This window comes from Sinohyriopsis cumingii, chromosome 5, assembly GCF_028554795.1.
Source record: "Sinohyriopsis cumingii isolate HCF-2022 chromosome 5, ASM2855479v2, whole genome shotgun sequence".
Lineage (NCBI taxonomy): Eukaryota > Metazoa > Mollusca > Bivalvia > Unionida > Unionidae > Sinohyriopsis > Sinohyriopsis cumingii.
This window is the reverse complement of record NC_142965.1, coordinates 106,612,182-106,756,360: the sequence shown is the minus strand read 5'-3', so window position 1 is coordinate 106,756,360 and position 144,179 is coordinate 106,612,182. Positions and strand designations below refer to the sequence as shown.

At 38.4% G+C, this 144,179-nt stretch overlaps 2 protein-coding genes across 11 annotated transcripts; both read right to left on the bottom strand.

The window, feature by feature from the left end:
- Positions 1-3,050: 3,050 nt before the first annotated feature.
- LOC149799941 (monocarboxylate transporter 12-like) lies at positions 3,051-42,593 on the bottom strand. 2 transcript variants are annotated; one of them, XM_089957148.1, is made up of 6 exons: positions 42,538-42,593; positions 22,249-22,434; positions 21,412-21,555; positions 12,024-12,170; positions 9,110-10,348; positions 3,051-4,150 (listed from the first exon to the last, which is right to left on the bottom strand). In XM_089957148.1, the coding sequence occupies exons 2-6, from the start codon at positions 22,412-22,414 to the stop codon at positions 3,978-3,980; spliced, it is 1,869 nt and encodes a 622-aa protein (XP_089813274.1). In that variant the 5' UTR covers positions 22,415-22,434; positions 42,538-42,593; the 3' UTR covers positions 3,051-3,977. The 2 variants fall into 2 exon arrangements, with proteins under 2 accessions (XP_089813274.1, XP_089813275.1); XM_089957149.1 differs by lacking the exon at positions 42,538-42,593 and adding an exon at positions 33,343-33,440.
- A 19,957-nt stretch (positions 42,594-62,550) lies between these two features.
- On the bottom strand, positions 62,551-122,929 carry LOC149799940 (monocarboxylate transporter 12-like). 9 transcript variants are annotated; one of them, XM_089959407.1, is made up of 7 exons: positions 122,707-122,929; positions 97,088-97,139; positions 91,002-91,175; positions 89,303-89,446; positions 88,011-88,157; positions 64,969-66,249; positions 62,551-64,113 (listed from the first exon to the last, which is right to left on the bottom strand). In XM_089959407.1, exons 3-7 carry the CDS (start codon positions 91,159-91,161, stop codon positions 63,947-63,949), a joined length of 1,899 nt encoding a protein of 632 aa, XP_089815533.1. In that variant the 5' UTR covers positions 91,162-91,175; positions 97,088-97,139; positions 122,707-122,929; the 3' UTR covers positions 62,551-63,946. The 9 variants fall into 9 exon arrangements, with proteins under 9 accessions (XP_089815533.1, XP_089815531.1, XP_089815532.1 ...); XM_089959405.1 differs by having other exon boundaries at positions 122,751-122,929; XM_089959406.1 differs by lacking the exon at positions 122,707-122,929 and adding an exon at positions 100,528-100,602.
- Between the last annotated feature and the right edge of the window lie 21,250 nt (positions 122,930-144,179).

Genomic DNA, 144,179 nt, shown 5'->3' with positions numbered 1-144,179 from the left:
TTAAAAATGTGAGAGTATGTGTTTGTGTGTTTGTGTTTGTAAGTGCTTAAGTAAGTTGGTATGGATAGTAGATTAAAATGATGTCTTTTTTTTTGGTGTTTGAGGTGTAAATTTGGGGTTAGATTGGATTGCTTTGAGTATGTGGATAGTCTATTGAAGTGATTTATAAAAAAATTTAAAATAGTGATGAGTAGCATAAAAAAGTGAGTGTTTCTTTTAGGTCCGCGCGTTGTTGTTTTTTGGTTATGATCTAGGTAAGATCAATTTTATGTTTTTAGGGGGATGTTTTCCATCACGTCCGCGCTTTCACTATAAATTGAAACTCGCTGGGCAGTCTAGCTACCCTTGTTGATTGTTCAACACAAGAATGAATAGCAGAATAAGCAAACTTCTTGAACTCCAGATACATCTGGAATATGTCAGGCGCCTGTTAAATGAACTGGCCGCGGAGGCTATAGTAGAAGAGGAAAGAATGAAGAACGAAGAGGAGGAGAGAAGACAGAGGGAAGAGGAGGAAAAGAAACTAGAAGAGAGGATGTCGTACAATATTCCCGAGACAGAGGATTGGGGTGTTGAACCGAATCATCCTCCCTCTGCGCTCCCCAGAAGAAAGGTGAAAGGAGACTGGGGAAGAAGATGCGTGTGTGGCGCCAGGCCAGGAAGGTGCAACCATTAGATAGGTGCATCTGGAGTTCAAAAAAACAGCCCTTTTAAGGGCTACCCAATACTCTAGAAAAGAAATAACTATCGATTTGCCAATGTGTGTGTGTGTGTAGGTAGAGTAGTGTGATTATAAACACTAACTCTTTTTTCATAGTGCGAGGGTATGTATGTGTGTGTTTGTGTTTGTAACTGCTCACGTACGATTGTGTGGATAGTAGATTATGGATTTTGTTTATTGTTTCTTAGCGTATGTGGAGAGTATAGTTTGGGTTTTGTAACCGCTCACGTACGATTGTGTGGATAGTAGATTATGGATTTTGTTTATTGTTTCTTAGCGTATGTGGAGAGTATAGTTTGGGTTTTGTAACCGCTCACGTAAGATTGTGTGGATAGTAGATTATGGATTTTGTTTATTGTTTCTTAGCGTATGTGGAGAGTATAGTTTGGGTTTTGTAACCGCTCACGTACGATTGTGTGGATAGTAGATTATGGATTTTGTTTATTGTTTCTTAGCGTATGTGCAGAGTATAGTTTGGGTTTTATTATATGAAATGAGAAAAGTAGGGGGATGTTTTCCTTCACGTCCGCGCTTTCACTATAAGAACCCACAGTATTCGTCGTTCAAACCATTCTACAAAGAAGATGGCTTCTAACCAAATGGACAAAATACAAACATTGTAAGACGTTTTAGACAACTTAGGAATGATGGAACAGATGTTAATAAGACTCGTTGAAGACCATTATTCCTATAGTCCCCATCGTGTAAAGATGGAAATTAATAACTTAAAAAAGGTAAAGGACAAGATTAGTGGTGTCATGAAAGAGATAAAGGAGGAGAAGGAGGATGAAGAGGAAAGAATAAGAATAAGCAAATGGAACGAAAAAATTGAAAAAGAAGAAGAAAATGAGAAGAGGAAGAAAGAAGAGGAGGAAGAGAAGAAGAAAGAAGAGCAGGAGAAAAAAAAGAAAGAGAAGAAGAGAAAGAGTGTAGGAGATAAAATAAGAACTTGGTGGAGAAAAAGAAGAAATTAGAAGCAGAAGAAGAAGAAGAAGAAGAAAACCCAAAGGCCCTTTTCAGGGCCAGCCATATTTCTCGAAAAGAGATAGCCTTTCCATTGCCTACCCTTATTTAAATTTAAATTTAAATTTAAATTTAAAAAACTTTTTAAAAAAAAAAAAATCCCAAAAGCCCAAACTCTATTCCCCATGTTAATTTCCCCTTGTCGCTAGACAGACCCACACTATAGTTCCATGTTAAATTCCCCTTGTCGCTAGAGTGACCCACGATTTATTCCCATGTTAATTTCCCTTGTCGCTAATCTGACCCACGATTTTTCGCCATGTTAAATTTCCATTGTCGCTAATCTGACCCAGGGGTCTCTGTAATGCTAATTCCCATTGTCGCTAATCTATCCCCATTTACTACTTTTATGGCATTGATAGGTGGATCAACAAAACATGAGGGCACCTACCCTTCCAGCCCCAAAAATGTGTGCCGATTATCAGAGCTGTCTTCAAACTGCACAACAAAATGACCATTCATGGAAAGTTTCCTATAAACTATGATAGTGATGACAATGAAGAGAATGATAACAAAGCGATATTTGATGATATTGTCAGTGATAGGGGAAACAATTGTCAGAAGCTACTTGGACAAATCTGAAACATTTTTTTTTTATGAACTACTTGCCAGGCAATATTTAGTATAATAATGATAAATTTTTCATAATATTTCAGTGGTTGTGTTTTGAGAAATTCAAAAATGTGCCTATTACTAGGTTAATAAGGACCAATAGAAAATAAAATTTATAAATTCTACACACAATTACACTTTATAATACACCACAGTTGTAGAAAGAAAGCACTGGATTCCTGTGGTCTAATTATATCTTACACAAAATACTTTTTTGGGGGGAATGGGACACAGAAATATAATGTTGTGTCATCATGCTTTTGTTTTTCAGTTAGCACATTTTTTCAAGAATTTCTAATTTTTCTCTTTGTAAGGGCAATTTCACCTCTTCAGTCTCCATTAATATGCTATGGTATGTACATTTGTTGTGTGGGTATCTGCACATGGAGCTAAATAATTTGATTGGAACAGTAATTATTGATGAGAAATAATTTGATATTGATTGGAAAAGCAATTATTGATGAGAAATAATTTGTTATTGATTGGAACAGTAATTATTGAGTAAAAATATTTTGATATTGATTGGAAAAGTAATTATTGAGGAGAAATAATTTCAGAAGAAAACTAATAGGCCTAAAAAGATATTAATTCAAAATTATATTAACTGAAAAATCAGTCAAAGCACAAACATTATGTATATAATTTACACTAGCATAAATTATCTTAGTTACAATGCTTTTAAAAACTGAAAAAGTTATTGTTCTAGCTGTATATAGAATAAACTTTTATTTTGCTGTTATCAATATATTGCTTACTGCATTCACTTTTCCGCTGTTCTAACTAAGATATTACATTTATATATTCATTGTTGTTATAAACATCTTTCTACTCGTATTCTTTTGTCCGCAGTTTTCTCTGTACTTGATGTGGTCTGGTAACCAAAAGGCTTTTAATAGTTTGTCGTAATTTCTTCTATTAGGCATTGAATTTCCACATCAGACCATTTTTTTAGACCACGAATCTAACTGAGCACTAGTGTTGTCTGTGCACATGTATGCGTCGTCTGTAAAGCCGTCAGTCGTTCCGGATGCTCATATCAATAAGGACACCTTTATTGTCTTCTGTTGCTGAAAAGTCAAATAAATAGACCTACGGCAGGTGCGCAAGTTGCAAAAATGTATGTATCCGATTTATGTATACGTTCGAGAAAAAATCACTTACGTGCGTAACTTTTTGCTTCGTGCGTAAGTTACGTCAGTGTTACTGAAACAATCCCCTAGGATCCTTAATATCCTCTGCTCAAGACACGCCACTGGACACGTGTGATGTAGCCATGTGATATTGCTAAGTTGCTGTGTAGAATTTAAATTGGCATGGTATGCTTGCACATTATCTCAAGAGTACTTGATGGCAGTGTAACGACAGTTTAAACATTTGATTTAAAACAACAAAGCAATTAAACACAAGAATAAAAGCAATAAAACTAATACCTAAACGCACACGCACGCTCAGAAACCCGTATGCAAATGTTGATCTAAGCGTTGCATTGTTTTCTATTGTTTTTTCTTCTTTCTGATTGTCATTTTTGTTTTTAAGTGAAGTGTTGATAAATGCGACCTTAACACCATAAATCTACATGTGCATGGCAATATACTGATTTTGGCAACATCCACGAAACAAACTATGTCAAAGACGTTGCTTCCTCGAGGTTTTCTTTTTTCGGAGTTTTCTTTCTGGCTTTTCGTCTATTATCCACAACCGGTAACATAATTCCAACACAAGCACCAGTCAGAAGAAGAGCCGACACAAGATGAAACGTCGAAACATATGAACCAGTAGCATCTCGTAGGGTTCCTGAAATATAACATGATGAATTAAGGTACATAGAAACGTGTGCCTATCTAGTCTCAATGGGTGGAAGAAATATCGGATATGTGGATGAATGGAAGGATGGATGAATGGATAGATTTAAACCAAAATAATAAGAAGCAGACAGAATGGTAGAACACCTTCATCTCAACACCGGGTAAAACAACTGTCTAGCCCAAGCTGACATGAGAGGTTTGATATTATTTAATCGGTTAACACTACTTCTGAAGTGCTATAACGTACAGTGCTTTGATATTTATGTCTAGTCTCTCTGTGTAAGGATATATGACCCAGAGTATGTATATACGCACTATTGATTTAGTTGGCATTACATGCTAAGGGAGGCAACTCGTGAAATCCAAAAAGAAGTCGCTAGGACAAAGCACTAAAACATCTGTTCGATCTGCCAAAGTGTAGATAGGGTTATCATATCGGAACCATCGCTAGGGAAGATGTAGACTATAACGCTTCGGCAGGTCTAAGACTACGGTGTTTGCATTAAATAAAACAAATAGTGTATATTATACTTCTCCGTGATTACTTTGGAGTACGCATTTCACATGATATCCCAGTTAAAGCGATTCGCGTAAAAATCACTGTTCAGAGACATTTGGGACTATGGCATTTACTAAAATATATTTTATTTGCTAAATTATGCAATAAAGGTCGGGCTACAAGTTTTGCAAAGTATATAAGCCCTTCCTCGAACAAATATAGTTGTACAAATTAATAAAACTAGACAAGCTGCAGAAAGAAAGATGTGACGATAATTAAAGGAGAAAGATTCGAAAAAAGGAAAACTAAAGATATTCAGGACATGTTAGTAATGTTGTTATTAAGCTTTGGAAATAATAGAATTTAGTATATAATGCATCTACGTCAACTATCAATTGATCACTATACAGTCTGAGAAAAGAATATCACATTACATTTATAATCTATGAATGAAATATTAGTTTCAAAGCCTCGTATCCATACTGTAATTTCGCGAAAAAAAAGTTTTAAAATATTACAATTTTGGTTTAAGTGAAGCAAATAATAGAATGTCTGTGGAGATAAGAACGAAATGTCGTTAAGACTAAGTAATATATCTGGTTTTGAACTCTGTACTGAATACAAATCCAAATCTAATAATTTGAACCTTCTGCTTCTACCCCACAGTTGCATGAATGATTATCTATCAGTTGATTGTAATAATGATCGTTTTTCAGGTCGCTACCTCGATTTCTGATCCTAGAATGAATAACAGAGTATTTGTGATCAGCAGATCAAAGGAACGCCATTGTTTTGCTGGGAAATATTTATTTTAAACCTGAAAAATAGCTTTCCGTTTTGACATTTTCATGTAGAGTGTTCCATGTGAGAATACAAGAGTTCGGGAAAGATTTTCTTCGGGCTCCAAGGCTGACATTTATCTCGAAAGTTTTGTCAATTATCTAAATTATACCGTGACGTTCTTCCTACCAAAGGTAGAAGCAGTTAATCTAAAACATTCCATGAAAGTACTGAGTTTGTGAGAGTTTATTCTTTCTGTGTGTGTGTGGGGGGGGGGGACAGCTGCATTCCTTATAAATCTTGCAAATAGGGACACTTCTGGTTAGACAGGTAACTATAATAACAGCCATTAATTGGCCTCTTAATCAGAGTCTGATATTAAATATCCACCTCAACGGGGTTCGAACCCGCGACCTCCAGCATCCGAAGCGGACGCTCTAATCACTTGGTCACCGGAGCGGTCTAAGGAATTTGTATCTAAGGATTTCCTCCTCAGCTTGTATTTGAATAATCTAAATATTTAGCAAGTTAGAGTATATATTCTATATGTAGACTCTGAGTGCATGTATTACAGGGTGTAAAGCCCAGCTATTTATGATTTTCAACAAAAGTAAGTGGTTCGTTTTGAAACTTCAATTTAGGAAAGAATAGGTAATAATTTTTGCTAAAACACACAACTGGCACTGAGTATATCGGGGACATGTTTCATGCATCTTGAAGCGTAAGATAGAACTGTGGCAGGTAGAAAGTCACGTGATAATACGTAGGTCATCAGCAATATCATTGGTATATGTAAGAAACAATGACGGTCCTGGAACTGAACCTTGCAGCATGCCTGCTGAAAACAGAATGAGTTATAGATTCTGTGGTTTGACAACGATAGTTTGTGTTCTATCTGCAAGATAATTGGTGAAGCAATCTATCAGATTTGATAACTGTTTCCTAGCATTTAAAGTTATGGATAAGATCTTTATGCCAGACGCAGTTGAATGCAGTCGACACGTATCCAAATATTACACACCTGGTCTCCATTATCAAGTGCTTCACAAATGCTATGATACATATCTATCATTTGGTACACTGCTTAGTGATTTCGAAGAAAGCCCGATTGATATTTGTAAATAAAATCATTTTCATGCAAGCAATTGCATTCGCGTTTGAAAATGACCCTTTCCATGATTTTGTCTGCAGAGTTATGCAATGAAAAGAGTATGTAATTGGTGGGATTACATTTTTTTACTATGTTTCTTGTCTATTGGTAATACTACCGCTTTTTGTTCAAGGAACGAGGAACATTTCCTCATTAAGAGATCTGTTTAGTAAAATTCAAATGGTCTTATAATTGCTGGTGCTGTACCCTCAAGAAGATTGTGGCTTATCTCATCAGAACCACATGCTTTATTTAGAGGAATTACACTAATAACGACCAGAATATCCTGTCGACTTGTTACAATGCTTGTCAGTTTGTTAATTTTGTACGAAGTGAAGTTTCGGAAGAGCTACGATGGTATCATTAAATTTTTAAACGGATGTTAAAAAGAATTTAAGCACACCGTCTTCTCTAAATCGAAAATTCAATGTTTATAGTGCCGTCATATTGCGTATTAGTATCGTGTCGTCTTGTACGTATTAGTATCGTGCTGTCGTATTGCTTAAGGTATCGTGCCTTCGTATTGCCTATTAGTATCGTGCCGTCATATTGCATATTAGTCCTAGAATATTATAAGGTAATACTTGAATTGGCTTTGAAGGTGTCCAAACTTGTGTAACCTTAAAAAATTCCTTTGCAAATTTGCTTTGACCCTTTACTTTATTTCTAATTTTCTTTTAATCTTTAGCCCAGTCTCCTGATTTATTTGTTCTAATTGCTTTCTTTCTTAACCGATTTATGTTTCTAGTTTTCTCCATAGGACGCTATCATACGAATCTTAATGAGAAGGCCGAAAAGTTGCAAGCCTTGTAGAAATGCATCTGTCCGCAATATTACTATAATTTTGTATCCAATCAATTTTTTTAATTAAAGTGTTAAGCTTTTGAACCTATTTAGAAAGACCCACCTTCCGTTTAAAATAAGAATTACATTTTTTTTATCGTAGTCTGGTTATTAAATAAATTGCCCAATACTCGCGTACTGACACATTAGTATAAATAATTCTCGAATTTTAATTTCCATATTAGATGATACAAAAGCAGGGTAGAGAAGGGATGGTGAGTGGATGACTGCTTTGGTAGGTTCTTTTATCAAGCTTTTAAACTTGTTTAGTACAGTAATATCCCTACGTGTTTTCAACTGGAATTAGGCATGTCATCATTAAGGTCACATAACACGATTCAGTTTCAGAAGTACTGAGGGCTCATTCTATGCAAATATTGAAGAAAAAGAAGGAAAAAAACACGTTCCGCTGGAGATCGATACACCTACTAGTAAATAGGATCTATTCTTTACATACATTTGAATAAAAAATATTTCATTTATTTGTACCGATATCTCTGTTACTACGCTGTTCGCATAAAAGTAAAGTAAAACGAATAGCGCACACATTAGAGTAAGTAATAATGCTCTGGGAGATCTCAGACAATGCATTTGACGAGAAATCCTCAGTAAAAAATAATAGCGTTGTCTGTAGTGCTCTGGGAGATCTGGGACTGCGATATTTGCAGTTTGGTGCGCTTTATATACAGATAAATTATTTCGTTTTCGCCAAATGATAGTTGAACACAACATCTACATCTGATTTCTTACGATCTGACATAAGGTCACATAAGTAAAGGAACAAATAAATCAATGTTCATGTCCACACTTTGGTTATTAAATCATGTACGTTGGGAAAATGATTTTAAATAAGGTCAGCAAAAGCTGCACATTGTATTTATTTCTGAGTACATATAATATCTGTTACCCAATGAAAATTGCAAATAGGTGAAAGTAGTTAATAAACTGCCACTTTAATAAACGTTGTCAGTTATATAAAAAAATTGCAAAGAATTTACAAAGTCCAAAACACTGTCACATTCATGTATTAATTACAGAGGTAAATTTGAGGTTATTCACCAGTAACGCTAGTAACAACAATGATTTGAATACATGATCAGTATGGTGTGATAACACGTGTACCTGTGCAAAAACTAACCTTGTTTTGGGACTTCTTAGTTCTACGGGCAGTTTATTAATAGTTTTACTTTTTAGAATCTATAATAATTTAATTTGGAAACTACTATCAGGTAGAATTAATAATTGCAATGTATAGTGCATGTTGTGGTCATTGGAAGTTATGTTATCTATATACACGATATAATTACCAAAATGATAGACTTAATTAAACAAAATTATTGAAAACAGTAATTAAATATTTCGCACTTATATTTTTAAAAAACGATATTTAATTATTGTTTTCAATCATTTAATTTAATTAAGTCTATCATTTTGGTAATTATATCTTGTAGCTAGGCCACATAACTTCCAATGATCACAGCACACACTATACATTGTAATTAAATCTACCTGATGGTAGCATATGCGTGTGTGTGTATTATTACTATTTTACCTTCATTATGTAAATAAAACGAATACATGAAAATTAATTTCTGAAAGTACACATTTCAAATTCTCGTGAAATTGGTTTATCGTAGATTCAAGTACAGGGCTAAATATAAAGATAGCATACTCACCGGATATAGTCATGAACAAAGCCATCGATGCTCCGTGACACAGGATGGTGAATCCCAGACCGCTGCTGTGTTTGTCATTACCTAGATAATCCACAATATTGACCGAGAATAGGGAAACGTATGTTCCACTTATAACTCCGGCGGCACAGCTTATCACAATGAAAGCCTCAAAGGATTTTACAAAGTACATAAAACTGAAGGTAATTCCCAGCAAAACAGCTGCTATGCTTATGATAGTCGAACGCCTTAAGAACTTTTTATCGGATAGAAATCCTATTACAGTCCTGAAGACTAGATCCAGAAAGCTGTAAATCATCATCAGAATTGCGATCTCTTGTTCACTTATGCCACTTTCTCTCGCTGTCGGTGGCAACAATATTTGTATTAGTCCAAAACCACTGGAAACGATGAAGGAGAAGCTGAAAAGAATAATTGCTACAGGGTTTTTCAACATTTCGAAGTCAAATATATCGGAAATGATACCACATACGAAATGACGCAATGAATGTTTGGATTGCATTTTTTCACTCTTGCACAAAGAATCATTAGACGGTGTTGATTTCGCAAAAACGGCTGAACCTGGAAGAAATTCTACACTCGGAAATACTGCCACATCTAATTTCGACATAGACTCTGCCAGTATATCCAGCACACTACCGACTTTTTCTGTTTCGGATAAAGTTCGTTTACATCTACCTTGATGCCGATGATTATAGCCCGGAATGCAGGTGTCGCTAGTATTGGATCGATCCCTTCTCATGGTTTCTATGAAATTTCCAGAGGGCTCAGGTTGCGATAGAGAACGACTGAAATGTCTATATTTCAATACGTCTATAAATTGTGACGTTTGTTTCATATTCAGCTTTTCATCTTTCTCATTGTTCGCCTCTGATAATGTTCGCATAATAATTAATCTTTCACCTTCCATTTTCGAGACACTGTTTTTGTCACCAGAAGCTTTCTGTGATATTTTGCCTCCCTTCGGTCTGATTCGTGTGTAGAACTCGGGTGGTCGAAACAGAGCAGCCGCGATAAAGCCATGGAGTATGTTTGCTGCCACTAGCAGATGAGTGCCCATGTAGCCGTAATACTCAAAAGACATTGTAATAAGGGGCGCGAAAATTAGTCCCCCAAGACTCGCACCGCTTAACGCAACGCTGTTTGCAAGTCCTCTTCTCTTCTCAAAATACTGATTGATGATCACAAGGATTGGCGGTGTCAAGCATGCGAATCCAAACCCTACATATATATATATATATATATATATATATATATATATATATATATATATATATATATATATACAGAAAGAGAGAGTGAGAGGGAGATCATATTTCTGCATGAACAATATGAATTGTTCGATACTGGTCTTTTACACTTAGATTAAAAATAAAAACATTGCAACATTGGCGTTTACTGAACTTACAATTGCGGAAAGAGAAAAACAAATAATATGAAAACTTAATTGATAATTTTTGCTGATTAATAAATAATTCTTTAATGATAGGTTTATTTATTTGCCTATCCACCTTTTACAGTAAGTAGATAATTATCCTTCGTACTTTACGTAACTTCCCATAATCTATAATCAATATCCTGCAATTTATGAGTCTTATGTTACGTGTTTAGGATCGAATAAACAGTAACAAAGGAAAGAGTGAAAACAATTAGCTTTTTGAAAAAATTTAATAATTTATTTCCCTGGAGAAGAAGAAAAACAACACTTTATAAAAATGGAGAAAAAGGAACTTACGGTTTTAAGAATCAAATCCAAAAATAATCCAAGAATAATTCATGAATTAAATTTTAGAAGTCCTAATAATGAAATGTTCCAATTAATTCAAGTTGGAGTCCCGACAAAGAATGCAAAATGGAAGGCGATGACGTGTACTGTAATCAGTATAGAGCTGTGTCGTCTACAGTTCTTTTATTTATTATTAAACATTCAAAAATATTCCGGTGTTTGAATTTCAAAATAAAATTTAAATAAATGTCTTTGTCCAAGAATTCTGTCTGAGCACTCAAATATTTACAGGAAATAGAATTATCTTTTAGAATCCAAATAATTTGAAGACAAAAATTAAATTATTACTCCAAACTAGTCACAAACAAACACGTTTCAGTGTAAAAGTCCAACTAATTAATTTCTCTGTAGACATCGGTATAAAACCTGAATACTGCGCAATTTCGAAAAACCCAGAACTGAGACACTGAGGATGTTTACATATAAAATCAGGTACTCCTAGTACGACCTTCATAAAAACCAATCATTTTACTCAGGAACAAAATAAAAATAAAAAGTAGTTTACTCGACCCTCAATCAAGGCCAGAAACTAGGTCAGAAATAGAAACAGTGTTTCTATTATTAGGTATTTATAAAAAGATTCAGGTCAAAATTCCTAGTAAACAAAATTACACTACATTGACATGTAATGAAATTAAAACTAAAAATAAAATAAAATTGACAAACAGACAATTAAATTAAAATATAAATTAAATCAAATATACATAAGTTGTCCTTAATTTTTTTTCCTGATATTTTTCTCCATCAGGCGTACCTAAGGTCAGATAGATTTTAAATAGGCGTTACACAAATTATAATTCATCCCACACTAAATACCAAGTTGTACAAGATGCATATGTTTGCTAAAAGAGTAGATGTGAAAATCTGCATTTTCAAAAATTGATTGGCGAAATCTATATATGTACAAAATTGAATGTTTAGAGCCTGGAAGTAAGGGTGTTGCCGAGTTATTAGATGATGTGTGATGGAAATATGGATCGATATGTAAAGTACAAGATATTTACAAAACAAAGATGTGACATCTTGTTGCTTAATAACGATTGTCAAAACTGAGTCAATAACATAAGTTTGAAGCGAAAAGGCAGGCAAACATTATAGAATCAAACTTACCCGTAAGAGTTCCCTGTGCTACGATAACGGTAACAATATTAGTTGCCAGGGCCATGATGACGTACGATGTAGAACACAAAACGGTGCCAATAACAATCAAGACACGGCAGCTGACAAGCTTTAGTCCAATCCTTGTCACTAGCAAAGCTGGAAAAGAAGATAAAAAAGTAAGCTTTTATACTGAGAACATAAATACCTATAAAATGTAAACACTCTGTTTAGCATGCGCTTCTACGTTGAATTGACCAATGTAGTTTGTTTGAAGTCTGAAAATTTTTGAGGGAATAAACTAGTTTTGGCTAGAAAATTGATAAGCGGGCTCTGATAAAGCAGATGAAATAAAAAGGAATCATCCAGGAATTGTAAAAAAAAATTGTGCGCCCTGCTAAACGTTCCGTACATTATATGCAGAACACAATAACAGAGTTGGCTTTTGAATGAGGTTATCTGTACATTTATTGAAGTAATTTTAACACAGACACACACACGCACGCACGCACGCACACGCACACACACACACACACACATACATATATATATATATATATATATATATATATATATATATATATATATATATATATATATATATATATATATATATATATATATATATATATATGTATGTATATCACCTTATATTGTAATAAACCCTTTTAAAATACAGATTTAATAAATAGGACATACTGTCCATGTCCTGGTTGTATGTTTGAAAGCAGTATTGTACAGTTATAAATCTTCCATAACTACTATAAGGATAACAAACAGTTTTAGTAGAGTAATCACTGACACAGTTCCTTTCAGTAATATCTTAATTCAAAGAGAGTTACATTCTGCTTGACAAAAATAATGTTTTGAAAATCATTAAGTGATATAGTTGGATATTTGCAATGTGCATGGATAAAAAAAATCATTTTTGAATACAAAATCAAAAGTTGCAAAATTTGCACGAATGAAATAATTGCAGTTTATTTTCACCTTTCTGTGTTCGGGGTGTAGTACATGCTCAACACCAGTGTGTGTTAAAATGTTTTAACTTACTATACACCAGTCAATGTCACAATGCTTTAACTTACTATACACCAGTCTTTGTCACAATGATTTAACTTACTATACACCAGTCTTTGTCACAATGATTTAACTTACTATACACCAGTCTTTGTCACAATGCTTTAACTTACTATACACCAGTCTTTGTCACAATGATTTAACTTACTATACACCAGTCTTTGTCACAATGCTTTAACTTACTATACACCAGTCTTTGTCACAATGATTTAACTTACTATACACCAGTCTTTGTCACAATGCTTTAACTTACTATACACCCGTCTTTGTCACAATGCTTTAACTTACTATACACCAGTCAATGTCACAATGATTTAACTTACTATACAACAGTCAATGTCACAATGATTTAACTTACTGTACAGCAGTCTTTGTTTCAATGTTTTAACTTACCGCGTTCACCAGTTTGTATTACAATGTTGGAACACACTGTAGTTACAGGTCGTAATGTCCAGATCTTATTCATAGATTTAACCCTGGCAGTGCTAATCAAATGTACTTGGCGTATATATATATATATATATATATATATATATATATATATATATATATATATATATATATATATATATATATATATATATATATATATATATATATCTTTTCTCATCATGATAATATATTTTCCCCCAATAATAGCAGAGTTTTGTCTATACCAGTGCGGAATTCACGAAATGAAAACAATGTACAAATTGACACAATTGTTATCAAACATTGGGAGTGGGGGGAGTGTTACACTGTTCTCCAATTAACTAACATGATTAATCATAATTGAAATAGGAGGCACAGTTTGCATCTTTCATGTATTTAAAACCATAACACCTCCATGCTTACCCAAGAAATAAATTTTTTAAAATTATTATTTCATTATAACTTCAAACATAAAGGCAGCAACTGATAACAACGGTCTTAAAACTAAAGCGTTTTTATGACTGATGCAATATCATTTTGGGTACTTAAATATGGACTTTGAAAACAAATATATTGATTCAAATAAATAAATAAATAAATAAATAAAATAATAAAAAAATGAATGAATGAATGAATAAATGAATGAGTGAGTGAGTGAGTGAGTGAATGAATGAATGAATGAATAACAAAACCACAAGTAATAAGTCAGGTATTCAGCAATCATTTTAAATAGTGTTTAAGATAATATCTGGAACAAATTATATATATAAACTAGAACATTGATTATATCTATACTACTACTACTACTAATACTACTACTACTGCTACTACTACTACTACTACTAATGATAATAATAATAATAATAATAATAATAATAATAATAATAATTATTATTATTATTATTATTATTATTATTATTATTATTATTATTATTATCAAGAACTTCTTACTGTGCATTTCTTTATATTCAAATGCTGATTACGTTCACTTATAGGCGAATATTTCTTGAGATGGTTTTTGTTGTTGTTGACAGAGACATGTTAAGCAAGATAAGAATGCTAATTCAAGATGCAGATGACATTTGTTTACCTGTTGCACGCGACGGTTACCATGAAACTAAGTGTTGTATCAAATATGGACATGTATAGAACTCAGGACAAACATGGCGGTTTACTCGTACACAGATCACTCTTTTTCAGCATGTATGGTATGAATGGAGTATCGCTGTATGTCAATACGAATTATATTTAAGTCATTTTCACACAAACGAATTCGGTAAGTTTTGCTACATTATGAGACCCTGATGTGAAAGTTCGTTGTGGAAACACACCCTGAAATAATTCACGATGTTGTGCAGAATGAAATATGGTATGATCAGATTATATATTTCCATCGTTGTGTGTCCTAATTACTCCTCCCAGACGAAAATAGGTCTTTTAAAAACTTTTGAATGTTTACTGGACTGTCATATATGTTCTTGTTATTCCTTGCATTTATTTAAATGTAAACTCTGAGATTTGTTATGTCAGCTTCTGTACTTTCACTTTATATCGCACCTCTCCGGTGGCCAAGTAGTTATAGCGTCCACCTCGGATGCGGGAGGTCGCAGGTTCCAACCTCGGCCGAGTCATACCAAAGACTTGTAAAACTGGTACTAGACAAAGAAAATGAAATACATCGGCTGGAAATAAAATCAACCACCCACACCCGGAATTAAATGGCATGTACCTTATAGCTAATGAATGTGATGTGAGCAATTTAATTGTTATTTAAGTAGTTGCCTAAACACTAACTTAAATGGGGTGATTGTACTTAAACTATAGCCGACACGCTGTAAATGACATTGTACATTTTGATAAAAATAGGAAGTGTTGACAATGAATCACACAAGTTAGTAATGATTCGAATATATATATATATATATATATATATATATATATATATATATATATATATATATATATATATATATATATATATATATATATAATATTTTGTTTTATAATATAAGTAATTTGGGTTAATGACATATTTTTTAATTTTTTAATTCAGTGGCTTGCCTGTGCTATTATGTCTACTTGATTTAATTATATCTGATTTAATATATATTTATTTTTATTTCAGTGTTTGTTTGCCATTTTTATTTTTATTCCATGCTATTGTAATTAAAATTTATTCACTATAGATGATACCTTTTTCAGAAAATAGTTTGACCTTGACTGTTCTTTTTGTAAATACCAGGTGTTGATTTAGATCCTGACCTTGATTCAAAATTAGTAGCAACCACGTAAATAAGTTCTAATTTTATTTTAAAATGATTAGTTGTTGTCGAGGTCATTATGGGACTTCGTGTTTAAGATGTAAAAAAATTGTTTTATATATTTTATTTCTTATAGTAAAATGATTGTTTTTGTCATTGACACACTGGATGTACGTGATCTTTAACAAGTACATAATTTCGACTAGGTTCTGAAATATGATCACGTGACTACCTTTTTGCATTTTAGAATACGATACAACCTTTGTTTTGGGGAGATATTCTCAGTAGTAGCTGGGCTTTTTCTTTACAATGGAATGTTTGTGTTGTGCTGTTTGGAGTTATTTCAAATTACTTCGATTCAAAAGGGTTATTTCTTTTTTCCTGGAAAATGCGTGTGCTCATGTGAGATTCTTAATCAAAGAGAGTTCTTATTTAAAAAAATTGTATTCAGATTTCCAAAACCGGAGTGATAATTCTTGTTTCTACAATGAAATGTATACTTCAGCACTATAGGTTACATCATACGTCATCGTCTTCCATCTTGGATTATTCGTCGGGACTCGAAATTGAAATCCTTAGAGCATTTTGTTATCAGGACTTCAACATTTTGATTCGCTGATTATCCTTGGATTATTTTTGGGATTTGATTCTTGAAACCGTAAGTTCATATTTGTCATTTTTTCCAGTAAAATAAATTATTCTATTTTGTCGAAGCTTGTTGTTTTCACTCTTTCTTGTGTTACTCTTTTTTTTTTATATAGCCACAACACGTGACAAATAATAATAATAATAATAATAATAATAATAATAATAATAATAATAATAATGAGGACTTTGTATAGCGCCTAATCTTTAGAAGCTCTAAGCCCTTTACAACGTTAGACAACACCTATAAGATTAAAAAACCATAATGATATGATTTCAAAAACAAACACCATGAAATTAGAAAACATTAAAAAAGAACATGCTGAGAATATTTAAGGTAGGAAACATTATTAGGTCTTTAAGTTTGTTCTTGCAGTCGAAATAAGTGAGTTTTGAGAGCCCACTTGAATGCGATCACATTGTCTTTGTGTCTAAGTTCAGTGGGCAATTCATTCTCCGTTGCTGGGCCATGGTATGCAAAAGAACGATGTCCATATGACTTTGTTTTCATAGTGGGAATAATGAGTATACGATTGTCAGAAGAGGAGCGTAAGTATCTTGCTGGTGTGTACAAATGGGTGAGGTCAGATAGGTATGTTGGACTAGAGTCCGACAGTGAAACGTAGCACAGAGAATACATTTTGTGCTTGATTCTGGATCGAATGGATAGCCAGTGTAGGGTACAGAGCAGCGGGAAGGTGTGCTCTGATCGTGGTACTCTAAGTATGATCCGAGCAGCTGTGTTTTGAACTTTTTGAAGTTTCTGGAGCAGATATTGAGATGAACCAGACAGAATTGAATTACAATAGTCCAGTCTTGAAAGTACTAATGAACACACCAGTGGCATCAACTGAAAGAGAATTGCGAATTGAGCTGATGCCTTGCATATGTTCATAACATGTTGGTGCAATGTGAGAGTACTGTCCAGAGTAACATCTAGGTTTCGTACTGATTGTGTGAATTTAATGTTGGTGTTGCTGATATTTATTGTTTGAGGTAAAGGATGTGAATGAGAAAGTCTTTGTGTTGTGATCAGAATGTCCTCAGTTTTATCATCATTCATCTGCAGCTTGTTACATGTCATTCATGATATCACATCAGAAATGCACCTCTCTACACCTTGGATGGTAGCATCAACTTCAGTTGGGTGGCTAGATTTGTATATTTGGGTGTCATCAGCGTACAATTGGCGAGACACTGGATGATGATCTATGACACTTGAGAGCGACTGAGTGTACATAATGAAGAGAACAGGACCAAGAACAGACCCCTGTGGAACACCACAACATAGATCAACTGGGCTGGAGTGTATTCCCTTTGCAGATACAATTTGTGTCCTGTTGACCAAGTAGGACTTGAACCACAGTAAGGCTGTATCATGAATAGCAAATACATGCTGGAGACGGTGAAGAAATATATTGTGGTCTATTGTGTCAAATGCTGCGGACAAATCAAGGAGGGTAAGGACTGTAATCTTTCCGCTATCCAACGTAGAGAGAATGTCATTAACTACTTTTAGAAGAGTAGTTTCAGTACTGTGGCAAGGACGATATGCATATTGTACATTGCTAAAACGACTGTTTGAATTTAGATGAGATACAAGCTGGGATAGAACAACCTTTTCTAAGATTTTTGTTATGAATGGAATATTAGAAGCTGTGCGGTATTTTTTTAAATCGTTATGGTCTAGTGCTGGTTTTTTCAGCAAAGGCTTTACAATTGCAGTTTTGAAAAATGATGAGAATTCCCCGGATGAGAGAGACGTATTAATAACATCAGTTAGTGAAGGCAATACTGGATCTAAGCACTCAAGCAGAATTGATGTTGGAATTGGATGAAGTTCACATGAACTCTTCATCAGGAGTGTACGTACGAAACCCAAAGAGACAGGTTCAAATGTTGCTAATGGTTGCCACTCTAATTCTGTATCCCAACTGTATGATGACGACGAGTCAATTGAAATTGTGGTTTCAAGCTTATCTCTAATGGTTTGTACTTTGTCACGGAAGAAATTTGCAAAGGTCATTGCTAAGTTCATGTAAACAATTAATTCGATCGAAGTACATCACACAGTAGCTTAATGGCGGTCATTCATTATCCGTTGATCAGAGGAAAACTACTCTAGAGATTCTCTAGTTGATGTGTATGTATGTGTGATTTTGATTTTTAACGTAGATTTTGAATTGTCATATCGCTACAATGTCCCACCCATGCACATTATCCTGACACCAGTCCGACCAGTCCTAACACTAACCATCTACTGCTGAGCGCCAAGCGAGGAAACTGTTATTACCATTTTTGTAAGTCTTTGGTATGACATGGCCGGGATTGGAACCCACGAATCTCTCATAACATCCCATTATTCAGCTATATTGGCATGCGTGGCACATGCCAAACATGTGAATAACTGTTCATAAATATATTTATATTTTTATTATTTAAACATAATTTGTGAAAAATACAACTATTTTGTGTGGAAAGAAATAGTTTTGGAGCAAGTTTATCATAACAAAATTAAAGAAGATAATACCATTTAATTAGAAAGAAAATACTCGCGAATTTCATTCAGTACATTCCTTGCTGATGGACTACCGAAACAAAATACCGCGATAAAACCGGTAATACCGCGCACTTTTAGCCTCTGTTGTTAATGTATTGTGTGACCAATAGCTTGTCGGTGTTAAACGGCGGTTAGCAAAACGGTCAGAGATGTGTCTCTTATACGCGTGTTTATTTGGTCAAGCGCATTAGCGTGAGCAGAAGTTTGCGACTGGTCAGTTTTCTTTATGCCCGCACGATGCCATCATCTTATCTATCTACGGTCGTTACACTTCGTTTCACGTCGTTCCTTTGAATATGTAGCTAACGAAAGAATCTGAGCCATCTAGATTGCTTGTTAAATTGTGCATATGGCGTTAGTTGGGAATGATCATTGCTGCATCCGTGGACATCGCCATAAATCACATGTAAATTGACCAATTTAGACTTTTCATACAGCATATAAATTTCGAGTCAGGGCACGTGGGCGTCATGGAAGTTACCATTATGAAAATCGAACAGGATAAATAAATGACTGGTCAATTTAATTAGCTTTTTATGGACAACTGAAACTTCATCCACCATAAAGCACTTGTTCAAGACGATGTTTTGTTTACCTCCATGTGCCCAGATTCGCTGTAAAACAATGTGGATAGACGTTGGTTGGTTGTTGTGGGGTTTAACGCCATTTTTCAGCACACGATAGGCCATATATGGCGGCCAGTATTAATGGTGGAGGAAGAACCCGGGAAAACCCCGGAAAGAACCACCGACCCACGAGAAGCTACTGGCATGCTTTCTCACATATCTACATTGGCTGAATCTGAGACTCGAACCGGCGCAGACAGAGGTGAGATGGCAGTGATCCGTAACGGCGAACGCTTTAGACCACTCGGCCACTCGGGGCCCCTATGTGGATAGACGATCTGCAACTATCGAAGGCAAAATGTCTTGTCATGTCAAATATTAGTTGCGTGTCTTTTTCATGTGTTTAATAACTGGAAATATTATCTAGTTTTCTCAGTCGTTTTACACGTAACTGAATTTCATTTCTAAATAATAAAATGTGCACTATTGTTCATGATTTAAAATTTAGTTATATTTTCTTTTAAATGACAGATTACATAACTTGCGTCGGTTGTTTCCGTCAGTAAGGAATGTACGGAGGTTTCCGAGTAATCTGGTGACGAACCTCGTGATATTAGCTGCATGTTTTCATTTTTCATGGCATTTTATAAAACAGTTATGCTTATAAGTAGTGAATTTGAAATTATATTTATTATCCTTCATCAGAAGTTTGACACATGTCACATGTGGCAACGTAGTGGCTAAATAGGATGTTGTGAAAGATATTCGGGTCAATTGCAACGTTTTGAAAACATTTTGGATTTAGAAGAAAAAAAAGTGATTTTATTTATGTACGAGCGTATTTCAATGTGTTAAGTACACATACTCCTTTGTGAAACAGCGAATCATAAGGATTTTGAGGAAAGCATCTGTTTCCGTTTAATCAATTGTCTGGCAAATTCTAAAGTACACTAAATATTGTCTCATTTGCTGAGTCAGTGTGTCTTATGTTTAGTAGATGTTTACTGGCTCTCAGTAATAAATACCTTGCCCGGGTGTTGACATACCACTCAAGGTTTCCCAGTTCATTTTATGAACATTGTAACTAGTAAGCTGTATACTTTCTTGTCAACACTTCCTATTATCAGCACAATGCCTTCGCAGGCCTTCAAATACAGCGTAAGATTAATAATCCCATTTTAGTTACATCTTTTAGATTACAACTTATAAGGCTATTAACATAAGGATAGTAAAAGCATCCAATATTAGGTAATTTCGACAGATGCTGTGATTTTCTTTCGTGCTGAGATATTGTAATTACTTTTATTTCAAGATAATCATTTCTGAAATAATGTAATGGGTATGAACGTTTTTTGTTGTTGTCATTAATCGGCGCAAGATATTTTTGCATAGCTATTGACAGACAGATTCTTTTTATTAACATGTAGTGACACACCCCTGGCCCAGAATATTAAATGGTTTGTTTGCAATATAATTGCGGTATACCGTGGTAAGTATATCGGTTTGTGATGAAATGCTGCGGTATTGCGTGGAATAACATTTTTATGGTACCCAGTTCTACTAGCTACCTACTAATATATACCGATCTTATGGTCTTCATAGCATTTCTACTTAACACATTCATGTCATCCTCTGACAGACTTGCGCATTCTACATTATCTAGTGACAATTTTAGTTTCGTTTTTTTTAACGCTGTGAAAGTTAAGTGAGTTTTTTTTGTTCATATATTTAAGGTAACTGTCCAAAGCTACCTTCTATTCTTAATGTATTGGTGCTCTACATGCTCGTTATATATGGCTGTTAGTTAATACAACAAACAAAAAAAAAAAAAGAAGAGAAAAATAAAAAGAAGAAAGATAAGGAACTGTAATACTTACATGAGACACTATACACTCCACTTTGTACGCTAATGATCAGTGATGTCATTGATGACGTGGCATTGAATCGCTCCTGCCACTGGATAAAATAGATTCCGGAGTTTTTCAACGCTCCAATAACAATTGTAAGATAAACTAAAGCTCCTAAAAACAAGGAAAAAGAAAAGAAAAAACACCTTAGTCAATGACTTTCCTGATCATAGTTAGCAAGGAGCTATAGTTTAGCTATATGCAGAGCCATTCGTCGTAAGTTTCACTTTTGTTTCAAATAAAAAAGTTCTCAGAAAACAACAACAACATGTAAATGGGATACAAAGTTTCATGTATGAACGAAACTGATCTAAAATTAGTTCATCGTCCAAATGTGAACATACTTTATCTTCACGTAGTGAGTTGGATTTTGATTGTAATATTTATTTATATTGTACGTATTTATATGTAACATTTCATGTAGTTATGTAAGTTTTTATTTGTATAATGTTTATTGCTTCATGAAATATGTGTTATTTAAGACAGACATGAATGGTTTCTAGTTTTAATGCAAAGCAATACAAACAAGTTCTTTAGTGCCGAGTCCACATTAATAAAGTTACTTGCAATGGAAATACCAAGGTAACCGACCTATGCTGATTCGATGGTAGAATTTTAACTTGCATCCTTTCAGCTGCTTGTCCGGCACGCTAACCAGTGATTCGTCGTGACTCTAGTAAATGATTTATTACTTCCGAAAACCCCCAACAAAAAGACATAAATATGTCTCCTACTTTATTGACACAAAAACTGTGTATTAACAATCTTGCAAGACTACTGAAATGTTTTAGTGAAAACAATGGGTACCTAAGAGTATCATCCATGCCCATCCTCTATCGACTGGAACTTTGTTTTTCACGGACATGTCATCAGTTTGATTTGACGGATCCTCAGTGAAAGCTGCGCCACCTTCAGAAGACGAGTTTCCGTTTTTAAGCATCTTAGCTTGTGAATCGTCCTGATCTTTCTCCATTTTCCTCTGGTACGGCCGTGCTGGTGAACGAAATTAAATAAAATGACAGTAACAACGTGTTGTTGAATATGTCGTCCTTCTTGTCCAATAAAAGAAATGAAAAGGAAGAAAAACGCAAAGTCACACATACCTTACCGTCAGGAGGTAGGACAAAGACCGACGATATGCCGATCTGTCAAATTGCGGGAATTAAGAATGTCAGTATGAGGTATTCCAAAAATGATAAACTAGCTATCAACAACAACGATGAAATAATGTGAATCAACACGTATTTGCTTCTTAGTAGCTATGGAGTTCAAAGACATTACTGCGTAATAGTTGTTGGCTATATAAAAGTCTTCATTCGGTCCCAGTAATTTACTTGATGTGGCCGCCAGTTCAAAGGGTTTGATCGGCAAATGCACAGGATATCCGAACATCGGTCATAGGATATCCCAAATATCATTATGTCAAAACTGATTTTGATTTCTATATATTAAACTGTAAAATAAACAAAGCCGAAACAAAACAAGCCAACAAATCCCGAACGAAGTAAACTTCAGAAGCTACTATGGTTATCTTACAGATGGTTTTCTTGTCTGACAGTCTATAAAGGTGTCAATGACCAAGGAAAAGCTTTGTAAAGCTCAGCTGCCCGAAGGCTATATTACTCATAGCTGGTCAAATGTACAGAGAAAGGCAACTTAATTCTTAGTGAACAATAACGCTGTAAAATTTACAGATCTGCTTCGTAGTAAATATGCGTGTTTGTTGTTCTAAAGGTTTTTTATGCATATGAGAGACAGTAATAAGTGCGATTTTTACTATCTGAGAGAGTACTATTCACCTTCTAAAAATCTAAGCATATTAAGGATGAAAACAGTGACCCATAACCGGTGTTTATAGACAATAGTTATACCGTACATTATATTAAATCATTTTGATGGATTTTTGGCATTACTGGAAGCTATGTTCGTCAAAGATATACCCCATTTGAGGTCCCTTGCAATTAATTTGTTACAGCAATGAGAGAGAGGTCACTCCAAAGGGATATAACTGAAGTAGTCATCACGTGACAATATCTTTCCACCCAAAGCAGTATACGGATTATTCATGCAAAAGTACATGATATATTTCCGGGCCATGCGATTTTGAACGCATTTGCCTAGCGCTTTTCATGCAAATGTTAGTACCATTTTACAGCGTGGTTATGAACCCTAGGAGACATTGGTTACTCTTTAAGCAGCAGGGAAGTTGAACAGACCAGTGCGTCCAGCCAAAATAAACCTTCCTACGCGAACTTTCTCCGTAGAAGCCTCAGATTTAAAAAATAACGCCTTCTACGAGAGCTAATTTTCATGCATTTCAGACTGAGTGCATCGGGTGGTCGCGCCGTGTGTGTTAGTAAATATAGCGTTCGAGACAGGAAAAATAAATGTCAGGGAATTAATTTTTTGCAACGTGGGGCTGCTTTGGCCAATTTTACGTCGCATTAAAATAATATACTTGAAAATAATATGAGTTCGAAAACTAGCACAGTTGGAGAGCCTCATTCTGCTAGATTAGCGCGAGAACAATTAGAGGCGGTAAAGAAACTTATCCCGGCAAAAGAATTATATAAGAAAAAGGTCCGAGCACACGAAGACACAGAATTTGGAATTACCGAGATATCGTCAAAATGGTTAAAGCCAGTTACCGAAACAACCGAGCGAGTCATATTTGGTGATGTGAAAGATCCAGATATCAAGAAACGCGGAATTCTTCCCATGTTGAAAGGTATCGAGGAACAATCACGAGTATTACCGGAACGATTAGCAATACTAGCACAACAACGCGGGCAACAACCAGGAGGAGGAAAACCTGCAATTGGTTTTAAAATAAGTAAAGGAAAACCTGGAGAAGGAAAACCTGGAGTAAGAAAACCTGGAGTAGGAAAAAAAGCGTTCCATCTCGAGGATTTAAGAGGAAATTTCGCCGAGGCGGGATGGGAAATAATATCACAGCCGCTCTCGACGTTGTATAGTAATATAGATCAATTTGGTCAATTTGCGGAAGATTATTTTGATGGTCGAAGAGAATATCTGACTGATGAAGGGAAAAAAAGATACGCAAACCGTAAAAATTGGTATAATATGTTATATAAAGTTTACACGGGAAAATCACAGGCGAGAGAAACGGATCCATATTACAGAAGATTTTTAACAGCCGCAAAGGAAACGCATGATTATAATGTGCAACAAGCGAAAGAAGAAAAGCAACAAACGAAAGAAGAAAAGCAACAAGCGAAAGAAAAAAGACGACAGGAGAAAGAAGAAAAGGCTAAATCTTCACGGAAAAGAAAAGCAAAATTAAAAGAAGATATTCAACCACAGGAGGAAGATATTCGACCACAAGAAGAAGATATTCAACCACAGGAATTGGAAGAAGAATTAACTGAGGAAGAAATTGCATCTCGTTTAAGAGGAAAAGTTGATTATACTAAACCCGCTAATATTTATTTGAGAGAAGACAATATCGATAAGCTCAAAGATGATGGCGAAAGATTAGATACCGCTGCGAATTATACTCCAGCGAATAAAAGATACTACTTGAAAAAAGAGTACATTGATTCGTTTGGACCAGGAACATGGCCGCAGTTAATTTATTTTGGTAGTTTGGGAAAACCGATGGATTTATTCGATATCGGATATTTAAATTTTAAAAAGGAGCTCGATGAATATCAAGAAACACTTGGAAGAAGAAGATCGTTTCCACAACATCCTAGCGGGGTACCAGGGGATCCTTATCCTAGACCAGGTACCCCACCACCACAAAATTCTAAAATAGGAAGCGGATATACCGTTTGTCCTGACAGCGTCGTCAACGACGTATCTCGCCTCGAAATATTAATAGGAGGAAAGCGAGCCGGAAACAATTCTTCTGAAATAATCAACGAGGCCTCAGATATTTGCCAGCGATTATTTCGCGGTGGCGTCATTGATTCTCACATTTACAAAGAGCTTGTTGACGAACTCATCGATTAAAACAACGCAATTGAAATAACATGATTGTTCACAAACATCAACGCAGACCTAGACAGGTCCGCATAGTTAACTCTCGATTGCCCGTATATAAATATATTCACGGTAACGGATTAGGCGACATCGTTGGAAGCCTCGTTACGCGAGTAGTCCCTAAAATCGGACCCGCAGCTAAGCAAATTGCATCAAAAGCAATAGGAAAAATTGGCGAGACTGTCATCTCTGGTATTGGTAATTTGGCCAGTAAAGGCTTCGATTTTGTCAAAGGTAAAATATCAAATTTGGTGCGTAAAAAAAAGCAGCCCGTCAAATTACCTAGCACCAGCGAAATGCCCCCCGAGGTCAGTAAAGCTATAAACGACGCAGCAAATAAAAAAATAAATGACCTAGCACAGGAAGTTGCTAACACAAATCTAGCAAAGAAAGTAGCAAACACAAGCTTCATATCGGGCAGCGGTCTTCGTTTTAGATGAATTTCTTAATAATAAATGTTCGCACAAGTGTCAAACGAAGTGTTCGACATGGACGAGCCTGTAGGTAGAGACACATCCGTGCGTGATTTCCAGTATTTCTCGTACGACACAGTGACACCAAATGCACCCAATCGCGTTGAAATTCAAGTTCACGATACAACAAGATATTTTCTCCCATCTGAGGCGTATATCGAATTTGTTGGTACACTTACAAGAGATACTAATGTCGACTACGGAGCAGATTTTAAAATTGGATTTGTCAACAATGGCATCATGGCATTATTCAAGAGCGCCACTTATATGATTGATGGAAGAGAAATCGAATCAATCACGGGCAACGCTGATGTTGCAACGACGATAATAGGTCTGGCCAGATACTCGGATGATTTTATCAGGTCAGCAGGTCCTAGTATGATGTTCGCCAAGGATAATTCTGATAACGCTGATCATGTCCAGTATATCATCAGACAACCGGTTGATCGTGCTAATCCCGCTGCTCCTGTTGCCATCGAAAATATGATAATTGACACCAATGACAATTACAACCTTGGATTTGAAACACGGAGAAAAATGTTAATTGGCGGTGCGCGAAATTTCTCCTGTGCAATTCCGTTATCTCACATTTTTGGATTTTGCAGACACTTCAGGAAAGTTATTTACGGAGCAAAACACACGATTTCTTTTGTTCGAGACGACATAGGCAATAACAGAGCCATCTGGCGAGAAGCAGGTGTGGGCGCAGGTGATCAAGGTAAGGTGGTCCTATCTAAATTTACATTGTGGATGCCAGCGATAGTTCCATCGATAATTGCGGAAGAAAAATTATTGTCATTCATGAATCAAGGTGGTAAGTCTGTTATGTCCTGGCTAACAACTACGACTGACTCTATCGACGTTAATATTAACGGAATGTTTACTTGGCGAATTGCGTCACAACAAGGTGTCTCGGCACCTAGACACATCTTTGTTGCTCTTCAAGCTGCAGATAGATATGATCAAGAACACAGTCACATGATATTCGATAATTTCGAGGCAACAAACGTGTCGTTGAGGATAAACGGGCAACAAGAACCATCCGAGGATATATCAATTAATTTTGCCAATTATTCGACGGCCCGCGCATATCATCGCTTGCTAAGTTTCATGGGTCGTGATCAAAATATCGACACCGGATTGCAAATATCACAGCTAGATTTTAATACTCGCTATCCTATCTATTATTTTTCCCTGGAACATCTCGATTTGGTAAAACAATCTGTCGTTGATATTCATTTCAAGGCCACAATTAACACAGGCGGAGCAGTAGCAAGAGCGATCGCGGTTATTCTCAGCGACAGAACAATGATCTTGGAAGGCATCAGCGGCAGAATGAGAATCATCGACGCTCCTGTCGAGAAAATGTAACTTTAAAATCGAAGATTTTTAAGATTTTCTAAATTTAGATTAAGCGATTATTAATATGCCATACGAACACGTCAGCGTAACTCTGACCCCGGGTCAGATGAAAAAACTCCAAACAGCAACAGCAAAGCGATGCGGTGTGAAATTAACCCTGAAAAATGATAAAATTCAGGGCGGTCCTAACAAACTGTCGCTAACTAGGGGTCAACGTGAACGTTTCACCAAAGCCAAATCAGCGAATTCCGGCGTTCATGTGAATCTTAGTATAGGTGCCATCAGAGACATGGTCAAAACGGGCGGAATTTTCCCTTTCCTAGCCGCTATTCCTGGATTATTATCCGGGGCTCTTCCGGCAATTGCAAAAGCGATAGGATTAGGTGCGGCCGGAGCTGTAGGCGACAAACTAGTACACAAAGTAATGGGAGGGCGATACGGTAAAAAAAATGGAAGCGGCCTTTATCTAAGACGCCCCCCATACGGATCCGGCCTAAGATTAGCACGGCCTATTCAAATTTAGATTTATTCAACGAAGCAAAGAAAAAAAAAAAAATTTTTCAGAGGCGTATTTATGCGGGATCAACTACCAGAAAAACCAAATTCCACCGAGACAGGAATAATAAATCTCGATTCAAATACTGGCCCTGGCACACATTGGGTCGCCTACGCGATTAATCCTCGCGAAGTTGTTTATTTTGACTCGTACGGACTAGCGCCACCAAAAGAATTTATCAATTACGTATCAAAGTTAAATATTCCGATTTGGTATTCGACACTTCCAACGCAGACGTTAATGGATCCACCGATATGCGGCCCAGAATCAATTGATGTCCTCGACGCAATTTTGAAAATCATCCGGTCCGTATCATAGAATCGTATTTGAATATGCCATAGATAAATATCATGGTTGATATTTACGGTAGATTTATCTACAGGAAGAAGGAAGCAGAAGTGACTGACGTCGATCTATCAAAATTCGCAACCAGGGATGATATTAATAATCTTCTATCGCTGTCAGAAGTAGATCCTGGCGAAGTTGCTATTTTTCAGAGCCGTGAAGGGAGATTACAAACAAGCAACGTCAAAATAACTGATATAATCAAGCGAGACGAATATAACGATCGTATCAATCAATTTACTAGCCTGTCAGATTCGGTATCAAAATCCATCGCTGATATCGCCGATATTATAGCGAAGTTACCCTCGAAGGCTAATATCGCGGATGTGGAAAAAAAGGACAACGAGCTATCAGCAACGTTGCTTCTAAAGGCCGATAAAACATTATACGACGATCTTCAGGACAGAGTGACAAAAAGACTTAACAGGCTAAATAACGATCTTAAAAAACTTGACGATGCCTTAGCTAAATTTAGCAAAAAATTTGAGGAAGATATAAAAACATCCAGCGATACTTCCTCCGCCGCAAACGAACTAGCAAAGAAAAAAGCCGATCAAGCATCGCATGACGATCTTAGCGATAAAGTAAGAAAAATCAACGAGGATATTACTAATATTCTCGCCGATATTACCGAAATAAATACCGTAATGAGTCAGAAAAGCGATAAAACATCGCACGACGATATCAGCGAGAAAACGAAAAAAAATCAACGAGGATATTACTAAAATCAACGAGGAAATTAACGTGATACGTGAATTGGCACGTCAAAAAGTCGATATATCGTTGTACGACGGAGAAATTCGAGATTTTAACACGAAAATTCTTGACGCAACTACAAAAATTAGCGATATTAACACAAAAATATCGTCAATGAATCTTGGAATATTGGCGCGTATTTCGATACCAGCGGAAGTAGAAACAGAAAATCTTCCCTGCCATGTACCATTTGTGGTAAAAATACAAGATGTTGAGTGGACACCTGAGAATAACACATTTAGCTTTACCTCGCCAATTACTGGCGTATATCGAGTATATATTATCTCCTTTATGACAAAATTCAATGTGGTGATAGACGATGGTTCTGATTTTCGTGAATATGATCCTGGGATTTTTATTACGACTATGTTTAAAAATAAAACGAAAACTTTTAGGCTAGAACCACTAGTTAGAACCATGATGATGGCCGATTGTCATGTAATTTTCGAATATTTATCCGGAATATATCCAATTGGTTAGATAAACTAACTAATAAATGACCGCATCGGACTACCGTTACAATCAGGCGCGTTCGTGGCAAGAATCGCTAAAAAAGCTCCTCGACGAGTATCAGGTAAAAATAAAGAAATACCAGCGCAGATTAATTGCCATCGATGTTGCTGTGTACGCGGTAAGTGCAGTAATCGCCGGTGCAGGTATAATCTTATCCGCGGTAACAACAATCGCGCCGATCATAGCAACGATAATAATCTCGTCGACAACGACAATCGCCGGTGTTCTCAATATCATCGCAAAAAAAATATCCTCATGCACAAATGAAAAATTGTCCCTGTACACGAGTAAACTATCCCAGGTCAACGAAGCGTATTCGAAATTATCATCGCTGCTTTCTGAGAGTCTCAACGACGGCGTTATATCCGATCTCGAATTTTCCGTGATGGTAAATATCTACTCTGAGATTGAACAAATGAATATCAATAATGTCGGAACTAACTCAAATCGTGACAAACACGACACCGCCGATAACAACGCTGATATCGGCAAGCTCAACCAGGCCAGAATTTAGTATCGATTTTCCAATACCAATTAGCGTCAAGGAAATTGCGCTGTCACAGTTACGCGTCTATAACAGCTGGCCCAATGTTAGATCGAAATCATTCGGTAGATTATCATCGAATAATTCGCTTGTTTTTGCCAATAAAAACCGTCCCGATGGAACTCCTGATTGGATCGTCGTTGGCATACCAACAGGCAGTTACGAAATTGAGCAAATCGACAAGGAAATAACCTATAGGATATCAAATATAACCGGCGATGCTACTCCAGGAATAAAAATATTAGCACACGAACCAACGTTGTCATCGATCATCGAAGTAAAATCGCCATATGTCGTCGATATTTACCAATCATCGATTAGGACAGTTCTAGGTTGGCCCGAAATCGCACCTCTGGCAAAACCAGAAAAATCTGATTTTATTATTCCAGGTTGGCACGAAGAAGCTCCTCCAGAGCTACCGGAGCCAAAAAAATCAGATTTTACCACCGACGAAGGATGGTACGGAGATGTTGGACACAGGATCACGATCCACAATGCCATTAATCTCATGAATAACCACAAATTTAACCTGGTGATGTTCGCTTTTACTTTTAGGGACGAAAGAATTCTCTCGTGGTTGCCTCTTCCCAAAATTCCCCCCGGTGTGAAAATCTTCGACGCTACCAATATTAACAGGATAATAGCCCCCATAGACGGTATCTTGATAAGAAGAACCATCGACGATTTTAATCAAGAACATAAAATACATTTAAATTTATTGCGGAGATTCTTTCATGAATGTATCTTAAATAAATCAGGCTCATGTAGCGAAATTATCGGACGCGTGAAGTTTTTAAATCAACTCGCGAATGATGTTGAATATTATCACGGTATGTTCATTCGGGCGATAATCGACGATATATCAATTGCCGATTATGTTCTTCCTATTAGCAAATTCGAGTTGATCAGAAATTCAGGAGAAAAACAAAAATTCATGAGAGTATTTGGATTAACCGAGGAAACGCTACCAAATTTCAAATTTCCCGATTATGATGTTGATAAAATGAGAAAATCCGTCACTGACACCATCGATGATTTATTTCCGAAATTACATGCCGCGTGGACTAAAAAAATACAATCAGAATCGATTCTCAAACACAATAATGATCCAACCGGGCAGGGACGATATATCTCGCCAGGTATCGTTAACATAACGGAAGTTATCGCGATTTATCTTCACGCGGACGTCGTTGAAGGTAGCTACAACGTGGATTCGTCTGTGTCAGAGCAGGCACAGCAGGGATTTATCTTATATTCGTTTTCACCTAGCGCCTCTCCGGGTTTTTTGATAATAAAAGAGCCAGTAAATCCGTTTTATCTGCGATGTCACAATCGATTATTATCGAAGATAAATTTCAAACTGACGGACCAGAATGGAAATTTGCTTGATATACGCGGGGAAACACTAAGTATCAACTTGCTGGTGAGATCGTAATCTTTCCGCCAAAGAAAAATGGCCAAAAAAATAAATAAAAACCAGGAAATTTTTCAAAATTAGTAAATTTCTTAAGTTTGATGGGGTAAATACCCGTCAAATTGAGTAATTTATATAATTTCGTAAATCTGTTGGGGTAAATACCCGTCAAATTGAGTAATTTGTGTAATTTTATGTTTTTGATGGGGTAAATACCCGTCAAAATTAAGAAAATTGCACAATTTCAGTAAATAAATTAATTTAGTAAATAATAAAACAAAATAATAAAAATCAGGGAAATTAAGAAATTTGTGTAATTTTATGTTTTTGATGGGGTAAATACCCGTCAAATTGAGCAATTTACATAATTTCGTGAATCTGCTGAGGTAAATACCCGTCAAATTGTGCAATTTATATAATTTCGTAAATTTGATGGGGTAAATGGTAGTCAGAAACAAGAAAATTGCACAATTTCAGTAAAATAAATTAAAAAAAATAATAAAAATTAGAATCAGAATCGAAGATTCTTAAGATTCTTAAAATTTTGTTTTTTTGTGGCAAGAATGAAAATCAAAGATTTTTAAGATTTTTCGATTTTAATTTTACTCTCATCGACCAGCTTTTTTAGCTGCCTGACACGCGAGCTGGTAATTTTTCTTGACTCGTATTCATCAGATAAACTCGATCTCACTTTTTCTACCAGCGTCGATAATTTAACGAAATCCTCGATTTGATCATCGCTGACAGTCGCAAGAGATTGGTACATCGCAATCTGGATTTTCTTTATAAATTTGTATTCTGACGGTAGCGTGTACCTGTATTCGAGTTTTCCTTGGACGATTGTCTCAAATTCGGACCGGATTTTACCTGTGTCCAAATCTGAGGATAAATTTACATTTTTATTTTTTAAATCCTCGATGGCCTCGATGATGTTATTTATATTCTCCTCGTTCATTTATATTTATATTTGCAATCTTCAATTTAATTTTAGAAAATCCTGAGATTTTTAATCGGATATTATCGGGATATAGTAAAATTCGAACCATTCGCCGAATTTGTAGGAAAACGTCGCGTTGATTATTTTTTCTGTCGCACGTTGCACCGGTGCTGGATTAATACTAAAATATCTTGCAGCGGCACTCATCGACGTGAATACAATTTCCTCGTTTGTTTCTCGATTTACTGATTTAACTGCCTTAGATGGTCGCCATACGCCACCGGTATTACCAAATTTGGAATTTTCACTCGGAGTTACCGCGCGAAGATTGAATATCTTGTTGTTAAGCTTACCTCCGTCGATGTGGTCGATAACAAGACCGACTTTTATTGGTCCGTTGAAACATTCGAATACAAACTTATGACAAAAATAACTTGCGCATCTTCGTTTTTTGTTTTTGTTGATGGTAAAAACAAGATAACCTGAATTACAAACCCTACCGATCCGATTCTTTGTTCTAATATTTCTAACGATACCATCGGACGACGCCTCGTATCCAGTGATCGTTGGATGAGACTTAAACTCGCATGTCATTGTTGTTTCTGGAATCACTGATTTCAAGTTCATTATATAATAATTATATGTCTAAATCGTTATTTGCCTTGAATCGATTAATATAATCTTCTTCACATGTTATCACCGACGAGGATCTTTTTTCATAATATCGCCGCAATTCTCGATAATTCTTTCCTCCGCAGGCCAAACACAACCGAGTTTTTCCTCGCGTGCCAACTTGACAAACTAAACATCGCTGTGGTCCTTTACTGCCACGTCGAATCGCATATATATGAGCGCCGCAATAATCGCCTCTGCAGGATTTGTAACAGAATTTTGTTGAGCCGATTAATATCCATTTGCAATGCATTATAATTTAAACATATGTCTAAAATATAATCATGGATATATTTGATCTTGATGAGGCAGAATATATTATACCTGAGGCTGATCTGGCAAAGAAAGAATTTTTCGATGACGGAGCCGTTCACACTTGGTCGACATGGAAAACAAATTCCATCGATGCCACGATGAACCTGGAACGAGCCAAGAAAATAATCGAGTACATAAAAACCGAACACAAAGAAGAGCGATTTATCTTTGGAATAAAATTTATCGCACAAATGCCCGACGATACTTGGATTATTCGAGATAAACGAGATCCAGTGCGTGGCGGTAAGAAAAACGTTATTCTCGATAAAAACTCTAAGCATGGATTGTTACTGGGAATCGATGGCCCTTATTATGCTAGGGCATATCCATCTAGTGCAGTTGTTTATGGAATTTATCGGCTAAATAACAACCCGGACGTAAAAAACCTACCTGCGATGAAAGAATCGCCAATGATAAATTACGTGGCCGAGCGTGTTATCGAGCACATGAAAAACGCCCGACGTGGATCTGGTTTAACACAATTAAGGCTAGATAAAATTAATGCGTGGGCGAAGACTGTCGCTAATGGTGCATCGGTGGACGATGTAGCTGTGTTGAGTAAAAATCTTAAATTTCCAATTACGGTGAAAACGTTATCGGGAGAAATATTATACTCGTCACCGTATAGATCCCGAGGAGCACCAATCGAGATTGTCGATCACAATTCACATGCGTGGTCGCAATCGGTAATGATATTTCCACGAGATCGTATTGTCAAATTTTATCCCGTGGAAATTCTACGGAATTTTCTGCGGAGAATAATAATTCCGATGCCATGTTTAGATTTATCAAAAAATTAAGCGCATCTGATCCAATATCGATATGGTTATTCTCGAGCGAGGAAAGATACGATCAGTTTATCCTGCCATGCGGTGATATTTACAGGGATGAAATATTACACGAGTCGATGAAAAATCTCGCGGTGAAATATTCGTCGAATCCCGATCAGTTACTGACAAATTGCTTTACAGTTCCGTCTGTGGCCGCTCATGCCGCCAGAGAGAAAAACTCGTGGAAGCCTACAAGGAACGAATTTCTCGCTGATATTCAACTTAGTTGTATCGAATACGGCCATGGCGGATTATGGAATACCAAGTACGATTTCGAAGATATGATCTCCGTTGACATGAGCGCGTGTTATCCTGGAAGTTTCCTTGGATATGGCGATTGTGCAGATTATTTTGCTAAATTCGGTCATCCTACCAGCGAGATGACAAGAGTAGCAATTAACGGACCGTTGCCTGATTTTGTCATGACCGGATTCGCTTGCGTCACGCCGTTTGAGTTTGCTGAAAATTTACATAAAATTTGTTATATTTGGTTCGGTAGGCATTTCTCCCAGCGTCGTTGGGTTCCTACGGTGTTATTGAGATATATGCTAGATTCATCGATGTTAGTGTCGTTGACAGTGAGTGAGGCGATTATATCTTACAGAAAACAGATCGAGGTGTGGCTACCGACGGATTGTGACAACGCGAAAGATATAGGAAGAAAGATAATTGGTAAATTTACTCAAGGTGGATCTGTTGATCATAAACATCGACACGCTAGATTATTTATCAACGACGCCGAGATGGATTTTATAATCGCCGATACGGTATCGCGAGGAATATTTTGTAATAGGGAGAATATTATTATTGATGGAGCAAAGTTAGGTACCGTGATTAGTTACCTTGATGGAGAATCAGCGCAATATACACATCTGCGATCGTCGATGCTCGCCTATGTAAGTATAAATTTGCTCTCGATGATAAACAAAATTTCTGATATCGCAGTAAGAGTTGCAACGGATTCATTTTATATCGATAAAAAATACCAAGATAAGCTGGAAAATTTAATCACCGATGGTAGTTCATGGGGAACGTGGAGGATAAAAAACGAGGATATCCTAGATTATTGTGAAGACGCCGATGTCGAAGATTGCAATGAATTTCATCGAGATAAATTTGAAGATTTTTCCAAAGCAGCATCTGCGTTTGACCCAATTTCACGCAGCAAATTCGTTTACCTAAATGGGCCTGGCGGTAGCGGTAAAACAACGCGAGTAATAAATTTATTTGCAAACTCCGATATGATCGTGTTGACTCCGACACATAGATTAGCGCGAGAAATAAAGCAGCGTGGCGTTAATTCGTGCACGTATCACAGTTATTTCAAATACAGCGGTGGATCATGGGACTCGGTTCGTATGGGAGACAAATATGTCAACAAGATCATAATATTTGATGAGATTTGCACAGTGAATTTAGATATTTTAAGATCGATATTAGCTTGGCTGGAAGGGAAAAATACCGCTGTGATAATGTGCGGGGATCACGGCCAACCTAATCCTATTGATGGCGAATCGCCTCACGAATGGCTCAGAAACTTCGTTGATTATTACGAGGAAATCGACGCTGATTATAGATCGACTGATATTTTGTTGACCGAGTTTAAAAAATTAATTCGATTACAACCAAACAAGATTCAATGTGACGTCATGAGGAAAATAATCGACGAAACTCCGATGAGTAATTTTCTAAATTTGTGGCGTCCTGATCATCTGATCGTTGCTAGTAGAAAAATTGTTCGTGATATTATTCAGGAAATGTTATTCAAGCTGCATTGTGAGAAATTTCCAACGCTGCAGGTACCGTTATGCTACAGGCCCACTGATACTCGACGACAAAATATTAATATTATTTTGCCATGTGGGAAGGAAAAGATTTTGGTCTTGAATGATATTATCTTTGTTGATATTAATCTCGTTAATGACGCGATAAATGCAGAAAAATCACCGTGGAAATTAGGCTACGCAACAACGATACACTCATCGCAGGGATTGACCGTAGATGGACAAGTTTGGATCATCGATGATAGAATTTCTTGGTCAAATTTGGTATATTTGGCCGTGTCGAGAGTAAGAAAATTATCTCAACTAGGACGAATTCGAGTAAATTACCTCAATGACGCTGGCGGTAATTGAGTATCTTCGGGGACTACTTGTAATTCTTCCTTGGTAAATCCGCGTTGTGGCGCTAACGAATCTAGGATATAAATCGCTGGTCTTCCTGATGATCTTGTTACGGCTGATATTTTGTGAGTTGTAACGCTCCAGGTTGGATCGGTTGCTCTTTTTCTTCCTCCTTCAGCCTCGCCTTCTTTATACAAATATCTGACTGTGACGCTACCTAGTACAGGCTGAATTGTGGAATCTCGCTTTAGGGGTATATTCGATTTTGTAATTGCAATTGCGGGTTTCATTGCTATTGTTCGAGTCGTCTCATTATTCAGCGCGTTGATTACATGAGGCAATCTTGATACCCAATCGTGAGATCGATTATTCTGAATAAATTCACGCGCGTATTGGTATCCGAATAATCGTTCTGCAAGCGTTTTATTGAATCTTTCGACGATAGCTTGATTGTGATGAACACCTACAATACCGCGTCGGATTTTAACATTATTCTTCTTCATCAATGAAGTAACCGCGCCAAGAAATTCTCGACCTGGATCAACCTGGAGAAGATTTGGCCATGTTAATGGGGATCGGGAATAAATTTCGCTAAACGCCTTAGCAATCTCCGTTGCTGTTTTATTCGATAATTGTTCTGCTTCCTTATACCTGCTGGCGATATCGACGATGGTCAGGACGTATTTATATGTGACTCCGTCGACGGTATCGTGAGGAAGAAACATCAGATCCGCTTGATGGACCTCATTAGGAACACTGACAGTGAAACTTGCGTATGGTATTTTCTTAGGCGGAGGAAGATATATTTGCCAAATTGCCTGTTTCGATAGCCACGATTCAGCGACGGATTGTTTTACTTTAGCGGCCTTGGCAAGTTTGGCAATCGCTGATTTTCCTCGCCAAAATCCTCGCGGAGAATAATATATTTGCTCCATATTATTTACCAGCACCGAATACTAATTTGCCTTTCATTGCGCCTTTTATCAACCAGGATGCCAATTTCTCTTTGAAACTTTTGTCAGGAATTGTGTTTAGTGCGTGAATTAACTTGATATCAGCGAGATGCCTTTGTTGCAAATCTCCGCTGCGATATGCGAGATCGTGATCATAACAAGCGTTATCGATAGCGTTTACTGGATCTTCATTTTGTTTTGGTTGGTTATTATCGTCGAGTCTGATATCGAGCCTCGTTCCGGGTCCACAATAATTGTATCCTGGCAGATGCTTTTCTCCGGGATATTTTGCCCAGGGAGTTCCGGGTAGATTTGACAAGGAGGCTGCGATGTCTCCTCCGGTTCTAGTTTTTTTTTACAAATCTGAACTTGCGTGTCTTGCAAACTTCGCATTCTCCTGCAATTGCGTTCCTGTTGTTGCGTGTAACGATTTCGGTTGGATTTATCGTAGCTGTGTGAGTGCGACACTTAACACAATATAGATCCATGTATTCTAGTAACATGAATGTAATTGATTTTTCAGCCACGAAGCGACGCGAGCAAATAAAACATCACGCGGTATTACCGAATTCGATTAGAATGATAATCATTGGTCCATCTGGATCTGGAAAGACGCAATTGTTATTGAATTTGATCATGCGATGGCTAAAATGGGACAAATTGTATTTGGTTGCACCATCCGTTGACGATCAACGTTGTTATCAGGTGTTAAAAGAATTTAGCGACAATACCGACGAAGGCACAATCGAATTCATCACAGACATCAATGAAGCTCCATCCGTGGAAAATTTGGACGGTGATGTTAATAATCTTATTGTATTCGACGATGTTATGCTGGACAAACAGACCAACCCGGCTAGGATATTCTCGCGTGGCAGACACAAGAACACCGATGTTATTTACGTAACAAAGAGATATACGCAGATTCCAAAGGTGATTAGGGACAATTGCAATATTTTATCGGTGTTCAATGGCGTAGACACGCACACGTTGAGAAATATCCATCAGACCTGGTGCAACGGCGACATGGATATAAATAAGTTTAAAAATTTCTTCAGCCGCGCTCAGGCAACACCGCATGGTTTCATCACGATAAATCTTCACGATCCACGCAGTCGGTATCGAATTGGTCTCGATCAAATTTATTCATGAAAAAAGCAGCCCCGCGTTGCAACAAAAAATTAACACAAAAATCTTATCCTAGAGAATTCTCCGTAATTTATTTTTCCTGTCCTTAACGCTATATTTACTAACACACACGGCGCGACCACCCGATGCACTCAGTCTGAAATGCATGAAAATTAGCTCTCGTAGTAGGCGTTATTTTTTAAATCTGAGGCTTCTACGGAGAAAGTTCGCGTAGGAAGGTTTATTTTGGCTGGACGCACTGGTCTGTTCAACTTCCCTGCTGCTCTCTTTAGGATCAAGTGACGCAGTTATAATGGCCGACGTTTGGTAAAACAATTGAAGAGGACTGTCAACAGTTGAATTACTGCCAAAACTAGTTTCAATGAAAGGGCAACACCCGAATGTGCTTTGTTTGAAAGAAAAGTACTTGCAGTGTCAGCACTGTTTTTCCCACCCAAATTTGTCACAACAAAGCTGAGGTGCAGGCAGACTGCTGACAATTTTGACAAACTTATGAGGATACATCTTGTAGTTTGTGATATAAAACACTTTGACCCGATGCCGGAGGTCACGATGTGGAAATGAAATAGAAACAGATATCTATATGAACAAAACAAAAGAGATTTTTTTCGCCAAACGACGAATTTAGGCGTGAATAGATTTACTATAGTGCAACTGTGGCAAAAAATGATCAGTGAAGGAATACTGTGAAAATACGATTTTCCTATACAGAAATTGCGTGGATATCCGTATCAAATCAAAGGGATAAACTTATGGTGTGCTGTTACCACCCGATTATGCCTATTGAGGGATTCATTTTATTTTATGAAATCCGACAAAATATAGACCGAAAACTAGCCTTCCAGATAATGCTCTCCTAATACATGTTCCTGATATAACAACACCCCATTTAAGGAATGTATGACAGTCTGCGAGGAAAAATGGGATGGTCCAACTGATCCATCCCCTCCTACGTACTATCTAGTGAAGCTTTTGAACAAATTTGTGTTAAACCAACAATACTTCATTCAATTAATGTAACAGCAAAGGACACGAAAATGGCACTTTCATATGCCATTAATTTTATAGGAAGACTCGGGGGAAAACTCCTGAGTCAGGTGCTCGAAAAACCTCTGAGCTGGGGCAGATTCATTGACGAAATAGAATGAGAATAGATCCAAACAGGTGAAAAGTTCATATACTTTTTTAATTCTCCAATAACTTTCAACTTACAAGAAAAGTTTCACCTGAATCACGAAAGAAGGTCCAAAATTGTCTTGAATACATATTGTACCCTAAAAAAGGGGAACATAGAAACTAACCTGTATTGTAAACCAACGGACTCTTGTCGGTCTGTACTCCCTACCAGTTTCCACTCTAAAGTACGTAATAGAAGAAACAAAGCTTCATTATGGTCTGTGCATTCGGACCAAACGCATATTCTCTAATCCGGCATCCTCTGAAAAGAGGCACGGGAAGCTGGGGGGGGGGGGGGGGGCTCCTTAGAAGGAGAGGAAACTGAAGGATATACACTAATGATGCTATTAACAAAACTTAACTTCTCCATAGACAAGTCCCCATGACAAATAACACCAAGTAAACGCAACAAGCGCGTCACCTAGTGGCTGCATTCCGCTCCAATGCCCCAAACTTACAGTAGATCATTCGGAAGAATTAGCACCATATCGAATCTTCCAAACGTTCGTAGGGAATATTTCAATAAAATCCAATGGTTACGTACGGTAGATCTAAAAATGTCAAGGACCATCGGTTAAGTGCCAAGGTAGAATCAGAAAAGACCACAGATTCAGGCACATAATGTTGCAAAGACAATCGGTGGATAATTCGCTAGCGTATGCGTGAGACAAAATTGTTCAAAAGTTCTCCCACAGGGGTTGGCTTTACTATCAATCAGAAGTAAGACATGGAACCAAAATGTAATCTGTCACTGAAATGCAAGATCTGTGCCACTCAAAATGCTGGCAAAACCGCTGATTTCAGAAAATGAATGAAAGAAGCATTTATCCACATTCGGAACAAAATTAACGTGAAACTAGCCAACTTGAATGGGCATTCAGTCGAGTCCAACTTGCAGAGACCGAGACAGAACGCACACAAAATGAACTATACTATGCACTGTAACTGAAAACTCAAAGGCAATTTGGCTAAATAAAATAATCTAATCTTCCCAATGTTTTATTATTATTCCTGTCAGGCAACACTACATAATTGTTGCACTAATTGACCCAAGTAAATATGCCGCACCTCTTGACATCAATTATTATTATTATTATTATTATTATTATTATTATTTAACATACCAGCTATATAGATGCGATTATTCCATCTTTAATAATTTTCTTGGAGAGTTATGCTTCCTGACGGCCACACAGGGTAAACGTACCCATACCGTTTCAAGACTATGTTTCACTTATTACTTCTTTCTTTCTTCCATCACTGAACTTTTTTGTAGATTCACCATTGTCTTTCCAACATGATGGAGTCCAGATTTTCTCTTGGCTCCTGTGTATACTGCTTGTAATGAGGATGCATTTTGTTTCTCTCACCTCTACCCCCGCCATATGATGGATCGAGTGCACTTAAAATAACTGTTATTCATTCGCCAAATATATATATATATATAAGGTTTGGTTGCATTCATCTTAATCAATGCTCACCTCCTTGCCACACACAATCCCACGATGGATCCCGTGTACTTGAAATATATATATATATATATATATATATATATATATATATATATATATATATATATATATATATATATATATATATATATATATATATAGAGAGAGAGAGAGAGAGAGAGAGAGAGAGAGAGAGGTGTAACTTCAAATATACAGCGTATTCAGAACAATGCATATATTTATAATGGATATATTATTTCACCGTGATGCATACCAGGTTAACCTTAGATACGTGTCTTGATTAAATGTGGCCACCTACCTGAAGCTTCTAATAAAGTTTGGCCTTGACCTTGCCTTTTTCATGCCTTATTAGTGCAATTTACATGCCTTATTAGTGCAATTTTTGTATTCGGCAATGACACAGTATTACACAAGCTGTAATAAGAAGCATCACTCCTAAATCTAATGAAGACAAATCTACGTTAAATGTTTTTATATACATTTGGTGATCGTGCATAGATTAATTGACTTTTCATGCCATTTACGACAGTTGGTGTGGTTGTTAGGTTTTACGCCATTTTTCAGCACAAGATAGGCTATGCATGGCGGCCAGTATAACTGGTGGAGGAAGAACCCTGGAAAACCCCGGGTAGAACCACCGACCCACGGGAAGCTACTGGCAAGCTTTCTCACGTACCAATGTTAGCCGAGCCTGAGACTCGATCCCACGCAGACAGCGGTGAGATGGCAGTGATCCGGAACGGTGAGCGCTTTAGACCACTCGGCCACTCGCTCCCGCCCCCCATTTACGATAGAGAAGACTTGTCGAACACTTTTGTATTTGCATTGCTAGATCTAACCAACGAATGAGAAATTTGCGTTCCAATGATAACGATATTGTATTTGTAAAGGAGAGAGAGAGAGAGAGAGAGAGAGAGAGAGAGAGAGAGAGTGAGAGCGTTTGCTATACTGCAACATTTATATTTCAATTAAGAAGAGAGACAAATGTAAATTCCAATTCTAGATAAGTTCGTGAATATGTTGGGTAATAAATATCAAGCTAAACATAATGTCCCAATGAATGTGACTATAAAAGAGCAGAAGTGACCGTGGTTAAAAGGACCTCATGGGTCAGGAATTGTGTACTCTTCTTGTGAGCGAGACATAGAGAGATGGAGCGAGATATTATTTTAATTAAATTTGTTTTTTTATACATAAGACAGTAGGTTATCAAAACAAATTTAAAATAAGATATGCAATATTATTAAATATGAAATAGGGGCCCCGAGTGGTCTAAAGGGCTCTCTGTTACGGATCATTGCTATCTCACTTCTGTCTGCGTGGGTTCGAGTCTAGGATTCGGCCAATAGCTTCTCGTGGGTCGGTGGTTCTTCTCGGTGTTTTCTCCGCGTTCTACCTCCACCATTAATACTGGTTGCCATACATAGCCTATCGTGTGCTGAAAAATGGCGTTAAACCCCACAAGTACAACAACAATGTAAAATGCTGAAAACCGGCTTACCTGTGAATATGCTGTTCTTGATACCTCACCTGTGCATTCCGATTCATATATAGTACTTCATTTCCATAACCCAGATAGATAAAACTTGAGGGTGCGTGCTTGATTGTAAGATATCAAGGTATTGAGCCTTGTTTGCATCATTTTCGAAAAGTGTCACGAATCGTTCATAAAAAATACAGTGTTTATGTTTTTGATCCATTCGATTACTATACAATATATTCCTTTTCTATATGTCCTGCAGAAATGTACCATCATTGTACTTACATGTTAATTGGACATTGCTAGATGTTAGAAGATGGAGATAACTTTATTAAAACGACAAGGTAATAGAAGATTAATAAAATCTTCCGAATATGCATGGGCACGACGGGAAACTTCAACTTAGTGAATAAGATTTGTGCGCCGGGTCTAAGCTTGATAATGTTTTCCCACCCACCACAAATTATATGTTTTTTAGACACCAACATCCTAAATATGGACACAAGTTCAGGGTGAAAGTGAAGTAAAATCATGTTGGGATCCCTGTAATAACTGCTTTATCGAAAAACCGGTTTGTAGTAAACTGACCATATCTACCCTAGAATTCCCCTGGGTACAAGTGGGTAAAAATAAGAATTCTCATTTCCAATATATCCCACAAATGAGCACTAGAAATGTAACAGTTTGAGCGCACCTTTATACTACTTTCACTAATTAGTATTACCGTCTCGTTTAGGGACGCCAGAACACAACGAACATAGTTTGTAGTTTTCTAAAATTTGTAGTCATGTCTATTAAAGTGATAAAAGAACGAGAATTTCTTGTACTATTTTCCAGAATATATATTACCATCTCTTGTAGAGGTACGAGAAAGTTACCAAGCAGCAACTTTGTTTCCAAGAAACAAGGAGAACACATCATGCAAACGTGTACATTTCTAAAACACAACTATCATATTTTAATCTATTAACAGGGCATTTAGGAGAACAACAATTGCCGTTTACATGGCTAAGATCTTATAGTGTGTTGTTTTGGTTTTATATGTTCTTTCCCCAGATAGTTAAACTTACCAAAGTATCATATACTTTTCTAGATTTTGTAAGAAAATAAAAGAAAGTAAATTACATTAGTATATAAATAGAAAGAACTCTATTTAATGGTTTTTCTTTTGTTTAACAAATCTCAGAATACTTTAAAGATATTTGACCCGAAAATTTTTTTTAAAATAAAGCACAGATCCATTAAAATGGTTGATATTTCAGCCCACCTCAGTTGCACATCGTACACAGTTAATTTTACTATATGTTCTCTACATTTGTTTCTAGTACTGACCATTCCACTGTGTGACAATCAATGCAAATCATATGTTACTCTAAAAATACCTTCAAAGATGACTTCACGGTGAAGTTCTTGTCAAAGGTTGACCTGCTCTTTTTTTTAGATGATTGACTGTCAACATAACAGCATGTAAACAGAACGCATATTTCACTTCCGGATCATCACCAAGGCCTTATTACTCACTGTGCACTGTCGCCAAAATACATACAGACAACAACACCCTGAGCTCATATTATCAAGAATAAACAGTTACCTTTGAATCCCTACCAAAAATGCATAAATAAAACTCTTCTATCACCACCAAAATCAGAGAGGAAAAAATGTTCTAAAAATAGACTAGAACTACATTCGTGGGTACTGAACTGGAAGTATTAATTGTGATGTAATTCCAGTTGTTGTTGTTGTTGTAGGGTTTAACGCCATTTTTCAGCACAAGATAGGCTATACATGGCGGGCAGTATAAATGGTGGAGGAAGAACCCGGGAAACCCCGGGAAAGAACCACTGACCCACGAAAAGCTACTGACAAGCTTTCTCACATAACCACATTAGCCGAATCCGAGACTCGAACTCACGCAGACAGAGGTGACATGGCAATGTACCGTGACAGTTTAGCCAACTCGGCCACTCGGGGCCCCTCCCACCTCAGTAATGACTCGTGTATTGATTTGTACGCAGTCTAGGAGAAACGTTACTGCAAAACGTTTGACCAATTAGAGGGTGAGTGTCGTTCACACGCTGCATACACTACACAATATATTTTCATGTAAACGTATGTATTTCAATTAACCTTCATGTAGTTTGGCACATTTCTAGTCACCATTTATGATCGACACCCTGTGTCGTGGAGAAAAGATAGTTTTATACTTTTCTTCCTTTTATATCTTCCTAAACTTATCGGTTATGTATTTTATGATCTGTCTTATTTTCTCTATTGTTTTTATTTTTGTTGATCTTGGTGTTATTGTTTTAAATTCACAACATGAATGAAAATAGCTTGGCGTTTATATGAATGTGGAAATTGAAACCACAATCGAAGAGAGGAGCTTGAGAGCCTGAAGGAAACAGAGTTCCAGCTACGAAATTTTGAACACGTATGCATTACGAGTGCCTTAGATCGGTGGAGGTCCTTAGCGCAAAGAATCCCCACTAAAACTATTAATGAGGATATTTGGACATCTGAAGAAAAGAAAATAGGCATTGCATACTTTAACCAGGTGTTGAGTCTGCAGTGTGTGTGTGTGTGTGCGTGTGTGTGTGTGTGTGTGTGTGTGTGTGTGTGTGTGTTTAGGATTTTTAACGTAGCTTTAAAAAAAATTCAGTCATATCGCTACGATGTATGCATTGTGGCAGTTTATAGTGATGTCTAGCACTGGGGCATTATGCCGCAGACATGTAGCATGATGTCCCACCCGGTCACATTATTCAAACGCCAGGCCGACCAATCCTAACACTTAACCTCTTAATGCTGAGTGCCAAGCGAGGCAGCTGTTAGTACCATTTTTGTAAGTCTTTGGTATGACTCGGCCGGGGATCGAACCCACGACCTCTCACATCCGAGTGCATACCAGTAAGTAAGCTAGACTCGTGTACTGAGAAATATAAAACCCCAAAACAAATAATCAAAAATCTTAATAATTTAAATAGGGATTTCTAAATCAAGCCAGCTGTTGAATGTGTGTCTTAAAAGATGCAGACATATCACCTCAATAAGTTAGATAGACTAGTACATTGGGGATTTTGAAAACAACTCACACCTTAATTCACGTTATGCTCAATCACACAGGGCGTTGTCTGTGCGTTTCTAATGCACACCAATAACCTCATTATCTAATCTAAAGTTGGTCATATACAAACAAAAATATATGCTACGGGGGTTACAAAATTAGTGAGTTGTATTTGTTGAAATAATAATAATAATAATAATAATAATAATAATAATTTTACATTCTAAGGATAATACATGTAGTCATCAATATCAGGATATTAACACAATGAATGCAACATATATGTACAAATATAACTATACTTGACAGTGTCTAACAAAATGTCCGAAGAAAATAAACATTGCAATGACATAAAGAAACGCGTGATCAAAAATTAATCTAAAACAGGCGATGTACCAAGATTATATTTTTTAACATAATGAAACTTATCATAAAATAAACTTACTCGTGTCATACTATCAGTAGATTTTTAGCAACAGAAGGAACAACATGATCTGAGTTATTTAGACGATGAACAGAATCCAATAACATTAGCATTTTACCTTAACAACACGTTAATAACTTATAGAAAAAAGGAAATTAAAATCTCTTTATAAGTTTGTTTTTGTTTGGTTCACTTTAAAATATCAACAATCTCTCTCTCTCTCTCTCTCTCTCTCTCTCTCTCTCTCTCTCTGTGCATCATATGTACTACTATCATTTTCAGTGAAGACAGTTTCATCCATCTGTCATCCTTGCTGTATATGACGACCAAAAAGTGCAATTTCTCTAAAGTCTTTGATCAAAGAGTTGTACTTTTCAAACTGATCACACACGCTGGTACTTTTCTTGTTTAGTTAGGTGAGTTGCTTTCTTTTGTACGTCCCAGGAAATTAAAAGACAACGCTTCGAAAAACATACATAAAATATCCAAGACAAGTAAATAATAGTGTTACGTGTGCCAAACATAAAGAGCTACACAGGATTTAGTATGTAATGCACCTTTAGAAACCTGCAGCTGGACATTGTACTGTCTGAAGGTCATTCTACTGTCTGAGAAAAAAATAATATATTTATATTTAGAAATTAATGAAGAAACATTACACTGGTCAACAGTGAAATCATTACTGACTTGAAAAGGCCCTAATCTGTAGTATTTTGGTGTGCCGAACACGAATATAACCGTGAAAAATTTGTATTGGCTCTCGTTTTGAAGATATTCATATACCTCATTTTCTATGTTTCACTGTGTAAATTTCTCCAGTAGGACTGCAGCAACATCCGGAATAATGATGTAACATTGCATAATACCATCATGCTCACATCATCCACAGTTGATTGCATCATTTTCTGATGCAATGCAATACTAATGCCATGCGGCTGCTGAAGTAAGTTGACGTCAGCAGTGTACTATACATGTGTAGGCCTATTATACTAATGCCAGGCGGCTGCTGAAGCTGACGTAAGCAGTGTACTATATAAAGCCCAATCAGATAGGTTCAGCATTTAAAATATTTTAGACGTTGTGCGAGACAGTTCAAGCTACTGTTACATAAAACTTATTATTTTATCCATTTACGTACAATAAAGAACAGTAATGCCTCGAAAGTGTGTTAATACCGCGGACAATTTTTGCTATATTTGTGGGGAAGTGACATTTGCCAACCAGAAGAAAAGTATCAATTCTCAAGTGAAGAAGGCATATCATCTTTACTTCGGATGCAAGGTTGGTGACCAAGACAAGCCTTGGGCTCCGCATATATGCTGTGCTACATGTACAACACAGCTTTCACAGTGGTTGAATTGCAAAAGGTCATCAATGCCGTTTGCAGTCCCAATGGTGTGGAGAGAGCCAAGCAACCACCTAAATGACTGTTACTTCTGCCTGGTTCCTCCTCTTTCCGGCGGAATAACGAAGCGAAAGAACTCGAGAATAGTCTACCCAAACATTCCGTCTGCATTGAGACCAGTTCCACATGGTGAGGGACTTCCTATTCCAGAACCTCCAGCAGAATATTCTCTTGATTCATCTGACGAAGACAAAGGTGAGTCGACCTGTTCTTCTCCTGGTCCATCAGCATGCAGTGATCCAGATTTTCACTGTGGTGCATCATCAACCCCACACAGAATAACACAGGAAGAACTAAATGACCTGATTCGTGATTTGGACTTATCAAAGAACAAGGCAGAATTGCTAGGATCAAGACTCCAACAATGGAATCTTCTAGAAGAAGATGTCACAATTACTGCATATCGAAAGCGCCACCAGCAATTGGAGCCTTTCTTCAGAAAGGAAAGTAATCTGATATTCTGTTCCGATATTGAGGGCCTCATGAATGCTTTAAAAATCACTCATGACCCACAAGAATGGAGACTATTTGTGGACTCTTCGAAACTGAGTCTCAAGGCTGTGCTTTTGCACAATGGAAACATTCTTCCATCTATTCCAGTAGCGTATGCTGTCCACATGAAAGAGACATACGATAACTTAAGGCAGCTACTGAATTCCATTGAGTATAACAAGTACAGCTGGCACCTCTGTGGTGATTTGAAGGTAGTTGCCCTTTTAATGGGACTGCAGCAAGGATATACAAAATACATGTGTTTTTTATGCGAGTGGGATAGCCGAGCAAGGGAAATGCACTACATGAGGAAGGAATGGACTCACAGGCAGAATGTAGCCATTGGAGAGAAGAATATCCAACACCCAGCTCTGGTTGAGGCTCAGAAAATCTTGCTACCACCCCTTCACATCAAACTAGGTTTGATGAAGAACTTCGTGAAAGCCATTGACCGGACTTTGCCAGCATTCCGATACCTGCATGAAAAATTCCCTCGACTCAGCGAAGCAAAGATTAAAGAGGGAGTTTTTGTGGGTCCTCAGATTCGAGAGCTTTTCAAAGATGACCGGTTCAACAACTTGCTGGAAGGTGACGCGAAACAAGCATGGAATGCTTTTCGCCTAGTTTCTACAAACTTCCTCGGAAATGTTAGGGCAGAAAACTATAAGGAACTAGTAGAAGACATGTTGATGAAGTATAAGAAACTTGGCTGCAATATGTCTCTAAAGATTCACTTCCTTCATTCCCATTTGGATTTCTTTCCTAGCAACTGTGGTATTGTTAGTGATGAACACGGCGAACGTTTTCATCAAGATATCGCAACAATGGAACAAAGATACCAGGGAAAATGGTCCACTACAATGCTGGCTGACTACTGCTGGACACTCCTCAGAGATGTTCCCGAACAGCTGTACAAGAGACAGGCGAAGAAATCTAAGATGTAGTCAATGACTTGATTTTTTATAGGTAGGCTATTACAGTTGACCTTTTACTATTGGAATGCATTTCGTTATGTAAACATTAATTTCTTGCAGATTACAAAAAAACTAGAGCCAATTTTGCAATTTGACTGTCATATTCGTGTTCAGCACATAAAAATTGATAAGAATTGACTAATTTTATTTCAGTAACATGACTTTTGTAAAAATTTGTTGTCCAGTGTTATTTACAACGGTTTGCATTCTTAATGTAGCTTTGAACGAGTATGTCGTTAAAAATAAGTATTAGGATTTGTCTTTGAACTGTGTATCGAGCGCAAAATGAAGATATACTGATATACACTTTCTGCTTCCACCCCACAGTTACATAAGTGTTGTCTATTATGTGACTGTCTGCGGTCGCTTCATTGGCTTCTGATCCTTGTATGAATAGCAGAGTTACTGCAATGACTAGAAAGATAACATAATCTCTTTCTGTTGGTTAAGGCAAATGACTCTTCATTATAGAATTCATTTTCTTATTTATATAACGACAGTGCGATTCGGCTAATGTGGGTATGTGAGAAAGCTTGCCAGTAGCTTCTCGTGGGTCGGTGGTTCTTTACGTGGTTTTCCCGGGTTCTTCCTCCACCATTAATACTGGCCGCCATACATAGCCTATCGTGTGCTGAGAAATGGCGTTAAACCCTACAACAACAACAACATCAGTAGCTCATATTTATAGTTTTTAATACATATCTATCATTGGGTTATATGCAAACAAACTCTTGTCGTCTCTTTAAGAAAGGTGTACCCTAGGAGCATCACGTTGTTGTACTTCGTAAGACTCTGCTGCTGATATGATTTGATTCATTGTTTATATATATTTCACGACCGTATTTTGATTTGGTTTGGGCTGGTTTGGTAGATACGGCACAGCAACACAAGTAAGTTATTTAGTGCCAATGTAATTGGGGATAAGTGCCTTGATTAACGACACCATCGCTGGCTCAGAGTGGGCGAACCCGTACCTTTTTGGTCTTGCGTCTGCTACCGCGGCTCCCCAACCATATAATAAATAGTCTGTGAAAAAACATATAAACCTTTAAACCAAACAAAAATGTCTAAAACATATACACTACCTTATTGCATCTGCTTCTGTTCTTGTGCACTGCACATGTTTTGATGTTTCAGTTTTATTTAAGCTTTCAGATATTTCTTGTTTTGAATTCCTATGAATGTTTATCAAGTCATTTATTTGCTTTTGATAAGCGTCGTTTTCAGGTTCTTTACTAACTTTATATTAACACTAGGTTTCGTATTTTTCGGCTGCTATTGCATTTATAACGAATTTGGAAAGTTGACAGTTTTAATTGGATAATAGCTAATTGCCAAAATGACGTGTGATATTCTATTTAGTAATTGAACATAATTGTAAATGTATTTACTTAAATAAACATGATAACTTCTAAGACATGTTCTAAATGTGGCGAAGATAATACATGACTGGGTTTCACAGATCTGTCAGTTATCGAAATCCTTGCCAAAAGATCACTCAACATGATATTATAAAGAAATCTAGCACAAGACAGTGCTCTAAAATATGACCAAACCAGATATAGTGAGAAATAATACGATATAAAATGAGAGAAGAAAAGAGAAAAGGAAAAGAAAGAAAACTGCAGTAAAAATATAAATCATTATAATAAAGGTTTTAGAAAAAGATACCATAATTATGAAAACGATTAATATTTTAAAACTGACTAAAACAGAATTTTATCGGCATTGAATCATTCATATTGATCAAGCCATACTATGTTTCTCGTCAGATGTATCTGTTCCTGAGCAAGGAAGCGTTCTCAGTGAACAACTACTGTATGCATGATAAGCAGTAATAACAGGTCTACAAAAGACAATGCGTTCGAGATAAGAGACAGAAAATCACGTGAGAAACATTGACTTATTTAAAACGGCTAACGTCATCATTGAGCAAATTATGCAAGCCACATTACCTCCGGCATGATCATATCAATGGCACACGTTGTTTCTTTGGCGCGTGTTGTGGTGTCTCTGGCACGTGTTATGTTATCTATTTGGTATGTGTTGTTATCTCTTTGGCACGCGTTGTGTTATCTCCTTGGCACGCGTTCTCTTACATGATGTTGACCAGTATTGCCTAATGTATCTTCCCATAATAAACAAAGATTACTGTAATGATGCGAATTGTGGCAAATGTTGTCAAAGCACAATGCAGCAAAAGAAAGCAAACAGCATGCATATATTAAACATTTTTCAAACTTTGCCCTTGCTAGTCCACATCATTCAGCATATCTAATTTTCTTATCAGATTTATGATATTTCACATTATTCTCAGCTGGTTATTTGAAATCAGAAGGTTTGAAAGGTGTGTCAATGCAAATAGCGGCCAGCATAGCATAACTGATAACAGGTAGGTGAATTATTACGTTCTCTTTGATGTCATGTTGTCATCCTTTATTTAAATGTGCAAACCCTCCAAGCTAATTGGAATCATTTGTCTCCTTATTGATGTTAAAGTGTACATTACTACATATCTCAGTGATATGGAAATTTTAGCAGCTTAAGATTTACAAAAACATCACGCTTTTTTAAAATTTGTTCTCTTCTATTTTATTAACTTCTTTTTAGTCCAGATTTTAGCAGATACATCTTTGTTTGTTCTATTTCTAATAGTTTATGTTCAATTTATGTTTGTCCTCTTCGACCTAAGTTAAAATGCTGCTGCTATCTTTTCAATAAACATCCAGTCTTTTACTAGATGTGACTTGTCTGTTGCTTTACTGCTTAAATAAAGTTAAAGAATTTGAAATGTAAGAATTTTTACATCTTCAAGATGACCATGATACGGTAGACACACAAGTCCAAACAGGGATTGAAAATTCTATAAATCGTTTTGCTCATTTTCTTTAAGTATCAATATATAAACACCAAGACCTCTAACTACAAAGAAATTATGCTGGAAAGATTGTTCCGAACGTCTAATTACATTGCAGGCACAGGGTTTATATATATATATATATATATATATATATATATATATATATATATATATATATATATATATATATATATATATATATATATATATATATATGTGTGTGTGTGTGTGTGTGTGTGTGTGTGTGTCTGTCTGTGTGTCTGTGTGTGTGTGTGTGTGAGAGAGAGAGAGAGAGAGAGAGATTTGGGTTTCAACGTAGCTTTAACAATTTTCAGTCATATCGCTACGATATCTGCAGTGTGACAGTTTTATGGTGATTTCTTGCACTGGGCATCATGCCGCAGATATGTAGCATGTCCCATCCAGTCATGTATCATGACACCAGGTCGACCAGTCCTAACACTAATCTCATAATGCTGAGCGCCAAGCGATAGAGCTGATAGTACCATTTTTATAAGTCTTTGGTTTGACTCGGTCGGGGCTTTAACATAATCCAGATTGTTTATATTGATATTTATGGTAAAGGATACAGTAAATCGAGGGGAAGATTTATTTAAGGATCATCCGCTTTGATTGTGTATAGCTTTTATCTCCTGTCCCAATAGACAGACAATGACGAGAATTGAGTTTTGTGACTTAAAAATCAAGGATTCAGAAAATAAATAATCCGTTTATCGGCACATTAGCACGCAAGCCCAATGACTGGTTCATACCTTCCTTCATTATTCACATATTTAAATCGAATCTGAAACTAGGGATAAAACGAATCCGTCTGCATACATCGGCTAAGAGGCGCTTCGTTGTACTATATCAGTATATTAACAGACGCCTGCCGCGTTCTACCTCGTAATGTCGTCATTCATGAGGTCCGTCTCAGCAGGTAACGAATTCATACTTTTTCCTCCTACGTGTTAGAGAAACTCTTCACATTGTGCACTAAAGCCATTGCTGACAAAGATATCAGAAAATGTAATGGAAATTTAGTATACTGCAGTTATCAAAGCGTGCGTTTTCTCCAAGTGGTATTTTACTACAAATTTACAGAGCTGTGGGAGTTGAGTTCTTCTTTCAAAGCAACGTGACACTCTGTTAGGCGTATGGAGTCATCTGATGACACAGAAAACGAGTTATGATGAGATGGTTCGTTCTATTTCCACAATATATTTCCGATATTGCGTTTGCCGGTTTAGGCATGGTACCAGTGAAGCTGAAGTGAGCGATAATTGGAATAACGGCATGTGAGCGTGATTGGGTACAACGAATATTCCACCAACAGTTTATAATAGCGTGTACATTGCAGGGCCAGATCAGGCCAATTATTGGTGGTGGGGGTCCAAAATTTCAAAAGGGTCCTGACTTTTATCGAAAGGGCACCAACGTAAAAGTTTGTTTCATTACTCAAAGTGTGTATAGTACCTAATAAAAGTGCTTAAGAATAAAACGATTGTCAAATTTCAAGCGATAAGTGCCTGTACTTTTGTGTGTGTGAGTGTGTGTGCATGTGTGCACGTTTATTTTTTATCCTGATAGATGGTTTTCAGTATCGCCGGAACCCCCAACCCCACCCCCTATCCGTCTCTGCAATGAATCATGCAATAGCAACACCAAGCACTTCAACTATAGAAGCTGTGCTCGACGTGCAGCACGAAACAAGGTAACTCGCTATTCTAAATATCATATCGTATACGAGCATTTTGGAGCTGCGTTTTACTCAATGAAGTAAAAAGAATACTTCCTTTTACAACAATCTTTTCCAGTTTCCGCACGATTGATAGCGTCCAATGTATTAGATTTTATTATTCAGGTACGGGCACTTTGACCTCTTCTTATTTCTTGAAGTAAAAAGAGCACTTCATTTTAGATCAGTCTTTCTCAGTTTAATAAAAGAAACGTTGACTCTAATGTTGTAACGGGTCCGTACAATACAAATACTAATTACGTGTGGGTATATTGAAATCATATTCACCACCAACTTATTGTAAACTTTATTTATTCCTTCTGAAACTACAACAATTCGCACAACTGATGAGATGTAATTTTATTCACAATTAAAACTGACTATAATGAAAAGGGAATGCAACGTGTCTTAGTTTATATAAGGCCTAACGACTGGAATAATATATATAACGTAGGAATAAAATAAATAACGTGGAACAAGTGTTCTAAAGAGCAACATGTGGGTAATATTATTGCACATATTATAGATTCAGAGAAAAATTAAATGGGCAGAAACCACCCTGCATTTTTCATAGTTACACAAAGTATAACCAGTCACGAATTGAGTTGATGACAAAATCACTCAGTATCATATCTAGCTCTTAGTTTAGATTTTCTGCGTGTGTGTGTGTGTGTGTGTGTGTGTGTGTGTGATGCAAATGATGTTGTTGTTGTTGTTGTTCTAGGGTTTAACGCCATTTTTCAGCACAAGATATGCTATACATGGCGGCCAGTATAACTGGTGGAGGAAGAACCCTGGAAAACCCAGGGAAGAACCACCGACCCACGAGAAGCTACTGGCAGGCTTTCCCACGTACCCACGCTAGCCGAGCCTTGGACTCGAACCCACGCAGATAGAGGTGAGATGGCAGTGATCCGGAACGGTGAGCGCTTTAGACCACTCGGCCACTCGGGGCCCCTGATGCAAATGACAAATATAGAATGATACAACATTTATGCAATTATATAACTGATACTGGACGATTTCAATAACGTTTCACAATTTTTGTTAATGTGGTCATTGTGGCCATTTTTACCCCCTCCCCTCTCTCCATTTAAGTTTTAATATTAGTTTTTGCAACACTGATGTCATGTTGAAATTTGCTAAAATATTTTGCATCCTGCAGGGTGAGGGATTATTAAGCTGATAGAACTTGAATCCAATCCCATTATTTTTTTTATGACAATAACATCTGTTTAACTTCCTACGTTAGTTAAAATTGAAGACAAAAGTTGACCATGATAAGATAATGTCGTATTACGCACGCGCGATGTAAACAGAACAGTGCACATGACAAAAATCTATTTGTATTGATGATATCATGTTTCCTTTTCCGTTATTCTGAGATATTGTTGTCACCTACTGATTTTTGCAAAAGCAGCGGTTTCAAAACAAAATGCATTATCCAGAAAGAAAATAATGATAATTTCGCTTTAAGTAAATTGTCTTATCTGATCATTGGAAGTACTTCTCAGGTTAGGCATGGATTCTATAGTATAATCGAGCATCGGATATTTTTAGAGGTTTGACTTGACAGGGGTTCGTCAAAAAGTCAAACTGGATGCTTTTATAGGTTTGGCTTGACATCAGTTCCACTATAAAACCAAACTGTGGACACCTTTAAAGCTTTGAGTTGATAGGGGTCCTCACTAAAAAGTCAATTTGTGGATATTTTATAGGTTTTACTAGACAGGGGTTTCAAAAAAACGCCAAAAATTGTAAAGAATTGTATATGTCTGACTGGGCTGGGGTTCCACGAGAAAGCCCATTTGTGGAAATATTTTAGTTTGACGGTCAACAACTAAATTAGTAGTGACACTCCAGCATAAGTTTTTGGACATGCAGCAAGATTTATTTAGTGATCATAATTACTTTGGCCACGTGCACCAGAAACTCTCGGGTGCACATGCATATCGGACTTTATTTAGGTGCGCATATATCTGGGACATCATGTAGGTGCGCATATTTATCGTGCTTCATTGAAGTGCATGTGCGAAATTCCAAATGACCGTCGATAAATCTTAACTATCGGCAAAATAAGGTCAGAGTGACAACACGCTTTCCTATTAAGGGTCATGGACTTTGATGGGTATTATTCACATTTCATCTCAGCCAGAAGGTATATGTAGATACCGAAGTGGCATACATGAAATTTGTGTGTATGTAGGTGGTGATAAGGTTTTGCATTTACAATGTAACATATCTTTTATATACTGTTTCAAATTTCATCATTGTACTTGATGTGTACATTAATTTTTGTTACTTATGTTAGTACCCATCAACGTAAATCGTGGTTGTATTAAATTGCTTTTCTTGCTAAAGTGTCTTAGCTGTTTTGGCATGATTTAAAGGCAAAGGAGGCGAGACATAACAATCCACAGACAGTCTTATCTGTTCATTCTTGATACATACTTTCAAACTATGATCAATTTGAAAAGTGAAAAATCTTTTGTTCGATTGTTTTTATGGATCTGATACATAGTGACATTCCTGTTTCATCGAGATCTATTCTTGTCCGCTTTCCTAAAGTACCAAGCTCGTTCGTGTTAGATGTTCTTGATCGCGTGACGTATTTTATAAGGTGCTGTGAACAACAACAAGACAAATATCCTTCGATTTTTTATGTAGGCACAAGGAAAGGCGAAGAGTGGGGGGTGTGGTGAGGGTGAAGTGTGGGTGATGTTATGTTGAAATTACTCTCCGTTTATGTCATATCTATTATCTTAAACATTTTTGTTACGCATGTGCACCTGTGCATATGCATAACTATACTCTATGTGGAAACACTCAACACTCAACAGCGTTAAGAATATTGCTATCGTACGGTAACTTTTCCATGGAACATATTGTGCAGCGTTGCGTTGCTGTGTAAGTAGACATGTATTTTTAAATGAGAAAATGTAGAATCTATTTTGGGGGGAAAGAAACGATAAATAATATATGGAAGGAGCACTGCTTTTTATAAGTAGCCTTTAAAAGAAGTACAAAGAAGAACTGTTAGTAATGCAGCAGTCGGGTAAGTAGCTCATTAGGTCTTGAAAACAAGATAAGTCGGCGATAATCGGATAAGTAATTAAATGGGTCGTGTAAACCAGAAAAGAAGGCGATGACTGACATCATGTTGTATTCTCTCTCTCTCTCTCTCTCTCTCTCTCTCTCTCTCTCTCTCTCTCTATATATATATATATATATATATATATATATATATATATATATATATATATATTCATTAGACTGCAGTAGTATTTTTAATTTGTTTAACATTTTTAAACGTTTTTAATTTTCTTCATAACTTTGGGCAACTCGTATTTTTAATTCGTCATTTAAAGAAGATTACATGTTTTAGCATTGCTGATACTGTTATTATTTTGTTGTTTTATTTTTTTACATCGATTTTCCAAATCTTCATTGTAATAAGGGAATATGATAGAAAGAATGGCTTCAATAGTCAGTTATCTCCCAATGAGATGGCCCAACAAGAAAAGCGGTCCATATCATTCCAATGAACTCATACTCTAATGGAATTTTGAAATAAATACCAAACTTGCTTTTATTATTGTTATTATTATTATTATTATTATTATTAAAACTGACTCAACTGTCATCAATTTCTTTTTATACGATTTTGATATTTTTTCCTTACTTGTTGAACATGTTATTCCAGTTGAATGTATGTGTGTGTGTGTGTGTGTGTGTGTGTGTGTGCGTGTGTGTATGTGCGTGTGTATGTGTGTGTTGGATTTTTAACGTAGCTTTAAAAAAATCAGTCATATCGTTGTGATGTCTGCAGTGTGGTAGTTTACAGCGAGACATGAAGCATGATGTTCCACCCAGTCACATTATCCTGACACTAGGTCAACCGGTCCTAACACTAACCTTTTAATATTGAGTGGTTAGCGAGGCAGTTGTATGTACCGTTTTTATCAGACTATAGTATTACTCGACCAGGGTTCGAGCCCGCGACATCCCATGCTCCAGCTGAATGTAATATTATGTACAAAGAATTATAATTATAATGAGTACAAAGTCCATGTTGTATTTTGAAAACAGTGACAGCCGGTATCTTCTGTTTGTCTACAAAATGATGCTCGTATCAAGAGTTCTTTTACCTTTAACGAGAAGATGTTTAATTTTATTTAGGAAAATGTTATTATAAATAAATGCAAATAGTTTAAAGTAAATATTGGAAATCATACAGTAATGATAGTTTCTGTATCAATCATTTGATGTTATGTTATCACAGATATACATCTTTCCATAATTTTGAAATTGTCTTAAATAAAAAATAATATCACGAAGTTATTTTTAAAACTCTTTGTTATAAAATTATTTTATGATACCGATGATTCAATGGCATAGCCTTTAAGAATTTGCTAAAAAACATGTTTGATGATGATTATGACGACAACGACGATGATAATGTTGATGTAGTAAATTTTATATCAATTCTACAAGTATCGTTTGCCGCTATAAAGTGCAGACGAAAAGCGAAAAATACCATAGGAAAACTCGTTCATATTAATACTGGAAATCATTTTAAAAAATCTCGAGATAGATACGACTTGACCTCTTAAAAAAATGTGTTCGACATATCTAGATCAAATAATGTTATTTAGGTAACTCCAGTGTTATACAGAATATGTGCAAAACACCTTGACAAAATATTTTATTTTAGTAAATCTTGTGCAGTAAGAATATTTCCTAAACAGCTAGATCGGACAAGATTTTATTTTGGCAACTCTAGTGTTATACGAAATGTTTCAAACACCTAGATTAAGTAACAATTTGTTTGCTAACTCTGGTGTAACTTGATCAAATGTGTCTTATTTATGACTTGGATTAATCCAGTTTAGTGTGTGTGTGTGTGTGTGTGCTTTGGACTTTTAACGTAGCTTTAACAATTTTTCAGTCATATCGCTACGATGTCTGCAATGTGGCAGTTTATAGTCATGTCTAGCACTGGGGCATCATACCACAGACATGTAGCATGATGTCTCACCCAGGCACATTATCCTGACACCAGACCGACCAGTCCTAACACTAATCTCTTAATGCTGAGCGCCAAGCGAGGCAGCTGTTAGTATCATTTTTGTAAGTATTTTTTCATGACGAGGAAAAGAGAACCGGTTATATTTTGCTCATTATAATAAAAGTTATGAAACGCGATGCAAAATTTCAAAATTGCACTGCTCAAGAATTGGAGAAGTTACAATGTAACGAATCATTTCGTGTGTTTCATTTTGAAAGGAGCACACGGTTTCTATCCTATTAAATAGTTATTTTCTGTCAGCCTTTAATAATGTTATTTCCATGGTCAGTCATTCTTTTTCGATTCGCCTGGTGAATGACAGACGCTAAAAAGGTCTATGAAGAAATAGAGACATTACGAACGAATATTATAATACGTACTATTTTGAAAGCAACCCATACCATACAACGGAAAGCTTTCCATACCATACAACGGAAAGCTTTCCATACCATACAACGGAAAGCTTTCCATACCATACAACGGAAAGCTTTCCATACCATACAACGGAAAGCTCTCCATACCATACAACGGAAAGCTTTCCATACCATACAACGGAAAGCTTTCCATACCATACAACGGAAAGCAACCCATACCATACAACAGAAAGCTTCCAATACTGTACAACAGAAAGTAATCCATACCACACAACAGAAAGCAACCCATATCATACAGCAGAAAGCAACCCGTACCATACAACAGAAAGCTTCCAATACCATACAACAGAAAGCAAGCCATACCATACAACAGAAAGCAACCCATACCATACAACATCAAAACAAGTTTCATCCAGCGCTTTATGCAGAAAGTGTCGAACACTCGGTTTAACAGTACTATCTTCTTTTGTTCCACTCATTCTACTTGAAACAAAAATTAGCTGAACTTGCATGCTTATTTTTTTTATGCTGTATGGCGAAGAATTGAACAAGCTGTAGCCTTACTAAGGACAAGAATCAACTATGTTGACTGGAAGGAAAAGTCCAGTAGCCCCTCCTCCCTATCCACCTAATAATTTGGTATAAGATCTGCATTCATTTTAAAGTGCAAATTAATTGTATTGTAATAAAGAATGCTGCTTGTTTACAGCTTAAAGATTGATGACGTAGATATTTCGTACGCTGGGTAAAGCAATAAGTAAAGAGCAGCAAGTATAGTTTTCCTTTTTTTAAATACCACTCAATACTCAAATTCACTCCTACTCCCATACTACTACTACTACTACTACTACAACCACTACTACTACTGCTACTACTATTACCAACACTACTACTACTACTGATACTACTAAATTAATGCAATTTAGAGATTTGTTGTTTTGTAGAATATTATAATCTAAGGCAAAACTTTCAAGATGGCGCGTATGCAGAGCAATTTTCACAAGTGAAAGGTCACGGAGAGAAAGAGAGAGAGAGAGAGAGAGAGAGAGAGAGAGGATAATGAAGCAACCGTATTAAAATACGTGGTTTCATTTGAAATATATGTAGGATTTTGCCATATTTATATGAGAACCAGACTGCTAGGTTAATGACCTTTGACTCCGTACATTTTTTATTAAAGGGCTTTGACCCAAATCCGAAATTTGTTTTCGCAACTGCCAATAATACAGCTTCGTAACTCATATAATGAAAATGTTTCGAATGGACCACCTTTGGACTTTATATTAGGTCCTCACCCATTGCTCTCCGTTTCACATGTACACAAGGATTTTTCGTTAGTGTTGTATAACCTTTTGGTAGTTTTGTTTATCGCTCAATAAGTACATGACCAGTTTCCAATGACGATTACTTTCAAGGAGGAGACATTGTGATAGTTTATACATGGACTGTTAAGTTCGAAACTGGATTTCTCTACGTACGAGTGTATTCGTCAGGCACACTGTCATATGTTGTACTGAAAATTCGCCTTTCATTTTTCGTTTGACAGCGTTAGAAAATCAGTCGACACTTTGGCACTTGAATAAGCTAAGAACTCTTCGCACCTTGTCTGAATTATCACTATTGATTTGACTGAGTATCTTAGAGAGCATAACTCGAATGTGTACCGAAAGCTGTCTATCCAAAGCGTTCCGATTATGGATTGATATATTTGTTTTCGCGACGTTTCGGCCAATCCTACACTCAATACAATGGTAGTAATAGTCACGGGCGATTGAATGGACCGAGCTTATTTTACGTGCGAAAAAACTCCGGCGGAAAATGTATACATTTTATGCAAACTAACAAGCTGATATCCATCCGAAGCTTGTTTTTGTGTCATAGAAAAAAGCCAAAGTGGTCCGAATGAGTAGCGTAGTGTACCTAATACAATTCCATCATACAACACGTCCATGGAATTTTATTTTATACGCGCGATGTCATAAAGAGATAAGTTTGTTGGATAAGATTGATACATGTTATCGTCCACATATTTAGCACAACAATTACAACATAGATTTATCTGTTGAAGGAAAAACAAAGAAAGAACAGATATACATATATATAATTCTTCCGTCACAGCATTTCCATTGCAAATTTTCCTAAGTACTTCTAATGACCTCATCAGATGGAGATTATTAAAACCCCGACTTATTAAAAGGATCAACACCATGGCAGACATGGGTCAATGTTGATTCTGACTCTTGAATAATTTTTCAGTAGTATCTTTACTACCCCTATTGAACTGGAGTTGAGTTGTGAAGCTTTGGGCAGTTATTCATTTAAATAATTGTAAATCATGGATGAACGTAGTGGCGAAATGAACACAGCCATACTGAATATGCTATATTGCAAAATAAGCAGTATCATTATTGATAATGCGTATGATCACATACGGCTTTAAAGACGATGTTCCCCAGCTGATCCAGCGTGCGGGAATACTCCTTGGTGTCATGCACAGTACTTGATGAAGATCCCAAGGGTCACAAAGGGTAAACGTATCACTCTAGTTTAAAATCGCCTATATACTCTGTAACGAACCAATTGTAGTAGTAATACCATTTTAAATTTTATATTTATTCCCTTACGCTCTGTTTATAAACTTGTACTGGCAAAGCAAATGCGGATGCAACTTTGAGTTATCGTCGTGTGCTTATGTCAATAGTACACCGCTCCGGTGGCCTAGTGGTTAGAGCGTCTGCCTCGGATGCGGGAGGTCGTGGGTTCGATCTCCGGCCGAGTCATACCAAAGACTTACAAAAATGGTACTAACAGCTGCCTCGCTTGGCGCTCAGCATCAAGCGGTTAGTGTTCGGACTGGTCGGCCTCGTGTCAGGATAATGTAACTGGGTGGGACATCATGCTACATGTCTGCGGCATGATGCCCCAGTGCTAGACATCACTATTAACTATCACACTGCAGACATTGTAGCGATATGACTGAAAATTGTTAAAGCTACGTTAAAAATCCAAATCACACACACACACACACACACACACACACACACACACACACACACACACACACACACGTCAATAGTAAATGCATCTTAAGCTCCGTTACGGTCTTCCATTTTAACAGAGGTACTAACATTAACACACATTCAGTCTGTGATGCTGACTTACCGATACATGAATAGTGTCCCGGCTGCAACGATAGTACTTTTCTTGCTCAAAAGATTTATTTACTTAAAATGAAACACAGTATTGATAATGAATTGTTTTTGCTAATTACATATGCAAGATTTAGAAGAAAGCATATTCCTACAAGGACAGAATAGAGGACAGTATGGACACGGCCGACAAGAGGGGAGGGCAACCAAGGATATGGCCTGGGCCCGTGCCGAACAACACTTTTCAATTTTAGAAATGAGAGACCCGGGTGTTTCTTACCACCAGGGCCCGTGATCGCTCTATACGGCCCTGAGTATGGAAGAATATGAAATAAATATTAATCAACCCAAAACAAGTCAATCAATAGACAGTGAAAATTTACAACAAAGCAGAAGAATATGAGACAAAGAAATTTGAAAGAAAAATAAAGGATGGACGCAGTGAAAGATGGACGCGGCAAACAATACATTAACAATAAAATCAACGACATTTCTAATTATTTATGTCCATAATTGACCTTATTTCCGAATAAATTACAACGCCTTTATTACGATCTAATTTGGTGAATGCTTTGTAAATTAATTGTGTATGAAATAGAACTACCCGGTACTCTAAAATTTAGTCCCCTCCCAAACATTTTAAAGTACTTATTATCGTGGAATGCAAACATTTAGCTTAATTGTTGTGGAAATAGAAAGAGGCACATAATATAGCACTCACCACAGGAAACAGAATCCATTATCTTTATAAAAATAAGAAGCAAGAACATACTTCAAGACTAGGACATTAAGTATCCGTTCTGGCGATACGCAGGGAGGACTTGACCTATATTCAGAAGGATATAAGTTCTAGTCTTGGTATTTATAGTCACGTTCCGCCTCCCCCCCCCCCCCCCTTACATTTAGTGCAATGACCATTACTGCTGATATATGGGGGGGGGGGTGCCCTCATGATCGTTTTGAGAAATGTTAGCCGAGTCTATTCAATGACAAATCGATAATACAAAGGCTGGAGATGCGGAAAGAGGAAAGAATCAGTCAGGGTCCAAAAGGCCAATTTACTAATCTGCTTAGCTCATTTGGTTCGTACATTTCTCTGTGCTCAGCCACGATAACAAGGCTTTGGGATTCCAGGCCCAAAGGTGACAGATAAGACATCTCCTTTAGAGCTACTAACAGATAGATCATGAATGACATCATCAACAGCCATATTTGTGGTATGCTGGCAGATTTACCGTTGAGTTTATATGGTATTTTAAAATTTGAAATAAATTCGTTGAAACTCAGTATACTATTAAAAATATACGGACATAAACAGAACGCAAATCAGGCTTTCTCTTAGTATCTATATTTGTAATTTATAAGTTCATTTGGCCTCAGTGTGCTATTTTCAAAAATGACAGTTTCGATGGTCGCATGTAGGAGAAACTGCCACATTGCCCATCGTCCTGATAAAATAGGGAAAATATCGTCTCCTAGTGACCTTATCGGTAAGCATCTATTTGCGTCTCGTACACGCGAAGAGTGTATAATCATGTGTAAATATTTAGAAATTACCCAGTGTGCGCGCGTGTGTGTGTGTTGTGTTGTGTGTGTGTGTGTGTGTGTGTGTGTGTGTGTCAGTTTTAATAATAATGAAACATTATATTGAACAATACTTCTTGTATTATCGGCAATAGTTCCTTTTCTTCATTGGAGTATTGCCAAAGCCAATATGTCAATCATCATGTCATGATTTTTTAATGCACACAATGTTGATCTTAATCATTATTTTCACAACAAAATGGCCGCATGGCGTTGAGAAGGACACAAGCAATGGCTTCGTTGATATTCTTCAACACGATAAGGTACATACTTATAAGATAAAATGAGAATTTGGTTTTCAATTTAGTTGTTCCAGTTCTGCTTGGTCATGGACTTTTTGCTTCCTGGCCTTTATCTTTCGGTCTACGAACGGTATAGCGAAGGAAATCGCACACGCCATCAGCAAGAAAGTACCGAGGAAATGAAACGATGACAAATAAGACCCAGATGCGTCTCGCAATGCCCCTGCAATGTAAGAAATATGTAAATTACACCATAGTTAGAAAAAATATTATTCAGATTAGATATCTAGGAAAATTGACATTATTCTTCCTAGGAATGGACGGGTAGTCGGCTCGGCCACTCGGACCCGGCCCGATTTTGGTCTACCTTTTATAAATACTTGACCCGGCCGCACTTTAAGACAAAATTTTGATCTTGCTGGGCTTGTTCACCAACCCATCTACCCGTCTTTTTGGGTGTTGGCAATACAATTTAAAAAGAAAAACAAACATACCCCTGTTTAATCACTGACAAATATGGGGGTGAGAGAAAGGTGGGAAAACTTGACAAAATGCGAGTGAATAACCTCGACCCGGCCAGGTACCCGGCAAAATTTACCAACCTGTTGATCCCTTGATGAAGATGATGATGATGATGATAATGATTATTATTATTATTATTATTATTATTATTAACATGCTTTATTAGAGATATTTTAAAAGCTTCTTCTGTCATTTTCTCCTTACTCTATCTCTCCAAACCAACTGACTTGAAATTTACTTTACTCTTGGTGGCATAACTGTGTGAAAGAAGTGTATTCGTTTTGGCAAATGCTCCGTTATTTCGTCACACGTTCAAGTATACTGAAATTTAAATGAAGTAATGAACTTATATTTTCCAAACTTTATATTTGTATAAATTATTCAGTTTATATATATATATATATATATATATATATATATATATATATATAGAGAGAGAGAGAGAGAGAGAGAGAGAGAGAGAGAGAGAGAGAGAGAGAGAGAGAAAGAGAGAGAGAGAGAGAGAGACAGAGAGAGAGAGAGATTCATCATTTCTTCAAACTTTGTAACTACTCACCAACAACCGTCAATATGACTGCCGATGCGACTCCGTGACAGAGAATTGTGAATCCAAGACAGCTGCTCAGTTTCTCTATTCCCAAATAATCAACAAGGTTTACAGCAAATAATGAGAAATATACTCCGCCAAAAGATCCGTAAACAGATGCTAGTATCACGAATGATGCAAATGATTTCACCAATGATATACTATGGGCAGCAATTCCAACAATAAAAGCTGAAATTCCAATTAATGTAGAACGCTGCAGAATGTTCTTGTCCGCCACGATTCCGAAAAGCACTCTTGACAGAAGGTCAACAAATCCCATGATTGAATATAACAAGGCGATTTTATCCTCGTCCAAACCAATTTCCCTGGCATGAGGAGCTATATAGACCGGAATCAGAGCTATTCCGCTGATTATCAGAAATGCTCGTGCCAAAATCATTAGAAATATAGGATTTCTTAATAACTCAAAGTCGAACACTCTTCTAAGCATCTTTACAACGAACGATTTGGAGGATGGAATGCAGGCTCGATCTTTCGACTTGGCGTATTTTTCTTCAATTTTCTCATGTTTATTTTCCTGGATGCTATTAACACTTAAAACAGAAGCACACAACTGTTCGGCGCTAGCCAATTGTGCAACATTTGACTTGGAAATGGAATCTATAAATTCAGAAACACCGTAAATTGGACCTGGAGAATTTAACTCCGTTACTGTTCTTGTTCTTCCCCTCTCAGTAGAAGCTCTTTTCAAACTCGGAGAGGAAGTCCCGTTTTCTTGGTATGTGTTAGATCGAGGTCGAAAAATGAGTGATACTTGCCTATCCTCACGTGATACCTGTGGTTGGCATGAAATGGCCCGCATGCAAACAGTGTTTTTTGGTGCGGTTTCCAGTTTTAGGGGCGAATTTTGACTCAATTTCTGTAAACGACTTATGTCTTTTATCGTATCCTTTTGGGAAGCGTCCATTTGACTAGAATGCGATGCTGATTCCACATCGTGTAAACTCTTGGTGATGTTTGAGCTCCGATTCGCTTTTACAGGCCTGGTATAAAATTCCAGTGGCCGAAAGAGTCCTGCTGTCACCCAACAATTGAGAAGCATAGCTGCTATTATCAGATGAGTTCCAGAATAACCAAAGTGTTCGAACAGAAGTGTGACAATGGGGGCCCACACTAACCCTCCCAGACTGGCAGCACTCACGGCAATACTATTGGCCAGCCCGCGTCTCTTCTCAAAATATTTACCAATCAACATCAGAGTAGGGGAATGAATAAAAGAAAATCCCACACCTGTAAATCAATTGAAAGAAATATACAATATATCTCACAACTGATTTATCATAACAATATTAACAAGCATATTTAGCTTCCATATTCTACACGAACGCATCTTTTTCATAATGATGGGCCTAGTACGTGCCTATTAGTGGCCTAGTGGTTAGAGCGTTCACATCTGACGCAACAGGTAGTGGGATCGAACCATGGCTGAGTCATACCAAAGACTTATAAAAATGGTACTAACAGCTGCCTCGCTAGTCGCTCAGGAATAAGCGGTTAGTGTTAGGACTGGTCGGCCTGGTGTCAGCATAATGTGACTAGGTGGGACATGATGCTACATGTCTGCGGCATGATGCCCCAGTGCAAGACATCACTATAAACTGTCTCACTGCAAACATAGTAGCCATATGACTGAAAAGTTAAAGTTACGTTAAAAACTAAATCACACATACAAACCACGTGACTTTTACATATGGTTTAATATTTTTCACACATTACTGCCTTTCTTTAGATTATATGATAAAGCTAATTAATCGTGCTTAGCAGTGTCATTATGGGCGTTTCAGACTATGTGTAAATATCTCGTCCCCCAACCCTGAAATCCATCTATATTCCTGTGTCTTCCCCACTGGAGATTACATACACGTCCAGTCATGGCTTCTAGGGGGTGCAGTTATTGGGAGACGTATTTTACCTCTTTTTATTCAGTTCACTCCACTATATAAACTAGTTCGCTACAATAAGCTCGCTGCCTACATTAACAGATCAATACAGGCATAACACAAGCCAATGATTAACTATATCAGTGAAATAATGATGCTAAGTTTTGGATTTAGTGCCATTTTTCAGCGGATGATAGGCTATACATAGCGGCCAGTATACTTGGCGGAAGAAGAACCCGGGAAAACCCTAGTAAGAACTGCTGACCCATGGGAAGCTATTGACAAGTCTTCTCACATACCCACATTGGTTGAGGTTGAGCCCGAGCTTGAACCAACGAGGACATAGGTGCGATTGGCTGTGATGGGTAAAGCGATTAAACTACTAAGCCAATAGGGTCCATTAGAGAATTACAGTTGATTATTATGTAACCCTATTAGACGCCATACAATTCGACGCATGCAATGTTATGAAAGACTTTGCGTCTGTATCTAACGTGGAATTAAATTACCAGACAAATGGTCGTTTATAACGTTACAGAAATGATTAAATGCTTAGTAACTTCAATACGTCATATCGATTTGTCCGAAAGGCTCCAAGGATGATGGTTAATTTTTTAAATATGTATCTGCAACTTTTGAAAAACTTAAATAGGTTAGAGATTATGTTCGATCAAGCACGAATGAAAACATTTAACTCCCCCGGTGCATATTTATATTGAAACAAATTGTTTTCTTACACGGCCGACTGAGAAACCACTGTGTGGATATCTGCGCAAGTTTTCTTCCGGATCGACTCAGACGATTTTAATCCAATCATAGGTGATGTTTCATTATTCAATACAGTTATGACTGAACGAAGCCGTGTCACTCTGCGATTCGAGAACGAGCTTGACGATTCATCAAAGATTCGTGCGCATACAGGAGCCAAAATAATCGTTCCTTAAGTGTACGGTTGAATTGTTCAACGATAGCTTTATCACGATGTATGCTGACATGTTCACAATACAACTGCACGTGATGTTTCGCCAATAACGCAACATCGCGTAGAGAAATTGTTTACCTGGAGCATGATCGTGTAAATGTTTTACACGCTTATGTATGGGCTCATTGAATATATTGACCTCTAAGATTACAATCTCGTCCATGAAAATGGAATTTCACGAGCTTTTTCCGACACAAATCACAACTAGGAAATTCCGCTTGGCAATTAGTATAGGCACGCCAATCGGAATTGTTGTTGGGGCCATACCGACAGTAACCTGTGTTGCTGGTGGTAACGGATAAATAATTATGCATACATTAGTGAATACGTATCTATTCAGAAATTCTCGCCGCACAAACTAGTCTCAGCACAATTTCAAGATATGCTCGATGGACGTCGAAGATAAAAAAAATATATCCATGATGGAGTTAGAAACGGTGCAGGTCATAGTGAAAAACAAACGAGATCTCTACTCACAAATAAAGTCCCCAACGAAGTGATTTTCATTTCAAACGTTGACAAGTATACAAAATGCCACAAAAAAACAATAACAAACAAGAACTCTTTCCACCATGAATTATTCCGGGGCCCCGAGTGTCCGAGAGGTCTAACGCGCTTTCCGTTACGGATCACTGCCATCTCACTTCTGTCTGCGTGGGTTCGAGTCTCGGATTCAGCCAATGTGGGTATATGAGAAAGCTTGCCAGTAGCTTCTCGTGGGTCGGTGGTTCTTCCCGGGGTTTTCCCAGGTTCTTCCTCCACCATTAATACTGGCCGCCATGTATAGCCTATCGTGTGCTGAAAAATGGCGTTAAACCCTGCAACAACAACAGCAACAACAACGAAACATTCCGGAAATAAAAAAATCTGCATGTTTCCATTCCTGCAAAAGAAGTCCAAGAATTATATGGAATCAAGTCAACCAAATTGTACAAGATGTTGAATGCTCTGAAATACCGACCAGATGTAAAACATCTTGTATCAACCAAGATGTACAGCCTGTAATTAATAGTGTTAAGTCAATAAAAACAACTGGCATTGACAAAAAGGATCTATAGCATATATATGAACATCTTCAGTCAGTAATGCTTAGATTCGATGATGTCAAAAAAAAGTATCATTGCTGGATAAAACAATATAAATAAATGGACGAGAATCTTTTAAAACTATTAAATAAGCCCCTAGTACTTGCAACGTTTTCAACAGTATTAGGACCCTTTATCTTAAAAGTTAAAGATTATTTCGTAGAAAACGATAAAAAAGAAGGCAAACATGGCAGAAGACAGTAACTGACATCGATGAAGAGACGGAGTTTGAAAAGAAGTCGTATTTGCCACAAAGAGTTGTATAATAATGGCCATGTAGAGACCACACTTACGTATTACGTCTACACAGTCCAAACACTCCTAACATGCCAAACTTGCACGTGAATGGACGCCTGCGTAAGGGGAAAGGTCACAGGAATATAGAAGGGGTTTGGGGTTGGGAGAACTGATATTGAAGTGTGGACTCAAAAGCCCATTATAATACTACTTTGTTTTACTAGTTATTATTATTATTATTATTATTATTATTTTGTCATAACACCATTTTAACACGATATGCATGGCGGCCTGCATAGTGAAATATTTGTTAAATAGTTGTATTTCCTGCATAGTGAAATAGATATTTGTTGGATAGTTGTATTTCCTGCATAGTGAAATATATATTTGTTACATAAAACGTACACGAATGAAAATCATTAGTAAATTAAAATGTTTCCCTTATATCGAAATTTGCATATGCGGAGTAAACATCACTTGATATTTATACATCAATTTAAAATGAAAATTTGAAACGACTGAAGTAAACATTTCATACAACTATGTACACACATTATATAGTTTCGTTGACTCTTGACCAGATCATACATACCAACGTAAACAATCGTTTATTCAAGGTTATGTTCTAAATGCTTGTGTTTTCTGATAATAATGCCACACGGCGGAATATATACCACATTCATTATCAAGCTTGGTCTGTTGTTCTTGTTCTTGTTGTTGTTGTTGTTTTTTTTTTTTTTTTGGCGGGGGGTCCATTCGAATTTTCACTGAGCATGTATAATTGTCGTTTAGCACATATTGCGGCTATGTTAGAAATCCATTCAGGGAGATCCGTCTTGTCCCATTCCCAAACTTTGACTTTTTTAAGCTCTTTAACCTGTACAATCTATTATTATCAAGTATGCAACATCACATACAGAAGATATGAAGTTTTAATAAAATCTGGATTGTAACAGTTGATGTCCTAGAAATTGTATACATATAAACATTAGTTATTCTTAAATGTAGTGAACGAGCGGAGGACATATTCAGCAGAGATATACAAGGGAAACAAGTAGCAACGTCCGGATTTCTCTTAAAAGTAATTCTGAGTTGTCAAGACCAAACCGTCGAAGTGAACATATCACACCACTCATGGAAATAAACTTGATCCCTATCTTTCAGTGTGATTTTTGACTAAATTTAAATAATAAACGAAGAGAATGTTCCTTATAGGGATGGTATGCATAACTTAGGCTCCGAATCTCTTATTTTATATTGAGAGGAAGGAATACAACTGTTGATGGTGGATTTACAAACGCCGTTTCTCTACATAATAAATAATTACTATAGACATTAATACAAATTTGATAAATAACCGGTGATTTTTAAATAAAAAAAAAACAACAACCTAAGGGTACATGAATATAAAAAATCTACCACCACCACCCAAAAAAGGAATTTAAAATCAGCCAGTGTAAGTCGCATTTTAACAGACGAATAGTAAGCAAATGAACATTTGAACGGCCTACGATTTTTTTAATTCTTTTTCTGGGGGGGGGGAGGGCGGTGTGCGTTCATTTTCGAATAGCTTTGTGACTGATGTACAGTCGGACAAAGCAGTAAGTGTTTAAAACTATAAGTAGTAAATGGGGATAGATTAGCGACAATGGGAATTAGCATTACAGAGACCCCTGGGTCAGATTAGCGACAATGGAAATTTAACATGGCGAAAAATCGTGGGTCAGATTAGCGACAAGGGAAATTAACATGGGAATAAATCGTGGGTCACTCTAGCGACAAGGGGAATTTAACATGGAACTATAGTGTGGGTCTGTCTAGCGACAAGGGGAAATTAACATGGGGAATAGAGTTCGGGCTTTTGGGATTTTTTTTTTAAATTTAAATTTAATTTAAATTTAAATTTAAATTTAAAAAAGGGGTAGGCAATGGAAAGGCTCTCTCTTTTCGAGAAATATGGCTGGCCCTGAAAAGGGCCTTTAGGTTTATGTTAATGTATTCATTAACATAAATGGTACCGCATTGGTCTTCTTCTTGTCCTTAGGCTACGTCTCACTGTTGGTCCGTAAATCAGCACTCTTTTCAGGCATCCTTGTCTTTCAACGTAGATCCTACGTATCCACAGGCTGGTGTTTGTCCTGTGGACAATGGTCCACTTGGATCGGACATACATGAGCATGTCCGTCCTAAACATCATGGAAGACACAAGCGTAGAAGATTGCACATCGGTCCACATCTTGAAGCGACGAGAACAAGTGAATCAATGCAGTGAACTGCGCTTATTTATAGGTACAGGAAGGATTGAAACGGATTGAATTCATTCACCAATCCGAACACGCGTTACAAAATTCAGTCAGCTCGCATCCAATCCGAAGAGAGCAGTCTGTGACGTCACGTGGTCTATATAGATTCGTTAGCGCTTGTGTGCAGTCAATCTATGCGACAGTGATTCAACATGACGGAAACTCAGAAAACGATCCATTGGGGTGCACCAGCAGGGGAGACTGCCCAAGGGAACCCGGACTTACTTTCAGAAGAGGTACATTGGGATTTTGTGGATTTTCTTACCTCGCAAGAATTTGTTCCGGAACCTTCGTTACCTTCTTCATTACCGCAAGTGGAGAATTTTAGACAGAGACAGAAAGAAGAACTGGAGAAATTTATGCAACGACAAAAGGAAGCGGAACAAGCTTTTCTCCTACAGCAACAGCAACAGCAACAAGAAGAGGTAAGAAAAAAACAACAGCAACAACAGCAAGAAGAAGTAGCAGCAAAGAAACAAGAGGGTGAAAATCAAACGGCTACGGTACTGTTGGACATTTTAGCGGAGTTAAGAAGTCTGAAACAAATGTATCAGACTTCTTTATCACGACCGAAGAGAATACGACCTTCCCGAGCTAAACACGCCAACCCTGTGACTAAGCCTGTCGTACCACCCTTAGTGATTTCAACCCAATCATCAGAAGTAGGCCTTGGCCGTGGCAAAGGCTTAAGGCAGTTAAAGTTGATTGGTTAAACTCACTCCTACACCATAAAGAAAAAAGGCCCTTTTCAGGGCCACCCACATTTCTCGAAAAGAAATACAATTTCGATTTGCCAATAACTCAAAAATAAACCCCACCCATTTTACCCTTATAGTACGTGTCTGTGTATGAGTGCTTGAGTGTAGCTTCTTATTTTAAAATCAAAACTCAAAGACACTTACCTTATATCATTCATGTATTCTTTTATCCATTTTTTACAATCCAATTCACAATTCACCACAGAACACTTTAAAAAGTTCTTACACTTCTTCTTTCTCCTTATTTAGTCTCTCTGTTTTTTCAATTTCTTCACCGTTTTTTCCTCATTTTCTTCCTTTCTTCTTTTCTTCTCCTGTTTCTTTTCCTCTTTTAAATAGAATTGTCTTCTTTCTTCCTCTTCTTCCTCTGAAGAATCCCTCTCTTCTTTCGAAGAATCCCTCTCTTCTTCTGAAGAATCCTTCTTTTCTTCTGACTCCTCTTGTTTCTTTTTTGGGCAATCTGGAGACCAATGTCCTTTTTCTTTACAATAATAACAGGTATCTTGACTTTTGTCTTTTTTAGCCCCTGTTTTTTTTTTTTGACGGTCTGGACACTCTGAAGACCAATGCCCTTTCTTCTGACAGATATAGCAAGTATCTTGACTTTTATCTCGAAAGGAAGGAGAGTAGTCCGTCGGCTGGTCTGAAGAGAATTTTCTAATGACCCCTCGCAAAGCTCTGACGAAACGTTCCATCTGGGTAGTCTCTTCCATCGTTGTGCTCGGCTTGAGAGTGAAATGAATAGTGAAAGGACAAGACACACACCCTTTTTATATACGCTGGTTTGCCAAGACTATAAATTAGTCTATGGTGTTTAAACTTGAGTCATTTGACGTTTTGCACTCAAGATGAAACGATCCCATTCATTCGAGAAGAAAGAAGAAGAAGAAGAAAGTAAGAGGCAGAAACGTGATCTATCGCCTCGTACCAGGGCTGAAATCTTGGCACAAATTCATGCCAGTGATTTTGAAGAGGACATGAGTGAACCAGAATCCGAACCCTCTAAACCAAGTTCACCACCCTTAGTCAACCCTGAAAAGTACTATTCCATTCGAGAGACGGAAAAGCGCTCCTCTAGAAAATTTAGAACCACGGCTTACAAATACACGGTGAAGTTTAAAGATTTCAAGGCCGACGTACCCTTGGAGAAAGCAGAAGGGTTCATCACCGAGATGTGGGATTCTTTGCTCACCGCACTCAAGCGACAATGTCAAGCCAAAGAAGACGATCGCTTGACACTATCCATAGATCACGACGGTTTGAAATCCCCTGTTTGGATCGAGTTTAGCAGACCCGCAGAACTAACCCCTTCCAAAGCCATGGACAAGATACAACAGGTGCAACAATCTAATGACCAGTTTGACATCACCGATGGTAAAGCCACACTGAAAATGGCCCACGTCTCTCCTCCTCAAGGAACTGGATGCAAAAAGATGTTATTGGTGGACGACCTTCGCAACACCAAAAAGAGTCTCGTCCGAATTAACAACCCTCAAGACCAGATGTGTTTAGCCCGTGCCATCGTGGTGGGACGAACCTATGCCAACAAGAACGACACGGTAGAATGGAAAAGAACCTGGAAAACTATTCAACGATGCGATCGAGCCAAACAACGAAACGAAGCAGAACTCCTGTTACAACAAGCCGGACTGTCCAAAGACACACCCTGTGGCATTCCTGAGATGCAAAAATTGCAAGATGCCCTACCTCCACGCTACACCTTGAAAGTGCACCCTCAAGAAATGCGTGGAACTCTGTTGTTTCGAGGCCAAGATTTTAAGGACGGAAAATACATTCATGTCTATCATCACGATGACCATTTCGATACCATTACCAGTATCACTGGATTCCTGGGATACGGTTATTATTGTGAGAAATGTGACTATGGTTATAACAATCGAGAGCAACACAAGCATTGTGGAATAAAATGCCCAGGATGTTTGGCCTCTCCACCCTGTCTGAGCGAAGGACCAGTGCCTTGTTCGACTTGTTTGCGCACGTTTGTCAGTCCTACCTGTTACCAACAACATCTGAAGACGCAAGGTTCACAGCAGAAATGTGCTTGTCAACTCTTGAGATTGTGCCCTACGTGTAGACAAGGCATACGTACCAATAGTACCAAGGCACACGTATGTTCAGGGAAAAAAAAATGTCACATTTGTCACCGCATCGTGGACTTGGAACACCAATGCTACGTGCAAAAATACCAACCCCCACCAGAGAAAGAGGACGGTCACAAGAAGAAAGGCAATTTCATCTTTTTCGATTTCGAATGTATGCAAGAGACCGGCATTCACATTCCTAATTTCTGCGTGGCTCATCGAGCGTGCGAGAAGTGCATTCAAGAACCTATCTTCAGTCATTGCCCTCACTGCAGCAAGATTCCCGGAGGGCGTGAAAAAATCTTTCGGGGACCAAACACGTTAGCCGATTTTGCCCAATGGGTCTTAGACCCCATCGACAAGACGTGGAGCCAAGAGGACATCGAACGTTACGGAGATTGTCATCGTCATGCCACGGTGATGGCTCACAATTTCTCCGGATACGATGGACAGTTTCTTTTGAGGTACTATGCGGAACAAGGCACCGAGCGTCCTAAAGTCACTTTGAACGGAGCCAAAATCATTTTCATGCAAGTGGGACAAGTACAGTTTAAAGATTCGATGAGTTACTTGGCCATGCCTTTGAGTCGAATGCCTAAAACGTTTGGAATGACAGAAATGGCTAAAGGGTACTTTCCACACTTTTTCAATACGGAAGCCAATCAACATGCCGTTCTACCCCATTTGCCTGAGGCTCACTATTACGACCCCGACAACATGCGTACCGAACAACGAGAAGCTTTCTACGCTTGGTACCAGGCTCATGCCTCCGACCCTTTCGACTTTCAGGAAGAAATGCTAAAGTATTGTCGTTCCGACGTGGACATTTTACGACGTTGCTGTGGAAAATTTCGAGAACTGTTCATGGAACACGGAGGGGTCGATCCTTTGAAAGAAGCTTGCACCATTGCCAAAGCGTGTTCCTTAGTGTACCGCCAACGATTCATGCCTGAAAACACCGTGGCTGTCATCAGTCCTCAAACGACCCACTATGTCAAGCGTCAATACTCTGTCAAAGCCCTACGTTGGTTACATTACTTGTGCGACAAGGAAGACAAATGGATTCAGCATGCCCGCAACGGAGGAGGCGAAAAGACCATCGGAACGTATTCGGTAGATGGCTGGGACTTAGAAAACCCCAAGATCGTGTACGAGTTTAACGGTTGCTTATCTCACGGATGTCCCGTCTGTTACCCTGACCGTGACACTAAAAATCAGTTTTTGCAACGAACCATGGAAGACTTGTACCAGGACACTTGTCAGCGACGCCTAAAGTTAGAACAGCAAGGATACCAAGTGGTGGAAATGTGGGAACACGAGTACGATCACCGTTTGAAAACCGATCCCGAGTTTAAACGCCTCGTGGAAAGTTACCAGTTCATGGACCCGCTGAACCCGAGGGATAGTTTGTACGGAGGAAGGACCAATGCCACCTGTTTGCTGTACCAAGCCGACGAAGAGAAAGGAGAAGAAATCAAATACTTGGACGTGTGTTCGCTGTATCCCTACGTGTGCAAATATTGTCGCTTTCCTGTAGGGCACCCGCAATTGTTGACGGAACACATTGACCTGAAAAACATTCGACAATACGAAGGCTTGATCAAGTGTAAAGTTTTGCCTCCCACGAACCTATACCATCCCGTCTTACCTCACCATTGTCAAGGCAAACTGATGTTTCCCTTGTGCCGTACTTGTGCCGAAACGTGCAACCAGGACCAACCTTGCCATCACAGCCAGGAAGAACGTGCCTTGACGGGAACCTGGGTCAGCGTGGAATTGTTCAAAGCTCTGGACATGGGATACCAACTGTTAGAAGTGTACGAAATTTGCCACTTTCCCAAGACACAACAGTACCACAAGGGTGACCCTACTCAGAAAGGCATTTTCGCCGACTACGTGGATGCCTTTTTGAAACTGAAACAAGAAGCCAGCGGCTATCCTTCCTGGTGTCACACTCCCGAAGACCAAATACAATTCAAAGAGAAATACTACGAACAAGAAGGCATCACTTTAGACCACATCGAGAAAAACGAAGGCAGGCGATCGTTTGCCAAAGTGATGTTAAATTGCTTGTGGGGTAAAATGGCACAACGACCGTGTTTACCCAAGACGGAATATTTGACAGAACCTTCCCGCTACTTCCAGATGATTCACGACAAAACCAAATACATGAAACACGTGGACGTCGTTCGAGAGAATTTGATCTTGGTCAATTACGAAGAAGATCTGGACTTTGTACAAGACGACCCTTTTGGAAATGTCATCATTGCGGCTTACGTGACAGCCCATGCTCGCTTAAAATTGTACGAAGCTTTAGAACTGTTAGAAGAACGCGTCCTGTACTTTGACACGGACAGTTGCATTTACATCCATCACCCGATTCAACATCACCCTAACATCGAAGGAGACCGTTTAGGAGCCTGGACAGACGAGCATCCCGACGACAAGATTCTAAGTTTCGTCAGTGGTGGTCCCAAAAATTACGGCTACGAATACCGGGACAAACAAGGAGAAGTGCACACGACGTGCAAAGTGAAAGGACTGACTCTGAATCATCGTACCAGTCGAGTGGTCAACTTTGGGGTATTGAAAGAAGCCTTGCAATCGGGAGAGGATGGAAACTTTAAAGTGACCACCTATCAACCGAACAAGATTGTACGTTTACCCACTCACCACATCGTCAGTCGACCCTTGGAAAAAGTCTATCAAATTGTATACCAGAAGCGAGTGCGACTTCCCAATCTATTCACCTTACCGTACGGTCACGTCGGTATTGGTCTGTATATGAAAAGGAACCCTAGGCAAGATCGATAGTTCATTGTTCATTGAAGTAACTTACCATGTCGTTGACGAAGAAGAAACCAGATTGGTTAGGAGTCAAATGTTGGACATCACCGAGACCAGGGTTTTGAGGCTTGGACACAAGAGGTGGCCTAGTATGCACGAGAGTTATTCAAGGAAAAAAGTTACTTTTCAACCTGTGTTAGTGACGGTGCCAGAAGAACCCGTCACCCAGGACAGGACTGTCGTGGACAGGCCTGAAAGACCCTTTCGGGAGGACAATTGTGTGACCTTACCCCTACTATAGAACTGGTTAGAACTTTACCCAAAACATGTTGTACAGACACATGTGTTTATTACACGTTCATGGTTATCATGTGCCTTTTATTCTTGTACTTAAGCCTTTGGCTTTTATGCATTTTTGTCTTTCGTATTTATGTTTGAAACATTCAATAAACGTGTTCTGAAAAAGTATATAAACTCTTGTCTTGTTTGTTTTTCGTGTCACAAGTGACATTTCTCACACCATGGCTACCTCTGCTGTCTCTGCTCCCTCTTCCTCTACTGTCAAAGTCATCGACGAACACTTAGATCGTGCCAGTTGGGAGGCTTTGTATCTTCGCCATCCCTTTAACATGCTCATTGCTGGACCTAGCGGTTCAGGCAAAACCGAATTCGTCAAACGTTTGATCGAACATAAACATCATTTGATCGATCGACCCCCTCAACGAATTGTGTGGTGTTACAAAGAGTGGCAATCGGCGCACAGCCTCTTGCGAGAAAGTCAAGGCGATTCCATCGTGTTTGTGGAAGGCATTCCTAAAGAAGACGACGGCATCGTCTCTGACTCCCGTCTAACCCATTTGGTCATTTTCGACGACATGTTAGGAGAAGACGAAGAAGAAATTAAACTGTGGTTCACGCGCAAAGGGCATCACCGTAATGCCAGTGTCGTTTACATCACCCAAACTTTGTTTCAACAAAGTAAAGCCCATCGCACCATCAGTCTCAATGCGCATTACGTGGTCTTGTTTAAAAGCTCCGAGATAAATCGCAAGTGCAAGTCTTAGCCAAACAGTTAGGAACGCCTTGGCTGACTCAGGCGTACGACGATGCCACTCAAACGCCACACGCCTATTTACTCGTCGATTTGAAACCTACGACTCCCGAGGATTTGCGATTTCGTACCCACTTGTTTCACCACTGGTGCCAAGACGGAGGGCCTGTCCTGTACACGTCTCCGTCCTCGACTTCATTTCACTCCCCATAAAAAAATCTATAAAAACCTCAGACCCTTTTTCGTCTGTCTCACATAGTGCGAAAATGACGTCCCTTCAGTCGCATCTTCCCGTCAAATTGATTCGTGCCTTGTATGGCATCAGTCGAGAAAAAAATCCACAAACACGAGCTCGTGTCTTAGAAGCTAGTCTCAAAGAAGTCTTACGATGGTTCACGGTGACGGCACGTCAATTACTCCAAGGAATCATTCAGATTCCTCATCAAACCAAACGCTTTTTCGATCGAAACAAAGTCGCTTTGGTCCAACTGGCCGATCCCCGCATCGACACTCAAACCAAAAAACAAATAATTTTGAAACCTGGAGGGAGCGGTACTCTAGGAGGGGTCATCATTCGCTCACTCTTAAGATGGGATCCTAATGCCCCCAAAGTTATACCCAAGACAAAAGTCCAACGAATCCCCAAGAAGAAAAAGTCCAGGTCCCCAAGGATAACTTCTCCAGTGGCAGGACCCTCCTCTGACCAGACACCACCACCACCCCGGAAAAAGAAAAGAAGCCCCCAGAAAAAGAAAAGTCCACAGAAAACTAGTCGCAAGAGAGGCACTTCGGCCAGGACGCAACCTTACACTCGCAAACCACGACCTGCCACGGCAGTGACTGCGTCTCCGGCAGCTTCACGTTTGTCCACTTCTCCGTTAATGACACCCAGAACTGAAGAGTACTTGGAGACGTTGATCACACCAAGAACTTCTCCGTTGATGACCCCCAAAAGAACTTCCCCAGTGGCAGGACCTTCCAATTTAGTGGCAGTGGCTGCTGCTCACAAAGTACCTTCTCCCAAAATCAAAGTTCAAGAAAGATCGGGCATGTTACAAAGTTTACTGGATTTGTCCAAGCAAGAACTGGCTCGATTTAGTCCGTTACGTACCCCTGCACGACGTGTCATGCCTGTCCTCAAACTAATACGACGTAAAGACAATCAGTGGCGACGCGTTCCAGTATAAAAAAGGCCTGTGACCAAGTCGGGTATCAGTGTTTTTTGGTGCTCCTGAAGACTCAAAGATGTCACCCTCCAGAAAACCCCAAGGAAAGAAAAGGAAAGGACTGCCACCACGTTTAGCCAAACATGGGGACATGTTATCTGTCCTGTCCAAAGCTTCTCCACCCCTACGAAAAAAACTCATTCAAACAGCCTCCAAAGAGGTCATCGATACCGTGTGCGAATGTTGTTTGAACGTTTTGAAAGGCACTATCCCTTTGTCCAAACACCAGAAACAATGTTTAGGCAAACATCGTCACGTTCTTCGCCAAATGGTTCAAAAGAAAATTCCCATTCGTCAAAAAAAGAAGATGTTAGTGCAACGTGGAGGTATTTTACCTCTCTTGTTAGGCCCCATACTGAAAGGAGTCTTGGGAACCATGTTGGGAGGACTGGTGGGAGCAAGATAAAAAGGCCTCGGAAGTCCCAAGATCTCAGAATTGACCCCTGACAACCCCATGGAAGGACGAAAACTAGCTTTAGTGCCTTACAAACGATGGATGGAATACCATCGGTGGCAAGAACAACACACCCCGCAATTACCTCCCAATCCCCATTTGAGTGAGATGTCCCAGTTACAACACGAATTGCAGTCCTTGATGGATCGCCAAGATTTGTCCGAAACAGAAAAATCGCAAAAGTACGGTCAACTCTTGCAACGACTGCAACTCTTTCACCAGAAAGCTTTAGACGAAACAGCTCTACCCACTCTGAAAGATTTTAAGACCTTGATGAAAAGTCCAGCACCATCACCAGTACCAGTACCAGTACCACCAGTACCCGTGACCAAGACAGAAAAAGGAGAAGAAGAGGAAGGGTTTCAAACTCCACCAGAAAAAGTACGCAAGTTAACAACACCACCTACCTCCAGAATTGGATGGATTAAAAAGATGATGGCCACCCCTTCTTCCTCACAAGAGAAAAAGAAAGTGAAGACAGAAGTGAAGACAGAAGTGAAACAAGAACCGATATCCCCCGCTCAGACATCCTTCTCCTCTTCGACACCTATTGCTGGTCGCACACGCAAAGCATTGCAATCCAAGAAAATACCCCAAGAGAAAAAGAGTAGCATCCTCCAAGAGTGGGTGTCTTATTAACACACCAACCAACACAAAAAAATGGAAAAAGTCTTAGCCAGCATTTACTACGATCCCTCCCATCCTGCAGGTTACGCAGGAGTTCAAAAATTGTATCGTGCTGCCAAAACGCAACTGAAAAGTCTCCGTTTACCTCAAGTGCAACGATGGTTACAAGAACAAGCTACCTACACTTTACACAAACCCATTCGACGCAAGTTTGCCAGAAGTCGCACCCGAGTGGAAGGCATCGATCATCAATGGCAAGCCGATTTAGCCGATGTCTCTCATTTGGCCAGCTACAATCGTGGCTACAAATATTTGTTTTGTGTCATCGACGTCTTTTCGAAATTTGCCTGGGTCGTGCCCTTGACTTCCAAATCGAGCAGCGAGTTAGTGCGAGCCCTGCAACGGGTGTTGAAACAAAGCGGTCGTCACCCTCTTCGATGGCAAACGGACAAAGGCACCGAATTTCTGAACCAAGCTTTCCAAAAAGAATTAAAGAAACGTGACATTCATTTTTTTACCACCGAGAATCCAGAAACCAAAGCCAGCATCGTGGAACGTTTTCAACGCACTTTGAAAGAACGCATGTGGAAATATTTTACGCATCACCACACTCTGAAGTACATCGACATCTTACCGCACCTGGTGCAAGCGTACAACCAATCTTACCATCGAAGCATCGGACGTGCTCCGCAAGACGTGACTCCCGACAACGAAGTGTTGGTGTTTGAGCACCTGTTTGGTACGTCCCCGACGAGGGCTGTCCCCAAGAAAAGTGGAGAGTTGGCCGTAGGAGATTGGGTGCGCATTGGCAAAACCAAACGCACTTTCGACAAAGGTTACTTACCTAACTGGACGACCGAACTGTTTCGCGTCACTGGACGAGTGCATGGCCGTCATCCTGCCGTCTATAAATTGGAAGACATGAACGGAGAAGTGCTCAAAGGAACGTTTTATTTGCCCGAGTTACAACGTGTCACCAAAAAAGAAGACGACGTGTACGACATCGAAAGCATTCTCGAACGCAGAACCCGTAAAGTGGGCAAACGACGTGTCAAAGAAGTCAAAGTACGTTGGAAAGGATATCCACCCAGTTTTGATTCTTGGATCGACGCTTCGCAAGTCATCGACTATAAAAAGAAGTGACCATCATGCCCTTTCACACACCAGACGCAGCTACGTCGACTACTCCTCCTTCACCTAGTTCTTCTGTGCAAGATTTACAAAAACAACCCTTGTGGGTGTGGTGTGGAGAACGTGTGCCTAAAACGCAAATCGTCTTTTTCTGCCAAATCTTCGTGGTGTATTGTGTCATCGGGGCAGCCATCGCCAATTTGAGTTTGCAACAAGGAGACAAACAATTGTGGACCATTTTATTGAGCAGTTGCATCGGTTACCTGCTTCCTAATCCCTCCCTGAAATTCACCTCGAACGGGAACCCCGGGAACCTTGTGTCCAGTGCCAGTGCCAGTCACCACTTCAATCACAACCAGAACCCCATTTTAGACGGAGACACGCCTCTGACGTCCAGTAACCCCTCGGACAGCCACAGAACTCTGGAATTATGAGTCACCAAAACCAATTTTACTTAACCTTACCCAGTGACAGTTCCATGGAGGTGTTTCCCAAGAACACGTTGTGCTGTTACACGGCCAAATTACCTCAAGCCATCCAGTTAGATCACGAAGCCCATTGGGAAGTGGCTTTAGTAGAAATGATTCACCCGACCCAAGTCCTCAATGTCCTTCCCAATCAAAATTTTTTGGATGTGGAAGTTCATGACGAGCAAATGCAACAGTGGATGGATAGCAATGTCAAGTATGACAAGAAAACCCGTACACAAAAGTACACCACCTATCACTTGTTCATTCCCCCAGGCTATTATTTTAGTGGTCAACATTTGGTCAGCACCATAACCTCCAGGTTTAATGTCGTGTTTCTGAAAGCTTTGGAGCATGTCAACAAAAATGTCACCATGGAGTACCACAAAGCAGCTCGTCGCTTCTTGATGAAATTTGAACGGAGTAAAATCCTGTCCATTTTATTTTGTCCTGAATTGTTTGACATGTTGGGCGGAGACATGGACATGAGAAAGACCATGATCAAGAAAAACGAATTACCCATCGTTTACGACAACGAGTCTTTTAGCAAGTTATTTCGTGCCCCGGTAGAACTGAACCAAGAACTGAATTTGATGTTCGTGTATTCCGATGTGGTGGAGTACAACGTGGTGGAACACACCTCCGTACCGTTACTGCGTGTCATTCCTTTCAAAGTGGATTCTGCCACGAACACTGACGAGGAAGGTGGAAACACTTACCACGTCCACCGCGAATTTGTCCATCCTCACTATTTGCCTGTCAGTAAGTCGTATTTGGACACGGTCAACATTGCTATAAAAGGAGATCTGGGACAAAATATTCCATTCACCAAAGGAAAAGTCACGGTGAAACTCCATTTTCGAAAACGGTTCTCTCACGACTCTTAAGTCATGTATCCAGTGTACCGAGGGGTTGCTCAACAGCGAGGACACGGCTTAGGAGATATGTTAAAATCGGCCTTTCGTTCGGTGGCCCCGGTGTTGAAACCGATGGTGACACGCGGATTGCACGCCTTGAAAGATGCGGCACTGACACAAGGCAAAGAATTTCTCCAAAATGTCATCATCGACAAACAAAACCCTAAAGAAGCCTTCATGAGGGCAGGCAAAAATGTCTTGCTGCAAACGGGCAAAGACATTTTAGGCCAACGAGAAACACCTATAAATGCCCTGCACGCTACCGAGTCAGGCATTCAGCAAGGACAAGGCAGAAAGAGACGACGAAGAAAACACCCTTTCACCAGACTTCAAGCGAGAAAGGCCAAGAAAAGAAGAACCATTCGAGACTTAGACGTTTTCGATTATTGAGAAAAGAGACAAAAAAATGATGCACCGAGAATCTTGCGCTTGTTCCAAGACGGAACTGGATCTGTTTGCCATGCCCCCCACGATGATGACGATGCAAGAATCCCAGTGGGTGGAATTTCACCCCGTCTCCTCACTGACCGATTCCGCTCCCATCGAGTTTGAAATCAAAGGACAGCCCGAAGATTACATCGATCTGAATAGCAGTTACTTGTACCTGAAAGTCAAAATTCTAGATAAGACTGGAGGTGCTATAGACGATGAAGCAGTAGCTCCCGTCAACAATTTCATGCATTCCTTGTTCAGTGGAGTGGACTTGTATTTGAATAACAAACTGGTCAGTAGCAGCATGGATACTTACCCTTATCGTGCCTACCTGGAAAATCTCTTGACGTACGGAATAGATGCCAAGAACACTCATCTCAATGCCTGTGTGGTATGGGAAGCTGACGAACCTACCAAGTTTGAAATATTGGAAACTGATGAAAAGAAAGACAACAATGATGGATTTGTAGAACGAAGAAAGAGAATCACGGGAGCCGACACAAGTTTAGAACTGATGGATCGTTTGCATTTGGACATGTGGTTGCAAGAAAAGTATTTGCTGAACGGGGTGGATGTCCGCCTGAGACTGAATCGTAGCAGTGCCGCTTTCCATTTGATGGCTGATAGTGAGGGTTACAAAACCAAAATCCTAGAAGCCAGACTCTACGTACGCCGTGTGGAAGTGTTACCTAAAGTGGGAAACGACATCAGTCAGACGTTGAGCAGAACGACCGCCAAGTATCCCATACGACGCGTGGAAGTGAAAACCTTCACCATTCCCAAGGGACAGCGATCCATGATCGAAGATCATCTGTTCCAAGGACAGTTACCCAAACGTTTGATCGTTGGTATCGTCGAGAATACAGCCTTCAACGGAGCAGCCGAAAAAAATCCTTTCTACTTTCAACACTTTGGTGTGTCCAAAATCGAAGTCAGTCGCGATGGCAAGACCTTGTGTACCCGACCTTTCGAACCTGACTTTAAAAAGAAGAATTACTTGAGATCGTACTTGTCCTTGTACGAAGCCACCGGACAGTTAGGAACCAATACCAGTCACGGTATTACGTACGAGGATTATGCAGGAGGCTACGCTTTGTGGGCTTTCGATTTCACTCCAGACCAAGGCAGCGACGAGGGACATTTCCACCCTATAAAATCCGGCCAGATTCGTGTGGAAATTCAGTTTAAAGACCGAGACCCTGATGAAACGGTGAACGTCATCCTGTATGCAGAATTCGATAATACCATAGAAATCAACAGTTTGAGAGAAGTCATCCTAGATTACTAGAAACCATGGAAGACTGTTATCCCTCTTTACCTAGTGGAGAAACTTTTAGTGTTGCATTGTTGTTAAAAAATGTTAGAGTTGTTGTTGTTTAGTGTTAAGTGATTTTTGAATAAAAAATGTTGTGTTTTGAAAAAATTGTTTGATGTTATATTGTTGGATTATTGTTAAAAATGTTAGAGTTGTTGTTTAGTGTTAAGTGATTTTTGAATAAAAAATGTTGTGTTTTGAAAAAAATGCCTTTGTCTTTTGTTTAGCTATAAGAATGTTGGATTGATGCTCTTTCATTTCTTACTATCCCTCTCATGACACTCACTGAACGTTGCGACTCAAAAACCGTGTGGGGGATGTTTTCCTTCACGTCCGCGCTTTGACTTTAAGAACCGGGGCAGTTTCCAGTCTAACCATCCATTGTCGACTCATCCTCCTAAGAAGATGTGCTCCAAACTAGCTAAACTCAACGAAGCCTACGTGAATTTGCATAGGGTCAGACACAGTCTGATACCGAAGCCAGAAGAAATAGAGAATGTGAGAATGTTAAAAATCACTGAAGACCTGATAGAAGAGCTCTTCAGAGAAGAAATGAACAGGGAAAAAGAAGAATGGACAGAGAAGTACAGACTTCAGAGACAGCAGCAACAACAACAACAAGAGCAGCAGCAGCAACCTGAAGCTGACAGAGGCTTTGTCGATTGTCGTATCGACACCAAAGAGTTCTTCTTCTCTTTCCGAAGAAGCAGACCTATCGCCAGAAAGTCTATCCTCAGAGGACATCGCATTCTTAGAAACTAAAAAGAATGCCATAGCAAACAAAAAAAACAGCCCTTTTCAGGGCTACCCAATAATCTAGAAAAGAAATAACAATCGATTTGCCAATGTGTGTAGGTAGAGTAGTGTGAAAATAAACACTAACTCTTTTTTAAAAAAATGTGAGGGTATGTTTGTGTGTTTGTGTTTGTAAGTGGTTAAGTAAGTTGGTATGGATAGTAGATTAAAATGATGTCTTTTTTTTGGTGTTTGAGGTGTAAATTTGGGGTTAGATTGGATTGCTTTGCGTATGTGGATAGTCTATTGAAGTGATTTATAAAAAATTTTAAAATAGTGATGGGTAGCATAAAAAGTGAGTGAGTGTTTCTTTTAGGTCCGCGCGTTGTTTTATGGTCATGATGTAGGTAAGATCAATTTTATGTTTTTAGGGGATGTTTTCGTTCACGTCCGCGCTTTCACTATAAATTGAAACTCGTTCGGCAGTCCAGCTACCCTTGTTGATTGATCAACACCAAAAATGAACACGAGACTGGAGAAACTGTTGGAACTTCATGTGCATCTGGAATATGCCAGGCGCATATTAAATGAACTGGCCGCGGAAGCCATTGTGGAGGAGGGAAGGATAAGAGAGGAGGAGGAAAGAAGAAACAAAGAAGAGGAGGAGAGAAGATATAAAGAAGAGGAAAGAAGATACAAAGAGGAGGAGAGAAGATGCAAAGAAGAGGAGGAGGAGGAAAAGGAGAGAAGAAGAAGAAATTTCAGAATCCCAGAGAGCGAAAATTGGGATTCTGAAGCGACATATCCTGCCTCTGCTCTCTCCCCTCAAAAGGTAAAAAGTAATTGGGGGATAAGATGTGTATGCGGCGCCAGGCCTGGAAGGTGCCACCATTAACCAGGTGTCCATGAAGTTCCAAACAAAAAAAAACAGCCCTTTTCAGGGCTACCCAATACTCTAGAAAAGAAATAACGATCGATTTGCCAATGTGTGTAGGTAGAGTAGTGTGATTATAAACACTAACTCTTTTTTAAGATAGTGTGAGGGTATGTGTTTGTGTGTTGGTGCTTGTAAGAGCTCAGGTATGTTTGTGGGAATAGTAGATTATGGGTTTCTTTATTGTTTCTTAGCGTAGGTGAAGAGTATAGTTAGGGTTCTGTAAGCGCTCACGTACGATTGTGTGGATAGTAGATTATGGATTAGTTTATTGTTCTTAGCGTATGTGTTTGTGTGTTTGTGTTTGTGTGTTTGTGTTTGTGTTTGTACCCGCTCACGTACGATTGTGTGAATAGTAGATTATGGATTTGTTTATTGTTCTTAGCGTATGTGAAGAGTATAGTTTGGGTTTTGTAAGCGCTCACGTAAGATTGTGTGGATAGTAGATTATGGATTTTGTTTATTGTTTCTTAGCGTATGTGGAGAGTATAGTTTGGGTTTTTATTATATGAAATGAAAAAGTATAGTTTGGGTTTTATTATATGAAATGAAAAAGTAGGGGGATGTTTTCCTTCACGTTCGCGCGTTGTTTGGTCATGATCTAGGTAAGATCAATTTTACGTTTTAGGGGGATGTTTTCCTTCACGTACGCGCTTTAAGTATAAGAACCCATAGTATTCGTCGTTCAAACCATTCTGCAAAGAATAAAAAAAGAAGATGGCTTCTAACCAAATGGACAAAATACAAACATTACAAGACGTTTTAGACAACTTAGGAATGATGGAGCAGATGTTGATAAGACTGGTTGAAGACCATTATTCCTATAGTCCCCATCGTGTAAAGATGGAAATTAATAACTTAAAAAAGGTAAAGGACAAGATTAGTGGTGTCATGAAAGAGATAAAGGAGGAGAAGGAGGATGAAGAGGAAAGAATAAGAATAAGCAAATGGAACGAAAAGATTGAAAAAGAAGAAGAAAATGAGAAGAGGAAGAAAGAAGAGGAGGAAGAGAAGAAGAAGAAAGAAGAGCAGGAGAAAAAGAAAGAGAAGAAGAGAAAGAATGTTGGAGATAAAATAAGAACTTGGTGGAGAAAAAGAAGAAATTAGAAGCAGAAGAAGAAAACCCAAAGGCCCTTTTCAGGGCCAGCCATATTTCTCGAAAAGAGATAGCCTTTCCATTGCCTACCCCTTTTTTAAATTTAAATTTAAATTTAAATTTAAATTTAAAAAAAAAAATCCCAAAAGCCCGAACTCTATTCCCCATGTTAATTTCCCCTTGTCGCTAGACAGACCCACACTATAGTTCCATGTTAAATTCCCCTTGTCGCTAGAGTGACCCACGATTTATTCCCATGTTAATTTCCCTTGTCGCTAATCTGACCCACGATTTTTCGCCATGTTAAATTTCCATTGTCGCTAATCTGACCCAGGGGTCTCTGTAATGCTAATTCCCATTGTCGCTAATCTATCCCCATTTACTACTACTATATAACGAAATAAGAAATAGAAACAAAATACGGCTTGCATGTATACAATTGATTGTCTTCTTAATTGCAAGTGATCCATACCGACTACAACGCCTTGGGCGAATATGACAATTTCGATCTTTTCAGCTCGTGAGTTGATGACGTATGCAATGAAAGACAGCGCTCCACCAATTATCAGACATTTTCTGCCGCTCAGATATGCGCCTCCTAGTGTCATAACCAGTAGAGCTATAGAGCAAATAAAAAAGCCAATATATAGTGAATCTATTCATTTCAATGTATCTTGACAAAGATAATACAATGCTTCGTACATTAGTAATACATCTTTAGTTATATTTTAAGTCGATATTACCGAAATATACCGACCAAGACATGAAATAATAGTTTCAGAATAAGTATAATATTCCATATCATTTAATGATAAATTTAGTTTATACATGTTATTAAACAGAACAATAAGTATCGAATTGCTGTGCAATGGGATGTGTACTTACGCTGCCAGTCTATCCACATGTACGGATTTCCGCATTATACGCATTTTTTGTCATAATTGCGGATGTACTGATGAATACTAGTAATACAAATGTGCGAATATGTTCTGGGACGAAATTTCCATTATTAAACATACCGTTTCTTCCGCACTGCTATATCTTAAATTGTTTCCTATATTTGAAAAAACGGTCAATTGGAGCAATAAGTTACAGGGACCCCCCCCCCCGCAAAAATTATATATCTCGACGTTTGATATCACTTCCACCGTACTCCCTAAAGATTTAATAAAACGCAGATATTTTACCTAAACTTAGGATAAAGCTGAAAATATTAGAAGGAAATAAACCTGTTTGGTCGCTATACCGAATTCAACGCCTCGGACGAATATGACAAATTCGAGACCGCATCGGTGGTCTAAGTGGTTAGAGCGTCCGCCTCGGATACGGGAGGTCGTTGGTTCGAACCCCGGCCAAGTCATACCAAAGATTTACACTAGCAGCTGCCTTGCTTGGCGCTCAGCCTTAAGAGATTAGTGTTAGGACTGGTGTCAGGATAATGTGACTGGTTGGGACATGATGTTACATGTCTGCGGCATGACGCTCCAGTACGATAAACTGCCACGTTGCAGGCATCTTAGCGATATGACTGAAACATTGTTAAAGCTACGTTAGAATGAAAATCACACCCACACCTACACACAATTTCCATCTTTTTAGCACGTTGGACAGGCATACGGATTACAACTGCTCTTGAGTTCGAAAATGTAAAGAACGTGAAATGGAATTTAAATAGCTCACTTTAAATAAACTTCTTTTTGTCTATATTTGTAAATAAATAAATAAAAAATAAATAAATAAACAAACAAATAAATAAAAACCAACAGGCCACACTGTGGACACCATTCTGAACAGTGGTTATTAAAGAAGTCATGGAGGAGCTTGACTTAAAACTCGTCTGGTACTGGACAAAAAATATCCCTGTAGTCTTCAATAATCCGATCACCAGGAACATTTCGATGCATGCCCCTGAAAATAAGAACCAAAGTGATCTTTAAGTAACTCTGAGCGTGGTGTTTTCGCTCACAATAGCTTTTGTCTGAAGTTTCAGGCGTAAATCACCCAAAAAAACCCAAAGACTTAATGAGGTGCAACTTTATTGGAACTGACAGCACATCCTGCCATTAAACGCATAATGATTCCAAAACTAGCAAATACTTATTGATAAATGTCTCATTGTCTTACTATTTCCGTTTAAGGACTTTACAGTAGTAGTGTTGTTAATATATTATTGCTGTAACTAAAGTTAGGCAAGTACTATTTCCCTTTTTCATTCTAGAAAGTGCTGGAAGGACGTAAGTTGAAAGAAAGACTTCGATTTTATTCTAAAAATTTACTCCTATGAAACAGCTTCGTCATTTTACTTCATTCTGATCATTTGAAAATCAATAAACCCTTGAAAGGAGGAAATCCTTTAAAATTTAATTATGTATTCATATTTACATGACTTTCAGCGGTGATTGAGTTGGCATCATAAACATACCTAAAAGTACCATCCAGCACCACAAACACACATAAAAATACCATCCAGCATTACAAACATTTCTAAAAGTACCAAATAGTATCACAAACATACCTAAATCTTCCATCCAGCATCACAAACACACCTAAAAGCACAATCCAGCATCACAAACATACCTAAAAGTACCACCCAGCTTCGCAAACACTCCTAAAAGTACGCTCCATCATCGCAAACATATCTAACGGTACTATCCAGCATCACAATCATATCTAAATATACCATCCGGCATTACAAAAAAACTTAAAAGTACGATCCGGCATCACCAACACTCCTAAAAGTACGATCCAGCAACGCAAACATAAATAAAAGTACGATCCAGCACCACAAACACTAATAAAAGTTCGATCCAGCATCGCGAACATACCTAAAATTACCACCCAGCATCACACACATACCTAAAAGTACCATCCAGCATCGCAAACATACATAAATGCATTACAAACATACCTAACAGAACCATCCAGCGTCGCAAACATACCTAAAAGCACAATCCAGTATCATCACCATACCTAAACGTACCATCCAGCATCACAAACATACCTAAAAGTACCATCCAACATCTCGAACATACGAAAAGTATCATCTAGCATCGCAAACATACCTAAGAGTACCATCCAGAATCGCAAACATTTCTAAAGAACCATCAAGTATCACAAACATACCTAAATGTACTATCTAGCATCGCAAACATACATACAAACACAATCCGGATTCATAACCATACCTAAAGGTACCAGCCAGCATCGTAAACATACCTAAGAGTACCATCCAGCATCGCAAACATACATGAAAACACAATCCAGCATCATAACCATACCTAAAAGTACCAGCCAGCATCATAACCATACCTAAAAGTACCACGCGGCATCTCAGACATACATAAAAGTACCATCAAGCATCGCATCCATGCCTACAAGTACCATCCAGCATTGCAAACATTCCTAAAGTACCATCCAGCATCAAAACATACCTAAAGGTACGATCCAGAATCGCAAACATTACCTAAAAGTACCATCCAGGCCCAGCCTCTGTCAATGGGCAATTCGTTGGTCGGTTTGTTATCGTGTATCTTTTCCATATCGGCGGAAACGTCGACATCCGCGTCAGTATGTAGGTCCCGTTCAACAGAATTTGCCTCCTTCTCTGAAGCGTCGCTGGTCATCTCTCAGTAAGTGTCTGCATTAACGTAGAAATTATTCATGTAGCTGTACACACATGCATACATGTGTACCAGCCAGCATCGTAAACATACCTAAGAGTCTAACTCTGATACCAGGACAATCTTACTTATGCTATGTCTAACTCAGACACCAAGACAATCTTACTTATGCATGACATTAACTTGGACACCAAGAATATCGTACGTATGCCAGGCATTCATTTGGACAACAATATTATCTTTGTTATGCCAGGGAATAACTTGGACACCAAGACTATCGTACTTATGCCAGGCATTCATTTGGACAACAAGAGTATTGTACTTATGCCAGGCATTCATTTGGACACCAAGAGTATTGTACTTATGCCAGGCATTAATTTGGACACCAAGAGTATTGTACTTATGCCAGGCATTAATTTGGACAATAAGTGTATTTTACTTATGCTACTGACTAACTTTGACAACAAGACTATCTTACTTATGCTAGGCATTAACTTGGGCTCCAAGACTACATTGCTTATGTCATGTATTAACTTTGACACCAAGACTGCCTAACGCATGCCAGGCATTAACTAGGACTCCAAGACTATATTGCTTATGTCATGTATTAACTTTGACACCAAGACTGCATAACGCATGCCAGGCATTAACTTGGGCTCCAAGACTACATTGCTTATGTCATGCATTAACTTTGACACCAAGACTGCATAACGCATGCCAGGCATTAACTAGGACTCCAAGACTACATTGCTTATGTCATGTATTAACTTTGACACCAAGACTGCCTAACGCATGCCAGGCATTAACTAGGACTCCAAGACTACATTGCTTATGTCACGTATTAACTTTGACACCAAGACTGCCTAACGCATGCCAGGCATTAACTAGGACTCCAAGACTACATTGCTTATGTCATGTATTAACTTTGACACCAAGACTGCATAACGCATGCCAGGCATTAACTTGGGCTCCAAGACTACATTGCTTATGTCATGCATTAACTTTGACACCAAGACTGCCTAACGCATGCCAGGCATTAACTAGGACTCCAAGACTACATTGCTTATGTCATGTATTAACTTTGACACCAAGACTGCATAACGCATGCCAGGCATTAACTAGGACTCCAAGACTACATTGCTTATGTCATGTATTAACTTTGACACCAAGACTGCATAACGCATGCCAGGCATTAACTTGGGCTCCAAGATTACATTGCTTACGTCATGTATTAACTTTGATACCAAGACTGCATAACGCATGCCAGGCATTAACTAGGACTCCAAGACTACATTGCTTATGTCATGTATTAACTTTGATACCAAGACTGCATAACGCATGCCAGGCATTAACTAGGACTCCAAGACTACATTGCTTATGTCATGTATTAACTTTGACACCAAGACGGCCTAACTTATGCTAGGCATTAACTAGGATTCCAAGAATACATTGCTATGTCATGTATTAACTTAGACACCAAGACTGTCTCACTTATGCTTGGCATCTTGACACCAAGATTATCTTATTTATGCCAAGAATTAATTTTGACACCAAGACTATCTTACTTAGGTCAGGCACACCAGGACTATCTTACTTATCTCATTTTACTGAAGTCAGGCATTGAGTACTTATGTCAACCATTAACTTGGAAACCAGGACTACCTTAGTTATGCCAGTCATTATCTTGGACAACACTACTATTTCACTTGTGCTCGGCATTACCTTGGACACCAAGACTATCTTTATTCTGCCAGGCATTAACTTGGACACCTATACTATCTTACTTATATTAGGCACTAACCTGGACACAATATTTATTTTTACAAAATCCATCTCGGATTAAGCGTTTTCTGGAAATAGTTGTATTGTATAAACTTACTGGAACTTTCAGCGCATGTGACCTTTCAGGACCCGGCCGAATCATAAATGTGAGGCTTGTCAGCTTTAGCAAAAATATGAACTCAGTAAATACGTTATTTTCTGTTTAGGCCTTATTGCTTGATGTTGAATGCAAGTCTATCTTTACCGCTCTGAAAATCGCGAGGGGAAATAGGAGAAAATATGTTAATGATTTTCTTAGAGAATGTAATAATTGTTGATCGACTCAGTTATTACTATACTACCTTCAATGCGAAAGGTTTCAAAGAAATACATGATGAACTAACGTATTATTCATTCATTTAAAGCTACCATGGTCATGATCACGCCCTTTAGTAGGCACGAATACAGCACTGAATCGAATATTGCACCCTTACTGGTAGACAAAACATCAGGTTATCCGTAGGCGCAGTAAGTCATATGTCATTTTCGGTCGGCCAGTGAGAGGGCAGCATTCCATTTAACTCGTTGCACTTGCTCATTACGCACTACAGACATCGTAGCGATATGACTGAAAAGTTGTTAAAGCTAATTGAAAAAATCCCAAATCACACACACACACACACATAAATGCCCAAGTTAAACATCGGTACCAGATTTATTATACTATTCTAGGCTTGGCTTGAAATAGCAGCGTTGAGTCTTAAATATGTCGCGCTAGAAGGTTGAGAAGTGTACTCCCTTGTAGCTTCTTATAGCGCATGTATGTTATCTAGGTAAGCAACGGTACGATCCACTGTGGTCAGGATAATACCTGACAAGTATCTATGAACAGCCGTCCTACAACAGCGACACATGATTGTATTTTAATGATATCGTTGAGCATGAGAGTACGCTTGTTTCCCCCTGCGACTATAACGATTGTGCCTTTCTGACTGATTAGAGTGTCCACCTCGGATGCGAGTGGTCGCGGGTTCGAACCCCGGCTGAGTCATATCAAAGACTTTTAAAAATGGTACCAACAGCTGCCTCTATTGGCGCTCAGCATTCAGAGGCTAGTGTTAGGACTGGTCGGTCTGGTGTCAGGATAATGTGACTGGGTGGGACATCATGATACACGTCTGCGGCAAGATGCTGCAGTGCTAGACATCACTATAAACTGTCAAACTGCAGACATGGTAGCGATATGACTGATTTTTTTTTAAAGATACGTTACAAATCTAAATCACACACACACACACACACACACCTTTCTGACTGCATATTATCAGTAGCATGGGCGCCTGTACATAGAGGCAGGGGGGGGGGGGCTGCACCCCATAAGCAGGCTTTAACATTTAAACAGGTTTTGCTCTAAATCCGTAAAAAATTAATTGTTGTTCACCACATGGTTGAACACCTCACCCCACCCGAAAATAATTATGCGGGCGCTCCGATACAATAGGTACATGTATTGGTACAGTAATTACAATAATGAGCTACACACTAAACATAATATATTTCACGGTAAATGAATTAATGATGCAATAAATTCATTATGTTTTAGAACCATAAGTGTATATTTTGTTGAAATCAAGTACATTGGGGATTTTACCAATAACTATGCTGTATATCACAGGAACATTTAGCACTCGCAAAACTGTAAGATTTTGCAATCCCAGCTTTCATTGTTCACAAATGACTCTTATATTGAAAGAATGCAAGCGTTGAATTCGAATCCTACCGTTTACAATAAATCTTCGAGAAAACTGTCTGCAAAATAACTTTTGAAAAGAAAGAGAGAAAGAAAGATAGAAAAAGTAGAAAGAAAGAAAGAAAAGTAGAATTTATGACATTGTACAAGATGCTTCTGTCTGTATGTAATAATGCAGCTAACTATAACGGTATTATATCATGTCCCTGTGTATAATGTATGGTCTATGGATTAAATTCCAGGATAAAGTGTGCGCGAGTATGTATTATATTCAAAGAGGGGTGATGTATCCGATTTTTTTTCTTCTTCGGCCACGCAAGTCTGTCAGAATAACATTTCTCTCTTGCTGATGATGATAACTGCACAACTAGGTTTCAGCAGAAAAAGCAACGCACACGTTAAGATCTGTATGGCTCAAACCCAAGGCTGTCGAATTCAAAGGCGATATAAAAAAAATAATAAAATAAAACATAACCCAAAAAAATGTGCATATTTAAAAAGCCTTGCGTACTACACAGAATCTGTACATTTTATAATTATTTTTCGAGACGACATTTGTTTTTGGACTAATATTGGACATGCAGACTGATGTGTCTTCGTTTTAAATTCTTACCAATTTTTACATAAAAATGCGTGCGCAGAATTGTTGGACGAGGTGTATCAATGATGCCGTATCGATGTGTATTAATTCGGCAGTATCGACTAGCATGTGCCAATAGCGACTTTCGCGCTTCTCCGGTGTTTTGTTGTACCTATCTCTTTTCCGAGCTGCACGCACGAACTAATGGACTCAAGGTACTAATTCAGTTCCCAAAGTAAACCTGAACAAACACCAAGATATTAAAAATTCAATAACTTTTTGAGTGCTCATGATCAAACCTATATTTATCAGTATAGATGAAACCTGGATGTCAGCTTCTGTGTTGAGGAAAGGATAAGCCGCGGCATTTTCTGGACCTGCATGTGTTTGAAACATGTGCTGTCAATTCCGCACCAAAGAGTCAGGTGCTAATTTTAGTAATGAGTATTCCGAACTCAAGACTGTTAACGGACCGAAATTCCATCAATAAAACAATGTCTATATTTTCTTCACTTACACCTAGGATAAGCTCTCAACAGATTATTTTTCCTAAAACATAACTTACATTATTAACCGGTTCTGGTCAGCCAAACCCTTATACATTCAATCTTATATTCACCCATTTTCAGGCTGGTTCCCATTTTTTCCATATGATTAGTACCATGTGAATGTTGTATTCCGCATCGTGTTTATATTGAAAGCACGTAATCACAGTCAGCTTCCCAACCTTTCTGAATAATACAACACCTTCGTTTACGGAGAATATTTAACAGACACATTTTCTGTCCTTATGATAATTATTTGATTCCTTTATACCTCACAAGCTCGAACTATACCTAATTACCTTGTTCCGTCCAAGCAAAACATGTAATTTAGAAAATATGCAGTCAACAACGGCATAGTGTATTGCTATTTTTAGAAGACCGCATCAGACTAATGTGCGTGAATGGAGCGTTCTCTCGCGCAAGAAAAACAAAATACATATGAAACTATCGGACACACTGGAAATCAAACTGAGACCAAGCCCCGGCGACTAATTGTTTTGTAGTATAAAAATGTCCCGTAAGTGACTTATGTATATATATATATATATATATATATATATATATATATATATATATATATATATATATATATATATATATATATATATATATATATATGTGTGTGTGTTTGTGTGTGTGTGTGTGTGTGTTTGCCGAATATTTAATAATAATGCAGTCTGAATTGTCATTAGTCTGCAATTTGTTAACATTCATATTTAAGCAACATTTTAAATGTCGAAGCTTTAAATACATTTTGTGAAAAAATAATTTACATTATTGTCATTGTTATTATTATTATTATTATTATTATTATTATAGAAGACATACATATATACTAACATGTAGAATCAAGTAATGAATAAAATATTAAGAGGGCTAAAACAATTTAAATAGAACAAATGATGAGTAAGTAAAACAGAAACGATTTATATTTAAAATAATGGCTGATATTTTTATCATAATTTGTTTAACTTAGAAAATTTAATCAGATGTTGAATGATAGTAATAATAATAATAAAAATAATAGTAATAATTATAATAATAATGATAATCCCTGCATTCCCTTTTCTTTGTAAATGTTAGACAAATTGTTTACATCATCAATGCCATCTAAATATGAATTGAACAAGCTTGTAGTGTCAAGACACCAATATTCAGACAAACGTTTAGACTCTACATTCACGGTGTTCTGATCTTCTCTCTGTGATTTCATCTCCAACATATTTAATCTGCAGCCTTTAAAACGGTAGGTATCTATATCATATATATGTACCGCCTTTTTTTTGTATTTACCTGACCGAGAGTCCGCATCATATTCGGAGCACATCGTCATGTAGGTGTCAGTCTGCACCGTTAAAAGAAAAAAACACCAATTATTGTACTCGACGTTGACGATTCTATTTTTCTAAATTTATGAATCTTTCCCAGACGGATCACTTGTTTGAAATTTGCTAGATAGGAAGGGATTAAATAAGTCTGTGCTATGCTGTAATTGTGCCTTGTACTAACTTTCCTATATTGAGGGTTGGGTTCGATCAGATCCCAACCATAGACCAACAAGTAGGTCTCCGCTTATTATTTATTCCCCTGACATTACTGGTAGCAAAGACCAAGGCTGTCGTTCCGTATTCCATACTGAAGATTTTAGCTGTTTCAGCCTCCCATCATTTCTGACTAACGGACGCTCGCTGGTAATTAATACATTTATTTCTACTGATATTGGTATGCGGATGGTAAGAAAAATCACAGGAGTCTGACGTTTTATCAATAAAGTACTGCGAAATCTGACAACATGAAATCACCTTGTCGGTTATATAAATGAAAATCCATCTCATTTTGACCCATTGAATTCAATCTTTCAGAACACTTACTTTTTTAGTATGCCCTGTCAGAACAGAACACCTCGGCATACAGTAACTAATGACCTTTTGTTAAATTGCTGATGCATGATTGGAAAACAACATCACTCCAAGAATAAAATAACGCATGGATACGTTCTTATGAGGGCTATACCAATAGGAACTGACCAATGATTAGGATGGAGCTGCGGTTAGGTCCGGCTGTCACGGCAGAAATTTGAGAGAGAGAGAGAGATATTTAGAAAAATGAAGGCTGTAATGAGATAGTAAAATATGCTAAATAATAATAATAATACATACATACATACATACATACATACATACATACATACATACATACATACATACATACATACATACATACATTGAAATGAATTTGCTATAATTTTCTTCCTATGGTCAAATTTGTTTGGATAATTTTTTTTTTATGTGGGACATGTAAATGTCGTATTCTTTATGATATATTCTGCTCTGAACTGCTGAAATACGCTTGGTTCATCCCCGGGATTTCTCTTAAGAGCTCATCATCCTTCAGTAATCTGAGAAATGCTTTAATATTTATTTTCCTGAAGAACGATGAGCTCTTAAGATAAATCCCAAAGGAGTACCATACGGATTTCACCGGTATCATAAGAAATGAGATATTTACTTATCAATCCCCCACCAACAAAATTAACCAATGATCACATAAATTTGACAAGAAAATTATAGCAAATTCATATCGATGTATGTATATATGTATATCCCTGCATGCATTTATATATATATATATATATATATATATATATATATATATATATATATATATATATATATATATATATATATATATATATATATATATTCTCGTATATTGATGTGTATCGTTGTAAACAATATTTGATAATGTTCAGATCTGGTTAGAAGTTAAGAATTAACATGTATGTGTTAATTGTGCGTGTATGTATTTACATATGCATGTGTGTATGTGTGTATGTCTGCTCTTCAATAATACCATTGTAGATAGTATTTAATTTCACCGAAAATTCTATTAATAACGATAATAAATTATTATTATTATTATTATTATTATTATTATTATTATTATTTAGCATATTTTGTTATCTCATTAAAGCTTTCATCGTTATAAAATGTATTTATCTTCGTTATAAAATGTATTTATCTTCTCTCTCTCTCTCTCTCTCTCTCTCTCTCTCTCTCTCTCTCATCCCCACCACAGATTATACATTCGCAACGAAGGGAGAAGTTTTCCTGCTCGAGAAATAAGTCGTACTGCCATGTCCTAATAAATTGTATTTATTCATAACAAGAAAATCAATGATGCACAATAGGGAGATTTCTCAAACTACACTTCAGGATCAAAGCAAACCAACGCCTAACCCCTCTCCTGGTTTTGCAAATATTAATACCAGAAAAATAAGTAATGTATACGCTCTATATTCTTACATAAAACTGCAGCAATGTTGGACTAGAGATATCAATGTGGCCATTGATACAAAAATGAAAAATATGAAGAAAAAAATAATCCCCAACTTGTATGTAATAATTAAACTTTTGCAGTATGATAGTCCCTTTTGTCCACATACCGTTATTCAATTTTTCTATAATAGAAGACAGTCTTGACAAAATGTTTGTAATAATTTAGTATTTGGAGCGTATATTCCAAAAATCATTCAGGCACAAAAGCAACAGAAAGTAGCTATAAAAAGTGTTCTCAAATGAATTTCCCCATGTGCTGAGGGCCGTAGAGAGCGATCACGGGCCCTAGTGTAAGAAACACTCGGGCCTCTCCTAGTTCTTGTTGAAACAAAATTTTCTTTTATTAAATTAAAAAGCGTTGTTCAGCTCAGGCCCTTCCGGGCTCGGGCCCTGGGGATATATCCCCAGTTTCCCCCTCTTGATGGCCCTGCTGATATTTAGAAAAAAGGTTTATTATTTGACATTTGTTAAGTAAAATTACAAGACACTTTATACTTTCATGAATTTATAATCATTAATTGCTTATGGCGATGGAACCCGAGACCATGAGGGTGCTACTTCGATTCCCAATACCGTATTGTCTTGTGCAAAGCACTTGACTACACCTGCCTCGGCGCGATATAATCTTCAAAGCGTTGCTGTGCCAAAACACCCAAAAGCACACTTGAATTGCTAACTTGATAAAGATATATTTATTTCATACTAAACCGGCCATTTCAGAACCGCTCCGGTGGCCTAGTGGTTAGAGCGTCTGCCTCGGATGCGGGAGGTCGTGGGTTCGACTTGCAAAAATGTTACTAACAGCTGCCTCGTTTATCGCTCAGCATTAAGATGTTAGTGTTAGGACTGGTTGGCCTGGTATCAGGATAATGTGACTGGGTTGGACATCATGCTACATGTCTGCGGCATAACGCCCCAGTGCTAGACATCACTATAAACTGTCACGCTGCAGACATTGTAGCGATATGACTGAAACATTGTTAAAGCTACGTTAAAAATCCACACACACACACACACTGGCAATTTCGAGTAAGCCGTGAAATACTAGCAATTGACAGTAACACTTTGGAAGGCCCAATTCCCACGAACTTCCCATAATGAGAAATTACGTAAAACCTATAAAAGGAAAGGTTAACACTAAAGGTTTGTTTGGGATTGGCGTCTTTGATAAACATGGGTATGGTCATACTAGTTCGGATGTTTTACATATTTATATTATGTTACGCGTAGCTGTATTAAAACATTCCCACTAACGTATTCGCTACTCTTTTAATATTCATGAATACCTTAAGAACTATAGTTAATAGACACATTCCACTTATAAGATCTGTTGCACTTTCGTCTGCTCTTACATTTAAAGATCTGTTAAGAAACTCGCTCATCCGTATTACCTACCTTGAAGTTAATTGCAAATGTTCCACATTTACGTAATGCCACGACTCCCGTATTTGTGATAGCTCATCCTTGGACTACAATTTACCTAAGGATCGCCCACCAGCTATTTATAATCGTGGTATTTATCTGACGCAACGCGAAGCAATATAAGGCGAGGAGGTAATATTTTATTAACTGAAGGCTGTAAAAACTGAGAAATATACATTTATGATAACCATGTTGCACATAAAAGATGGGAAACACATAATCGGATTAGATAGACCTTTTGTTGTGGGCGGTGCTGCATCTTTCAGAAACGGGGTTAGGGTCTGTTTACGTCCACCATCGGAGTAGTACTCTCTCTCTCTCTCTCTCTCTCTCTCACACACACACGCACACACACACACAATAGTTTCACTTTTTAGAGATATACTTCTCACAAATTCGTAGCTTTTACAAAGAACCCTCAACGGGTTGTAAATAACGTAATGTCAGACGACGCCTTTGTTTACACCGAACATTTTCATGCGAGATGACGTCTACATTTGTTCCCATGTGGCGACTTGGACTCTCTTAAGGTTTATGTTCCCATTTGTTGATTCATTTTGTATTTAGGTCACAAGTCTTTAAGTGAGAATGTCAGACCCTTTATACTGCAATTAGTTTTAACTGATAGCAGTACCTGAATTGTGATAATTACACACAGGTTAAAATAATTACGTGCCACCAGAACAAAAACATGTTCGTATTTTCCAAAGACAATCATTTTCATTTTTCGGGGATTCCAAGAGAAAAGGTAGTTTCGGAATATAAAATATCAAAATTAACCTCCAAAATATAAAATTAAAGATACTGCAAGAGCTACCGGTACAAAAATGATTAAAAACATTCATTAAGAAGGGTATAACATATATCTTAACACATCGATTGTTAGATGATCCTATAAGCTTTTGTTCACATCTTTCAAGCACAGATCCGAGAATATGGTTGGGATTGTCTTAAAGATGTAGGAAAGAGGTCTGTAGGTTTTGGCGTGGGTTGGTGGGGTTGACGCCATTTTTTCTGCACATGACAGGCTACTCGTTGGTCTGATTTGTTTTCGTTGCGAGGGTTTTGTTTTATATAAAGAATAATGATTAGGTAGCTACTTTTCAAAAGAAATGACCCAGGCCAACGACCATATTTGTTGCAATGAAAGAAAAAACGTTTACAAGAAATTCAAAAGCTTCTCTCATACGTATCAAGAAAGTTGATACTGAAAAACAGGAATGGCCAACGTTTTTGTATGCAAAGTACTTTAAAGTGAGTTCATCCCAACTAAACAAGAATATGAGCCCGTGTTTGTGACAAAAAACCTCCGTGGTTTTGTTTTTAATATAATTATATTATATATATATAGTTCTGGATACAGTTTTATATATTTTATCAAGTAGATATAACGATAGAATTTTTGAAGACCACCACCCCCCCACCCACACAACGAAACAGCTGCGTGGTACGGGTTACGGTTGAGGAGCAGATATACCCAAACACACTGTGGGCAACATACGTTAAAGATTGTTCAGCACACGCAATCCAGTTACTGAGAATGTGTTTCTCACCCAAACAAATACCAACAGAAGTGACAAATACAATAAACCTGTCAATCGACTGCATATATAAAATTACAGTTTAAAACTATCTGATACATATTAACCAAACAGTGATTCCGATGTGTTTGTTTTAACAGACGTTCCATTTCCGAATTAACATTATCAAATGAAAAATATCTTGTAAATTATGGAAGCCGTCATTAGAGTGTTGGATACGTGAGATTAAAAGCAGGGGTGAATAAGTTTATTTATTTATTCATGTCAAATATATGTCTTTTCATGTGTTCAGATAACGATGACGGATTTCTCCAACATATTTATTTTTACAAGTTTTCCAACGAATACTATTAGACGCTTCTAGAGTTTGTATTATAACGCATCTCAAGCGCTTCTTTGGTTTTACTGCTACCGAAACAAGCATTTTGATTAATGAAGGAACAGAGGGCACATATGGGTTTATTATAAATAAATAGTTGATGAACCATCACTTTTAAACATTCAGCAACATTAACTTATTTAGTACTGAAATATACTTTAGGTGTAAAATCTGATGTAAAAGTCAACAAGCCCTTCTCTCAAGTTATATTTTTATACTTAAAAGGCATACTTATATTTCATCTTCTCCTCCTGTCTATGTACACATGTTAAGTTCTTCCATTAGTAGTATAAGGGGTGAGATTAGCGACAATGGGAATTAGCATTAAAAACACCCCCTGGGTAAGATTAGCGACAATGGAAATTTAACATTAACCACCCTGGGTAAGATTAGCGACAATGGAAATTTAACATGGGCAAAAAACCCTGGGTAAGATTAGCGACAATGGAATTTAACATTGGAGAAAGGAAAAAAAAAGGAAATATTGAGATTAGCGACAAAGGCATTCGAACAATGGAAAAAAAAAATATCGATTCTAGGGACAAAGGCAATTGAACATGGGGAATAGAGTTTGGGTCTGTCTAGGGACAAGGGGAATTGAACATGGGAATAGAGTTTGGGTTTGTCTAGGGACAAAGGGGAATTGAACATGTTAGAAAAAAAAAAAATACTTTAGGGACAAGGGGAATTGAACATGGGATTTTTTTTTTTTTTAAATTTTTATAAAGGGGTAGGCAATCGAAAGGCTATCTCTTTTCGAGAAATGTGGGTGGCCCTGAAAAGGGCCTTTGGATTTATGTTAATATTAATATTAACATAGACGGCATCTGTCACATCTTCTTCTTCTTAAACTCCTTCTAACTGCAGGTCCATACACAAGTACCCTCTTGAGGCATCCTTGTCTTTCTATGTAAACTCTTCTCATCCATAGACTAGTATCTGTCCTATCAACAACAGTCCACTTGGACCGGACATACATGAGCATGTCCGTCCTAAACATCATTGAAGACACAAGGCTGGATGATTCAACTGTGGTCCACATCGTGAGGCGACGAGAACAGGTGAATCAATGCAGTGAACTGCGCTTATTTATAGGTACAGGAAGGATTGAAACGGATTGAGTTCATTCACCAATCCGAACACGCGTTACAAAATTCAGTCAGTCCGCATCCAATCCGAAGAGAGCAGTCTGTGACGTCATGTGGTCTATATAGATTCGCTAGCGCCTGTGTGCTGTCAATCTATGCGACAGTGATTCAACATGACGGAAACTCAGAAAACGATCCATTGGGGTGCACCAGCAGTGGAGACCGCCCAAGGGAACCCGGACTTACTTTCAGAAGAGGTACATTGGGATTTTGTGGATTTTCTTACCTCGCAAGAATTTGTTCCGGAACCTTCGTCTCATTCTTCATTACCGCAAGTGGAGAATTTTAGACAGAGACAGAAAGAAGAATTGGAGAAATTTACGCAACGACAAAAGGAAGCGGAACAAGCTTTTCTCCTACAGCAACAGCAATAGCAACAAGAAGAGGTAAGAAAAAAACAACAACAAGAAGAAGTAGCAGCAAAAGAAACAAGAGGGTGAAAATCAAACGGCTACGGTACTGTTGGACATTTTAGCGGAGTTAAGAAGTCTGAAACAAATGTATCAGACTTCTTTATCACGACCGAAGAGAATACGACCTTCCCGAGCTAAACACGCCAACCCTGTGACTAAGCCTATCGTACCACCCTTAGTGATTTCAACCCAATCATCATCATCAGAAGTAGGCCTCGGCCGTGGCAAAGGCTTAAGACAGTTAAAGTTGATTGCTTAAACTCACCCCTACACCAAAAAAGGCCCTTTTCAGGGCCACCCACTTCTCTCGAAAAGAGATAGCCTTTCAATTTGCCAATAACTCAAAAATCAACAAAAAAAACCATTTTACCCTTATAGTACATGTCTGTGTATGAGTGCGTGAGTGTAGCTTCTTATTTTAAAATCAAAACTCAAAGACACTTACCTTATATAATTAATGTATTCTTTTCTCCATAGTTACAATCCAATTCACAATTCACAACAGAACACTTTATAAATTACATTCACTTCTTCTGTTTCTTTTTTTACTCTCTCTTTTTTTTCAATTTCTTCACCGTCACAGTCTTTTCCTCCTCTTCCTCCTCACTTTCTTCCCTTCTTCTTTTCTTCACCTGGCTGATTTCTTCCTCTGAAGAATCTCTCTCTTCTTCTGAAGAATCACTCTTTTCTTCCGACTCCTCTTGTTTCTTTTTTGGGCAATCTGGAGACCAATGTCCTTTTTCTTGACAATAATAACAGGTATCTTGACTTTTGTCTTTTCTAGCCCCTGTTTTTGTTCTTTTTTGACGGTCTGGACACTCTGAAGACCAATGCCCTTTCTTCTGACAGATATAGCAAGTATCTTGACTTTTATCTCGAAAGGAAGGAGAGTAGTCCGTCGGCTGGTCTGAAGAGAATTTTCTAATGACCCCTCGCAAAGCTCTGATGAAACGTTCCATCTGGGTAGTCTCTTCCATCGTTGTGCTCGGTTTGAGAGTAAAATGAATAGTGAAAGGACAAGACACACACCCTTTTTATATACGCTGGTTTGCCATGACTATAAATTAGTCTATGGTGTTTAAACTTGAGTCATTTGACGTTTTTCACTCAAGATGAAACGATCCTATTCATTCGAGAAGAAAGAAGAAGAAGAAAGTAAGAGGCAGAAACGTGATCTATCGCCTCGTACCAGAGCTGAAGTCTTGGCACAAATTCATGCCAGTGATTTTGAAGAGGACATGAGTGAACCAGAATCCGAACCCTCTAAACAAAGTTCACCACTCTCAGTCAACCCTGAAAAATACTATTCCATTCGAGAGACGGAAAAGCGCTCCTCTAGAAAATTTAGAACCACGGCTTACAAATACACAGTGAAGTTTAAAGATTTCAAGTCCGACGTACCATTGGAGAAAGCAGAAGGGTTTATCACCGAGATGTGGGATTCTTTGCTCACCGCACTCAAGCGACAATGTCAACCCAAAGAAGACGATCGCTTGACACTATCCATAGATCACGACAGCTTGAAATCCCCTGTTTGGATCGAGTTTAGCAGACCCGCAGAACTAACCCCTTCCAAAGTCATGGACAAGATTCAACACGTACAACAATCTAATGACCAGTTTGACATCACCGATGGTAAAGCCACACTGAAAATGGCCCACGTCTCTCCTCCTCAAGGGACCGGACAACGCAATAAGGTGTTATTGGTGAACGACCTTCGCAACACCAAAAAGAGTCTCGTCCAAATTCACAATTCTCAAGACCAGATGTGTTTAGCCCGAGCCATCGTGGTGGGACGAACCTATGCCAACAAGAACGACACGGTAGAATGGAAAAGAGCCTGGAAAACTATTCAACGATCCGACCGAGCCAAACAACGAAACGAAGCAGAACTCCTGTTACAACAAGCCGGACTGTCCAAAGACACACCCTGTGGCATTCCTGAGATGCAGAAATTGCAAGATGTCCTAGCTCCACTCTACACCTTGAAAGTGCACCCTCAAGAAATGCGCGCACCTCTGTTGTTTCGAGGGAAAGACTTTAAGGACGGAAAATACATTCATGTCTATTATCACGATGACCATTTCGATACCATTACCACTATCACTGGATTCCTGGGATACAGTTATTACTGTGAGAAATGTGACTATGGCTATAACAATCGAGAGCAACACAAACATTGCGGATGGAAATGCCCAGGATGTTTGGCCTCTCCACCCTGTCTGAGCGAAGGACAAGAAAGAGTACAATGTCCTGCTTGTCTGCGCACGTTTGTCAGCCCTGCCTGTTACCAACAACATCTGAAGACGCAAGGTTCACAGCAGAAATGTGCTTGTCAACTGCTGAGATTGTGCCCTACGTGTCGACAAGGCCTACGTACCAATAATACCAAGGCACACGTATGTTCAGGAAAGAAAAAATGTCACATTTGTCACCACATCGTGGACTTGGAACACCAATGCTACGTGCAAAAATACCAACCCCCACCAGAGAAAGAGGACGGTCACAAGAAGAAAGGCAATTTCATCTTTTTCGATTTCGAATGCACGCAAGAGACTGGCATTCACATTCCTAATTTCTGCGTGGCTCATCGTGCGAGAAGTGCATTCAAGAACCTATCTTCAGTCATTGCCCTCACTGCAGCAAGATTCCCGGAGGGCGTGAAAAAATCTTTCGAGGACCGAACACGTTAGCCGATTTGCCCAATGGGTCTTAGATCCCATCAACAAGACGTGGAGCCAAGAGGACATCAAACGTTACGGGGATTGTCATCGTCATGCCACGGTGATGGCTCACAATTTCTCTGGATACGATGGACAGTTTCTTTTGAGGTACTATACGGAACATGGCACCGAACGTCCTAAAGTCACTTTGAACGGAGCCAGAATCATTTTCATGCAAGTGGGACAAGTGCAGTTTAAAGATTCGATGAGTTACTTGGCCATGCCTTTGAGTCGAATGCCTAAAATGTTTGGAATGACAGAAATGGCTAAAGGTTATTTTCCTCACTTTTTCAATACGGAAGCCAATCAACACGCCGTTCTACTCCATTTGCCTGAGGCTCACTATTACGACCCCGACAACATGCGTGCCGAACAACGAGAAGCTTTCTACGCTTGGTACCAGACTCACGCCTCGGACCCTTTCGACTTTCAGGAAGAAATGCTAAAGTATTGTCGTTCTGACGTGGACATTTTACGGCGTTGCTGTGGAAAATTTCGAGAACTGTTCATGGAACACGGAGGGGTCGATCCTTTGAAAGAAGCTTGCACCATTGCCAAAGCGTGTTCCTTAGTGTATCGACAACGATTCATGCCTGAAAACACCGTGGCTGTCATCAGTCCTCAAACGACCCACTATGTCAAACGTCAATACTCGGTCAAAGCCCTACGTTGGTTACATTACTTGTGCGACAAGGAAGACAAATGGATTCAGCATGCCCGCAACGGAGGAGGCGAAAAGACCATCGGAACGTATTCGGTCGATGGCTGGGACTTAGAAAACCCCAAGATCATGTACGAGTTTAACGGTTGCTTATTTCACGGATGTCCCGTCTGTTACCCTGATCGTAGCACTAAAAATCAGTTTTTACAACGAACCATGGAAGACTTGTATGAGGCCACTTGTCAGCGACGCCTAAAGTTAGAACAGCAAGGATACCAAGTGGTGGAAATGTGGGAACACGAGTACGATCACCGTATGAAAACGGATCCCGAGTTTAAACGTGCCGTGGAAAGTTACAAGCTGATGGACCCCCTAAACCCGAGGGATAGTTTGTACGGAGGAAGGACCAATGCCACCTGTTTGCTGTACCAAGCCGACGAAGAGAAAGGAGAAGAAATCAAATACTTGGACGTGTGTTCGCTGTATCCTTACGTGTGCAAATATTGTCCCTTTCCTGCAGGGCACCCACAATTGTTCACGGAACACATCGACCTGAAAAACATTCGACAATACGAAGGCTTGATCAAGTGTAAAGTTTTGCCTCCCACGAACCTATACCATCCCGTCTTACCTCACCATTGTCAAGGCAAACTGATGTTTCCATTGTGCCGTACTTCTGCCGAAACGTGCAACCAAGACCAACCTTGTCAGCACACCCAGGAAGAACGTGCCTTGACGGGAACCTGGATCAGCGTAGAATTGTTCAAAGCTCTGGACATGGGATACCAACTGTTAGAAGTGTACGAAATTTGCCACTTTCCCAAGACACAACAATACCACAAGGGTGACTCCAGTCAGAAAGGCATTTTCGCCGACTACGTGGATGCCTATTTGAAACTGAAGCAAGAAGCCAGCGGTTATCCTTCCTGGTGTCACACTTCCGAAGACGAAAAAACATTCAAAGAGAAATACTATGAACAAGAAGGCATCTCTTTAGACCACATCGAGAAAAACGAAGGCAGGCGGTCGTTTGCCAAAGTGATGTTAAATTGCTTGTGTGGGTAAAATGGCACAACGACCGTGTTTACCCAAGACGGAATATTTGACAGAACCTTCCCGCTACTTTCAGATGATTCACGACAAAACCAAATACATGAAACACGTGGACGTCGTTCGCAAGGATTTGATCTTGGTCAATTACGAAGAAGATCTGGACTTTGTACAAGACGACCCTTTTGGAAATGTCATCATTGCGGCTTACGTGACAGCTCATGCTCGCTTAAAATTGTACGAAGCTTTAGAACTGTTAGGGGAACGTGTCCTGTACTTTGACACGGACAGTTGCATTTACATCCATCAACCGAGTCAACAGCACCCTGACATAGAAGGAGACCGTTTAGGAGCCTGGACAGACGAACATCCCGACGACAAGATTCTAAGTTGCGTCAGTGGTGGTCCCAAAAATTACGGCTACGAATACCGGGACCCACAAGGAGAATTGCACACGACGTGTAAAGTGAAAGGATTGACTCTGAATTATCGTACCAGTCGTGTGGTGAACTTTGGGGTATTGAAAGAAGCCTTGCAATCGGGAGAGGATGCAAACTTTAAAGTGACCACCTATCAACCGAACAAAATTGTACGTTTACCCACTCACCACATAGTCAGTCGACCCTTGGAAAAAGTCTATCAAATCGTGTACCAGAAGCGAGTGCGACTTCCCAATCATTTCACCTTACCGTATGGACACGTCGGTATTGGTCTGTATATAAAAAGAAACCCTAGGCAAGATCGATAGTTCATTGTAACTACCAAGACCGAGCGAACAAGATGAATACTTTCAGAGAAACACAAAACAAGTTTAGACAGGCTCAATTCAAGTGTGGGGCTTCTGAAGTGGAATGCGATTGTGAGCCTTGCGACTTTTCAACCTGTGTTAGTGACGGTGCCAGAAGAACCCGTCACCCAGGACGGGACTGTCGTGGACAGGCCTGAAAGACCCTTTCGGGAGGACACTTGTGTGACCTTACCCCCCTACTATAGAACTGGTTAGAACATTACCCAAAACATGTTGTACAGACATTGGTGTTTATTCCTCGTTAATGTTTATCATGTGCCTTTTATCCTTGTACTTAAGCCTTTGGCCTTTATGTATTTTTGTCTTTCGTATTCATGTTTGAAACATTCAATAAACGTGTTCTGAAAAAAAGTATATAAACTCTTGTCTTGTTTGTTTTCGTGTCACAAGTGACATTTCTCACACTATTGCTACATCTGCTGTCTCTGCTCCCTCTTCCTCCACTGTCAAAGTCATCGACGAACACTTAGATCGTGCCAGTTGGGAGGCTTTGTATCTTCGCCATCCCTTTAACATGCTCATTGCTGGACCTAGCGGTTCAGGCAAAACCGAATTCGTCAAACGTTTGATCGAACATAAACATCATCTGATCGATCGGCCACCTCAACGGATCGTGTGGTGTTACAAAGAGTGGCAATCGGCGTACAGCCTCTTGCGAGAAAGTCAAGGCGATTCCATCGTGTTTGTGGAAGGCATTCCTAAAGAAGACGACGGCATCGTCTCTGACTCCCGTCTAACCCATTAGGTCATTTTTGGCGACATGTTAGGAGAAGACGAAGAAGAAATTAAACTGTGGTTCACGCGCAAAGGGCATCACCGTAATGCCAGTGTCGTTTACATCACCCAAAATTTGTTTCAACAAAGTAAAGCCCATCGCACCATCAGTCTCAATGCGCATTACGTGGTCTTGTTTAAAAGCCCTCGAGATAAATCGCAAGTGCAAGTCTTAGCCAAACAGTTAGGAACGCCTTGGCTGACTCAGGCGTACGACGATGCCACTCAAACTCCACACGCCTATTTACTCGTCGATTTGAAACCTACGACCCCCGAGGATTTGCGATTTCGTACCCACTTGTTTCACCACTGGTGCCAAGACGGAGGGCCTGTCCTGTACACGTCTCCGTCCTCGACTTAATTTCACTCCACAAAAAAAATCTATAAAAACCTCAGACCCTTTTCGTCTGTCTCACACAGCGTCAACATGACGTCCCTTCAGTCGCATCTTCCCGTCAAATTGATTCGTGCCTTGTATGGCATCAGTGGAGAAAAAGATCCACAAATACGAGCTCGTGTCTTAGAAGCTAGTCTCAAAGAAGTCTTACGATGGTTCACGGTGACGGCACGTCAATTACTCCAAGGAATCATTCAGATTCCTCACCAAACCAAACGCTTTTTCGATCGAAACAAAGTCGCTTTGGTCCAACTGGCCGATCCCCGCATCGACACTCAAACCAAAAAACAAATCATTTTGAAACCTGGAGGGAGCGGTACTCTAGGAGGGGTCATCATTCGCTCTCTCTTAAGATGGGATCCTAATGCCCCCAAACTTCTCCCCAAGAAAAAAGTCCAACGAAGCCCCAAGAAAAAGAAAAAGACCAGGTCCCCAAGAAGAACTTCTCCAGTGGCGGGACCCTCCTCTGACCAGACACCACCCCAGAAAAAGAAAAGAAGCCCCCAGAAAAAGAAACAGAGAAAAAGTCCCCAGAAAAAGAAAAGTCCACAGAAGAAAACTAGTCGCAAGAGAGGCACTTCGGCCAGGACGCAACTTTACACTCGCAAACCACGACCTGCCACGGCGGTGACCGCATCTCCGGCAGCCTCACGTTCATCCACTTCTCCGTTGATGACACCAAGAACTGAAGAGTACTTGGAGACGTTGATCACACCAAGAACTTCTCCGTTGATGACCCCAAAAATTACTTCCCCAGTGGTAGGACCCTCCAATTTAGTGGCAGTGGCTGCTGCTCACAAAGTACCTTCTCCCAAAATCAAAGTCCAAGAAAGATCGGGCATGTTACAAAGTTTACTGGATTTGTCCAAGCAAGAACTGGCTCGATTTAGTCCGTTAGGTACCCCTGCACGACGTGTCATGCCTGTCCTCAAATTGATACGACGTAAAGACAATCAGTGGCGACGCGTTCCAGTATAAAAAAGGTGTGTGACCAAGTATGGTATCAGTGTTTTTTGGTGCTCCTGAAGACTCAAAGATGTCACCCTCCAGAAAACCCCAAGGAAAGAAAAGAAAAGGACTACCACCACGTTTAATCAAACATGGGGACATGCTATCTGTCCTGTCCAAAGCTTCTCCACCTCTACGAAAAAAACTCATTCAATCGGCCTCCAAAGAGGTCATCGATACCGTGTGCGAATGTTGTTTGAACGTCTTGAAAGGCACGATCCCTTTGTCCAAACACCAGAAACAATGCTTAAGCAAACATCGTCACGTTCTTCGCCAAATGGTTCAAAAGAAAATTCCGATTCGTCAAAAAAAGAAGATGTTGGTCCAACGTGGAGGCATTTTACCTCTCTTGTTAGGCCCCTTACTGAAAGGAGTCTTGGGAACCATGTTGGGAGGACTGGTGGGAGCAAGATAAAAAGGCTCTCGGAAGTCCCAAGATTTCAGAATCGACCCCTGACAACCCCATGGAAGGAGGAAAACTAGCTTTAGTGCCTTACAAAACGATGGATGGAATACCATCGGTGGCAAGAACAACGCACCCCGCATTTACCTCCCAATCCCCATTTGAGCGAGATGTCCCAGTTACAATACGAATTGCAGTCCTTGATGGATCGCCAAGATTTGTCCGAAACAGAAAAATCGCAAAAGTACGGTCAACTCTTGCAACGACTGCAACTCTTTCACCAGAAAGCTTTAGACGAAACAGCTCTACCCACTCTGAAAGATTTTAAGACCTTGATGAAAAGTCCAGCACCATCACCCGTACCAGTACCAGTACCAGTACCACCACTACCAGTGACCAAGACAGAAGAAGGAGAAGAAGAAGAAGGGTTTCAAACTCCACCAGAAAAAGTACGCAAGTTAACAACACCACCTACCTCCAGAATTGGATGGATTAAAAAGATGATGGCCACCCCTTCTTCATCACAAGAGAAAAAGAAAGTGAAGACAGAAGTGAAGACAGAAGTGAAACAAGAACCGATATCCCCCGCTCAGACATCCTCCTCTTCAACACCTATTGCCGGTCGCACACGCAAAGCAATGCAATCCAAGAAAATACCCCAAGAGAAAAAGAGTAGCATCATCCAAGAGTGGGTGTCTTATTAACACACCAACCAACACAAAAAATGGAAAAAGTCTTAGCCAGCATTTACTACGATCCCTCCCATCCTGCAGGTTACGCAGGAGTTCAAAAATTGTATCGTGCTGCCAAAACGCGACTGAAAAGTCTCCGTTTACCTCAAGTGCAACGATGGTTACAAGAACAAGCTACCTACACTTTACACAAACCCATTCGACGCAAGTTTGCCAGACGTCGCACCCGAGTGGAAGGCATCGATCATCAATGGCAAGCCGATTTAGCCGATGTCTCTCATTTGGCCAGCTACAATCGTGGCTACAAATATTTGTTTTGTGTCATCGACGTCTTTTCCAAATTTGCCTGGGTCGTGCCCTTGACTTCCAAATCGAGCAGCGAGTTAGTGCGAGCCCTGCAACGAGTGTTGAAACAAAGTGGCCGTCACCTTCTTCGATGTCAAACGGACAAAGGCACCGAATTTCTGAACCAAGCTTTCCAAAAAGAATTAAAGAAACGTGACATTCATTTTTTTACAACCGAGAATCCCGAAACCAAAGCAGCATCGTGTAACGTTTTCAACGCACTTTGAAAGAACGCATGTGGAAATATTTTACGCATCACCACACTCTGAAGAACATCAACATCTTACCGCACCTGGTGCAAGCGTACAACCAATCTTACCATCGAAGCATCGGACGTGCCCCGCAAGACGTGACTCCCGACAACGAAGTGTTGGTGTTTGAGCGCCTGTTTGGTACGTCCCCGACGAGGGCTGTCCCCAAGAAAAGTGGAGAGTTGGCCGTAGGAGATTGGGTGCGCATTGGCAAAACCAAATGCACTTTCGACAAAGGTTACTTACCTAACTGGACGACCGAATTGTTTCGCGTCACTGGACGAGTGCATGGCCGTCATCCTGCCGTCTATAAATTGGAAGACATGAACGGAGAAGTGCTCAAAGGAACGTTTTATTTTTCCGAGTTACAACGTGTGACCAAAAAAGAAGACGACGTGTACGACATCGAAAGCATTCTCGAACGCAGAACCCGTAAAGTGGGCAAACGACGTGTCAAAGAAGTCAAAGTACGTTGTAAAGGATATCCACCCAGTTTTGATTCTTGGATAGACGCTTCGCAAGTCATCGACTATAAAAAGAAGTGACCATCATGCCCTTTCACACAGACGCAGCTACGTCGACTACTCCTCCTTCACCTAGTTCTTCTGTGCAAGATTTGCAAAAACAACCCTTGTGGGTGTGGTGTGGAGAACGTGTGCCTAAAACGCAAATCGTCTTTTTCTGCCAAATCTTCGTGGTGTATTGTGTCATCGGGGCAGCCATCGCCAATTTGAGTTTGCAACAAGGAGACAAACAATTGTGGACCATTTTATTGAGCAGTTGCATCGGTTACCTGCTTCCCAATCCCTCCCTGAAATTCTCCTCGAACGGGAACCACGGGAACCTTGTGTCCAGTGCCAGTGCCAGTCACCACTCCAACAACAATCACAACCAGAACCTCATTTTGGGCGGAGACACGCCTCTGACGTCCAGTAACCCCTCGGACAGCCACAGAACTCTGGAATTATGAGTCACCAAAACCAATTTTACTTGACCTTACCCAGTGACAGTTCCATGGAGGTGTTCCCCAACAACACGTTGTGCTGTTACACGGCCAAATTACCTCAAGCCATCCAGTTAGATCACGAAGCCCATTGGGAAGTGGCTTTGGTAGAAATGATTCACCCTACACAAATCCAAAACATCACCGAAAAGCAAAACACTTTTGAGGTCGAAATCCTGAACCAACAATTACAAGAAGTCATGAATGACATCTGGTTTTCAGGGGACACAAGACCATCCAACAATTCATCCTTCAATATCTACACCTTGAAAATTCCGGCAGGGTTTTATTTTAGTGGTCAACATTTGGTGGACACCATTACTTCCAGGTTCGAGTTAGCTTTTGGCAAAGCCCTGAACAGAGTCAACAAAGGTGTCACCCTGGAGTTCCATAAAGTGGCTCGTCGCTTACTGATGAAATTTCAGGATACCCAAACGTTGTCCATCAGTTTTAATCGTGACTTGTTTGATATTTTAGGTGGAGACACAAAAATGGCTCCAAATTTTAAACCGAAGATCAACAGCAATACGGAATTTTACAAGTTTTTTCGATTCCCTGTAGAACTGAACCAAGGACTGAATTTGATGTTCGTGTACTCCGATGTGGTGGAGTATAACGTGGTGGGACACACCTCTGTGCCGTTACTGCGTGTCATTCCTTTCAAAGTGGATTCTGCCACGAACGCTGACGAGGAAGGTGGAAACACTTACCACGTCCACCGGGAATTTGTACATCCTCATTATTTGCCTGTCAGCAATTCGTATTTGGACACGGTCAACATTGCTATAAAAGGAGATTTGGGACAAAATATTCCATTCACCAAAGGAAAAGTCACGGTGAAACTCCATTTTCGAAAACGGTTCTCTCACGACTCGTAAGTCATGTATCCAGTGTACCGAGGGGTTGCTCGACAGCAAGGACACGGTTTAGGAGATATGTTAAAATCGGCCTTTCGTTCGGTGGCCCCAGTGTTGAAACCGATGGTGACACGCGGATTGCACGCTTTGAAAGATGCGGCACTGACGCAAGGCAAAGAATTTCTCCAAAATGTCATCATCGACAAACAAAACCCTAAAGAAGCCTTCATGAGGGCAGGCAAAAATGTCTTGCTGCAAACGGGCAAAGACCTTTTGGGCCGACGCGAAACACCTATAAATGCCCTGCACGCTACCGAGTCAGGCATTCAGCAAGGACAAGGCAGAAAGAGACGACGAAGAAAACACCCTTTCACCAAACTTCAAGCTAGAAAGGCAAAGAAAAGAAGAACCGTTCGAGACTTAGACGTTTTCGATTATTGAGACACAGCAACAAAAAAATGATGCACCGAGAGTCTTGCGCCTGTTCCAAGACGGAACTGGATCTGTTTGCCATGCCACCCACCATGATGACCATGCAAGAATCCCAATGGGTGGAATTTCATCCCGTCTCCTCATTGACCGATTCCGCTCCCATCGAGTTTGAAATCAAAGGACAGCCCGAAGATTACATCGATATGAATAGCAGTTACTTGTACTTGAAAGTCAAAGTTCAAGATAAGGATGGAAATGCTATAGACACTGAGCCAGTAGCTCCCGTCAACAATTTCATGCATTCCTTGTTTAGCGGAGTGAACTTGTACTTGAATAACAAACTAGTCAGTAGCAGCATGGATACTTACCCTTATCGAGCGTACCTGGAAAATCTCTTGACGTACGGAATAGACGTCAAGAACACTCATCTCAATGCCTGTGTGGTATGGGAAGCTGACGATGCAGGCGAATTTGAAACATTCAAAACTGATACAGCCAAAGACCACAATGCGGGATTTGTAGAACGAAGAGACAGAATCAAAGACGGACACAGTTTAGAACTGATGGATCGTTTGCATTTGGACATGTGGTTGCAAGAAAAATATTTGCTGAACGGGGTGGATGTCCGCCTGAGACTGAATCTCAGCAGTGCCGCTTTCCATTTAATAGCTGATAGTGACGATAATTACAAAACCAAAATCCAAGAAGCCAGACTCTACGCACGCCGTGTGGAAGTGTTACCTAAAGTGGGAAACGACATCAGTCAGACGTTGAGCAGAACGACCGCCAAGTATCCGATCCGACGCGTAGAAGTGAAAACCTTCACCATTCCTAGGGGACAGCGATCCATGATTGAAGATCATCTGTTCCAAGGACAGTTACCCAAACGTCTGATTGTTGGTATGGTCGAGAATACAGCCTTCAACGGAGCTATCGCTAAAAATCCTTTCTACTTTCAACACTTTGACGTGTCCAAGATCGAAGTCAGTCGCGATGGCAAGACCTTGTGTACCCGACCTTTCGAACATAACTTTGACAAGAAGAATTACTTGAGGTCGTACTTGTCGCTGTACGAAGCCACGGGACAGTTAGGAACCAACACCAGTCACGGCATTACGTACGAGGATTATGCAGGAGGCTACGCTTTGTGGGCTTTCGATTTCACTATAGACCAAGGCAGCGACGAGGGACATTTCCACCCTATAAAATCTGGCCAGATTCGTGTGGAACTTCAGTTTGCAAAGCCACTGGACGAGACAGTGAACGTCATCCTGTATGCAGAATTCGATAATACCATAGAAATCAACAGTTTGAGAGAAGTCATTCTAGATTACTCGAAGCTATGGAAGACTGTTATCCCTCTTTACCTAGTGGAGAAGCTTTGAAGATGGAATGTGAGGAGACCGTGGAAGGAGAATCCCAACACAAAGACGAAAAGGACATCGTGATCAAGTCGAGATGTCCAGAACAAGAACAGCAATTGGTCTCCTACTGTGCTACATATCTGGCAGACACAATTACGACATGGATGAAGCATGATTACTATGGATGTCAAAACATCAGTCAAGAAGAAAAATTCAACGAATATCTGGACGAAGCTTGGAGTCTGTTTAAAAAAGACGTGTTACGTTGGTGGTATAAAGACTTGCGTGAACATTTCTGTCCTCCATTAACGACTCGAGACATCCATTACAGCAAAACCCTCTTTGACAAATTCAAAGAGAAAGTCGAGATCGAAATTGATCACTTATTATCAGCAAAAGAACATTTAGTGACTTATTTTGATCGTGATTTTTCTAGAAACGATGAGAAAGTAAATCGTTGATTTTGTGACTAGTATGCTTATTTTGTTGTCTTCAGCTAGGAAACGTAGTGTCCATCCATGACTCAATGACTTGCAACAGTGGAAATCACAATTTCATTCACAACGTTGCCAACCCTGTTTACAATAGAGTGTAAATTGAAAAAAATGTTTGATGTTATATTGTTGGATTATTGTTAAAAAATGTTAGAGTTGTTGGTTAGTGTTAAGTGATTTTTGAATAAAAAATGATATGTTTTGAAAAAAATGCCTTTGTGATTTGTTTGGCTATAAGAATGTTTGATTCATGCTCTTTGACTTCTTACTATCCCTCTCATGACACTCATTGAACATTGCGACTCGAAAACCGTGGAGGGATGTTTTCCTTCACGTCCGCGCTTTGACTTTAAGAACCAGGTTGTTTCCAGTCTAACCATCCATTGTCGACTCATCCTCCTACGAAGATGTGCCCCAAACTAGCTAAGCTAAACGAAGCCTACGTGAATTTGCATAGGGTCAGACACAGTCTGATACCGAAGCCAGAAGAGATAGAGAATGTGAGAATGCTAAAAGTCACTGAAGACTTGACAGAAGAACTCTTCAGAGAAGAAGTGAACAGGGAGAAAGAAGAATGGACAGAGAAGTACAGACTTCAGAGACAGCAGCAACAACAACAACAACAACAGCAGCAGCAACAGCAGCAGGAACCTGAACCTGAGAGAGGCTTTGTCGATTGTCGTATCGACACCAAAGAGTTCTTCTTCTCTTTCCGAAGAAGCAGACCTATCGCCAGAATGTCTATCCTCAGAGGACATCGCATTCTTAGAAACTAAAAGATTGCCATAGCAAACAAACAAACAAAAAAAAAAAAAAAAAAAAAAAAAAAACAGCCCTTTTCAGGGCTACCCCAATACTCTAGAAAAGAAACAACAATCAATTTGCCAATGTGTGTACGTAGAGTAGTGTGAATATAAACACTAACTCTTTTTTATAGTGTGAGGGTATGTGTTTGTGTGTTTGTGTTTGTAATATCTCACGTACGTTGGTGTGGATAGTAGATTAAGATCATGTTTTTTTTGGCTGTTTGAGGTGTGGGGAGAGTAGATTTGGGGGGGTTGTTTGATTGGATTGCTTTGCGTATGTGAATAGTATATTGGAGTGATTAATGAAAAAAATTTTTAGAATAGGAATGGGTAGCATAAAAAAGTGAGTGAGTGTTTCTTTTAGGTCCGCGCGTTGTTTTTTGGTCATGATCTAGGTAAGATGAATTTTATGTTTTTTAGGGGGATGTTTTCCTTCACGTCCGCAGTTTTAGTATAAATTGAAACTTGTTCGGCAGTCCAGCTACCCTTGTTGATTGATCAACACCAGAATGAACACGAGACTGGCGAAACTGTTGGAACTTCATGTGCATCTGGAATATGCCAGGCGCCTGTTGAACGAACTGGCCGCGGAGGCCACTGTGGAAGAAGGAAGGATGACAGAGGAGGAGGAAAGAAGAAATAAAGAAGAGGAGGAGAGAAGATACAAAGAAGAGGAGGAAAGAAGATACAAAGAAGAGGAGAGAAGATACAAAGAAGAGGAGGAGAGAAGATACAAAGAAGAGGAGGAGGAAAAGGAGAAAAGAAGAAGAAGAAATTTCAGAATCCCAGAAACCGAAAATTGGGATTCTGAAGCCACATATCCTGCCTCTGCTCTCTCCCCCAAAAAAGTAAAAAGCAACTGGGGAACAAGATGTGTATGTGGCGCCAGGCCTGGAAGGTGCCACCATTAACCAGGTGTCCATGAAGTTCCAAAATAAACAGCCCTTTTCAGGGCTACCCAATACTCCAGAAAAGAAATAACCATCAATTTGCCAATGTGTGTGTGTGTGTGGGGGGGTAGAGTAGTGTGAATATAAACACTAACTCTTTTTTCATAGTGCGAGTGTATGTGTTTGTGTGTTTGTGTTTGTAACTGCTCACGTAAGTTTGTGTGAATAGTAGATTATGGGTTTCTTTATTGTTTCTTAGCGTATGTGAAGAGTATAGTTTGGGTTTTGTAACCGCTCACGTACGATTGTGTGGATAGTAGATTATGGATTTTGTTTATTGTTTCTTAGCGTATGTGGAGAGTATAGTTTGGGTTTTGTAACCGCTCACGTACGATTGTGTGGATAGTAGATTATGGATTTTGTTTATTGTTTCTTAGCGTATGTGGAGAGTATAGTTTGGGTTTTGTAACCGCTCACGTACGATTGTGTGGATAGTAGATTATGGATTTTGTTTATTGTTTCTTAGCGTATGTGGAGAGTATAGTTTGGGTTTTGTAACCGCTCACGTACGATTGTGTGGATAGTAGATTATGGATTTTGTTTTAATGATTTGTGTGTGTAAATAGTAGATTTGGGGTTTGTTTATTGTTGCTACACTTATGTGGATAGTATATTATATGAAATGAGAAAAGTAGGGAATGTTTTCCTTCACGTTCGCGCGTTGTTTGGTCATGATCTAGGTAAGATCAATTTTATGTCGGGGGATGTTTTCCTTCACGTCCGCGCTTTTCGTATACGAACCCACAGTATTCGTCGTTCAAACCATTCTACAAAGAAGATGGATTCGAACCACCTTGACAAAATGCAAAAATTACAAGACGTTTTAGACAATTTAGGAATAATGGAGCAGATGTTAGTGAGACTCAATGAAGACCACTATTCCTATAGTCCCCATCGACTAAAGATGGAAATTAATAACTTAAGAAAAGTAAAGGACATAATAAGTGGTGTCATGAAAGAGATAAAGGAGGAGAAGGAGGATGAAGAGGAAAGGATAAGAATACGAAAATGGAATGAAAAAATTGAAAAAGAAGAAGAAAATGAGAAGAGGAAGAAAGAAGAGGAGGAAGAGAAGAAGAAAGAAGAGGAGGAGAAAAAAAAGAAGAAAAAGAGTGTAGGAGAGAAAATAAGAAGTTGGTGGAGAAAAAGAAGAAATTAGAAGCAGAAGAAGAAGAAGAAAAACCAAAGGCCCTTTTCAGGGCCACCCATATTTCTCGAAAAGAGAATGACTTTTCAATTGCCTACCCCTTTTTTAAATTTAAATTTAAATTTAAATTTAAAAAAATTTTTTAAAAAAAATCCCATGTTCAATTCCCCTTGTCCCTAAAGTAGTTTTTTTTTTCTAACATGTTCAATTCCCCTTTGTCCCTAGACAAACCCAAACTCTATTCCCATGTTCAATTCCCCTTGTCCCTAGACAGACCCAAACTCTATTCCCCATGTTCAATTGCCTTTGTCCCTAGAATCGATATTTTTTTTTTTCCATTGTTCGAATGCCTTTGTCGCTAATCTCAATATTTCCTTTTTTTTCCTTTCTCCAATGTTAAATTCCATTGTCGCTAATGTTACCCAGGGTTTTTTGCCCATGTTAAATTTCCATTGTCGCTAATCTTACCCAGGGTGGTTAATGTTAAATTTCCATTGTCGCTAATCTTACCCAGGGGGTGTTTTTAATGCTAATTCCCATTGTCGCTAATCTCACCCCTTATACTACTTCCATTCAACTTTTTCCATCTCTGTTTTCCTTATGTAATAAGTATACACTGACAGGGCAACGTAGGTAATACTTACCTGTCTCTTCTGTAATTGAATTGTTCCTTTTACTTCTGCTTCTATTATACTCTTGTTTCTGCAGTTATACAACTTTCTCGCATGTACTACCAAAAATAAAACTTTCCTGTCCTACAGAAAACAGCGCCATCACACTGTACAGAAAATATTTTGCTCAAAATTGAAAATGCCTTTCAAAATAACCATGCAACAAAAAAATGATATACATCAAACCAAATTCCTTCCTTTTCACACATTTCGTGCACTTTGTTACATTCCGTTACTCTTGCGATCTCTCCTGGTACTTATTATGTTTTAAAATATCAACCTTATTCATCTTTTATAATAGTGTCATCTTTCTTTGTGATACGAAGGCAATTTGAATAATATTGGAACATGGCTGTTCGAAAAGTTTTCGGTCACACACGGTTCACATTTGCTCCTTAATTAGTGATTGACATTCTTATACAAAATCTCAATAATTAATTGAGAACTTAAGTACGTAGAGAACCATCTAAATTTTAATTTTAAATTTCTTCATTTTGTTTTTATATAAACTCATTTGAACACTGCACAAATATTTGACCCGCAGTGGAGGAAGAGGTCAGGAAAACCCAGGGAGGAACAACCGACCGATGGGAAGCTACTGATAAGTTTTATCACGTAAACTACTTAGGCCGAACCTGAGATTTGAACCCACGGAGACATAGGTGAGATTGCAGTGATCGGTTAAGGAGAGCGCCCTAGACCACTCAATCATACTTGCCCCCATCACACACACACACACACACACACACACACACACACACACATACTCTCGAAATGTGTCTCCTTATATCTTCATTCCTTTTTTGGTTTCAGTCTATACAGCCCATTAAATGTTTTTAAATGGAACCAGAAATAGTGAGGATATTACGGGCCTAGACTGACAAAAAGACGGATACGAGTATCATAATTATGCTTCCTCCACGATGTTTTGCTGTTGTTTTGTCCAAGGATATCATATTCGTCTCAATCTACCAGCGGCTCTTTCGTTGTGGCACAATTTCATAAAGCATAAATCAAAATTTGGTATATTAAAGGATTTTTTTATGTAATGTATCATTTTGTAAATGTCATATACTGACTTTATGCATTTCTATCCATTAAAATGATATGCTTAATTGAATTTAATCTAAACAGGAAATAGTCATACAAATGGTGTATGAACATGTTGAAAATACATGAATGTACAGACAGGCCATCTCGTTTTTACAGCAAAAGTAATTTGTGGACCTAAATCGTCTTAACATAAGTAATTAAATTTTTCGGAAAATAAGCAAGGCTGTTTTGCTAATTGTGTTTTCTCTTTCTGAGCTTAAATAGACAGAACTACCTACAGTGTGAAATTTAAAACGACAGTGGAGTTAAATGACAACAACTTTTGCCGCAGCTGTCATTTGTCTAGCATTCACACTTTAGTATGGCTAATGATGATGTCTTCGGTTACGTCATGTGACTAAACTATTAGCAGGAACATAACAAAATACGGTTGATAGGCTATCGGTATATACAATATATATGGGGAAAGTGAGTATACATGCGATATGAAATATCCTAAGGGGGCCCCGAGTGGCCGAGTGGTCTAAAGCGCTCTCCGTTACGGATCAATGCCATCTCACCTCTGTCTGCGTGGGTTCGAGTCTCGGATTCGGCTAATGTGGGTATGTGAGAAAGCCTGCCAGTAGCTTCTCGTGGGTCGGTGGTTCTTTCCGGGGTTTTCCCGGGTTCTTCCTCCACCATTAATACTGGCCGCCATGTATAGCCAATCGCGTGCTGAAAAATGGCGTTAAGCCCTACAACAACAACAAGAAATATCCTAAGCAAAAGAAAAGAAAACTTACTTGCGATGAGAAGACTCAAGAGTCCTTGCAGGAGTTATTCTTACCTATCTTTGATACTCTTTGGTGGTCCGGATATTAAATCATGCCGTATTGATCAATCCATTACAACACTGCTTTAGAACCTATATCTGCCAAAATTTGCAAGACATGTAATCTTGCAAGCTGTGTGATGTGTACGTGTTCTTACGCGAGGTACGTAGATACACTGTAGTTACAACGGCATGTGGCCAACTACGAATGTGTCAGGATGAAGATAACGAGGTTTATGTGGGACATAAAGGTTATCAAGGTTATTCAGAAGTGGAGGTTTAAAATTTAAACTTATTTTATATTCAACACAAGGGGAACCTGTATCAGTTGTTCCTATAAATGCGCAATCCTCAAGTTATTTAGTTTAAAGGCTTGTAAGCTTAATTAAACAGCTGTCAGGCATCACCTTCCCTTCTAAAGTGTGAGAAGAGCAGGGCTGATACAAAAATAAAACATGAAGAATTATTTAGAGACTTCAGTTGAAGTGACTAAGGCTACAACCAAATCCTACTGCGATAGGATTATACCGTTACTTGTTTCTAGCATATATGCTGGTCATGTGCGACCCAGTGTCAACTTAGTTGCAGACAGGCGAGGGCCGCGTAGGCTTAATGTAGTTTTAAATGTTAATCTATTTCCATTAACACCAGGCTGATTAATATCTCGTGACTTTGATTACCAATTAAATAAGTACGTTATGCTACATCGGGCATTCTGGACTGTAGAATAACATCTCACAACACTATTCTTTTAAAGTTATAATGTCCTTATCAATTTTGTTAAAGAATCACATACCATTTGGTGGCAGCAGTATGCTCCCAAAAACATTTGTGATAAGTTACGAAGGGATATAAGTGAAATTATATGAAGTATATCTTTAATTTGAAGTAAATCTTTAATTTAAACAACCCAAAAAATTGTGGATTAGGTTTTAGACAACCCTGGCCGTGGGTTTCGATGAAATTTTGGCACAGTTTTAAACTGAGGATTCAGTCTTGATGAACTTTTGCCGTGAATGTCTGTGAGATTAAAACTCCTTGTTCGTCATTGCTGTGGATTTCGGTGGAAGTCTTATTTGGACAGTTTTAGATTAAAAGTTATATTTATAACTGTGACTTCTTGAGTCAAGCGATAGTTCTGGAAGAAGATGTGGAAGATGACTTTGAAGAATACATTTATGAAAAACCCATGCGTAGTTATGAACAAAAAGCCCCAATAAATCTTGATAACATTCGGCGACGTTAACATCTATTCCTGAGAGAGAGAGGACGAATAATGGCCATCATAAATGAAAGCAACTACGAAATAAACCGGAAACACAAACATAATGACAGAAACGGAGTGAGATTTTGAATATGAAAGGAAAAAAAAGAAAGGATAAAAAATGTCCAGGTGAAATTACGAAAAGAATACTATCTTTAACTGAGATAGAAAAAGTCAGAGATCAGAGAGAGGCATTGGAAGGGAACATATCGTGTCATCATAAAATGAATGACCTAAATTACAATGTGCAGACTGGTGGACGCAAAGGAGTAGTTACTTACCACGTAACCTTATACCATAAATGGCAATGAACCGGCGAAGCGTATAGTTGATTTTCCCTGCGAAACGGACATAAAAGTAGGCCTATATTTCACTCCAGAGCTTCACCAGATAAGACGGAGTTGCGAAGAATTCACTATTGATCTCACAGACAAGTCAGAAGAAACTGACCAGTCGATACATCACGTACACACTTCAAACGAGGAACTCATCATACAAAAAGCGAACTATTCGGTGAACGCTTGAAGGTATGCTTCATCAAAAGCATTGAACTCCATCATTATCATTTTATTCATCCCCACTAGCACTGGTGAGGACAAAACTAGTTATTATCATGAGAATATATGTAGACTACCGGACTGTTAATGAGATTATTGTATTTTATACATATCCATCTCAAATACATGTATGAAATATATGAATAACTGCGGGGTGGACAACATTTAACAACATTGAAATTTTTGAAATATTACTTTCATGTTCCACTAAGTAAAGACAGTCAGAAGAAGTCGACATTCATTGCATCATTTGGCTTGTGTGAATTTAAAGTCACCCTATTCGGTATGAAAACAGCTGCTGCTACATTTTCCAGTTTGGTGGACAGAAATTTCAGCATGTGACTAACATTGGCCTCATCTGATAGCATGGTTTGAGAGGCTAAAGCAGATGAACGTAACAGTGACGCCAACCAAGGGTGAACTCAGAGCGAATGAAATATACCTCCTATGTCATAGTTGGAATGCATCAGACTAGATCCCCTAGAATAGAGAGAGCAATGATACATTCGAACCAAGCTGACTTTAGCTGACGAATGCTTAATTCTTCTAAAGAACTCATTTCCCTTAGTTATTTAAATGAATGATAAGCTGAAACGTACCCTTGTATGTTTAAAAATTAATGAAGGAATTTATCGTAGATTTGCATAAACTGTAGCTCTGTAACTACTGCTAGGTGTAGGACTGTAGGTGAACATAACTTTGTATCAGCAGGCAAAATTCGCAGAATTCTCACGATTGGCAACCTGTAGCTCCAGTTTGGTGCAACGCAGAAAGGTCGACGATAGCTTGCTGAATAGAAACGTATATCAGGAGTAAAAGAAACCATGGAAAATGGCGGAATACTTTAATTGACGTGAATAGTAGCCTGAGATCAAGAGTCAGGTGTGGAACAAAGTGTCTGGAATTTATTAACTATGTATCTTTTATGGTATCATAGACAGGGTCCGGTATCAAAACCGGTGGTAGGTGTAATGTGAGGTAATTTCGTGTCTCGGTATTATTTTGTTTTGTCTCTCCGGGCTTTTACTTTTTCCAACAGCAAGCTCGCATCAGCTACCCGTGGCAGTTTATTTCAACATTGTGGTACATCTTGCTAAAAAATAACAGTCATCCACAGCATCGAATGAGGCGGTACTTTTAGTGGAGTCAACAAACAACAGTTGAACATGCTACGAAAACTCACCTATAGAGGTGCACTGTGCCAACCGAAGATTAGGTTTCAACTTTTCGTTTTATTAGGTACAGATTTACCTGTACGTTATTTCGCAACACTAATAGCGAATGGACTTTATTGCAAATATAAACATTTTCTGCTGATAAAAAAGTGGAAATTTATAACCGACCCATTCGATTTGGAATTTAAAACCCGTTTTGAACAACATACAAACAAGGCACATGAGAAATTACTTTTGGTTTATGTTTATCTTTATGTGATAAAGCACAGCCACTGTTTTTTTATGTAGTGAAACATTACATTTCCGTCAAAACTAAACGCTTTCTGTTTAATCTTACGATTGTTAATCATTCTGAACACACGTATAGATACGATCAGCGACAAACATGCATATAGAACTAGAAATTCCACCCAACTCGTATATATCACACGTTTCTGACTGATACGCACACGAGGTTATTTGAGACCCGTTGAACACACTGATCAAAGGAACAGCTGAGGTGACCGTATTCTCAATCTAGACATGCTTGTTTTGCTAAGTTAGGGATTGTATTAGTTCCAACGTAGACTTGCTGTCATAGTTACAGCAATATATCTATTTAAGTAGCGTGCATTTCTTTCAAGAAGACAAATTATTTTATAACCTACTTTTGCTTATCCTCGTCCTTTCATGACACCCTTACCTACAACTGAACAGGTGAGATATAAGTAGCCGAATGAATTGTAAGCCAGATTAGCTGTAACAGTGTTTATGACCGGGTTAAATATTCCCAGTGATATGAAGCTTATCATTTGCTTTGCCAAGTATCATCCATTCCCTTTTGATACGCACATGAGGGCTCTTAGCTCCCGAGATTGAAGGGACAGCATTGATTTCAAGGCTTAATGGGTTAAAAGAGATTTATTTATACCCTTTAAAGCACAGGTGCTCGACGCGAGCTTGATTTGAGAAACAAAAACAATAATCTGAAGGAAAACATCATGCAGAGTGAAAAAATACAATAGATTACCCCATGACCCGTTCTGACATAGGACCCTCTCTATCATAATATATAAGAGAGAAGGTACGGAACTTCCAAATACTTCGTTCCACCCATGACCCTCGATTTCCTTCTGCTATATCCGTCTGTAAAGGCACACGACCATACCATATGGCTTGTTTTACTCCTGAGATATTGTTCTATTCATCAAGCCATTATTGACTTTTCTGCGTTGTACCAAGCTGAAGTTACGGGGTACGAAACGTGCGATTTTCGCGAATATTTACTGCTGAGACAAGCCCGAGCTCATGTGATAATAAGTATAACCTTTTGAGCCAATCATATTTCGGCGTTGACGTGTGTGCCCCAAAGTTTACCTATTTTGAACGTAGAGTCTCATGTATGCGATGTATGTGCAGTGAAGAAGACAATGTCTAATTCTTGCATGGAACATGATTGCTAAAGTTGTATCGAGTTAATGGTAAGTAAAAACTTACTTTTGCATCTACTACTGTTATGTAATTCAAGAAGGGATTCATGGTAGAGTCGTAAACATGGTGCATGTAACTCTTTTCACTCGTTTTCACATGTGCATTCACTTGTCTCAGCAGTAAAAATTCGCGAAAATCGCGAAAATGAAAAATAAACTATGTGATAAAAAGAATCTCAAATGGCTAATGAAACTCGTTAAATTGTGTCTGTCCAAAGGTAAAATGGAACTTAATTGGAGCCAACAGCTATAAAGAGCTTTCTTATTTCATTTGATATGCATCTGAGAAAGAAAAACTATAGAGCTTCCATCATGAATGATATTCAGTTTAGCAAATGTACAGTAGAGAAATGCTTAAGATGAAAATTAATTAATTGAAAAGGATGGGAAAAGAAAACTTCCTAAATGCAACAGAACATATTACTGATGCTGAAATGGATGATTTTTTTCAATGTAAACAACTAGGGCCTGGCATTCCTAAACCAACTGAGAACTCAATGTGGCTTAGATGCTTCACACATTTTGGAATGAGAACTGGACACATGAATCAAAATGGGGTGATATTGACGTCAGAGAGGCTTACTGTGAAGAATGCCTCATTTATACAAAGAACAGACGAAAACCTGACCTGGTGCAAATTCTCAAGATGATAGAAAGGTGAAACCCAGGGCATATTGTATTGCAGATTATTCTATTCGTTCTCTAGCTGCTCTGTATAGGTCAGTTCATGATGATGACCGTTGTCCTGTGTTAAAACCGAAGAGTCATGAATTTTAGCGCATGCGCATTTTGCGTAGAGTAGAACAAATAACCTGTCAAATTTAATGACCGTTATAATTTTATAAATGTTTTAATCAACTGGAAAACCAATTTGTCACCGATCGTTTGCTTTCAGTGTAATTAAATGATGTCTGAGGTTACGATTGCTAGAATCAGTAAAGCACATTCCCATAATTCCACAAGCTGAAGAATCAAGACAAATATCTAGATTACGTATTCACGTTGAACAAGGTATCAAAAGACTTAAAGATTTTCAAATTAGTAGCAGTACTAATGCCGATAAGACTTGTAAAAGTAAAGAATCTATGCAAAAACCTTCTGCGAGGGAATTGTTAAAACGAACCAGCCTGGGTTGTAGGCGTTAACTTACGCAAAATGGTTATACTGTATTGATTTCATTTTATATCAGGAACCTCATATACACGATGAGGTGATCTCTTACTAAGACAGTTGTGACGGGATCTGTGTGTGTGATATGGATTGTTAGCGTAGCTATAACAGTTTATCAGGCTTATCGCTACGATTTTTGCAGTGTTGCAGTTTTAGTGACATCATGTACTGGGCATCATACCGCTGACATGTAACATGAAGTCCCACCCAGTCACATTATCCTGACACTAGGTCGATCAGTGCTAACACTAACCTCTTAATACCGAGAGTATAGCGAGGCAGCTGATTGTACCATTTTTTATAAGTCTTTGGTATGATTCGGCTTGGGTTCGAACCCGAGACCTCCCATTGACGCTCTATCCACAAGGCTACCGGTGCGGTCCCGGGCATAGGTCTTTTTGTAACTTTGTAGTCTAGCTAATTTGTTATGGGTGGCATATTGAGAACAAGCATTGAAACCGTGATCAGGATTTGAACCTTAATCTTTAGATTGTAAAATCTGATGTTTTTCTTTCTCCAATCAAACTATCCCCATGTATTTCCACTTTTATTCTACACTTGTACATTCTTTAATTTACTGCCAGGAAGCATTTACTAAATAAAAATCGAATGACTACGACATCCCAGCAACGCGCATTATGCAAATAAGTGAACACAATAATACAAAAGTACAAAACAAAGAAAGATGCATAATAACATATACAAAAACCATTTTTAAAAAATATCAGATAACCATGTAATTAATATTTAAAAATTACAAATATTAACGTTTAAAAATCCAAGACAACTATATCAGTTAAATAGGCATGACAACAACAAAATAGAAAACAACTATCTATGGTTAAACATTTTATTTTCTGAGGTCAGTTAGTCCATGATAACTGTATGTTCTTCAGTCCCTAATTTGCTCTGCATTTCTGGTCCAAACATACAATTGGAGCTAGACATTTTGTAAAGAAATACTCTTGACATTGTGTATGTTATTGATTTTAAAGTAAGGTCAAATAATAGTGGATATCCAGTTTTAAGCTCTGTGTATTGCTATCAAAATTATGTCTTCTCATGGAACAATTCTATTTTGTTTATCCACAACACAGAAAATGCTAATGTTGAAAGAAACAAAAGAGCAATTTTAGACCTTTGTTTATGTGAATCTTTTCCCTTTTAAATTCAATGCAGGAATGGCATAAATGTTCTACAAATCAGCTTTTCAAAGTTATATTCGAACAATATCTGGGTTAAACAAATCCTGTACATGTAACCCGGGGCAAAACAGAATGCAGGTCTTTGCCATTGTATTTCAAAGTTCAGCCAGGTCTAGAATTATATGACTTGGTCCTACATTTGTTAAACAATATCAAGGAAACAAAAATAAATTAAGAAAATGATAAACGATAACAAGGAAAGTACAAATTATTAATATGTTTTATACTGAACAACCTTTTCAAACTACAAATTCCAAATGCATCATGCTGTTATGCTGGTAAAGTAAGTGCCTGTCAAATCATGAACTTAAGTCATATATATATATATATATATATATATATATATATATATATATATATATATATATATATATATATATAACAATAATGAGGACCGCCTAATCTTTAGAAGCTCTAAGCGCTTTACAACATTAGACAACACCTATAAGATAAAAAACATATAATAATATTATTATAAAAACAAACACCATGAAATTAGAAAAACATTGAAAAAAAAACATGCTGAGAATATTTCAGTTTGGAAACATTATTAGGTCTTTAAGTTTGTTCTTGCAGTCGAAATATGTGAGTTTTGAGAGACCTCTTGAATGTGATCACTGTGTCTTTGTGTCTAGGTTCAGTGGGCAATTCATTCCACGTTTCTGGGCCCTGGTATGCAAAAGAACGCTGTCCATATGACTTTGTGTTCATAATGGGAATAATGAGTATACGATTGTCAGAAGAGGAGCGTAAGTATCTTGCAGATGTGTACACATGGGTGAGATCGGATAGGTATGTTGGACTAGAGTCCGACAGTGAAACGTAGCACAGAGAACAGATTTTGTGTTTGATTCTTGATCGAATGTATAGCCAGTGTAGGGTACAGAGCAGCGGGAAGGTGTGCTCTGATCGTGTTACTCTAAGTATGATCCGAGCAGCTGCGTTTTGAACTTTCTGGAGTGGATATTGAGATGAACCAGACAGAATTGAGTTACAATAGTCCAGTCTTGAAAGTACAAATGAACACACAAGTGTTTTAGTGGCATCAACTGAAAGATGTTTGCGAATTGAGCTGATGCGTCTCAGCTCAAGATATGCAGCCTTGCATATGTTCATGACATGTTGGTGCAATGTGAGAGTACTGTCCAGAGTAACACCTAGGTTTCGTACTGACTGTGAATTTAATGTTGGCGCTGCTGATATTTATTGTTTGAGGTAAAGGATGTGAATGAGAAAGTCTTTGTGTTGTGATCAGAATGGCCTCAGTTTTATCATCATTCATCTGCAGCTTGTTACATGTCATCCATGATTTCACATCCGAAATGCACCTCTCTACACCTTGGATGGTAGCATCAACGTCAGATCGGTGGCTAGATTTGTATATTTGGGTGTCATCAGCGTACAGTTGGTGAAACACTGGATGATGATCTATGACACTTGAGAGCGACTGAGTGTACATAATGAAGAGAACATGTCCAAGAACAGACCCCTGTGGAACATTACAACATAGATCAAGTGGGCTGGAGCGTATTCCATTTGCAGATACAATTTGTGTCCTGTTGACCAAGTAGGACTTGAACCACAGTAAAGCTGTATCATGAATGCCAAATACATGCTGGAGACGGTGAAGTAATATATCATGGTCTATTATGTCAAATGCTGCAGACAAATCAAGGAGGGTGAGGACTGTAATCTTTCCGCTATCCAACGCATAGAGAATGTCATTAACTACTTTTAGAAGAGTAGTTTCAGTACTGTGGCAAGGGCGATATGCAGATTGTACATTGCTAAAAAGACTGTTTGAATTTAGATGAAATACAAGCTGGGATTGAACAACCTTTTCTAAGATTTTTTATAGGAATGGGAGATTAGAAAGTGGGCGGTAGTTTTTTAAATCTTTATGGTCTAGTGTTGGTTTCTTCAGCAGAGACTTTACACTGGCAGTTTTGAAAAATGATTGGAATTCCCCGGATGAGAGAGAGGTATTAATAACATCAGTTAGTGAAGGCAATACTGGATTTAAGCACTCAGGCAGCAGTAATGTTGGAATTGGAATCAAGTTCACATGACTTTGGTGCACTCTTCATTACGATTATACGTATGAAATCCATAGAGACAGGTTCAAATGTTGCTAATGGTTGACTATATATAGTAAGGTTAAAATACTAGTGTCATCCAGATCATACCATCAGTAGCTAAAACATGTTGTTACCATTATTGGCTTTTATTTCCAAACTAGTGACAAAAGAAGTTAATCACAAAATTTGCATACAGAAATGATATATACTAATGTGTCAAAATCGTATCATGTTTCCTTTCTCAATCCTCTGTCAATACGGACAACCTATCTACAAGGATCAGCTTTTGGTCTGGAGGGTGTATCACAATTATCCCACCTTTTGGAGTCAAATCAGGGACAACATCATCTGGAAATTGCATTGTACACCTCTGCATTAACCCTGCAAAAATCAGATCGAGCTCTGGCTTCGTTACTGTTTCTCCAAGACAAACCGTTCAACCAGAAGAGAATGGTAACAAACGATATGGTTTTGATCCAAGTTTATTCCATTCTGTCAAGTAGCATTTTGGCTTGAACTGCTTTACCTCATACCATTTGTATGGGTCTTGATACAAACCCCAGTGGTTAATAACCACCATGGTCCCTGTAGGTACTTCATAATCTCCTGAAACATTGTTTGAAAAAGAAATCATAAATACGTTTATATCATTGCATTAGAATGATACTGAAAGACAGATATAACGTAAGTAGTGGTATATTTCTTATTTTTTGCTTTTCAATTTTTATAACTTTGTAAACAGAATTAATTATGCACTTTAAGATAAACAGGAAAACTAGATTAAAGTTCATTTATTCTAACATAGGCTTTTTAGGAGTTATGTAGGAAGACTTTACGCAAAAGTTTTTAAAAAATATAAACTTTTTATATACACTACGTGGAAACTACAAAACATATTTGGATTTAACGGGTTTGAATTTAACGGGTACTTCAATCGAAGCTCTGCATGTTTAAATTGAATAAAGATAATGTTTCAATGATATTCCCATATTCATCCGGTTTCATATATATCATTAATCAGCAAAAAATGTGTGAGAAATAAAAGAGACATCAGCTTTCAGTTGTATCCAAGCGATGCAGTTCATTGTTTTATTAATATCTGACATTTGCTAGGCTGAGCATGTGCAAATTATGTATACAAAACATTGACAAGGAAATATGTGGAGATAATACATTTGCCCTTTTTGTGGTCATTAATTTGTAACTGCCCTTATTTACATGCAAGCAGAAAAACATGACGATAGAGGTCTGACCTTCCACTGAAAATTTCATTACGCGATTGTAAATTCTAGATAAAGGTACTGCAGGTAAAGTATGGCATAATTATCTCATTATGAATAGCTATTGCTGACCACTCAGTCAATTTACTGGTTCATCAGGCCCTCAAAAAAGTCAAAATGAACAGGTCATATAGGTCATCTGTAATACCAGATTGTGAAAAATGCATGTACTTCAAATGGCATGTATAAAGCAGGTGAAAAGAGCACGGATTGAATTCCCAATTACAGAAGAAGGTAAAATGAGACCAGCAATGTTCGATGGAGCCATTTTTGGAAAGCTTTTGCATGAGAGTGTAGTCAGTAACTTTGATGTCATAGAAATGATCACATTCCTATAGCAAGCATTATCCTGTAGTCTAGTATGTAGATCAAGTTGTTGTCAGATAAATTATTAAAATATAAATCGAACGGTTCGATTCCATTCTACATAAAATGTAATGACTATATTATCTAAGGTAATGTCACATGACTAGGCTATGCATACATAGTGACGTCACGATTGAAACATGTTATTAATAACAGAAGTTGATTATTGTTGTAACCTTTTTAAGATACCCCACGACTAACCCAAAGCACCATAATACTGTCTTAAGACACCCTCAGCTACCTAGGGTACATATATACACCATGATGTGACCTGGATACATATAGATAAATGAAAAAAGTGTGTTAAATTGCTTTGTTGCGCATTTTATATTCATTTATACATATGCTACAAAATCCTGTTATTCATTATTAGGAATCAGTTGCATGAACAATAACTTTTAATCACTGTGTTGTATTCAACTTATGAACATTTACTGAATATTTCATTTCCAGTTTTTGGGTATTTAAGATTAAATTAAATGACTTCTGTTTAACTGAGAAAAGAATTTTAACTCTAAAACATAATTAGAAATGTCACTGGTGTTTTTTCAAGAGTGTTGGGGTGATTAGCCGCTTCCTTCTTCAGGTATTGTGAGGTCTGACGTTCTTCCGCTATCAAACTCACCATGATACAAGTACCCAGATCGGATAATGAACTTTCCTAATTCTTGGTATTGACCATGCTTCACTCTTTTATCAAATGGTGAACAATATCCTTGTACACATTGCTCAGTGGCTGTGAACTGACAGTAGAAATTCTCATTTTGTGGACATGGAATAGTTTTCTCTGAAATGGTATAGAGCAAACAAAACGTATACTTTTATAGCATTGTAGAAAACTTTTATTACATTTTCATACACACTTCATTTCTTTAGAGAACAATGATGTATTTAAAAAGAATATATACATTCATAACTTTTCAATGCTAATTGAACAATATTATATCAAATTTACATTTGTTGTACCAGAAAGTTTGAAGGCAAGGCTTCTTCAAATCTGGACCTAGCAGTATTTATTGTGACTAAATACTCAAAAAATAAAGCAATTTTAGAAACAAAACATTCTTTTTTATTTGACCTCTCCATCTATGCCTATACGCAGTTCAATAAGAATGCACTCTAATGTTTTTAAGTGGTTTTTAGTATTAAAGTTTTATTGCCTTTGCATATTGAGAAGAGAGGACAGAGTGGGACACGATTCAAATTGCTGACTGTTGGTCGTTAAACTATAGTGTACGTTAGACCAAGCAGTAATGAATGCATTGAAAAGCGCTCCCGCATGCTTCGATCTGCTGAGAGAGGCCTCATAGGGAAGAACTTCATTTTGGAAAACCAAAGTGTGGTGATGGAAATCAGGGGCAATACCTCCTCTAAATGATCAAACTAAGTGTTATAATTCCAATCATTCAATGTCACATCATCATAAAGTTGTACCATATATATTGCTGAAATGCAGTATTAGTAAATTTATGCTGCGGAAAGAAAAGCTAGAAGAACAGGTCATTAGGGGAAATGGTGTTATCTGTTATGAGCCTTAGCACTATCGAAACTCTTTTGATGAGTCAAAGCTAAGAAAGACACATGCAGATCTATAAGGCACGAAACACATCAAAATGGCACCAGAAAATGCTTAATGGTTCCTGAGCTATGATGGCCACAATGGTCTTATGTAGTGGAAATGTGCTATTGATGGAAAAGGGGTATTATAAATATATAAAGAATTATCCTTGAAAGATGAACCTCTAAATGATATATATACATGTAATATTAAATTTACCTGCCAAATATCATCTAATTTTGTATAAGGGTTGCAGAGCTATGTTGGCTACAAGTATGAATGGACAGACAGACATATGGATGAAAAAGGTGATCACCAAAGGAATCCTGTCTTTGATGCAGCTTTAAAACATCCACATAAAGCATTTTGAACTGAATGCACAGATCAAAACTTGGAATAAATAAAGTAAAACAACATCAAAAGAACGAAAGTGAAATGAAATGAACAGATGTGTTTTGTGCTGGCAGTGCATTATAAGGACTGTAGCCAATCAACACTTATGTAAAGTAATCATTGTTCCACAACTCCTATGTTTGCTTTTGTCGACATATTTGTTTTGCAAGGATATCAGATTAACCAAACAAAAAAATTAGCAATCTAATGTAAATATTTCTTGCAAAGATAGAAGTTTTACTTTCAAATACAAGGGTTTCATGTTTATTACCAAGCTTAAGAAGGAAAAAAAAAACCCACTTTTGCAAAGAAAATAGGAAAATAAATCAAGAAAATCAGTACGAATCTTTTATTGCTAAAAATGGTGCAGATGTTTTACAAAGCCCTTATTAGAAATATAATTATCACACTGAAAAGAATCTATATTAATATAATGTTCATTCTTGTACAATTTGTATGCTGAAATCTAACCATATATTACCATAGTATCTGCAAAATCTGCTCAATATAGATGTTAAGTGCTGTCAAAGCAGAGTGTGTCAGTTATGTTTGGTACATGTAAATAGCAAAGACTAATCCATGCACATTGTGTCACGCTATTGATAAACTCAGATAACACTGAGTTGAAGCATGCTACACGCAGAACAAACCTCTCCTGATAGGCCATCTAGGGATATAATAAATTACAACGCTGATGTAATGAACAGCTGTAAGGTATTGATACTGCTAAATAATATGGAGTTAACTTGGGTCAACAAACGTAAGATAAAATGTATTAACACTGCAGTTTCTATGCTTAATTTTTTGTTGTAGTGGTGATGTCAAGATCATGACTAGATTCATGTTTGTACAATACATATAACCCAACAAAGGCCGAAATATTCTGGTCCAATGATACAAAATCTAAAGCAGTAATCTAAATAGTCATATAAGCACAAATTCCAAATATTATTTGCCTAGGCCAATCATTTTGTACATAATCATATTAATAATGTAATCCAAATAATTTCTAAGTCCAAACAACGATTAAAAGGGATAAAATGGAAACATGACCTAATTAGTATTACATACTAATTAGGTCATCTCTCTCTCTCTCTCTCTCTCTCTCTCTCTCTCTCTCTCTCTCTATATATATATATATATATATATATATATATATATATATATATATATATATATATATATGAGCATATTAGCTAATTTCATGTGTGTGCGTTATGACATAAAGTTGTATTTGCAGTGGGATTTAATGCGGCAATTAAAGTAAAACACTCGTTAATATACCAATCGTAGTGTTGCAGGTGGCAATGTGGGGATACCCCTGTTAGTGCCAACGTTGACCGCCTCATACTCTCATGAAGTACAGCCTCTGTGTATCACAGGTTCGCCCTGTCTGCCACACCATTCAATCTGCCACAACCTGTGCCAAGATAAAACTATTTAAGCAGTATATGGAATGCTAATTTGTTTTCGTCAAAGTGCATCTCTTCTTTTAAGCCATTGATATCTTGTCTTTGCATAAGTGAAAAATATACCTATTCTTAACTATATTGTTTGCCTTATAAATACAGTGTTATAATGTCCTCCTTTAAGCTGACACATTAAAGAAACAATGCATGCCTGAAGATAACCTTGTGATTGGTAACAATATACTCTTTCATACATTGGAACTTAAAAATAATATCATAAAGATGCAAAGTAAACATGTTATAGTGCACCCTCACTATATTGCCATTCAAATGTGCCATGCAAGTTGACTGGTTGCCTTAGATTGAGGCATGTTATACAATAGTTCTGTTCAATAATGAAAAAGGACTAACAACCATGCTAGTGTTATGGAAGGTGTCCTTAAAAAAGGTTCCTTAAAGTGGTGAGTGAGTACTATATAATAATACTAACAAAATTATATTTTCCAGTTACTCACCCACTGCTTCGTTAATCTCATTATTATGAACCTTTTCTTGTATATCAGGGTATTGTGCCGTATGAAGATGTGCAAAGAGCAGGGTCAGCCAAGATGTATCAATGCCAGTTAGGGAAGAAATGACATATCAAAAGTTTGTACAAACTTTCTTTCATAGAACTCTTTGAAATTACAACAACATGCAACAAGAAAAAAAAATTTGATACATTTTGTGTGTGTGTGTGTGTGTGTGTGTGCGTGTGTAATTTGGATTTGTAACATAGATTTAACAATTGTTCAGTCATATCGCTACGATGTCTGTAGTGTGACAGCTTTATAGTGATGTCTAGCACAGGGGCATCATGACGAAGACATTTAGCATGATGTTCCACCCAGTCACATTATCCTGACATTACGCCAACCAGTCGTAACACGAACCTCTTAATGATGAGCGCCAAGTGAGGAAGCTGTTAGCAGCATTTTTGTAAGTCTTTGGTATGACTCGGCCGGGGATCGATCTCACGACTTCCCGCATCAGAGGCGGATGTTGTAACCACTTGGCCACAGGAGCGGTGATACATGTTGAACGTATGTATTAATTTTTCAATTTTGCAATGTATTCCTTTGGTGTACATAAAACTGACAAAGAAATGATGAAACTCCACTTATCAAAGTCAATATCCTATGAAAAATGAAATAAGGAAATAAAACTGTATATCACCGTTATGGTAGCCTAGTGGTTAGAGCGTCCGCCTCGGATGCGGGAGGTCGTGGGTTCGTTCCCCGATCGAGTCATACCAAAGACTTACAAAAATGGTCCTAATAGCTGCCTCGCTTAGCGCTCAGCATTAAGATGTCAGATTAGAACTGGTCGGCCTGGTGTCAGAATAATGTGACTGGGTGGGACATCATGCTACATGTCTGCGGCATGATGCCCCAGTGCTAGACATCACTATAAACTGCCACACTGCAGACATCGTAGGAATATGACTGAAAAATTGTTAAAGCTACGTTAAAAATCCAAATCACATCACATCACAAAACTGTATATCTACACTCGGATATTGAATACAAGAAAGGTCACGTTTAACCAAAACTTGTGCATTTCATGTTCAGCAGCGCATGTATAGAAAATGCTTGTTGAACATGCACACACCAATTATTCAACCTGGTGGTGTAATTTTGGCCCTAATACTCTGTTGTTTCTTAAAGAAAATGTACTGGTGGTGGAGACAGCCACTATTTTGTAGCCTCAGACAAATTAAAAATCGTCCTGGACAAAATTAAACTTTCTGTCACTTCACCAGGATTTAAAAGGGACACTGAGTAGCCGAGTGGTTCAAAGCGCTCACCATTATGGATCAATGCCATCTTCGTGGGTTCGAGCCTTAGGCTCGGCTAATATGGGTACATGAGAAAGCTTGCCAGTATCTTCTTGTGGGTCAGTGGTTCTTCCCGTCGTTTTACAGGGTTCTTCCTCCACCAGTTATACTGGCTGCCATGTATAGCCTATCTTGTGCTGAAAAATAGCATTCAACCCTTTCAACAACAACAACCAAGATTTAATGCAAAGAATGAGCAGAAAAAGTACAGATTTATGTACTATTTAATAAACATCTATATTGCAGATAAGACCGTTGTTAGGAAATGTTAGTATTCCTTTAAGAAATTGAAAATACTATTACAGAAACTTTAAAATTGTTCAATCAATGATTTTATTGATTTTAAATTGAAAAGGAACAAAAGCTATGAAATGAAGCTGTCTCAAGACAAAAAACTTGCCAGCACACTGTCTGCTTAAAAACGGAACAACAAACAAAACTCAGAACAATCAATTTAAAATAAATGTAGGTCACAGCTACTTATTTTCTGTCCACTTGTGTAATATCTCTGAGGATAAATGAAAATGCCATGTTTCATAATAATACAAGCAAGAGTTGTTGAGATAGTGAACTAAACATGAAATATTGGCATTGTCAATACGAACAGTTACAACAACCACTACAGTGATGGGGATATAACATAAAGTCTCATTGGATATTTCTGGTGCTATGCTGACGAAGAATTAATCTACAGGAACATGGTCTAGTTCACATGCTAAAACAGCCAGTCTTCTGGAACCCTGTTTGGAAAATTCTGTTTTGACAGGGAATGACTACGAAAGATGAAAAACATCTAACTATAAATAATCAATTTTATTTAACGGTTTCCAAATGTCATTTCTAATGATGTGTTTCCCGGCCACATCATCCCAGGTCATACGATTAGATGATGAAGCTCATTTCGAAATAGCTGCAATATATATTGATTACACTCAATTTGGGAATACGGTTATTTGTTTTCTTTAACCAGAAAAGTAATTTGTATTGATGGCAAAATGACACTGTACCAAATCATTGGAAATCCAACCTTACTTTGCAACTCTGTCAGCCATGTAAACACGTTCATGTTTAATCCTTGGTATCTGTGCATGAAAAGAAAGGGCATGTCTTAATCTTCCCGCTTCATTTACTGGCATTTTAGTCAGCGGGATATATTGAATGTTGTCTTTTAAAGATGGAGTTGTCTAGGTGTTTTTCTTTAAAGTCGTCAATTTTGTTTTCTCTCTCTTTTTGGATTTGACATAGTATTCTATCCAAATTTCACTGTGCAATTCCTTGATTTCTTTTATGTAGGTATAATTATCAACAAAATCAACATAGGGCAGCCACATTTATTTTGCAATGAAATTTGCTACCAGAGAATTGGTCAAAAAAGAAAGTTACTGTGAAACCCACTTCGTGTCACTGTCCCGAACACTTGATTGTCACCCATTGAGATTTGTCGCTTTGCACTTGTTAGCGGAGGCGAAGTCGCGGGTCTATGTCGGGTTAACCCTGATAAGAAATTTTATGTTCGAAGTAATCGAAAACCTCTTCCTGGCCATGTGTTCTTTTGGGTGACACGGCCGCGGCCCTTTGCTCTGGAACCTACAAGGATTCGTCGTACATTCGTGAACGTTTGCATCGGGGATAAAGTCAGTGGATATAGAAGAGTTTAACTCAAATGTCAAATCCCCATTCTCGATCTGCCAGAAAATTGCTTGCTCTGAGTGAATAGCTGATATATTTAATCAAGTGGGTGAAAACACGCGTACGTATCACGTCAACAACAAAAAAACTCGAGTGTTTCTCCATTCGAAGCAAGCAATATTCCTTCATTTCAAAGACGTTAGTTACCAAAAATTTAAGAGCATCAATTTAATGGATGGATGGAAGTGAGCAAAATGTTTCAGATCTATAAGAATGTCATGACAAGTTGTTACAACCTCACCTACATTCAATTATCAATTAACACACACTCTTAATTTCCTTTATAACGAGTATCCATATTCATTGGAATATTTGACACGAGATCATTCAGTGTAGTTTGGAATGGTTCCAAGTGTAGTCAGTGCAATTTGGTTCGATTTGCGTTTCAATATAAATATAAAAATATGCCTTAAGATAATAAATTTTCTTTTCATGACCACATATCTAATACACAGTACTAAATATGGGTCGACGTATGTCGTTATTTCACTTATTGCTAATTGGCTTAAACATTAGCAGTGGAGTTTCTAAAAGCATTAATTTTAATAATTCACTTTAATGAATTCCAGTTAAGACTTTTTTCACTGCATTCAACATACATTGAAAACATTATGTCCATGAAGTTTGATCCATCATTATGTCAATTGATTTAGTGGTAAGCATGTATAGCTGTCACTTAAGAGTATCAGGTTTAAATCGTACATGGGTTTAAAAGAAAAAAGTATAAATCTTTTACCCCGAGTTAGGAAAAGAGAATTATCTTGCTACTGATATTTATACTGCAAATATACCCAAATTGCAGCAGAAGATAACCAGTAAACAGCTGCCATAATAGGTTGGGATACCGTAAAAATTAGTGCTCATCTCTGTTCTCACTGTACACTGGATGGTAGTGTTGTCCAAACTCCCTGAAGGATTCTCAAATCGAATCCTGCTCAGAAGTGAGTTGTTAATAACAAACACAATATTAACATTATCAGTGTTGTATCTAATGCAGTTTGACCACGATACAGGCTTGTATCTATAGAAAACTTAATATACATCACATTTTGGACTGACAATTTCATTGGGAAATGGGAATAACATAACAACATTAAGTTTAGTAGGGTTTCTACAGGTATTAGATCAATAATAAACGCCTCTGTCTGGTTCGGGTGTTAACGATTTATCAAAACAAATCAAATGTGCAAACAACATGGAATGCTGATTATTGTATTTTAGTCAAATAATTTCGTAGTGCTAATATCATCATGAATAGCAGTTAATAGTATTTAAAGGAGATTAAGATAACGAAATTAGAATAAAGAGAAGTATGGGACTTCTGAGGAAATAGAAGCACCATCAATATGTAGCATGTTCGCCACGCTAAACTAACGACTATAAAATACTTTATCCGAGGAGATAACCAGAATTTCAAATAAAGGACACACTGCATAATTTGATATTAAAATTGGTAACAATTCTGCTAAATGCATATGCCTCCCCTTCGTACACATGTAAAAGAATTCTTTCTATCATAAACTGCATCCCATCTTCAAAATATGGAAAACATAAATTTTGGAGAACTAAAGTTTTCACAATTGGAAACCACATGTCTTAAGAGAAGGAGAGCTGTACAAACAGACTGAGAGACTGATGTATTGGCCGTGGCAAAGGCTTATGGCAGTTAAAGCTGATTACTGAGATTTTTTAATATAAAAAACAAACACCCAACGTTCCTTTAAGGGCCACTCACATAACTCGATAAGAGATATTATTCAACATCAATTTAAACTCAAAATCCCTTGTTTTGCCCATGATGTATGTGTATGAATCCGCGAGTGTAGGTCCTTATTCTAATATATCAAAACCAAGAGCCACTTACATTTTCTTTCTGGTCTATTCTGGTACATATTTTACAATTCATTATCACAATACAACAGTTTAAAAAGCTCATGTACTTCTGTGTCGTTGTTCACGCTCTCTAGGTTTTGAATTTCTTTACTTTCACAGGATTTTCGCCCTCTTCTCATCACTTCCTCCTTGTCTTTTTTTTCTTCTCCTATTTCTCTTTCGGGACGTTTCTGAGTTCTTCCTTTGGGGTGGGTACATCTTCTTCTTCCTGTTCTGATCCCCTCTCTTCCTCTTGCTCCTGTTGTTTTGTTTCAGATCTTTCCGAAGACAAATGTCCTTTCTCTTGACAGTGATAACAGGTATGTTGACTTTTGTCTCTTTTGGAACCTGTCTTGCTTTTTTGACGGTCAGGACACTGTGCAGCCCTATGCCCTTTTTTCTTACAGATATAGCAAGTATCTTGACCTTTATCTCTAAAGGGGGGGGGTAGTCCCTCGGCTTGTCTGAAGAAAACTTTGTTATGACACCTCACAAAGCTCTGATCAGAAGTTAAATATGTGAGGGCTCTTCCATCGTTCTGGTCGGTTTGAGAGTGAAATGAATACTGGGAGGGAAGACACTGACCCTTGTATAGGGAAGACCCTGGTATGACATGGATATAGGGACCCATGTAGTCATCTGACATTTTGCAGTCAAGATGAAATGATCGCATCATTTCGTGGAGAAAGGAGAAGAAGGTAAGATGGAGAAACGTGATTTATCGCCTCGTACAGTAGCTGAAGTCTTGGCTCAGATTCATGCCAACCATTTTGAAGATGACATGAGTAAGCCAGAATCCAGACCCAGAGAGCCTACACCCAGCACAGTTTGACAACCATTAACCCCGGATAATTATTACCATATTCGAGAGATGGAAAAGCGGTCCTCTAGAAAATTTAGAACCAAGGCTTACACTTACACGGTGAGGTTTAAAGATTTCAAGAAAGCAAAAGAGTTCATCACCGAGGTGTGGGATTCTTTGTAAAGCCAAAGAAGACGATCGCTTGAGAATTTCCATTCATCATGAAGTTTAAAGCCCCGCCCACCCCCAGCTTGGATCGAGTTTAGCAGCCTGGCAGAATTAACACCTTCCAAAGTCATCGACAAGTTTCAACACGTTCATCAATCCAAAGACAAGTATCACATCACCGATGGAAAAACGCAACTGTTCATGACCCAGGGGCTCTTCCTCAAGGGACCGGTTGCAAAAAGGAGTTATTGCTTGACGACCTTAGTAGTAAAAAATCCAGTTTCGTCCGGATTAACAACCCTCAAGACAAGATGTGTTTAGCCCGCTCCATTGTGGAGGGACGAACGTATGCTGAAAAGAACGACACAGTATAAAGAAAAACAGCATGAGAAAACGTTCTAAAATCGAACTGAGCCAAACAACAAAGAGAAGCAAAATTCCTGTTACATCAAGCGGGGCTATTCAAAGACACACCCTGTGGCATTCCTGAAGTGAAAAATTTGATAGATGTCCTAGCTCCACGCTACACCTTGAATGTACACACTCAAAAGGTGCGCGGACCTCTATTGTTTCGAGGCAAATATTTCGAAGACGGAAAATACATTCACGTATATTATCACGATGAAATGCCATTACCAGTATCACCGAATTCCAGATATACGGTTAATACTGTGAGAAATGTGACTATGGCTATAGCAATCGAGAGCAAGACAAGTATTGTGGATCGAAATGTGAGGGATGTTTGGCCTCTCAACCCTGCCTGGACGAAGGACAAAAACGTATGGATTGCCCTGCTTGTCAGCGCACTTTCGTCAGCCCGCCTGTTACCAGCAACACCAGAAGACGCAAGGTTCACAGACGAAAAGTGCTTGTCAACTCTTCAGATTTCGCCCTACTTGTGGACAAAGTATACGTGCCAATAAAGACAATGCACACGTATGTTAGGAAATAAACTATGTTACATTTCTCACCAAATCGTGGAGTTGGAACATGAATGCTACATTCAAAAATGACATTCCGAAGAAGAGGAGAAGGAAGATGATCAGAAGAAAGTAAATTTCATCTTTTCGATTTCGAATAAATACAAGAGACCGACATTCACATTCCTAATTT

Excerpts from the sequence above, each read along its gene's own strand:
- LOC149799941 (XM_089957148.1), bottom strand. The coding sequence starts at position 22,414 with ATGGAGAAAGATCAGGACGATTCACAAGCTAAGATGCTTAAAAACGGA. Across the intron at positions 21,556-22,248 it reads GGCATGGATGATACTCTTAG|GAGCTTTAGTTTATCTTACA; the intron begins GTACCCATTGTT and ends CCTTGTTTTTAG. Across the intron at positions 10,349-12,023 it reads AGCACAGGGAACTCTTACGG|GGTTTGGATTCGCATGCTTG; the intron begins GTAAGTTTGATT and ends ATATATATGTAG.
- LOC149799940 (XM_089959407.1), bottom strand. The coding sequence starts at position 91,161 with ATGACCAGCGACGCTTCAGAGAAGGAGGCAAATTCTGTTGAACGGGAC. Across the intron at positions 88,158-89,302 it reads TGGTGTCCACAGTGTGGCCT|CTCTACTGGTTATGACACTA; the intron begins GTTGGTTTTTAT and ends TTTGCTCTATAG. Across the intron at positions 66,250-88,010 it reads CGCCCAAGGCGTTGTAGTCG|GTGTGGGATTTTCTTTTATT; the intron begins GTATGGATCACT and ends ATTGATTTACAG.